At 41.7% G+C, this 118,024-nt stretch overlaps 5 protein-coding genes across 10 annotated transcripts; 4 read left to right on the top strand and 1 right to left on the bottom strand.

Moving 5' to 3' along the window:
* The first annotated feature begins 200 nt into the window (after positions 1 to 200).
* Positions 201 to 13,379, top strand: osgn1 (oxidative stress induced growth inhibitor 1). The gene is made up of 8 exons (XM_083971782.1): positions 201 to 350; positions 4,863 to 4,913; positions 5,761 to 5,897; positions 6,067 to 6,258; positions 6,754 to 6,845; positions 8,129 to 8,328; positions 8,440 to 8,783; positions 9,034 to 13,379. The coding sequence occupies exons 2-8, from the start codon at positions 4,868 to 4,870 to the stop codon at positions 9,625 to 9,627; spliced, it is 1,605 nt and encodes a 534-aa protein (XP_083827908.1). The 5' UTR covers positions 201 to 350; positions 4,863 to 4,867; the 3' UTR covers positions 9,628 to 13,379.
* A 1,323-nt stretch (positions 13,380 to 14,702) lies between these two features.
* ddx27 (DEAD (Asp-Glu-Ala-Asp) box polypeptide 27) lies at positions 14,703 to 114,344 on the top strand. Of its 2 annotated transcripts, XM_083971777.1 has the most exons (22): positions 14,703 to 14,708; positions 106,733 to 106,914; positions 107,419 to 107,568; positions 107,649 to 107,708; positions 107,811 to 108,015; positions 108,242 to 108,294; positions 108,386 to 108,472; positions 108,555 to 108,660; positions 108,744 to 108,917; positions 109,521 to 109,671; positions 110,043 to 110,142; positions 110,233 to 110,374; positions 110,917 to 111,070; positions 111,186 to 111,267; positions 111,408 to 111,585; positions 111,687 to 111,793; positions 112,770 to 112,866; positions 112,957 to 113,048; positions 113,167 to 113,287; positions 113,671 to 113,767; positions 113,854 to 113,913; positions 113,992 to 114,344. In XM_083971777.1, the coding sequence occupies exons 2-22, from the start codon at positions 106,831 to 106,833 to the stop codon at positions 114,008 to 114,010; spliced, it is 2,319 nt and encodes a 772-aa protein (XP_083827903.1). In that variant the 5' UTR covers positions 14,703 to 14,708; positions 106,733 to 106,830; the 3' UTR covers positions 114,011 to 114,344. The 2 variants fall into 2 exon arrangements, with proteins under 2 accessions (XP_083827903.1, XP_083827904.1); XM_083971778.1 differs by lacking the exon at positions 14,703 to 14,708 and having other exon boundaries at positions 106,718 to 106,914; positions 113,674 to 113,767.
* On the top strand, positions 19,013 to 85,162 carry mtss1 (MTSS I-BAR domain containing 1). 2 transcript variants are annotated; one of them, XM_083971779.1, is made up of 14 exons: positions 19,013 to 20,578; positions 39,217 to 39,278; positions 43,453 to 43,526; positions 60,968 to 61,052; positions 62,211 to 62,302; positions 62,413 to 62,487; positions 75,377 to 75,534; positions 75,654 to 75,761; positions 76,040 to 76,137; positions 76,371 to 76,449; positions 79,728 to 79,859; positions 80,181 to 80,331; positions 80,593 to 80,619; positions 81,498 to 85,162. In XM_083971779.1, the coding sequence occupies exons 1-14, from the start codon at positions 20,507 to 20,509 to the stop codon at positions 82,595 to 82,597; spliced, it is 2,313 nt and encodes a 770-aa protein (XP_083827905.1). In that variant the 5' UTR covers positions 19,013 to 20,506; the 3' UTR covers positions 82,598 to 85,162. The 2 variants fall into 2 exon arrangements, with proteins under 2 accessions (XP_083827905.1, XP_083827906.1); XM_083971780.1 differs by lacking the exon at positions 80,593 to 80,619.
* khk (ketohexokinase) lies at positions 91,095 to 96,917 on the top strand. Of its 2 annotated transcripts, none has more exons than XM_083971420.1 (8): positions 91,095 to 91,252; positions 92,091 to 92,207; positions 93,427 to 93,558; positions 94,906 to 94,978; positions 95,284 to 95,430; positions 95,937 to 96,025; positions 96,102 to 96,259; positions 96,382 to 96,917. In XM_083971420.1, the coding sequence occupies exons 1-8, from the start codon at positions 91,158 to 91,160 to the stop codon at positions 96,480 to 96,482; spliced, it is 912 nt and encodes a 303-aa protein (XP_083827546.1). In that variant the 5' UTR covers positions 91,095 to 91,157; the 3' UTR covers positions 96,483 to 96,917. The 2 variants fall into 2 exon arrangements, with proteins under 2 accessions (XP_083827546.1, XP_083827545.1); XM_083971419.1 differs by lacking the exon at positions 93,427 to 93,558 and adding an exon at positions 93,114 to 93,248.
* pltp (phospholipid transfer protein) lies at positions 98,731 to 105,592 on the bottom strand. Of its 3 annotated transcripts, XM_083971315.1 has the most exons (16): positions 105,474 to 105,592; positions 103,452 to 103,587; positions 102,706 to 102,805; positions 102,482 to 102,610; positions 102,015 to 102,170; positions 101,664 to 101,727; positions 101,388 to 101,543; positions 101,131 to 101,307; positions 100,495 to 100,554; positions 100,135 to 100,299; positions 99,921 to 99,988; positions 99,778 to 99,820; positions 99,241 to 99,304; positions 99,071 to 99,147; positions 98,854 to 98,959; positions 98,731 to 98,763 (listed from the first exon to the last, which is right to left on the bottom strand). In XM_083971315.1, the coding sequence occupies exons 2-15, from the start codon at positions 103,579 to 103,581 to the stop codon at positions 98,867 to 98,869; spliced, it is 1,482 nt and encodes a 493-aa protein (XP_083827441.1). In that variant the 5' UTR covers positions 103,582 to 103,587; positions 105,474 to 105,592; the 3' UTR covers positions 98,731 to 98,763; positions 98,854 to 98,866. The 3 variants fall into 3 exon arrangements, with proteins under 3 accessions (XP_083827441.1, XP_083827439.1, XP_083827440.1); XM_083971313.1 differs by having other exon boundaries at positions 98,731 to 98,959; XM_083971314.1 differs by lacking the exon at positions 105,474 to 105,592 and adding an exon at positions 105,305 to 105,424 and having other exon boundaries at positions 98,731 to 98,959.
* Positions 114,345 to 118,024: the final 3,680 nt, after the last annotated feature.

Genomic DNA, 118,024 nt, shown 5'->3' with positions numbered 1-118,024 from the left:
TCGGCTGTTTCCGTCGAGTCTCCTCGGTCTCACTCGTGCCTCCACCAACTCGCAGCCACATACGATCTTTGTGTATTACGTCAGACGGATGGGGGAGGGCGGGGCTTGGTGGGAGCGGGCAGCTTCTGATTGGCTGACAGGTCGAGCTGTGTGAAGCGGTATATAAGCGAGCGCAGCGGCGAGGGGCAGCTGGGGTTCGTCTGACACATGCTCGTCCGGAGCCGGAGAAAGAGCCGCAGACAAAGAGAAATGTCAGAGTGAGTCTCCGCTCCGGAAGAAAAGAGGACGAGGATTTAACTAATTATTGATCTGACGATAGCCTACGCAAGAGGAGGGCGCGCGACGCATCTGTGAGTAACCTTCATCCATTCATACAATGCGGCGCGTGCGTGCGTGTGGCGCATGTGGTGCGTTTACGACCGAGCTTCGTCATTAAAGCTGATGTAGGCTACATGGCTGCAGGTCTGAGTGTCCTCAGCTCACACTGAGGCGGTGTGAGCCATGCAGGTCAATGGGAGGCGGGTCCGGGCGGCCGGTGTGTGTGTGGTGGTCCCCGCTCAGACACACTGACGGTCTGGTTACACCTCCACTCACACACTGGGACGTCTCCGAGCGCTTCCTGCTAAATATAACTAATAAGCTCACTGGATAATCTGTTATTGATTCAATGTGGGGAATTAAAACTCAACTTAAAGTGCATTTAGTTCATCTAATGTCCTGCTGCAACAAACCCTGCCTGCTGTGCCTTTATTAATAGGCTACTTATTACCATGTCATAGTTTATAGCCTATGTTAATGGAGATATACCGTTCTAATATAAAGTAGGCTACTTATAGTTACTATTACGTGGGCTACAATATGGTAGGCTAATAATCACACAAATGCATACAGTTCACAAAACGTGACGATTAGCTAATAATGCAGGTTGATTCGTGACAATACAAACTGTTAAGACGTGATGAGGGATGTGTTTGTGGCTTCTGTGTGTGGCTCATGTGTGCTGCCTGAACTTCACTTTGACTAATCGAAAGTAAGACGTCACATCATGCAAAATAGCACAGATAGATATTTTAGTTCACCCTGTGCTGCATGTGAATATTGTCACTGATCATTGTAATGTTATTGAGGTGGAGCTGACTATCATGAACTACTGTGCCCTGGGCTACAGATGTATTACATATTTCACAATGTGATGTCAAATCTGAATCTCGTAGGCGTGAGGTTGATTTCAATGGAGGAAGCAGAGTTGTGTTTCCTCATAACTGTCCACAAACCTCAGATTTGTGTTTCAGCACTAAATGTTAAACAGTATTAACTAAGTGCAGAGGAAACGAGAAGACAACGACACCCCCCTCCCACCGTGTGTCTGTGTAATTGTCTGGTGACCACCAACTCATTCACACCTCTTTACATTTGTGAATGTGATTCAGCTGCTTCTTTGTTGTGCAAAAGCAGAATTTACTTTAGTTCAGTGGCTCCTTTTTGAACCCCTTTTTGCTTACAAATGAAGCCACAGACGCATCGTCCTCGTCCTCAACCAGGATGTCTCAGATCCAGATTGTAAATTTGTTCCATGAGTAAATGTCAAAGTCGGTAAAGCAGGTTAGACTGTTTTTAGTTTGCTTTCTCTTTACTCACCTCTGCCTTTGAGGAGAGGAACTGTGTGTCATGTTGTATGTAGGAGGCCAACAGGATGGAGGTAAAAGATCACAGGTCGCACCAAGAACCACAACAGCCCACTTCAGATTGATTTAATGACCAATCAGTGAACCAAAACAGCAGAGAAGGTGATGATTGTCCTTTTTAAACATCTTTATTATCCACACAGATGCTTTATTGTTACTTCCCTCTGGTGTATTGGGCTCGTGAGGAGCTATTTGTCTCCTCTGCACTTATGGCTGCAGCCTCCACACATTCCTGCAGGCTGCGTTCAGGCGTTCTTTAGGCAGATAATTAAAATCTTATTAGCCGCCTGGTCGGGGCAGATGGCATACGGGCCAAGCGGCAGCCACAGGGACGGTTTCAGGACGCCGTTTGCACAGGTGCCATATGGAGCGTTTCTCATGTGTTGGGGGCGTTTGTCCTCCTGGGTCAAAATGGACCTGCTCTGTTTGATTGTTTATAAAACAGTTACATTACATAATTTCAGACAAAGCTATTCCTTTTTTGCTTTTAGCTAGTTCTACAATACATGCAGAATACGTCAAGTTACAAGTAAAAACAAGAATAAAACAACAACGACATCAATGCAGTGTACTAAAATTATAAAGTAAGAATAGACTATAGGGCATATAGGGAATATACAAAAGGAAGCAGCAGATGAGTAAATATTGTTGAACAGGCAGCAGATGAAGAAAAGATGTGTGAATAGAGCAGCAGAAAAATAGATATGAAAATGATGTACAGTTAAGATGGGTCTCAAAATGAAGAGAATATACACAGGAAGGACCAGGTAGCAGAGATGAGTAATGGATGAGTCGATATAGCAAGCTATAAATAATTATGTAGGCCTACAATTTAAGGTGAGTGCTGATAAAGAAGAAAACAGGTGCGATACATTTGAATAAAACTCCCAGGATTCAGTAGCATAGTAGAATAGACGACACGCTGAGTTGGGGACGGTTTGAAACCTGTCAATCACAGTGCAAGTACATAGCGTGACACTGCGCCTCAGCGTCCGTCACTGAAAGTGCTGTATCATTGTTGTCATGCATGTTTATCAACACGTTAATGAGACGTGTCATGGTGACTACTTCAGGTCACGCAGGCAAGTTAGGGTCAATAAAACCTCTGCAGGTCCAATTAGACTCAGCTCCTATGAACAAGTAGATCGATGACAGATAAACTATCAGTGAATTAGGTCAAGAAAATATTTGAGCTGACAGTTTGAGGTGGAATCAAAAACAGGAAGAGCTGATGCTATCGGCCTGGTTTAACCTGACGTGCCGGGCTACAGCTCAGCCGTGAAGGTGCAGGAAGTTTACAGGCTTCACAAAATAATTAGAATATGTTTTCCCAACTTCCTCTCCTGGTTTCTTGAAACACACATTTTGTAGGAGCTTTAACCGTCTGGACATTTAGCAGTTTCTTAGTTTCTTCCTGGAGGTTTCTGCCGTTAGTTAAAGGGGCATTAGTCACTTTTTCTTGGCAAGATGGTTTGCATTTTTTTCCCCCTTTTTTCTTCTCTTTTCCCAAAAATGAAAGCAGACTGATTGTCCTGTCAGATCACTTCCTCAAAGTAGGCTAGTAGGGCTGCACGTAGTCATGCACAGTGTGTGTGTGTGTGCAAGTCCGTGTGTGTCTATGTGTGAGTTTGTGTGCTTTTGGCTATGAAACACATTCTGCTCCGGCCTCCGGGCCCAGTGCCAACCTCTGCACAGCACTTATGTAACTCCCTTTATCTCTCCCAGCTTCTCCCACTCTCTGGAGTCCCCTCATTCCTTCTCTCTCTCTCTCTCTCTCTCTCTCTCTCTCTCTCTCTCTCTCTCTCTCTCTCTCTCTCTCTCTCTCTCTCTCTCTCTCTCTCTCTCTCTCTCTCTCTCTCTTTCTTTTCTTTTTCTTTCTTTCCTTCAATTATTCACTCCAGGCTTCTTGATTTACTTTCTTCTTCTTCTTTTCTGTTTTGTCCTCTCCTGACCTCTCGCTATCCGTCTGTGTAAGCATGACGCTGCAGATTGTTAAGAGCAACCAAGGCTTGTCATTATGCAGTCTCCCCACCCCTCCGCCGCCGCCGCTGCTGCTCTGCAAGTGAGATCACAGTTGGCACCGTGGGCTCTGTGTATTGGGTTTCACACTTTTTCTGTGTGTCAGTCTGTAGACGGTCAGTGAGCTCGACCCCGCATTCAGCTGTTTAATCTGTGGGAGTGGAGACAGAGAGACGTTGTGTCACACCGGCATTCATGCACAGTGACTCTGGTTTTTAATGGTCAGCTCGTTCCCGACCCTGACCACAGAAAATCAATGAAAGTTGGCGTCAAATGTTGCGTCAAACTAAGAGTTCCTCATTAAAATCCTTGGTTATTAACATTGGTTAATCATGACAGTGGGTTAGGGTTAGGGGGTTAGCGTTCATTTATGAAGCATTCTTCCTACATTGATACTGATTAGTATGTCATTTATAGACACAGTTATCTATACTTAAGCTCACCTATTAATACTAGCCATTAGTACACGTTTGCATCATTGTTTTATCCATCATTCCTGATGTATGAAACAAATATAATTAAATCCATCATAGATCATTTTATTGTTTATTACATCTTAAATAGTATCAATGTTAAGATGAATGTTCTAAATGTCTAAGTTATTTTTAAGTGTTGCCATAAGCCTTTATATTTGTCTGCACTAATATTGAGAGTTTAAATTTAAACATTTGTGTCTTTTATTCAATGAAAAAACAAATCATAGAAAAACCATAATATACTAAAACTCACAGATTCACGTTGGAAGGAAGAAGTTAGAAGCAGCGACTAAGGTTTGATCCAGCTGCTGATGTTATACTCATACTCAAACAACATTTAAATTCATATCAGTGAGATTTAACTCCAGGAGAGGAGGTGCGCTTGTTTTTTTTTACACAGGCCCCCAGGCTGTTAACATCCTGTGATGAACTCGACAAACTGCGTCATGTGGTCATGGAAATGGATGGAAAAGGGGACTTTTTAACATTTCTGTCCTGCGTGTGTGTTTTTTGTGTCTTCCTCTTTCATCTCCATGAGTCACACAGAGTCTCACGTCTCAAGTGTGTTTCCGTGGTGATTGTTAATGTGTGTTAATGATTAAAAATTACAGCATTAATGATGACAACAACAATAGCAACAATGATGATGATAATAATAATAATGTTTTTTTTCTCTTCTCAGTCAAAATGGATCTTCATGACAAAGAAGAGGTTTTGCCTGTGGTGATAATTGGTAAGACACACGCACACACACACACACACACACACACACACACACACACACACACATGCATAGTTGCAATCTTGTGTTATCTGGCAACTGAAATAAAACGGAACATGACTGATTAAAGAAGAGGAGAGAGGACTTTTGTCCAGCTGTGTGAAAACATATGTAACAGAAGGGTCGTGATTACATCATTGCTTTTTGCCAAGTCATAGTAAGTCCTTCATGCACAGAAAGTGTTAAAAACACAAGCGTTAGCCACAGCAGGAAGTTATGAATGAAAGCCTGAGGCAGAGAGTGAAACACAAATGTTTGTGAGGCCTGTGCGTGTGTGTGTGTTGCTGCTGCTGTACGGCTGCTAATCAGGTCAGTAGCTCAGCAGGGGACTGAGGACAGAGGTCAGTGGACACACCACCACCACCAAATGTCCTTCTTCAATGTTAAACTGAGATTAACATTATTTTATAGACACAGTTACATTTGATGTACATTTTTTATCTGTTGTTGTAAAGCATTCAGGTGATACCATGAAAAGTAAAAGTTGCTCTGCTGAGTCATTGTCTTGTCATGCAGGTAAATATGCAGCTTGTCGAGTCATGCTGAGGTGTGCTTTGACTGTGTGTGTGTGTGCGTGTGTGTGTGTGTGTCCTGACCTTACCTGAACGAGCTTCAAAACTTCATAGCAACTCATCTGCTGCTGTATAATTTCGATAATAAATATGATATATAAAAATGCATTTTTAAAACAGGTAATAAGAGCTGTTACCACAGTAACCAGGTACAGAGACACACAATATTCGCAACAACAACACTCTCTCACTCTCTTTCTCTTTTTCCGTCTCTCTGTGTCTCCCAGGTAACGGCCCCTCAGGGATCTGTCTGTCCTACCTGTTGTCAGGTTACACCCCCTACCTGTCACCTGAGGCATCGCACCCCAATCCCCTGCTGCAGAGCAAGTTGGGAGAGCAGCCTCACCTTTCTCTGTTGGAGCAGGTAAAACACACGCACGAATGCACGCACGCACACACACACGCACACACACGCAGAGAAATGCAGAGAAAGAATTTCACTGTACTAGCTGTATATGTGACAAATAAAGTACCTTTACCTTTACCTTTACACAAACAGAACCTCACTGTGTCTTTTGCTTTTCTCTCTGCAGGACCTGGAGTATCTGTGCGAGGGGCTCGAGGGCCGGTCGTCCAATCCCGTGGCCGTGCTCTTTGATTCTCTGCTGCTGCCCGACAGTGACTTCGGTCTGGACCACACGTCGCCGCTGGAGTGGAGATACGAGCCTGAACGGGCCGTCCCCCACCTGGTGCTGGGGAAGGGTCCACCTGGAGGAGCCTGGCATGTATGTAGCTTGAATTACCCATTCTGTACTAATTATTGATTATTTATAAAAAATATAATAAAAATTAAAAAAAAGCAAGAGGTCTGACAAACAGTGAGTTCATGTGCACTAAAAGTGGATAGGAATCTTTATATTTGTTGTATGTTTGTATTTTTTACACTTGACTTGAGTGATATGGTCTACATATTGTGTTGTTGGTAATAGCATCGTGAAAGTATTAAATATTTTATTTGTAGTGTTAACAGACTTGCTGAAAACAATAGCACAACAGGCGCTTGTTTTTTCTGCATGAATATGAAAATGTGCTCAGCAGATATTTTTCTAATGTGTGCAAATAAGCTTTGTTTCCCTTTGTCAGCTGCTTATTTGCACACATCATCATAATGTCTGCTGAGCAAATTTGCTCTGCCACGTGACACCAGGTGAACGTGACTGTAGCTTTGACTCTGTGTGAACAAGCAGAAGAAGGTTTCATGTCCTTTTGTTCCCTCCCAGGCCATGGAGGGCTCCATGCTCACCCTGAGTCTGGCCAACTGGATGGAGTTGCCGGGACTCAAACTGAAGGACTGGATGAGAGAAAAACGCAGGTTTGTCCAACTTGAAACCACCTGATGTAGTTTCCCAGTGTACAGATGTTAGTCCTCAGCTTTTACAACAATAATTCACTTTTTTCTAAGTAAAACATAAATAAAACATCATCAATGATGTTACCTTTATTACTGTTACATAAATACATCCTCTGGAAATATGAAAAACAGCATACAAAGTTTTAATGTACTATTACATGTACATATTTATTTAAATATCTATATCATGATTTTCCATATGGTATAAGATGTTGTAACCAAGCATGTGATAAATTCAATTATATTTGATTTATGTATGCAAATGTATTAAAGCAGCATGCATATCAGTTAGATATATATGTCAATATGTAAAGTTGTTGCAGTTTCTCATATGGTTCATCTATAAATTGTACATATGGACTTTTATTTTCTTTTATATATTAAATGTAATGTATCCGCATCTGTTACATAAGCGTGTGGGTCTGTCTCCTGTGAGTCATACAGGATGATGGTTCTCTCTCTTTACAGGATGATCAGACATAAACAGGGAAGTGTTGTATAAATAAATAGGAGCCACAGATCACAGGCTGTGTTCGTCGCTCTCTCTCTCTCCTAAATTTGTTTTTCAAATGTCTCCGGCTGAACAACACTGGATTTACATGAAATAACTAACAGCTGATAAACTTAGAAAGAATCAGATCTTCACCTCCTCTGTTAACTTACTGGCACTAACACACTTGGTTTTTTTATGCTTACTTGTTATCCTCTTTGCCTTGTTATGTAAACACAGTTCCGGTGTTGTCAAAGTCAGTTTTATTGTCATTTCTGTTACATGTACAGGACAAACAAACAGACCAAGATTGCAAAGCACTGGCATTTTCTGTTCAACCCAGTGTGTAACATTAAAAAAGTAGGAAAACTATTCAGAATATATGAACATATAGAAATAAAAAATATATAGAACAATAATGTAAGGTTCAACCTGGGCAGGAAGGTCAAAAAAGGGCTTTAAAAAGTAAAGTAGGGGCGGTGTGTGGCGCAGTGGTTAAAGCGGCTGCCCCATGTAGAGGCTGCGGTCCTCAACGCAGGCGTCCCCGGTTCGAATCCCGCGTCCGGCAGACCTTTCCTGCATGTCATTCCCCCTTTCCTGTCTATCTCACTGTGCTGTCAAATAAAGGCAAAAAAGCCTAAAAATATACTTTTAAAAATAGTAAAGTAAATGTATTTAGAGTAACTTAAAGCTGGTTGGTATGTGTGTGTCTGTGTGTGTTTTGTATTAACGTTTATTTTCATGTTTGTCTCAGAAACGTCCGTAATGACCGCGCCACACCAGCGGAGATCGCCTCCTACTACCAGCACTATGTCTCCCAGATGTCCCTGGAGCAGAGCTTTGCCTGCAAAACCACCGTCACCTCGGTAACCAGGCAGTACGGCAACCAGGAGGGGTCGCCGTCCTACTGGAGAGTGACGGGACTGCAGCGGCGAGAGGGGGAGGAGCTGGGAGGTACAGAGAGCTGAAGTTCTTCTGGTTCATGTTGTAGCCTGTTGTTTAAAAAGAGTGACATCTATAACCACCCTCCTCTTCCTCCTCTCATCCTCTTCCTCCTCCCGTTAGACGGCTCCTCCGTCTCCGAGGAGGTGCCTTTCTCCCTGTTGGCTCAAAACGTGGTGTTGGCGACGGGGACCCACGACATCCCGGCCCGGCTCGGCGTGGAGGGCGAGTCCCTGCCCTTCGTCTGCCACTCCTTCTGGGAGCTGGAGGCCGCCATCTCCCGAGGGGAGCTGGACCAATCCTCGGACCCGGTGCTCGTGGTGGGGGCGGGGCTAACGGCGGCCGACGCTGTACTGGCCGCCCACCATCTTAACACACCCGTCTACCACGCCTTCAGGCGCTCGGTCACTGACCCGGGCCTCATCTTCAACCAGCTGCCCAAACTGCTCTACCCAGAGTACCACAAGGTGAGGAGAGGTGTTGATCAATCGATTGGTTGATTCCTAGAAAGTAAATCTATTGAAACCATCAGTTATTATTAGATAATAAAACATTTTGATTACATGAGATCAATCAATAATGAAAATAATTGCATGATTATATTAATGATTGGTAGTTGATTTCCTGCTTCCTGATCAATCAAAAATTCATATGAACTTTTTTTTTCTGCTTAGAGCTAGTTAGAGCTAACCTCTATTCCTGACCTTTGACCTCCAGGTTCACCAGATGATGACGCAGCAGCAGCACCAGCCGAGCCCTCCGCTACAGGACCACGCCCAGAACCACCGCTCCACCCCCTCCTCTCCCTCCTCCCTCCCCCCGTCTCCCTCCTCCTACCCCGGCTACCTGAGCTTCCCCCGTCACAGGGTCGTGGAGTTCAGACCCGACCGAAAGTGCGTCCTGGAGTCGGACTCGGGCCAGCGGACCGTGGTCCAGGTCTCCAAGGCCCTGGTCCTCATTGGTGCACATCCCAACCTTTCCTTTCTGGAAGACAACGGGCGTCCGCTCAGCATCAACCCCAAAGAGCCAATCACGTGCCGACGAAACCCAATCGAGGTGGACCCGTTCACCAACAGCGTGGTCGCAGCAGACGGGCCGGGCTTGTACGCCATGGGGCCTTTAGTGGGCGAGAACTTTGTGAGGTTCCTGAAGGGAGGGGCGCTGGCGATTGCTAGCGACCTCGCCAAGAGACAGAGAGAGGAAGTGGGGCGAGGAGAAGGGGTCGTGGCCACAGACAGACTAATGGACAAATGGGTGGACCGAGAGGTGACCAAACAGAGAGCAGCAGAGCTTCTAATCGGGGACTCGTAGCAGGTTTTCTGGGACTGAGAGTTGAAGCGGACTGAAGCAAACCGGCCTACTCTTATCAGAGGTGAAACTGGAACTGATGCAAACAAAAGCCAATGGTCACATTTCCCAGAATTCACAGTGCAGGGAAACCAAATGTGCTGCTGAGCAGGAAATAGCCAACACATGGACTCTGCAGCTACTGGTTCTGATGGGTCTGGTATCTTCTTAGATCTACTGTAGCAAAAAACAGGTGGCAGAGCTGAGGCCTCACGCGTGAAGGCCTGAAGCATCTGGAGAAGCTGCTGCGCTGGTACAGAAGTGAACGTTAGTCAGATGTGAGTCAGAGAGGGAAATTAAAACACTAAAAAGATGTTGAAACATGTTTGAAACATGTTTAAAACATGGCGCTCCATCATGAATCCATCCCTGTAGGCAGAAGCTGTAACTTCAGCCGACCAAAACTGAACACCAATGTCAGTTTAACATAGAATAAACTGGCAACGCCATCTTAACCTATAAAATACCACCATTAAAAATCCAGTCTAAACATCACAATGTTGATTTAACATTTAGTTTTGATGATGATCTGGTTTTCATTTCCAACCAAATTATTGTACTAGGTGTTACAATCCCCAATGATTCAACTACTTTTATTCAGTATTTTCAGTGTACAAACATACAAATACAACTTAACTTCAACAAGTTATTTAAAGTGACTAATGTAAGAAATTTTGTGAACTGATAAGCTTTTATCCTGGCTGTTTCTCTGGTTAATATAACACACAATTTAGAGAAAATATCACTTGAACTTTACTTTGGGCAAAAAGACTTAGGCCAGATTAATAAACTGGTACTGTTTTATCAGTAGTGACTATTTTTTAATATGAATATGTGTCTCCTCATATTTAGGAGTAATTTTTAGGAGTAACTCATTTACGGAATTAAAGATGTTTTAATTTACCATTTGTAAATGACCTCTCCAGCCCGCCTGCAGTACCTTCATGGCCCACACTTTGGAGATCACTGTATCAAGTGATCATATTCTGTGCTTCGATTTTGTCTGCGCATGTCAAGAATGGCCGCCATATACTTATGTTGCAGTGACTTTCAGAAAAGAGTGTTTGAACATCTCTCTGACATTACACTGATGTCTGCCTGCTGGGATGAGTTGTTTCACTGAGAGGACTCTTATAGTTTTTAAGCGACTAGTTAACATGCTCAGCTTCCAGTGTGAATATCCTGCAGTGGATTTCTCTATTGGCTTAAATCACATGGTTAATTCACCAGTGACCAACTATTATAAGCTTCCCTAGACTTTTTTAACTGTATGAGTTGAAACAAAGAAAGATGGAGGAGAAGAAATGGGAGTAGAGTGAGTGAAGCTCACTAACTTCCAGACTCACTCTGTCTTTAAATGTCCAATTGAGACAATTATCATGTTTCCACAGTTGTCTTTTTCTGTTCAATTTTGCAACACTACAAAGCTAATGTCACCAAAACGACTCGGTTCTACATGAGGTTCTGCTTCTGTCTTTATATTATTTTCCACATGGTTGTTTGTATGTTATGGATTTGCTCTTCTGTGACTCCTTGGTGCTCCATTTTTCTATGTTGGCGTGATCTGTCATGTAACACGCAACTCAACCTACCTGACATCACTGTAAAGTTTTGATGATTATGAAAAGATTTTATACTTATACTTAACAAAGCAAAAGACAAAAAAATATAAATCTATTTTTTCTAATTCTCACTGGAAATGTTTAATTTGCAGCTGTTGAAACATCAGCATATGGCTTCACTGTGAACATTAACATCAAATAACATAATAACAATAACATTGAGTAAATTATACTGTAGATAACCAGCACTGTTTTTTAAAGCCTATTGCCATTATTTTAGAATTAATAGGTGTTATTTCCTCACAAATCTACCAATATTACCACTAATAGTAATAATATAAATTCTGCTTTAATGCTGAGAAAAAATAACATAGTGCAAATTTAAATCAGGATGATTTTAGCTGTCATTTACTCTGCAAACTTCAAGATGAACTTTAAAAAACAACAACAACCAAAAACATTTTCATCACAATCTGAAATTTTACACTAAATTATCACATGTTTCTGATTAATATTTATCCCACAGTAAATAAAGGGTTAATGTCCTTCATCTTCAGATTAGATGCTTGCTGCGAATATTCAGCTGTGAAGCAAGAAGAGACAATAATGAAGTAAAATTTCTGAGTTGATACATGTTAAGAAAAAAAAACTAAGATCAATTGCATCCACAGACAGTTTTACCTATTTATATATATATTATTTACATCGAATTTATATTTCTAACAACTTAAAAATTCAGATAAATCAAAGTAAGAAAGGTGGAAATGGTTTGCACATTAATTCAGATTCACATTAATTTTCAAATTAATGTCAGTTATCTGCAAAAAAAATGATGAGGTCAGGGGAAAACTTTAAGTGACTGCATTTACAGCTCCTAGTATATTTCATCTAAAGGTAAGAAAATTATGTTTGGTTTAAACATTTTATTGTTATTATTGTCAACAAATCCCATGAAAGAAACAACTCTTCTTATTTCCATCTCCAGCCTGGTAAGGACATGAATCCTTAAAAGGATATTGTTCATAGGGAACAATTTTCAGTGACAGATTAATACACACATGTGGTGTTCTAGTGTGTATTTCCAGCAGCAGGATTGTGTGTTACAAGAGTGTGTGGGATGGAGGTAAAATAAACAACAGTGTATGTTGGATGTGATGAGGGAACATGTCGTCCAAAGCAGAGCTGTTTATCACTGATGTGTTTTAACAGAGAAACACAATATACCAGCCATAGACAAACAGACGACATCTGTTTATTTTTGGTTGTGGTCTTTTATTGGGATTTGTGACAGTAAAAAAAATATACAGGCCATCACAGTCCTTAAATGTGGTGGCACTTTTTATAGTCTTAATATTAAATTCAGGCTGGATCTGCAGGTTTGAGTCAGTTCAGGTTTAATGTCCCCTTATTATAAATCCTTCAAACATGTGATAAACAATCATGTTCACATTAAGTTCTGAATTACAAACACAAAAGTAAAAAAAAAAGAAGAATATATTATATTAAATACTCAACTATAGCATTGTAAGGTATAAACACAGCTATAGAGTTTTACATTGCAGATTAATCTGATGATCATTTTATCAATAAATGAATCAGCTCTTTCGTTTATTCAGTGACCAAGGGAATTTTAAAGCTCCTTATTGTTTATTTTGTCCAACCAACAGTCCAGAGCCAAATTAGGATATTCAGTTTGATATCACACCAGATAATACGTTACATTTTTGTGTAAAAATTAAAAATCTGTTGCTGTTATAATTGATTGTTTCAGTTCAGATGCTCGCAAAGTTGAGTTGTAATGATTGTGTCACATGTATTAATTTAACGGTAAATGCTTTAGCCTTATTAAGATTTGACCTGGTGACACTTTGGCCAAAATACTAATAGTGAACTGTGACCTACAGGAGCCAGCGGTGCCTTATCACTGATAATCCACAGCAGAACCCTTCATATCAAGTCTATGTGTTATAGGTTTGAATGTCTCTTTTGTTACAAAGTGAAAATCATGTTCGGTCTTTTTTTTTTTTTTTTATTTTTTTTTTTTTACAGCTTATTGGCAGACATTTTCATCTTGTTTGTATGAATGGTCTCATTCATGTATCAACACTATTTTTTGTGTATCCAGGTTTTCAAAGTCCACTTTTCTATTGCTTTCTATTAAAAGACATGTTCTCCTGCCAACATGTTTTGTAGTGTCATTTTTTTAAACATAGTTAACGCATACGTAAATCTTTGCACACCAAATGGGCTCTATGCACAGCTCCTTTGTTTCCTGTCTTACATTATTGGACAAACGGATTAATCCAGGTGTGTCTGACCATTGTAACTAGTCAGATACACCTGGATTAATCAATTCGTCCAATAATGTAAGACAGGAAATAAAAGAGCTGGTTTAAATTCAGGAAGTAGTGGAGCTGTGCATAGAGCCCATTGTGTCTTAAGTTAAAGGTATTTCAATCCACAGAAGGAACAATGCATTTGAGCACAGACGAATTTCAAATGTCTGAAAATAATCAACCATTTGTTTGGTTTAAGGAACAGAGACTGACATTTGAAAACCAGGTCAAGAGCAACGTTGAACCATAACCCCTGACCTGCAGGATAAAGAGTTAGAACAGAAGAAGAAGAAAAACATGGTATTTTTCATGACCAACCACACACTGTACTATTTTTCAGTATAATTTATGTTTTAGAAACTTGTGTAGCATTGAAGATTAGAACAACTTGATTGAGATTGCATTGATAATCGGGTATTTACAATCAACAGTGTAAGGTCAAAATGAGATCCAGGCCTTTTTAATTAAATAATTCCAAATAGTGAATTACTACTATATGAATAAAACTGCTTTGACATTGCTCATCCTGACATTGCACTAGAATGTGTTGTTGATGAAACAAAACCCATTTTACCCACAGGGTTTCTAACTGATACTGTTTCTACATATACTGACTTGTTGGCCGGTGCATATTCTCATTTGTCCAGGTCATAGTATACCTCCTTTGAAAGACTGACTTGTTGATTCACCCTCTCTCTCTATTAGTTCTTCTGGCTGAATTTGTTCCCAATTCTGATACTGAAGTAACCAAGAGAGGTATTTTTAAATCAAACAAAAATATGATTTATTGATGCACTTGTAATGCCTTTGTTGCCCACCAGTGGGCCCCAGAGCACAGGTTGGGAACTACTTATTGAAAATTCAATCTCAGTGGGTTTGCATAAATAACCCGTTTTAAATTACGGTATACAATATTTGAACACACAGCACCTTTTATATTACCATCACAACCAAAACCAGTATCATCATCAACACAATACAGACAATCAACATCACTGATCGCTTCTGAGTCGACAGAGTTGCTGGCAAAATCTTCAGAGAGATTATTTTTCCATTGTTGAAATATGGAAACATCTTTCCACTGAATCCTTACAAATGCCTTTTCAATCCGAAGAATCCTGACTTTGTTTGGACGGGAGAAAACTGAGTATTCACCATCCCAGAATTTTAGCAGCCACAGACCAGACTTTATGTCTCTCTTTCTATGAGAGGACCCTCTGGCCACCCAATAACCAGTAGGCATTAGTTGTGTCTCCTACATCAACGTCCCAGCTGTGAATCCCTGAATCAAAGCCCTCTGAGCCCAGGACACAGCGGTAGTAATTAATCCTTCTTTTCAGGGTGCTTCTGTCTCTTTCCATATCACACACTGGTCAGATCCTCAGACAGGATGAGCAGAGTTTGGGTCCAGAACCACAGGACTGTAGGAAACCAAGTCCTTCATCTTGTTCCAGATGTTGAAGGCCAGGTTGCCCAGATGTTTGGCCACATCTACCAGAGCTCCTGAGCCCAGCTGTGGATCATCCAGCAGGGGGCGCTGCTGGACTCTTTCCACTGTAGCCTTGTAGTTGTTGAGGAACGAGATGTCTTCAGCTCTCAGCTCGTCCTCTGTGGCTCTGACTGTGTGAGACAGAGCTGCTATCTCTCTGCTCAGAGCCTCAGTCTTCTCCTTCATCACCCGACTCTTCTGCTGCTCTTCCTCCCTCAGAGCTTTGATCCTGGCCTCCTCTTCCTCCTCTAGAAACTCTAGAAACCTTGATCTGTCTCTCTGTGTGTTGGACCTGGACCTTGATGTGTTTGGCTGTTTCATCAAAGTTTCCTTTAACTTGTTCAAACACCCTCAGTTTCTTCTGCACAGCGGTTTTGGTACTCATCATTGTGTTGTGTAGTTTAACTCAGTTACACAGGCACCAGATGATCCTGGAGCTCATTCTTATGCTCCTCTGCTAATTCATCAATGGGTCTGAATCTGTGGTTGTTCTGAGTTTTTGAATCTCGACAGGCGATGCTGGCTGTTCATCGTCCAGACAGAGTCTGAATCTCTCAAAGTGCAGACTGCAAAGAGACTCTGATCCTGCTGAAGTTCTCTTATACGTCTCTCCCTTAAGAAGGCCTCACACAAGTTCTTCAGTGCCAAGTTGCGAGGAGGGCGTCTTGTTCTAAGTATTTTCTTACAAATTGGACATTCACACCTTTGCTTCCACCACCACCAGCTTCTTATACAGCCTTTGCAGAAGCTGTGGTTACATAATGGGACAACAGGATCTTCAAAGATTTCATGGCAGATTGGACAAGAGAGCTCCTCCTCTGGTCTGAAAGCCATTTTCTCACAAAACACAGGTGAGAACTCACCAGACAAGACATTCACACAGTCAGTTTGGTCAAAGTTGCTTTCCTTTATTGTTGTTTAACTTACTTGATGTTTACAGCTGTGCCATGTTAAAGATCCTGTCTTCCCATTGTTCTGTTGGTTTGGGCCATTCCGGTAGTTTCTCTCCCTGCTCAGGACAGGTTGTGGATTATGGTGGAAGAAAAACAGCGTTTTCTTTCCTGGTTCACATAAGGCCAATGAGAGACTAGGAGGAGCAACGTCAGATCATTTCTAATCAAACATTAACTACAGTAGGTCTGTGTTTCGTTCTGGTCCTTCATCTCAGTCAAATACAGGCTCTCAAATCCTTCTAATAATACCATTTATTCTTTGAGGCGTATAGGTCCAGGTGGCTGGAGCATCAGACATGTACAACTGTTTCACAATTACATCTCCTCACCCTTTACCTACAGAAAATCCACACAGGAACAGAAAGAACACTAAGAACCCCACTCAGAAAGGTACAACCCCCGCCAGCTAAGCTTTGATTGGAAAACAAATACCTAAAAGCATCTAAAACCTAAATCCATTGGTTAACTATGTACTATCTTTTTTTCTTTGGTTAGTTTAAACAAAATACAACCTCTACTTTACTAAAACACATACAAATCTAATACCTTAGCTAAAACCTAAAATCAAATCGATTAGTTAGCTTGAACACCTAAAACCTTGGGTTAGTTAAACACAAGATAATCATTTCCATTTTCTGGTTGATAGAAGGTGTGGTTCCTGGTCTCAGGTATATTTACTGGGAAAATCAACAGCTGACTTGACACATATTAAGCAGTCTCTGTAGCTGATTCATGCTTATGTACAGTGGACACACATACACATGACAGGAAGTCAAGTTTTCCTGTGTCAGTTAGTACCTCTGGTCAGCAGGTGTCGCTGTTAATTTACATAAAACCCAGCACTGCGAGTTGAGTCTGCCTGGTCCTTGAGTGTCCAGTCCAGTGTTGAGACTCCTGACACACACCTGTGGCCATCCAAAGTGTAAAGAGGTAGGAGACACCTTAAAGAGCCAATATGTCGAGTCGTATCACATCTCATATCACAATAACCTCAAAAATTACAGCAGAAATTACAGCTGCATATCACACTACATTTAGTGATGATGATAAATGATAAATAAAGGTATTCTATTCTATTCTATTCTATTCTATTCTATTATTCCATTCATCAAATCACTGACTGGACCAGATCTCAGTTTTGAAAATAACAACAAGTGAACAATAACAAGATTTGTTATTTCATTGTAGCGATATTATTTCATATTCAGACACTTCACACTTTATTCTTCATTCAGACACTGATGCTCTAACCCACTCTGGTGTTTAGGGTGGGTAAGATGGAAGTGGTCCCGTGACTCAACAAAACACACGTGCCCAAACACACACATACACCCCTGTGCCATGCCGGTTGCTGTGGTAACGGGACCAGTAGGAAGTCTGCTGTTCCTGTGACTCAGCTTGTTGCCTAGTGAATCAGTAAAATACACTGTGACGCACGCTAAGTGCGAACAGCTTTGTGTTTATTATCAGCTGGTTTTCTGTATGATATGAACAGTGGGTGTCTGATAACGTGGAATTCAGTTACAACTGCATGTTATCATTATGGCTCATGTAAATGTGGTTTCCTGTCACTGCCCGTTGTGCTTTCCATAGTTACACATAGCTAGAATAAAGGAGAAGCCAGCAGAGTCATACATGAGCCCACTCAGGATTAATCATTAATAAGCAGCATTGACACTTTAATGTTTATAATGCATTATGCATTATAATGCATTATAACATAATTTTAATGTACAGCATATTTAACTTATAATTAGCCTACCATTTTGCCATATTGCCCACATATTCATCTGTTAACACACCAGTATCAAATGTCTTGTATCTGCATTTAACTCCATAATAATGCATTATCAGTTCATGTGTTAATACTGTGTGGTGTTTATAATCTGTTCCAAACAGAAATTCCTCACATCCCAAAGTTTTACTTGGTTCTCTCTGATGTTGGGATATCAACAATGAATGAATGTTGTATGTGGGCAACTCTTTTTCTGGTGTAACATGGCCCCTGAGGGCAAACACAGGTCACACAGGCTCCCTGAGCAGCCAGCGTCAACAGCTCCAGCTGAACACTGACAGTGGGCAGTGGCAGCTGACAATTTACCTGCCTACTGATGACCTAGTTTGGCTCAAATGCTGGAGAAATGTGGAAAAATGCAGCACAGACTTACTCTCCAAAGTTTGAGGTCATCACAGCAAAAAAGGGGTGTAAAGTTACATGCAAATTATTCTGCTTTTTTTTTTTTTTTTTCCTAATTACATTATTTTCTTGTGGTTTTGTGGCAGATGTTTCTTGGCCCTGTGCTGTTACTGTACCCCCCCCCCCTTTTCCCCTTTAATATAGCTACAATAGGCCCATGCTTTTCATATTCTATATTTGCATACCGTAAGATAATTTTGTTTAGGCTATTCAAAATCACATATGCATTGGTTTGTGTGCCTATTCACATGCCACACCTTTTATTTTATTGTTTGTAAATGGTTTCGGTTCAATGGCTCAAAAAAAAAAAGTGCATGATGATCTCATGTGTATTTCTTTAATCCTGCAGTTGTTTTTTTGATGAAGCATTGTAACACCACTGAGAGGATCAGTATGTTACTGAATTCCCTGAGTGAATTGCCAGCTGTTTACTTTCACTCCGGTCCCCTTCCTCTTGTCACCTCTCCACAGTAAAGTCTAAGTAGTTTCTTCCATTTGGTCGAACTCCTTTACTTTGCTCTGTGTAGCTCCGCCCCACCGGACCGCCGCGTCTTCACTCACACACTCACACTCACACTCACACACACACACACACACACACACACACACACACACACACACACACACACACACACACACACACACACACACACACACACACACACATACACACACACACACACACACACAGCGTGAAGTTCACCGAAGTCAGCACCAACAGGAAACAAAACCACAAATAAAATAAAAGCCTTAATTAGGCTAGGTCTTTTTAAAATATAAACATTTACTACATCATTTACGTTTTTTGTCAGTGTCATTGTCTTCTTCTTCTTCTAGTATGGATCTGAACAAAGGTTATTTTGTGATGATTTTGTTGTTTGTTATGTGGTCAAAAACTCAACGTCCAATCAAAAAGCAGACACACTGTCATTTATCTATTTTCTGTTGTGAGTCTGACCTTTATATATATATTTTTTATCAATACAGTTATTACCATCTTGTTTATGTTTTACCTTATTTAATTAATTTTAACTTAACTAGGTTGACAAGCTACACCATTACACAACATGATGCATCATGCATTAACCACAGCCTGCCAAATACTAGGCCTACACAACACACGCACACACAGTCATACTGAACTCTGAGCTAAAACTACATTTTTACATTTTCTTGAAATGTTGCTTTTTATTGGCATCCAAACTTTACAAAATAGTATCTATCTATCTATCTATCTATCTATCTATCTATCTATCTATCTATCTATCTATCTATCTATCTATCTATCTATCTATCTGATGGTTAAAGAAATAGGTCAATAAATAAATAAATAAATAAATAACATTGTAAAACTGCACAACATGTGGTTTTGAAGGGTGGGCTGAAGGCTTTTATTGTGAAGCTCCCGGCCGGATGTGCGTGTGGTCAGAGCGGCTGGCTTGGGAGCGGCGCTCGGGGAGACGCTCATTCACTTCAGGTCAGGACTCCCACCGGAGTAACCGGAGGGAAGGGAAGCGGCTCTGTCGGCGAAACTCACCGGAAAACACCGCCAAATCTGTCGGATCCACTCCTGGGAAACACCGACCGGAGCATCCACAACATCCAAGCCGGAGCAGCACCGATTTATTTCGGCGGACTTAATTAATCGCGGGCTCTCTCTCAGTCTCTCTCTGTGTGTGTGTGTGGACGTGTGTGTGGCTCTCCTCTCCAAACGAAAACACTCGCTCACTCTCAGTCACAGGTTGCTAACGGAGTTGACGCTAACCCAGCTAGCCGAGTTAGCTCCCTCCCAGCGGTTAGCGCTGTTTTCCCTTCGCCCGCCGCCGGGACCAGACGCAACCAGCAGGACTGAAGTTAAAATAACAAAAAAAAAAAAAAAAAAAACCTGTCAGGCTTCATTTTCCAGACGGTCTGCTCCGCGGCTCGGCGGTTCAGTCATGATGTGGTGGTTTTGCGGACGTTTATCAAGTTGGCCGGCCGGGAGCATCGGCTGACTGGAGACTCTCCGCGTCGACCTGGATTTTGCGCCGGTGTGTTTTTTCCTCCTCGTTTTCCCTCGGTGCGGCTTCAGCTTTGCCTCTTTCTCTCGTTTTAAAGGTGGACTTTGCCCTCGGGGTGTTGCAACTGCCCCCCACCCCCTACCTCCATATTAAATAAAGAGCCTCTATTGATTCCTCTGTTGGGAGTATCGGAGAAGTTGGCTTGGATTTTCTGTTTTTTTTTTCTTCTTTTTTCCCGGAGGGGGGTGGAGGTAAAAAGTTTGCGTGTTGGGAAGTCGAGGAGGATTTTTCCGAGCTTGTGGAAAAATGGATGCGGGTATAGAGAAGGAATGCAGCGCCTTGGGAGGGCTCTTCCAGCTCATCATGAACGACATGAAGGTAAAAAAAAATCACTTCTTAACAACTTTTCTATCTCCTTCACACATTTCTCCCTCTCTTTATTGCTTTTACTTAGACGTTGATTTACCTGCAGGGTATAAAAGTTATTGATTTCCAAAATATTGAAGACACAAGAGTGTTTATTTACCCCACACATGGAAATGTGGTTGGTTCAGTAGCATTGTAGCATACAAGGTAGAAAAACTGTAAATATAGAAATATAAAACTATCTAAAACAAACATAAAAAACAAATAGAGAGAGAGAGAGACACTCTGTACGTGTTTCTTATTATTATTCCTATTTTTTATGTCTTTTTCGCCTCCATAACTGTCTGTATTTTACCTTCTCATGTGCAAATCACACACTTTTAATAAAAGATTTAAATGAAACCTAGTGAAGTGAATCAAAATGAAGAGGAAGAGGAGGAGGCCTGATTGGTTGCTCAATTCATTCTCTATGGAGATTTTCCTGCATTGCTTCACTTAATGTTTGCACTTCCTCAAAATATAATATCCACATTTTCATTTCCTCCAGACCAACTGCAACTGGTTCGTTGGGTGGTTTGATTTGTCAGTGGTTACTCATCGTTTTAGTCATTTTCTGGTAAAACACTCTCAGATGTTTCGGCGTGATGGTTGTCTTTGTCACATAATCTTTTAAAAACTGTCGAGTGTTTTAAGATTTTTGTCCAGTTGGGTGAATTAAAGAAGTAGTTGGGATACATCATTTTGAGCTTTGGGAAATTATAGTGGGCACTTGTAACTGTTTCATGATATTTTAAGGACAAGATGATGATTCACTTAATCTTGAGAATTAGATTTATAGATATTGAAGATGATTATTAGTTGCAGTCTGATTTTCTTCGTTTTATTATGGCAGCCATAACCTCATACGTCTTAGACTGGTTGAGTCATAAAGCACTAGAAAGCTGAAAATAATGCATTAAAAGCGGGTGAAAAAACCCCACAGACGCAGAAAGTGAATGAGTTTAAGATGCTTAAAACCCCTGAAATATAGATTATTAAAGGCTGGATGTTGAGCAACTGGATATGATGAGTGGTGGTGATGTTGATTGGGTAATGAATGAGCAGAGGTTAAAGCTGGAAGTGGGCCATGTGAGAGGGTAAGAGGGCTGGATGGGGGTGGATTTTGCCAGCTGTGTGCTCTTTGATGTTTGCTAAGCAGGGCTGCCCTTTGCTGCATGTCTGTGTTTCACTGCTCTCAGATGTTCGTCGTTATCAGCCTCTGTTTTCAAGTCGATCCTCAACGCAAAGGCTCTGCTGCCAAAGGAGATGTTGCTCTGCTACAGAAGCCTCGTCAGCACGACCACAGGGCTGATTTGACTGTTTTCCGCTAATGTATGAGCAGCTATATATGCACATACTGGACTGGGAGTAATAACAACCTGCAGGACAGTTGAGTCAGACTAAACTAATACTGGACAATGAAGGTGATTCTCACCTTTTGTACTGTGTTTTTCTTTCATCCTTTGTACTAAGCATTTTTATATACTCAACTGCAATTGAGGTTAATTGTTTGGGTTTTAGTGTTATGTTGTTTTTTGGTTATATATCTTTTATTTCTTGGGTTGAGGACCAATCCCACCACTGTAATGATGCTAACAACTCAGGATCCAGTCTCAGAGCAGAGAGTAGCCTACCTCTCTACAGTGAGTCATGTGGCAGGCTTCATGTGGTTAGATAGGGACAATAGTAAAAAAAAAAAAAAGATGCAATAGTGCTGTTAATTGAATGTTTATGTTTTTAGTGGCATGTAATGAACACCATTTCCCAGCAGACGCAGACCTGTGAGCTAAACATGAGTCCACGAGTGATTCATAGGTTTGAGGTTAGCTCAGTCTGATCGGACTTGGAGGAGTTTCTTGATGGGAGTTGTAGTTTTTTCCCCCTACAGCTCCCATCACAAAGTAAACATTACAACTTTCTACACTGATGATGATGATCCGCCTCAGAATATGGAAAGCGATCCACAAGAACATGCCTTATTTTTCCCCCCCCCATTGATTCGCTGTGTGGAAAGTTGCATACCCCGCATTACTGTCAGGATGACACAAAAACAGATGCTGTGATACTCGTGCAGCGACGTATGTGAAACTACTACAGTAGTAGTTCTGTTTTTCCACACGGTGTCAGATTCACATTTTTTCAGGTTTTATAAGTCTCTAAGCTGTTGCCAGAGAATGAGGCTGCACTCGTTGCATGGCCTCATGTTATTAGACGTAATGTGAAAGCTTTATGGTGGGATTGTCAGTATTGCAGCAAACTCTCTTCTCCATAGGTACTGGCTCTCCATAAACTATTAACCTGCTGAAAGTCACCTGCACATGCAGGAAGCGTGTTTGTGTAAGACGATTAGGAAGGGGAGTACGAAAATATCGACATAATATGGCTATATTATATGACGTGATACTCAGAACAGCATTTGTTTGTAACATTTTGTGTTTTGCTATAAGATATCACCTTGCTGACAGTATCTTGATAAATATATCATATCGTCACCGCCCTTTGGGACACCTATCGTATCACCAGATTCTTGCCAATAAACAGCCATATCATTAGCACAATCAAGAGCTATGGCTATGCTAATGGTAGGGCAAATATCTGGTGTTTTTGCTTGGTACTCGGTAAAATGATTTCTTGATTATCAAAATAGTTGGCAGATATTGTTTCAGAATGATTTTAGAAACTAGGCAGAGCGATCCATTACAAATGTATGAGGTGGTCAATGGGACATAGTGTTTAAGATGTACTGTACTGCAGTGAGTTACAGTATGTGATGTGATGGGAGTGGATGAAGACCTGCAGAAAGACCCTGAACAGCTGTTGGTGAGAGCTCATTTGATCTGGCTCTTGAACTGCAGGAGTTGCTTTTAGTTGTGCATTAACATGTTCTGGCATCGTATCCAAGATGCACATTTGATGATGACTCAGTCAGGAATGTCGGCCGTTCAGATGAATCACAGAGCCCATAGTTTCCTGCTGCGTGCACCAGCACCTCTGCCTTCTTTGTGTTTTTGAACAATAGATACTACAATTTCGGACCGAGACCCTTTGAGTTTTAGCTGGACCCTGACTCAGACGGACCGTCCTCTGACAGGAGGGTCGCCACCATGCTGTTGTGAGAGAGTGCGAATCACCTGAGAGGCCACAGGTTGGATCTCAGCAGGAGCAGGGATGTGAGGAAAATGAGGTCGTTCCCATTTCATTCTGAACGTAAAGCGTTTTAGTGTGATGGAACTCGCAGACATCCTGTTGTGAGAGCAGACGAGTCACTTCTGCTGTCAGATAATCGGGAACAGAGATGGTCGTGGTGTGTGTGTGTGTGTGTGCTATTGATTCAGAGCTTGTGGCATCATACCCTGGTATTTTACCAACATGGCACAGAACCAACGGGAACACTACTGCCATCTGCCCCCCACCCACACACACACACATACGCACGCACGCACACACGCACTTGCACAGAGAAGTCATGTCTAATTAAGTAGAGAGTTTCTGTTCAGATAAATCTCTCCTTAGGGCATCATAACACGCCTGTGAAGAGCTCACACTGAACCAGTCAGCAGACACCAAGGCACAGAGACTTGCTGCAGATTATAGGTCATTTTGTGAATTAGCCACGGAGCCATTTAAAGCAAAAGTAGAAAATTGTACCATTGTTGAGACATGAATAGAAGCACGATGAGTTGAAACTCGATTGTCAAGGCTCAAATACTGTACTTAGTCATTCGTCTGCCTTCAACACACATCTATGTAGATGCAGAATTTTACAGTGAGCTTGTCTTTGAGCTTTTTAGTGGATTCAATCGTGGCACCGTGGGACAAAAATTAAAGAATGGCGTTACAAGTAGCAAAGGAAGTGGATTCATAACATCTGACTGTCGCCTATCTCAACAGTCAGGGAGGGGCCACACAGTTCAGCTTCAGATCCAAGCAGACTCATAACACCTAAATTTAGCAGTAGAGTAGTTTTTACACACAGTATGATGAACCTTTACTCCAAAATTAGTAGGTTTAAACAGTTTTTTTTAAAGTAGGGGTACACAATACATGCTAGAAATAGGTAATTACCTTTTTTTTTTTACCACAAGAAAGAGCGAGCTGCCAGAGTTGGAGCTCTAAGATGCATTGGTTGGTGATTGTGTGTTTTTAACACTTATTTTTGGACTACCAGAAATAAAGTTGAATGCAAATTGATTGATTGTACCTTACGTTTTTGTTGATATCATGATAATATCATTGTCGTGACAAGTTTTGCCCAAAATAATTGTGAAGTGGAAATCTGATGTCGTGACAGCCCTACTGCCAATAATGTTCAACAATGATGTTCCCATTTTACCTTGGTAATAGGGATGTAATGGTACACACAAGTCAAGGCTTACGGTTTGGGGGTCACGGTTTTATTTTTAACAGACACCAATTGAATGTAAAACTAAAAACCATCTCTTGTTGTGGGAGTGTTAAAATACCATTAATTCTGTTCTGACAGAGGATACACGGAGGCAGTCAGGTTGCATTTGCCAACTGGCAGCTATTATAAAAAAACAAGAAACTAACATCGATGTTGTTTTACACAGTTAGGCTAGATGCCAGTTATTTTGGTGATGTTTCTGGTCCTGTCTGCGTTCATGTCAAGAGGCGGAGCGGGGATGAGTTGTTGCACACAACTTGTCTTTTTCCTCGCACCAGTGATTGACATCGGGGTGATGGCGTCTTATAGCACGTTAAATGCGTTTCTAGCGACGCATCGCACATCTGCGAAACATCGCCGAAGGTCTTTGTCTGGTCGACAACTCGCGCGTCGTCGCCGTTGTGTTTCACTGAGACGCCTAAGTGTTCCCACCCGGGCAGCTCTTCTAACTCCACACCCTCATCACTTTTCTTCTTCGTCTGTAATGACGGTTGCAGCTTTTAGGCTCATTGCTGCCACCTGGATTGGAGTGAAGACTACTCGACTTCTTTTTTAATACTTTTAATAGACATATTCATCGTATGACCTTGTGCACCAAACCATGAGGCCCGTACCTTGACGGCACGGGACGAATACAAATACCGATACACCCTGATAGGTAATGTGAAAGTCAGAGCATCTCTCCTAGAGAAATAATCTCGTAGTCAGAGCCGAGAGCGTGGCCCTGCAGCATCTGATGTGTCTCGTCCTTTAGACAAATCTGTCCAGTTCTGTTTGTACACAACATGAAGAACGTGTTCACTGTAAAAACCGAGTCATTACAACAGATACAAAGAGGTTGTTTTGGAAGGTTTCTGAAGTAAGAGACAAACCGAGCCGACTCTCAGGATTGCTCTGTTGGTGCTGAAGCTGGAGCTGGACGTCTGTGCTCCACTAAACTGAAGCATACGGTCCTGACGGTCCACGTCTCTGTGGGACAACCCGTTTCTTTAAATATGCACGACCTTCAGTCACGTCAGTCTTACTCATACAGCTTATACAAGTGAAGAGAGGATATATTATAATGTGTTTACAGGAACGTGGTGGCGTCACATCTCAGGATAAAGTGGTGCTGAAGCTTGTGGTTCCAGTGGAGAGAGACAGACGGCTTATTGATCCGTCTCTGTGACATCAGGGGTGACATTATGAGCCATCGACCTTCCACACTCCTCCATCTCTGCTAACATCTATCCCTCCATCCTGACAGCCCCACTACATACCTCCACTCTCTCTCTCTCTCTCTCTCTCTCTCTCTCTCTCTCTCTCTCTCTCTCACTCACTCTGCCTAATGTTTTTCTTCATCCCTCTTTCCTCTCCTGCCTCTCTTCTTCCTCTCTCTCGTCTCTCACACACACACTGGCCCCACCTCCACCTCCCAATGTAATTTGCTGCTTCACGAGGATTCAATCAGTGTTTGAGTATTAAATTCATTCTCCTCATTAACTGTTGACTTTAAAGGAAAATGTCACTCAAAACAACAGTTGACCTGCCCTCATTCCCCTGGAGGGTATTAAGTTAAAATGTGTGTGTGTGTGGGGGGGGGGGGTGTTGATCCGTGTGTGTGTGTGTGTGCAGTGTACGTGTTATCCGTCCTGTACACTGAAGGTGAACTAAGTGTGTGTGGGTAGAATAGCAAATGTCTTTCAACAGTGACCTACAGCCGTGCTCAGTTTCTACACACACACACAGTCAGACCATGTAAGCAATGGTTAAGACTGCATCATCGTATTTTATAATTTGACCTGTCAATATATAATTAACTGTGTTTGTGTGTGTGTAGAGTAAAATACAGGCTTTTCTCACACAAGTTGTTTTGATCCGAGTTATAACTGGGTACAATTACACACGCACACACACACTCACAGCTGCCAGCTCACACACAGTCTAACGTCAGTACAGTACAACAGTATATAAAAACACAGGCTATAAGCCATAATGTGATCTGATGTCATAACATCAATGAATCACATCACTGATATGAAACTTTATGGTTCCTGGTAGGTGTGTGTGTGTGTGTGTGTCTGTGTGCATGGGAGTGGCAGATTTCAGAGAAGTCTTAGTGCACATGGGGAAATAGGACGCCTCAGGTGAATATGGGTGTGGACACAAACTGACCACAATAATCACATAGCAGAGACACACATTGCTACACACCCACATTGAGATACACACCGTGTAACAGTGACATTGTGTCATTTCTGTTAGTTGGCTGTAAGGGAGGAGGAGAGAGGAAGCAGCTTCCCCTCGTGGATCTGAACATGAGGCTGCTGAACACAATACATTTCAACATTGTCACAAACATCAGCCTCCAAACTGGTCAGTTGTTGTCTGTAGTGTATAGAGTTACAGTCTCTCATCCGTCCTAGCGTTTATTAAAGCACTGTTGTTACTAGGGGTGGGGGAAAAATCGATACAGCATAGTATCTGAATATTTTGCGTGCAGAATACAGATTGGCACCAGAATATGAAAGTACTTTGTGTGACTGTGTTGGTCAGTCTGCCTGCTTGACAATATCATTTAGCAAGGGTAGAAATGATTTCAGTCAGCAGAACTCAACCTTATTAAATAAAACAGATGTTGACAAAGTTTTGCTTTAAGGACATAATCAGGTTAATATATCGCTGTTAATCGCAACATGTTATTGCAACAGCAATAATATTGTACTGTGGCTTAAGTATAGTAATGATATATTTTGGGGCCTCCAGTGATTCTGACCTCTGTGTTAACTTTAGCCTGATTAATAAGTTGTTGTCTGAGTTGCCCGTGTCATTTCACAAAAAAGTCGTAATCGGGGGTTTACGAGAAGAACATTGTTGTGTTTTATTTTTGGGCAAAATCGAACAGCCCTAATTGAACCTACTACTAAAGGACTTCATTGGACATTCTTAGTAAATACATCTGTTTAACTGTCATATCTTTGAAGCTGCAATATAAATATATTTCCCTCCACCATTAAAGCAGAAGTAAGCGGAATGTTTGTGTTAATATAAGTCTTAAATAGTTATATCTTCCGACAGCAATCACTTACATAGAGTGTTTGGTCCGAAACAGGGGTCTGTCTGTCAATCTGCTCTGCTGCCGAGGGGAAAACTTCTTGTATACTTCCTTGTATCCTACAACCCTTATCCAATGAGGAGCGAGAACGGCATAAAGGGGCGGTCCTCTCTGTGTGTGCAGCCAAGGGATGCGCGTGAATGTGGTGACGTGGGGACGAGGACCAATAGATCCATGACGAGGGCGGGGACTGCTAACTCCATCGGCTGACAAAAAGTTAGCCAAAACGACCGGATCGCTTACTTAAAGCAGATATCAGCTTCACGGCCGTTTCGGCTAATGCTGCGTTCAAGGCAGGCTTTTGAAACCGTAAGTTACAGCTTCAAGTCACAACTACGACTTGGTAGCGTTCCAGGTAACCCGTAGCTCGTGTTTTTACCATCCTGTTGTCTGTGAAAGTTCCCTATAACGGCCACTCGTAACTTCCGACCCGTGAACTCGTACCAGATCGAACTGGTATGACTTCACAGAAAGGAAAAACACAAAGTACGAGTTTCTTTGAACGCACCATGAGTTAGCAGCCCCCGCCCTTGTCAGGCATCAATTGGTCCTCGTGCTACGTCACCACATTCACGCGCATCCCTTGGCTGCACACACAGCCCTTCATGCCGTTCTCTCTCCTCATTGGATAACACTTGTATCCCAGAAGAAATGTTTTCTCCTCGGGTTACAGCAGAGCAGAGTGACGGAGAGACTCGTGTTCCGGTCGAAACACTCTATGTAAGTGATTGCTGACGGAAAATATGACTAATTAGGACTTATATTAACAAAAACATTTCACTGATATCTCCTTTAAGGGAACATAAGATAAGATTTTTACCTTAACTATGCTACATTTTTACGGTAGGCTGATTAAACGGCTTCGGAAAAATTGTGATGGTTAAATAAATAACTTGTTACTTGTTACGAGGGAGAATGGAGGCTCTCTACCTTCCACATAGCGTCTCTTGGCTGAAAACCAGCCTTGCAAGATCAGCCTCCGACCCGGTGTCCTAGCTCTCCTCTCAGCGGCAACGTGACACAAACATGTCCAGTTTATGATAGATAAGACTACACAAATATACACATTGCAATGCGTATAATATATGATAACGTTATCCACCGCTCCATGGGTTGCTTTCTCGCTGGTTTCGTTAAAAATAAATGCACATGGCCGAGAGGAGGGTTAGCAAAACAGCGGAAAAGCGACCGGACTTGCATAGTTCCCCTTTAAATTCAATCAACAAATGAATCATTTATTTTATTGGCTGAAATCACAGTGGCTATAAACCATTGATACTGACCGCCACAGCAGGGGACCATCAATCTTAGAATATCTTACATGGGCAGTGAAGCTACGGAACATATGAGCTACAGAGCATTATGGGATACTGACTGAAAATATGCTGCATTTCTTAATTTCATTCAAACGGGGCCTTTGAGCTTGAACAGATCCGTTCTGACGTGTCGGACCTTGTGCAGAAAGTTTGGAAAGAAGTCAGAAGGATGGATGGACATGAGTCAACAGGTAAAGAGGGAGCTGGTGGTGATGAGGCAGTAAGGATGCCTGCAGTTCAATGAGGGTGTGGATTTATAAAACAAACGTATACTGATGGAGCCGTCTGCACAGTAGGCACAACAGTCTGAACACTTAAGATGATGAAAATATATTTGGAAAACTGAGGTATGAGCTACAATTGACTTAAATATAGTTTATTATTATTAGTAGTAGCACTAGGGCTGGGCGATATGAGAAAAAATCCTATCACGATAATTGTTTTCATATCAGTCGATATCGATATATATCACGATAGGACTCAAGTCACTGTTTTTGTCAAGCCTAAATGTTCTATCATACTCACAAGTGAGATTTGAAGATATCAGAAGGTTATTTCTGATTTAAATATTTATTTTTCGTCAAAAATTGAACATTTCAGATGTAATGATTAACATATAAAAGCAATGAGTAGCCTAATAACAGTTTCAGATAAATAAAACTGGTAGGCTATTATATACAGTTAGTTTCAACCAAATAATTTGATTGGACAAGAGACATACATGAGTGCTGATCTACAGTATAACAGCACTGGGACTTTTATCACTCTGCTGTTCAGGCGTTCTTTAACATTACATCAGACAGGAGTTAAATCAGAGCCACGCTCCCCTTACAGGAGCTGCCCCATCTCTCTGCTGCTGCTACAGTTATAAACGGACGTGAAAATTAAAACCCGGACCTGACGTGGTCCGTCTAATTAGCGATCATTCTCAGCCTAAACCTGACTGAAAAAGAAAAAGGAAGAGAAATCGCCGCGGTTAGCGCTTGCTTCGCCAGTGGCCAGTGTTTAGGTCGGCACAGCTGAACAGTGTCGCTCTGGTGTGAGCAGCAGCAGCAGCAGCGGCGGCGGCGGCGGCAGCAGCAGCAGAGCGGCCACGCCGTGACTGCGCTCCCTTTGATGTGTGACGGCGGCCGGAGCTCGACCCGCTCCGACTGCCTGGTGTCTCCGTGGTTAAAGTTTAGCGTTGTTTACAGTACTGTATCAGAGTTCCATCAATCTGGGTTAATGTAAACATGAAGTACCACGTCTTTTCGCGGTCACTCGTCCTAGTTCTCCTTTTTTCTTTCTAGGCAACACTCATTCTCTCTCTCTTTTACTGGCGATGCCCCGCTGCTGACGCCAGGCTGCAGCAGCCCAAACATTACCACGTGTTGTTGTGTACTGTCTTCCTGTGCTGTGTCAATCTAACCTGGTTGGCTCAGCCAGTGGTTCAGCGCGGCGCAACTCTCGTTTTCATTGGCTGTTTCAAAATATGAATGAATGAAACCTATCGACTTTCTATCGACCACGTTTCATATTGCTATTGAGTAAAGTTATATCGCAATATATATCGTTATCGTTTTATCGCCCAGCCCTAAGTAGCACAATTTAGCATTTAGTTATTTTAGAAACTTGAACTTGAATTTGAAAGATTTAAAGATTTACTTGAATTTTAGTGGCAGTTGTTTCTGAAGCTGATCTGAGAATTGGACACGCACACACAGCAGCAGCAGCAGTGGCCACAGCATCTTCAGTAAGAGACTGACACAACTGGAGAGATACGCAAATAGTATGCAAAGACTCGGAAATAGATAAAAGTCACATGGAGATCAGCTGCCGTTTTCTTACTCTTGTCCGCAGCAGCCTGTGGCGACACAAAGAGAGGAAAGAAAACCACTTTACTGCTGGTTAAAGACAGTGACACTCATTCATTAAATCCTTTTGGATAGAAACATACGGTGATGAAGCACACAGGATATTAGTCCTTTCACTGACGGGTGTGTAAATATTATTATATGACTCATCTCAAACATGAAGACGCCTCTAAGATAAAACAAATGACATTTTAACATGCATATCAGAACTATGGGATGCAAAAACACAACTTCAGCCTCAATAACCTGCAGTCAAACCTAGATATTTTTGACGAGTGCCATGATGTGTTATTACCTCAGATGGAAATGTGGTGCAAATCTTTTCAGTTCACGACTAGCTTTTTCTGCTTTTGGCTTGACCAACGCAATATCGTTCCGTTCATTCATCTCCGCATAGCACTCTTTCTCCGTTATTGTCGTTCACACACACAGAGAAGCGTGCATGCATGACAGTAGTGCGCGGTAAAAGCGAAGCTCATACGGTCCGATCCACTAGTGTTATGTTCACTGAGTTTATGGTTTTATATCGGTTTGCTCCACACAACACAACACTGTAGGACTGACGGGGGCTTGTGAAAAGAAAGTGTGTAATTATTCATTATCGGCTTTTGCCCTTTCTACGTATTTGTATGAATTGTATTTACATTTTTTGGTTAATCAGTAAAATATTGAGCCCCCAGTATGTATTTGTCACAAGTGTTTGACCCATGTTTGAGAGATCATCATTTATTCATGTGTACATGAGAAATATTACTACTATACTTTTTGCAGTAATTCCCATTGAGATAAAAGAAAAAGTGAATCTCTTTTCCAGGGGAGACCTGTAATATAATGTATGTCAACAAAGCTAATGGGAGTGATTTGCCTGCTGTTGGCATTAAAGAAAGAAAACATGGTGAGTTATGTAAGAATGATAAGAGCAATGGAAAGTCCATGTGCTGCCCTGCTGTGTGTCACTTAATAAACAGCTCATTATTTCTCAGATAAAGGAGCGAGCAGTCGACTGTGTTGAACCCATAGTCTTCACTTAACAAACCATTAGGCTGACACTGACACACCCTACCTCTTCTCTCCCCTCTGTCCCTCCTCTTTTTTCCTTGCATTGACTCAACCAGTGTTGCTCAAACACAATGTTAAACAAACCATCAGCCTGATGTTTGAACAGCCTCTCTCCCCCTGCTCTCTTTAACATGGAGACTGTTGTCTAAAACATAAGTGCTATAGACTGGACAAAAAGTCCAATGTTTCTTGGTTGAGTGTTGAGTGACACAGAGCAAATGATTAGTCAGGGAATAAACACATTAATATTTTACCAAACTAGTGCTTTATAACCTGGGAAAACTGGTGATGTTCAGTTTGTTTCTCACTGTCAACCGTTCCCATGAAAAGACAGAAACCAGCAGGTTTGGTCTGTGGATCCACAGCCTGACATACCTTGTTCCCTTTGTGCCATTGTTGTTAAAAACCATTAAAAACACATCAGTGAGCCACATCACTGGGCCGACTGACATGTTCCCTCATCACTGTGAAGACTTGCCTGCATAGCTGCAACAGCAGCAACCGGCTTGTTCACACGGGACGCCACCAGCAGCGACGGCGGTGCTCGTCCTCGCAGGCCGCAGTCGCAGCACGTGATGTTTCAGCCTGACTCTCAGACGTCTGTCCATCTTTCGTTTCAGAGGGATTTATGGCACTACTTGTTGGAAAGCTTTTATTGCACTTAACTTAACGAGCTGTCGACCTGCCTCTGATCTGCCCCGCTCTGTGTGGAGGAGGGTCCAAGACACACACACACACACACACACACACACACTGTAAAATACAGAGCCCACAAGGCAGAGGAGAGAAACCTGACTATACTGACCGGACACACTGGTTCGGGCAAAATACAGTATTTAGGCTACAAATGACTAGTGACAAATTGGGCCGTGTCGGGTTTTTATTTTCAGGCACGTTGAGACTTCTATTCCATGGTTTTGTTTTTCCTGGGTAACCTCCTCCTCCTTCTGGGTAAGATTTCTGACCAATGAGAGAACAGTTAGTTTGTGCACGGCATTTGTTTACAACTTTGTGAACACAAACGACCCAAAAGAAAAATGCGAAAATTGTGTTGTTTGAGCACCTTTCTGAACACCATTAGAAAATATTATGATATTTTGTGATAACATAATTTACAAAAAGTAAAGACCATGTATTCTCATTTGGTGCACCTTTTTATGTGTAAAATTGTGTAAATATGTTTGGTGAAGGGTGAATAGATTATTTGGGGGGGCTCAATGCATAGAGCAGAGTCATAACAGCAGCGGACCATGCACGTGTTTTTTTCACTTAATGAAAAGGAAGTAAAACGACAAAGTGATAGTTAAGTAGTTAGTGACAATTCCTTTGTCGTGTGCGATCACCAGGTTTCACTCTCAAACTGGTTTCAGAGGAATTTGCACCATTACATTCTTTGGGTGAATAACTTCTCGGTGACAAGAGGATCATTAATATTCCCACACCTCTCGAACGCAGTCAGAAATCACTCAAAAGGAAACGGGTGAACGTCCTCTGCAATCAACTGCCAGCAAGAGCGAAGGAGATTTGTTTTGTTTCTGGCGAGGAGGCGGGCAGTGTCACTCTGCTACAGTGAAAGTGGCAGATGAGTGACATGGGGATTACACCTGAGTGAGGAGACTGTGTGTTTCTGCAGTGAAAGGCAGCAGGGGGCTAATGTAGGCTGCAGAGGCCGTTTGAATATTCATCCCTGGGTTGTTATAAATTAAGATGGATGTTTTTTCACTCTTTTCTGACATTTTTAGGCCAAACATAATTGAGCAAATAAAAGAAGAACAAAGATTGTTAGCTGCTGCCCCACTTTACTAAACCCAAAGCCATTGCTCTTTGTGACCGACTGACTGATTAAATGAATGAATGAGCGGCTGACTGGTTGACTTGGTCCGTCAGTCAGAACTCCGTCCACAGCCGTCTGTCTCCGTCTCCGTCCCCGTCCCTTTGTCGGTCAGTAGAGCAAGTCAGGATTATCACGGTGGGATTAGATGCCTGCGGCAGGTGACTACACTACACACACACACTGACTGAAGTAACAGTATACCTGGTCGTGCTGTCTGGTCGACTGAGCAGATAAGATAACAGCGCGGTATACTTTCTATACGTGGGGAGGGGGGTGGACGGGGCGAGGCTGTGTCAATAGGGTTTCCTGTGTCGGTAGCAGCGGAGCGTGGAGAGCGTTTCCACTCGGTTGTACAGTGTTTCAGAGTTAGACAGGTGCTGAAGCTGCTGCCGTTAAAAGTTAAAAAAAACAGGTGCTCGTCATGAGTTCTCAAACCTCAAACACAACAATGATAAATCCACTTTATAACATTATTTACTTTATTCTTCAGCTGTCCAAGCTTTTCTTCATCAATTTTGGCTTTACTAACTTTTTCAGCACTGAAGATAATCAACCATGCTGAATTTTTTCAGGCCACTCTTGACCTTTAAAAATTGCCGTAACGCAGAAGTGGCCTAAAGTTAACTTTTTGTACAGGAATACAAAAACTGTTTATGAGAATCTTTCAAATTTGATTGGTTTAATTAGAGATACGAGACGGATATGAACTGAGACATTTCTCAGTTTACAAAATGAACTATTCACCGCTGCCATAGCCTCTCATAAATAATGTAATGGAGACACAAGCAACTGTAAGATATCAGTTGAAGCTTTGGTAACGTGTGAGAGCACCACTCTTAACCTTTGACCTTTTGGCGACTGAACCAGTCTTTGTGCTTTTCTACGTCCGACTGGAGTTCAGATATAAAAGTAGCCGTCCAGCCAGATGATAGTCGACAGCTGTTTTGTTTGCAGCTGTCTCTCTCTGGGAGCCCTCCACACACCGTCGCTGACCCCTGTGGGTCGGGGGTCCCTAATTTAGCAACTGCTGCTCGTAAGGTCTCAGTATCAAGCTGCAGCAGACCCCGATACTCGTTCTGTCTGTGTCTGTGGCCTTTTCAGCTCGGCTCACAGCAAAGCCAGCGCTGGGATATTTTGTCTGCGACTGACTGTGACATTCCTGGCAGTCACAACAAATCCTGGCAGAATTTTAGGTTTAGGCGAGAAGTGGAGGAGAGGGAAGGGGGGGGGAGCCGTCCAAGAGCCGCACACACTGAAATACAAGCTGCGGACACATTTAGTGTTGGTCTGTAGCTTCACATTCTTTTACACAGTGACCTTCAGTGACTGTTCAAATAGTATATAATACAGTCTTCTAAGATGTTAAAGCAGATCACTGATGAATCCATTGGTCAATCAACAGTCAGACACTTTTCAACCTAAACTTTCTGTGATTTCAGCTTTGGATCTGTGAGAATGTGCAGGTTTTCTTTGTCTTGTGTGACGTTAACAACCTTCATCTTTGGGACTGTTGTTCAGGATAAACAGGCAAAGATGCCGCATTGGGCTTTTTATAGACAACAATTATCTATTAATTGAGTAAATGACTAATGATTAAAAAGAATTACTGCACTTGTTATGTTGCGGTAAGGAGGTGACGCATCAAAGCTCCGGGACTGGTACTTTGAAGATATTCCTGTCAACAGTACGGGTATAACGACATGTGAAGTCTTTGGTTTGATGTCTCAGCAACTGGTAGAACAGAAAAAACATACAAAAAACAAACAACAGAAGAAGAGCAGAAGTTTGTTTTTATGAACAACAAGATTAAATGGTGACTCATTTGCTGCAATTGTTGCCTTCAAAATCGCAGGATTCAAACATTAGCATGCGGTCAAATAAGAAAAACAAAACAATCAATAAGGCAGTAAAGCCTCTTGTCCACTGCCACGTTAAAGTAGTAGGGAATCATAACTTTCCCAGACAAATGTGAAGCTCTTGATGGGCTCTAGTACTACACCACTACTTTGTTTTGCTAACAGACAAAACCCAAAATGCATGTTGTACACATGCTAAGATGTTAACGTAAGGGTATGAGGCTAATTTGATGGTAAATGTTGAGATTTCACAGAACAAATAGGTTCTTTTTGAATCTATACTAGAAAAATATTCAAGTGCTAAATATAGCTGTGAAGAGAGTCCACCCAGGTATTAAAAAAGGAAAAAAAATAGGATACAATAATAACATAAAAGAGAAATTGATATACCGTAGTCAACTATGGGAAAGACCATACCATAAATAATTCCTCTTAAAGTTTACAATTTGATTACTTTTTTGTAGTATCTGAAGAACTGGGCACTTAACCAAATGTCCTGTACTGAAGGCTTCTGGGTAAAAGACAGCAATGTACAGACATGTTAGAAGATGACAGAGAGTGAGGTACAAGAGATTTATTCAATACAAGTCAAAGCAGATTTATACACGAGACAGTTGCGTGAAACATGCATGGATTCTCTGAATTTAGTAATCTGAAAAAACCTGTGCATGACATGAGGTTTGGGAAAGATTATATAATGTTGTGAATGCCTTTTGGTTGAAAACTCGTTTTATCATATCTAGCAAGGGCTTACTACTGCATGAAATGCATTTTTAATCACTCAAGATCATCTATCCAGATAACCACCAATGATCTAAGCAGCAAAATACACGACTGTCCTTAAAACAACAGCAGCACTTCATCTTAGAATTTACTTGTGAGCGCATTTTATTTTCCATACGGTCAGTAAAGTTTTTGGAGTGCAATCTTTTCCTATTCACTTCCTTCCCTTTCCGTCTATCACAGCTCCACTGTTTGTCGTCCACCGAGGCATTCAGACAGTCACCTGCAGTATTTCATCTCGCAGTGCTAAATCCCTGAGGCTAGTAAACCTGTCAGCCCCATGCCGTGCGTCTGCCCGGCTAGCTGTGAAGCAGGGGCCGGCAAACGGCTTTAGTGGTGTGGAGCTAAGAGGCTAATGGTGTGGTGTTAGGGGTTAAATCGGTATTATCCTCTCTGTGGTGGACCGGCGGAGGCAGAGGACAGACAGGGTGACCGGGTTCAGGAAAACTGAGGAGAGAGAGAAAGTGGGATTCGGCCCTCGGTTCCAACAGGGCTTTCCTGTGTTTTTTAATTCAATAACCAGAACACCACACCAGCAGCTGTTGGTCACAGATGTAACCCAAGGTCAGAGTCTGCAGCACGAACCAGCCTTAGGTTACATAATCAATCAGCTGCTGCTACAGAAAACAGACACAGAAGCAGCTTTTACCTCTTAAAGAAGCACCAGATCGTCTCATCTCTGCACAAGAATGTATTAAAACTACTTCATCTCCTTTTTATGTAGAGGCATCAAGCGCCCTTATGCACGGTGCACTAACAGTTTAATTCAGGTTGTTTGCATTAAAATGCTGCAGGAATTTTCAGCCAGGTAAAAACCGACCGAGGGTGTGTTTAATCAGCTGCTTGATATGGTGGTGAAGAGATTTGCCTCTCAAAGGATTAGTCAGTTAATTGAATAGTCAAGTGAGAAGATCGCTCAACAACAACCAGGTCGATCGATTGAATGTTTGTTTCGTTTTTCAAACTGAACTGCAGAATAATCCTAGTTCCAGTTTGTTTGTTTTTTGGTCCCGTGTGCTTTTGCACTGAATATAGCAGCAATTTGAGGCCATCACTATGGTGAATAAGAAATTGCAATTGACTTTTTGCAGTTTTCTGTCTTGATTTAACCAAGGAAAAAATCGTATCCCTTTCCTACATCTTTTCTTTCTTTTTTAAAAATTATTATTGAATATGTCCATGTCAATTACGTGAAGGGGTGTTGAGTGTTGGTTTTGCTATCTTGTTTTTGTTTCACTGGTGTAGTTGTGGTCTGTAGCGGACTCCAACCGAGGACATGACTGTTTTGTCTACACCATGTGTTACACTGTGTGACTGAGAAGATCACTGTCTGTTTACATCTTGTCTTATATTGTGACTTCATTTCAGCACATCTGCTCTTTTTTTTATCTATAAGGTTGCATAAACCCTGGTGAATAGTAATTTGCCAATTCGTCAATGTCAATGGTAAAAGTGAAATGGATGCGATAACGCTGAGATGAGTTCATTGAGGAAGCTGCGGTTTCATGGACAATCGATCACAGCTGAGTGACAGCAGCACTGGTTTGCTTGTATTAGGCTTTGCTTCCTCGTCTTCGCCTCTTGTGTGTCGATGGTCGTCGAGCGTCCGCGGCTTCTGTGTTTATGTGAAATCAAGAGAAGCCAAAAATAACACTAGGCAGTCAGCTGTGTGCACTGTGTTTTTTTGCTGCTGCTGTTGTTCAGAGAAAATCAGAAAAAGCTGGAAAAATAATTTACAGCAACAAACTAGTTGACAGTTGTGTTGTTGAAATCTGAGACGAGATTAAAATATTCATCATCACACAAAAACACAAATTCTTTTATAAAACACTCATTAGCTCACAGACTTGTGTCTTTCTTTCAAAATACTTTACTTGTTCTCATTTTAATATTCTTCATTTGTATCTTTTCACCCTATAAACCTCATGTCTTGATCTTTTCTTTTTTTTGTGCCATGTCCATTTCAGACCAATGTGTTTTATTCTATTCAGATTTAATTTCTAAATATTTTGGTCCAGTGATCCTCACTGGTTTGAACACTCATACTGCAGCTGTCAACGCACTAATGCGATACTCTAATGGTTATCATCTCCCTTTTGTCTGTTAGGTGGATAGTTAATAGTGAGATCTAAGACAACTCATACTGTCCAATTTCACACAATGTGTATGTTGGGTGTGTACACTTTGCTTTGTGCAGAGAAATGCTCAACAGGTTTAATATTAATACTTTAACAACAGTTCTATCTCCCTCATTAAAGTCATAAGCTCCTCAGGATTACTGGTATGAAATGCATATTGTTGAGGCTTGAGGCCAAACGTTGCTGTCGGCGTCAACCTAACCCCTTGTTGCTTCACGTTAATGTTGCAGCCGGAGGTTTAATATCGCCTGTGTTTCTCTTTGTTTGCTGCAGGCCAGCTATCCCACATGGGAGGACTTTTTAACCAAAGGAGCCAAGCTACAGTCGCAGCTCAGGTAAGAGTCATACATGCAAATTTGAATTCAATGTGTTGTTGTTGTTTTTTCTCTAAATGACCTGAATACTTGTTGCTATGGCTGCACAACATGACTACCGACTATATGTAATCACAATATCAATTTTCAAACTTAGTATCCACATACTACAATATATTTAGTCATGTTTTCATATATTTACTCTGGTCCTGGTAGAATAGGAGACTAGAGCTGCAATTACATCTTTGCACCTTTTTCACCTCAGCTGAGTTTGCCCCCTTGTCTCATTTTGTCTCTTCTCCTTAGTAAAATTGCAACACTGACCTCCTGTCAGTGCCTCTAGATAAATGTTGTGTGTCGATGTATTTGGGGTCAAAGTTCAGCTTAGTTGAAAATCACTGCGGCGTATCTGCTGAAGAGGACACAGCCCATCTCTGTGTAGGAAGTAATGGCTGCTCTCTGCACAACAACAAACTTGTGCATTTGGTGTGAAAGTCGTGCAAGGTCATGCTCAGATCGATGGCAGCACTGTGTGGGGACACACAATGTTGTACAGCTAAAAAAAAAAAGTTCAGCTTAATCTTTGCCACAACACACAAATGATGTCATCTTACAAAATGCTTCGGTGGCCAATCAGATAAGAGCACGTGCACATTCCTGATGGATTATTTTGTCATGTGAACACTGTTTCTGACAGAACTGAGGGATGTTGTGATAAAAATCCTGCGTCTTCTCACTTCTGCCTGAAACAGCAGCCGCCACCAGCACAGCCTCCTGCTTTGTTTTTGATCCCAGTGTTTGACTGCCTTCCATCGTCATATGGGAACAAAACACAACAAAACAACAAACGTTACACGACAGCAGCTAACAGTGGTTTCTGTATTGTAACATCGTTACCACACAATCTCATGTGCATGTGTGACTCTGACACTCTCCGTCGCACATGCGCTCATGCACAGTGACCCAGTAGCTGGCTCAGTGTAATAACAGTATAATAGCTGTGTTTCCCAGTAGGCCAGTTTACTTTGATAAGCATCGCTGTGCCTGCTGCAGCCGGTCACAGTCCATTATCCCTGCCAGTCAGCCAGCCAGCCACACACACACACACACATACACACACACAGATGCACAGGCACAAACAGGGCATCCATGTTGTTCAAACCGCTCTAATTTTTAATGCTACTTAAAAGATCTGCTGCGGGCACACAGCAGACATCGCGCACATCAAGCTCTAATCCAGACTCTGAGACCACTGTTGTGTGTGTTCTTTGAACCACTGTAAAAACCAAACGACTTCGCAAATCTGAAATAGGAAGAAAAGACAGAGACGTTCAGGGGCCTGCTATTTGTTAGGAAATTACGATTTATATTCTGTGCTCGTTATTCGACAGCCTCATTGAGCCCAAGTCTTTACACGATAACTTTTCATAGTTCAATAAAGTCTGAAGTGATTTGCTGCAGGAGATGTTTCATTAGCTTATTGTCCAAGAGCTGCCGTGGCTCAGACTAAAACAAGCCTTCACATGATTCATATGAGTTCCCAGTTCTAAAGGCGTCAGACGGAAACAGCAGAAGTGGTTGAAACGATGCAGCTGCAGTCATGAGTGCAGAGAGCTGCAGTGTGATTGGGATCTCTCAGGACCCAACACAAATCTCATGGCTCTGATCTTTATTGTTGTCATGGGATGAAATCATCTGCAGGGCCGTGCAGAGGTTTTTTTAGTTGAGGAAGCTCTCGTAAACAACAGCATGCTAGAAAATATTAGCCCAAACCTCGTCAACGTGTCAAAACGTGTTTCACTGTCAGCTGAACTTTACCATGTGCACGGCTCATAGGCACCGACAGCGTCCTTCCTTGTTCTGTGTCAGTGAAGGTAACATCAGTACTTGAACACAGCCGGAGCCTCAAGGCGCCGTAAGAAAACCCCAAAGAGCGATACTGTGAAGGACAAACTCCTCGCCGGTGTCTGATAAGGACAGTACAGCCCTGGAGTGTCTGAGCAGCTACAAACAGCTAGCTACATGTGGCTGACATAGCACTGTGTTATTAAGATAAACAGAAGGTTTAGGCACCATAGGATACAAATAATGTTTGTTTTTATGAGGTAACTTAACGCAAAGTGCAGACAATTGAAACCTAAATTAAACCAGTTCATGCTGTGACCAGTTCTCCTCACCTGTACAACACAGGATTCAGGTTCTTGTCAGGTCGGTTGTTTTACCTCCCACAGTCACTCTGTGGATTTAATCTCATTCTCTCCGTTTCTTTATGTGATCCAGGACTAACTCCACGTTCTTCTTATCTGTGGCGACAGTTCTTTACGACTCTGGTCGGGCGTTTGTGCTTTAGCAGAAAGAATCCAGGACCCATCAGATGGGATCGTTGGATTGATAAGAAGCTAAACGTCTGAAGCAGCTCAGATTTTTGTCTTGTATGTGAAAACATGAGTGACTGTTGACATGAAGTTTAACTATCCATGTAAATGCATCTCCTCCCAGTCAAGCTCCTTCAACAGTCAGACTCAGCGTTAAAAATCATATGACGTTAATGATGTGTCTGATCTCACAATTTGACACTGTAACCACTTTGTTTAGATTGACAGAAACCAAAAAAACTATAAAAACAAAACAGCCCCAACCCCTATTTCTTGCTGCATGTCCAGACTGAACAAGGATGATCCAGAGCTGCTGTTGTACCCCACTGGACGTTGTTGGTGTCTCTTCGATTAGACTTGGCATTAGTATTCAAGCCCAGATGCTACAAGAGTGTTAGTGTCTGCTACCTCATGACTCTCATTGATAGATTTGTGGCATCACTGCCTCTGTTGGCTCACGTCAAAGAAAGATTTGTTCTTTTTGATTATTTCTAGTTTTTTCAGCCGAACATGGAAACCTGAATCTGAATCTGCTTTTCTTTTGCCAAGATGTTCACACACAAGGAATGTTTGGTGCAAAAGATTAAACAAAGAAGGTGTAGGAAGATAATTAAAAAAAAAAGAAAGTACTGTAGGTAGAACAGGTAAATGAATGTAATAGAAAAACTATTTACATTGCATCAACACAATGCAAATACAACTTGGGATGTACCTGTAGTGTTGAGTGAGTTTTTGTTCTGAAAACTTTCTGATCCACTCAGCGGACCTGCACCTGTGTAGGAATACGTTGGTAGCTCTGATTTGATTCATTGTTGTGGTAGGTGTATTTAAATAAGGTGTTTTCCCTGGTGCCACCATGCTCAGCAACATGTTTCTCTGTTAATCTGCTGCTTCTCCGAGTCGGTTCCTCGAACTCTGAGTGAGCTGATCAGAGTCAACCATCAGTTATATACTGACTATTGATGAGGACCTCACACAACCCCCTTCATAAAAACAGAACTATCCCTTTAAAATATGAAAGAGAATTTCCACTGAGGTTGGACACACACACACACACACACACACACACACACACACTATTGACAGCACTGTCATCTGATCTTCCTAGTTAGGTTTTCAGGGGTAATGTGTGTGTGTGTGTGTGTGTGTGTGTGTGTGTGCGTGCGTGTATGCGTGCGTGCAGCTATGGAAACATAGACCTGACTGGTAATGGAACACACACACACTCGCATGCACACACAGACAATAGGTCCATTGATGATGATGATGATGGGGTGTGTGTCAGGAGGTCTCCAGTTGCACTCCTAACACTGGCCTTTGAGGGCGACGATCCTCTCATGTGGCTTCAACTATCCTGCCTCCAAAATAAAAGTCCTTTTATTTTTATTTTTTAAAACCAAGCAGAGGTTTGTTTGTGATGAGTCTTCTGCTGCTGCATGTTGCAATACTCCACAATCTTTTTATGTTTGATCCCAACCAGAGAGAAAATGTTGTTTTTTGTGTTTTGTCTGCTTTGGTTTGCACAGCACAGCCCAGTATCAGCCTGTTTTGCCAGTTTGAACAGAAAGTTTTTGTTTTTCATATTTTGACCATTCAACCAGAACCAGCCCGAGTAGCTGAACCTGTCATAGAGAGCATGTCATACCTTCACCAGTTGGTTCAGATGAAAACTTGACTCCTAATGAACTCTTTTCTGGTTTCCTGTTGGACGGCCGTAGTGTGTGACGCCGCGGTGTCGTTTTTTTTTTACTTCTGTCTAAATCTGGTGTAGAAAGTTGGACCAGATCCTTACATATGTGTGGTGTTTGTCTCTGTTTCAGGACGACCATCGTGGTCACTGGAGCCTTCCTGGATGCTTTTCAGAAGGTGGCTGATATGGCAACGGGGACCAGAGGTAAAACACAAACCCACACTCACACATCGAAAGACACACACAAATGCACAAAGATGTATACAGTGTGATATAGGCGCATGCAGTTGGACTGTGTTTTCGACTGTGGGTCTGAAAAATCAGGAGGAAAACCGCTGTCTGTGTGTCTGTGTCTGTGTGTGTGTTTGTATTCAGTATGTGCCTGTGTGTCTCTGTGTGACATCATGTAAGTGACCCAAGAGAAATGTTTTCCTCTGTTCCTTCCTTCCTCCCCACACTGTGATCCTTCACTGTCTCTCTTTTCATTATAAATAGTGAGATCACGATGGAACTAATTAGCTGCATTAACTCTCAGTGGACTAGCCTCTGTGTGTGTGTGTCTGAGTCTGAGGTATAATGTAGACACCATTGTGCTCCCGGAGAATGAAATGGGCCAGAAAAATTGCCAAGACAATTTTCAGTGCATCTCTTTTTCATTTCGCTTTTTTTTCCGTTGCTGTTTTTCTTTCTTACTGTGGCTGTTTTTTGGGTCATTTCTCTCCCTTCTCCTTCCTCTGTGTATTTCTGTCTGAACTAACACAGTGCGTCCTCCTGTACAGCTGCCTTGTTTTAGCCCGGATTAAGTTACACGCACCAACATTCACACATAGACACTTCATAATGCAGGTCAGTCCTTGCTTATTAGTGCTGGTGGAGGACGCTGACATTATGGGAAACGCTTGTTGTTTGTTTTGCTTTGTGTTCAGAATTTGATATGACAATCAGATGTACAACCAGTCTTGTACAAAGTACTTGAAAGTAATACTTAAAGCAGAAGTAAGCGGAATGTTTGTGTTAATATAAGTCTTAAATAGTTATATCTTCCGACAGCAATCACTTATATAGAGTGTTTGGTCCGAAACACGGGTCTGTCAGTCACTCTGCTCTGCTGTAAGCCGAGGAGAAAACTTTCCTTGTATCCTACAACCTTCATCCAATGGGGAGAGAGAACGGCATAAAGGGGCGGTCCTCTCTGTGTGTGCAGCCAAGGGATGCACGTGAATGTGGTGACGTAGGGACGAGGACGGTGACTGCTAACTCCATCTGCTGACAGGAAGTTAGCCAAAACGACCGGATCGCTTACTTCTGCTTTAAAGCAGAAGTAAGCGATATATTTGTGTTAATATAAGTCTTAAATAGTTATATCTTCCGACAGCAATCACTTACATAGAGTGTTTGGACTGAAACACGGGTCTCTCAGTCCCTCTGCTCTGCTCTGAGCCGAAGAGAAAACATTTATCGTATCCTACAGTTTTTATCCAATGAGGAGAGAGAACGGCATGCAGGGCTGTGTGTGCAGCCAAGGAACGCCGTGAATGTGGCGACGTAGGGACGAGGACTGTTATGGTGCGTTCAAGGAAACTCGTATTTTTCCGACCGTGAAGTGGTACCAGTTCGATCTGGTACGAGTTCGCCGGTCGGAAGTTACGAGTGGCCGTTATAGTGACTTTCACCGGTAAAACAGGTCGGAAAAACACGAGTGGGTTGCCTGAAACGCTACAAAGTCGTAAGTTGTGACTTGAAGCTGTAATTTACGATTTCAAAAGCCTGCCTGGAACGCAGCATTAGCGAAAACGACCGGACCACTTACTTCTGCTTTAAGTAAGAGTTGGTAAAAGTACAAGTATCAATCTCACCGGAAAATGACTTTGGTTGAAGTTACTTAGAGACTTACTGTTTCTGATATTTACTCTACTTGAGTATCAAAAAGTCAAAAGTATTCTGATATCAAATGTACTCAACTATTAGAAGAAGAAGTAAAAGCTTCTTAAAAATCAAATTCAAAGACTTTTCCAGGCACAATTCCCTCAAATTCAAGGACCAAACATAGCACATTTACATACTTTCAACCAGTGGGAAGAATCTTTTAATCCAACATACAAAAATATTTCTTCCAGTTATGGCCAGTTATGGCGGTTGGCAACAGACAGGCATTATGTCACCAGTTTGAATGGATGCAGTCAGTTGTAATGCATGAGCGCTGATTCGCCAAACCTGCTTTCTTGCAGTCCATCAAATATTCTCCTGAAAGTTTCCAGAAATTTATGTTAAGTACAGATAATGAAAATTCTACTTAATTACACTATCAGTCTATTGGTACTTTGTTACATAACAACACCGGGTACAACTAATGACCATAACAAACATTATACACTTAAATACTCTTCAAGTGCAGTAAGATTTACAACTGACCAGAATAAACAAAGCACAAGTAAATTGTCTTTTCAAAACTACACTTCCCACAATGCACATAGTTTTGGCAAACAATTAGTCGTTAGTATTTTTGTTGGAGCTAATGGAGAATATGAGGAGCAGGCTACAGAGTGCTGATCAACCCCCAATGTTTTTTTAATTTCAAACTCGTCTTCTGAAGCCTAAACCAAGACATAAAACAGATGTAAAACATTTTTTATTGCAGCGTTACTCCAAACATTAACAAACCGTCCTCTCTTCTGAGAATCAAGGATCTCCAATGAGAGCGGCTGATGCAGATACAGACTGTACAAACACACGGAGGAGGATGCAAACAGGGACTATCAGTGTATTGAGAGCTGCAGCGCCAGTGTGTTGGGGCCTTTGTTAAGACAGTCAGCTGCTGGTGTGATTATGTAACCGAGAAGTCGGTTGGTATTTAAAGAAAATCCAGTAATATGTGGGTGTGTATGTGTGTGGGAGGTGTATCGTGGCCACTCCCCTCCGCAGAAGCCTCAGCAGACCTGCTCCATCATGTCTTGTGTTCGTGTTTGTTCATCACAGTTAGACAGAGCACACATTAAGAAATGTGAAGAGGGTGTAAATGGGTACCTATAGCTCTAATCTACTGGAAAGAATAATCACCCGTCTGTGTGTGTGGTGACTGTGCACGGTGGCACCGACAGGAATTTATGCTACAGTTCTTTAAAAAAGAGGTAAATGTGAGAGACGGAGCTGGAGGCCGGTTCAGGTCACATTCTTCTGCTCATGACATCACCTGAAGCATAAAGGCTGAACATCTGCAGACGTTTCACCATCACTGTATCATAAGGTATCATCATGCATCTCACATCACAAGACACACGGCGGCCGGCACATGCAACACGTGTTCGTATGCCTCCGTTAAACATGCTCACTCTCCGTAACATACCTACATGCACCACAACGAATGAGTAAGGGAAGCCACAGTATCAACGAAATACACAGTCGAGGACAAAAAACAATTATGATGCAGGTACCGTTTCTAAAATAGCATTGGAAAATCATGAGAGCTATTTTCTCAATCCTTTAAAATTGATTCAAGTCCCCCTAGCTAGACAATTTCAAGTCTTCTGCTCCTTCTACGAAAAAGGAAAAGCAACATATTTGAAATCTCTCTCTTTTTTTTTTGCCCAGCTCTGCTCTTACCCGTTGGACCAGGATATGTAGAGTGCTGTTAGATAAAAGGCCATATTGATTTTGAATTCTGCATGTCACATTAAAACTCTTGCTAGGTTGTTTCGGAAATGATGACGTAAAAGCTCACAGTCGCTCCCTGATTGGCTCTTACCTGGTGGTACTGACCTTGTTGTTGTATTTGCTGCAGCTGTTTTCCTGCAGTTAAATGCGGGAGCTGCTTTTGCTGCTCCTCGTTTGTAGTATTTTAGACAACCTGCTTCTTCTCACTCTTCTTGTGTCTGAATCTGTGTTCAGAAAGACACGGATAAAGAGATGGTTACAAATATTTTTCATATCCGTACATGTTTGTCATTATTAATTTGTTTTGACATTGATCTGGTTTCTTAGTGCACAGTTCGGTCTGTGTGTGTGTGTTTCACATGCCTGGCCTGAGTTTTATTTTAAATCCCACAAACTATGCATTAAAATTAATCTTGAACTAACAACCTGTAGTCTTTAAAAATAAAGACAGAGAGAGAGAGAAACAGATGAAAAGTACAGATAATTCTGGGGCTAAACACATCCCCACACCTCCGCACATCCTCGGTTACTATGGAGGCGCAGAAAAAAAATCTCAAAACAGCTTTCTATGTTTAGAAACAGCTTCTGTAGCTCACATGGCAGAGCTGGTCATTAATCAGTAGTGTTGGTTGTTCCTCTTGTCCAGAAGTTACTTTATGCAAGAGACTAAACCTGAAACCAGTAAAGATCTGTGCTTGTTCACAGGGGAACAATCTAAGTTGCTTTGGACAAATAGTTTTAACCTAACATAAGACAGTGGACCTGCATGTCTCCATTGTCATGTAGCTCAATGAGTTGCCTTTTAATCAGTTTGTGTCTCAACAGAGAATCGATCAATAGCCGCCCCTCACAATCAAATCTGCAAAGGCGGTTTCTACATCCTCACCATCATGATTGGTGTTCATTAAAAGAAATACAAAGCTCACAGATAGCAGAGCTGTTGATGTTGGCTGCTGCAGGAATTCAGATACTGCTTAAACAGTTAGTAGTTTAATCGATCAGCTGATAGAAAATGAACTAGCAACAATGATGATAATTGATTAACACATTTAGGTTATTTTAAATGATTTGGTTCGGTGGTGCAGTGGGTCGTCACGGTGGAGCGGTCGGGACCGGTTCAGTCTGTGTTGAGAAACGTGTTCAGACGTTGGTTTTGATTGGAGGACGTGCGCTCGTTCCGGTTTCACTCTGTCCTTGTCTGGCTGCACATTTGCCTCCACGTCTATTTGCATAACCTCCACAGGTCTCATTCATGAAGTGTTGCAGTGGATCATTTATTGTGTGAGATTATGTATCACTATGTAGTTTATCCACCTCTTCTTACTCATCGGTGCTTTTTAAAATCTTACTACTGTTGTTATTTTTGTCTTTGTCATCTCTTCATCACCTTAGCTTTTGTTTGTTTTGGTTAGAACTGGTTTGTATCGTCTGTCTGCACCACATGAGCTACTGGACGCCTTCGTTTCCTCTGGGAAAGCGTCTCCCTGTGCGTCCTGGTCGGGCCCTGATTGGCACATGTCTGGTTTAACCTTGCTTCATCCCAAAGTGGACACAGGACTGTTGTCATCTGTTAGCAGTTAGCTCAGCATAAAGCTAATACGGCCTCTTCAGACGGCGTGTTGACCAGGCACATTCCTCTATTCGCTGTGTGTGTGTGCGCGTGCACCTGTGTGCGAGTGTTTTGACAGCTGTGTCCTTCTCCTCCTTTATTCTCTCTCTCCAGATTCTTCAGTCCGTCAGCTGCTGAGAGAGAGAGAGAGAGAGAGAGAGAGAGAGAGGGGGAAAAGCAGAGCAGAACAGCTGACTTTTAGGAGAGCCATTGATCGTCTCTTATTAACACACACACCGAAACACACACACACACCGACACTGTTGCACTTCTTGCGTTGACAAGTCTTGTCAGTGTATAAGAACACTTAATTGTTTTCCCCTATTCAGCCCCTGATAACCACAGGGCGCTCTCACACTGTGTGCGTGTGTGCGTGTGTGCGTGTACGTACACATGTGTCAGAACCGGTCTGGTGGGTCTGTGTGTGTGTCTGCGTGTGTGTGTGTGTGTGAGAGGGTTCTGTGGTTGTTGCTATGGTAATGCTCATGTTCTCATCTTTCTGGAAAATGCTGTGTGTTGTTTATGAGGACAGACAAACGGAGGTTGGGCCGGTGGCTCACTGCCTTGCTCAAAGACACGTCAGTGGCACCAGACTCATGACGTGGGCTCTTCTCTACATGAGTAACGCTCGCTGACGGCTGTACAGTAGTGTAACCGAGCGCACGGCTCATAGACACGGACAGCGTCTTCGTGCTGTGTCAGGGAAGGTAACATCAGCACTTGACCACAACAACGAATCACGAGGAGTTTAACTCGTTCCACTTCACTGTCTGGTACTTTTTCTGTGTTTTGGTTGCTTTTTTATCCACAGAGTGCATATTTTCACTTTTGTAAAAACTCCCTACTAACCCTCCTCCCTCCCTCCAGACATGTGCATTTGTTTTCAACAAAGTCACGGAGGAGGTAAAATGTGGAGCGATGTCTACCGAGTTGGGTAACGTTAACAAGAGATTACCGGGCGTGTTTAGTTAAGGTGCAAATGCTGCATAGTTCCTCTTTAAGAAGCTGCAGCATCATAGAATAAAGGCGCCTATAAACGCGTAGCTACACATGGCTAACATAAACATTATGTGAATTGGATTTAAAAGTGAAGTGGGGATGCTTTCAGATATATGGCCGTGAACGGTTTGTATAATGAACACCATCTGTTGTTCTTGTCTCTGGAGACGGTTCTTTACGACCCTGGTTGTTGTGTGTTTGGGCTTATTGTCGTGCTGCAGGATGAATCTGGGACCAATCAGACTTGCACACATGCGTACAGTATATAAAGCCTCCGCACACCTGGCAGGACCAAAATGTGAAAACTTACATATGCATAAATTTCACACAGGAAAAACACTGTTACATTAAATCTGAGCCAGAGCTCTCACTCAGCAGATCTGGCTGTTGTTGCTTTGGTGACCTCAGCCTGCCGTGATGATGGTGACTCATTCGCTAAATGTGGCCGGCGGCGGCTCTGGAGGTAGAACTGCTGATCACAGGGACCACGGTTCGATCCTCAGCTTCTTGTGTTCCTATGAGGAAGTGTGCTTGGGAGAGGACGGAGCGTGTTCACGAGTTGGCCGGTCACATTGATGTGGACCTGCTGGGTAGGAAGTGTTTAGCGTCTGATCGGAGCCTTTCTCAGACATGTAGGCATCGCTGTATACATTTAAATAGTTATTAAGTTATTTGTTGTTAAACAGTAACACACTGAGCCTTCAATACATATTTGTCACACATGTTTAAACCACATTTGAGGGATAATTACAAAAAAAAGTGTTCAAAAAATGCATCCATCTCGTGTCTCAGACAAAACACCAGAAATCCCACAGTTGTTTTCCATTGTTGGTTGTGTATTGTGTATTTTGCAACACAAACAGGATATAACTACATGTTTGATTTGGTCTGGAAATACTGATGTGTCACTGTTGCTACAGTAGTTTGTGTTTTAAAACATCATATAACATTAATAGTTAACTTAAAACACACCATTTAGATATTATCAAGAGTTTCATTCTTCTGTGTGTTTGTGAGTGACTCCATCATGGAGCTCATTAATAAAAATACATTTTTAAAACCACCTGTTGCAGTGGAGGAGTCACTGGTTTCCAGATGTGCACTGACACTGGATCGTGTCCCTGAACAGAGGCTGCGAGGCGTCCGTCTGTCTCTCTGCTCCTCACTGGATGATGTCAGTCGTCTCCGCTCGCTGTGCGCTCTGCGTGTTGGGTTACACCAGATTGAGTTTACATCAAATCAAATCATTCTGCTACATTTCAGTAAACAGAGGAACTGATGGCTCTGATCGCTCCATCCATCCATCCCTGACGTGTAAACACGCTACACGCACCATATTTTGTGCTCCAGCTGTAATGAACCGACTGAATGTGTTTGTAACAGTGAACTCGGCGTCTGTGGATAACTGCTGACACCACTGGCGACGTTCTGCAGTGATAATGAGACGAGCACCGGAGCTGAAGCTCGGCATGAATCTTGTCACGATCAGCTGATTTTTTTTTTAAAGCAGGTTCCTCCTGTCTCTTTGGTGTTTCCTCATGACTGGTTTCCCCAGCAACCGAGGAAGTATTGACGTCTTCAGCATCATGCGGCTCTCAAAGCAGGCACGCACAGGCACACACACACACACACACACACACACACACACACACACACACACACACACACACACACACACACACACACACACACACACACACACACACACACAGATCACAAGATGATCCACTGAGTGCTGACTAGTTACTGGAGGTTTCCCAGCGTCAGCTCCATGTGTGTTTGTTTGCTGAGCTGAGGAAACGGTTTGCGTCGTCGTCCCGTCACACTGATGGGCTGGTCAGTAATCATTAACCAGATCAATATAGAGAGAGCGAGAGAGCAAGTGGGGGTTGACTGAAATGTTGTTTTTCAAGGCTGACTCTATTACCGATTATTGGTAATCAAGGAGACTGATAATTGATCCGGACACCAACATGGTGTCCAGGTGTTTCTGTTGTTTTCACCCTTGCTATCAGTGAATGCAGGTTAGAGAACAGAAACAAGGACTGTTGGATTGGTTTTTGTAATATACTTATTCCTGAAGGCTGCACATGTCTGAGCCTTTGACTGAGCCACTGTGTCGGTGTCCGTCTGCTGCTGTGGAGAGGTGTCAGTACATAGACATAGCCCTGCTACTGCTCATCATAGAAACTGTACTCTGTTTACTGCCACTGTACGAGGACTGTACAGTTAATCACAATGCAATCAAAATCACGATAGTGCTAAGTGCACCATCCAAATCTTAGGAGCTGCAGTTGTTTGTGTCACATTGTTGTGACTTGTCAGCAGAAGTGTTGTGTTGCTACAGACTGAGGCAACCTGGCCAACGAATCACATTCCCAAGAGATAAAGGGACTTGTTTGTTAGGTACAAGATCCAACAAAAATTACATCATTCATTAGAGATGCACCGATTGCAAAATTCTTGGCCGATACCGATTCCCGGTTTTAAAGGAGGTCTGACCTGCCAAAACCGTTTTTTCCGATACTGATTTTCTATCTAAGAAATAATTATAATCATACAATAGACAGCATAATTGTTTGGCTTGAATACCCTTTCCCAAATGTAATACAAGTACCCCTCTCCCTTTGCTCTCCCTTGCTTATATAACTGCAATTAAAACCACAACTAGTGGTAGGCTACATGATGCTATCATAACCCCCCCTTTTCAAGAAATAGAGTGAGAGTTTCAACAGTGCCATGGCTTACTTTTGACTTGCAAGCATTACAAAGAGCGTGTTTTGGGTCGTCCTGGCACACAGTGAAATAAGTCCAAATCAGCGACATGTTTTCTTCCTGAGTCTTCTGCTAGGGTCAGTTTGATCGGCAGAAAACCGGAAATTACGACAGTGACTGACCGGTCACCGATTGGGGCCGATTGGATATAAAACCGGCATTTTTAATCAGCGGCCGATTGATTGGTGCATCTCTATCATTCATTTGATTTTCTTTTTTCTTTTTTTGTTAAAATGAAAACAAAAATGACCATTAACACGGAAATCACTATCACTGTATCTGCCCATCTACATCACAACAACATGTTGTTTTTGTGCATTCCTACACTAGTTCTTTACACAGTCGTCTATCAGTGTTGTTAAAGCTAATGCTTCCAGTAGCCGGAGACACAAACTGGCTACGACAACCAGTGTCCTGCTTTTTATGGTTTTATACTGCACAGACTTCTGAGTCGTGTCTGTTGCATCATGGTTAGCGAGATTCGACAGAAACTGGCTGGATCAGACCCTCAAATCTGAGGAGACACATGAAAGCTGTTTTTGTTGGACAGTCTACCTCTAATGACATTTGATGCCAACAGCAATCTCTGTCGTCACATGAACAGTTCAAGTTCCTCCAGAAGACCGAACGCTACCTGTGCACGAATTTTTTTTTAACTCAATGCAGTTTCGATCCAGACTGGACGTTTGTAAAAATCAGCGTTTAGCTCAAGTTTATTTGCAGATGTTCTCATTCAGACTGACACCAGGGAGCAGATTCAGAGGAAAAGAAAACACAGAGAACTAGTCTTTGTGGAACAACCTGGGAGCAGAGAGAACGGCAGGAATTAGCACACACACACACACACACACACACACACACACACACACACACACACACACACACACACACACACACACACAGGCTTTTCTGAAAGGGCCACATTATAAGCGGTGAGGAGGAGAGCGAAGCTGGAAAATCTGGGTTTAGGAGGAGGGTGAACAGTTCTCTCTCTGTCTCTCTGGCGTTGTGTCTTTGGAAAATGGAGGGAAATTATAAATGACTGGAGCAGCTTTTTATTTTCCTCCTGACTTTCTTTTTTTTTTTCCACCAGAGAAGTTTATGACTGAATTTAGTTGAATCGTTCACATTTCATATCTTTCGCACATTTTATACAGAGTTATAAAATAAACCTCTTTACACAGAAGCAACAAAAGTTAAGCTTCTACTTTTAACTGGTGAATTATATGTGAAGAACATTTTCTATACTTGGATTGAACGAAGACTTGCAGCTATATAGATGTTCAGTTATGTCTTAAAATACGTGGACACTACATGGTTAAAGGGAAATCTTATTGCTTCATCACAAAAAAAAAGGCATTTTACATAATCCTGTGCCTGAAGCCGTGTGTGGAGGCTCTTTCCTGTTTCAACATGACAACACCTCCGTTCACAAAGCCAGGGCATTTCCAGGGAACCTGACTGGCTTTGACTGGAAACACACCTCACCTCAACCCCATCCTACATTTTTATGATTAACTAAAGTGAATTACTTTGAACCAGTCCTTATCTTAACAATGTCAGTGTTAACCCCTGCAGGCAGGTTTCCACGTATGAGGGACGGATTGCTGCAGGAAAGTGGAGGATGGGAGTGTGCCACATTTTTTACCACAAAATTGTGTTATTAGGCAGAGATGATCTATGTCACACCATAAAAATGCACACATGGAAGTAAACAGGAAGCCAACTGTCTCCAAAAAATACTAGAAATAAGAAACAGCAAAGATGGCGTCTCCTCAGTAGCACTTGATAGAGCTTGGTAGCCTGAATATGAAATAGTTTTTTTGGTAATACACCACCATGTACCATTTTATTTATTTTTTCCCCATATATGTAGACAAAATGCAAAATACCTTTAATTATTCAAACAAGTTTAAGGCTCTGTAGCTCGTATCTGAGGTCGATTGTCTTCAACATGTGTACGGCTCCATGTCTGCGATGTCTTTCCACCGGGACCTCTTCGGTGATTGTACTAATGCTAGATCCTGTTAGCAGAGGTTTTAGAGCTGCCACCGTCTTCTGTGGCTGGCAGTGCCACAGGCTCCTCCCACTCAGCTGCTGCCCCTGTTTGATGCTGAATAAATGAGTCGAGCTGCTGCTTTTAGTCGCCACAGACTTTTGGCAAACTTTTCAGCGGACAGTGGTTTGCTTGAGATCGGAGGCTAAAAACCAGAAGAACCACTTCCAGACAAATGTGGAGACACTCATCTCCTCACTGTTATTAGTGCGCGCTGCCATGTTGATGTTTCACCACCAACTATGGAAGCTCAGGTGGCGGCTTTTTAGCATAATTACCCAAGTTAAAATCTAATTTTCATTTTCAAACAATGCCTGAAAGCATCCATTTGAATTAAGTGATAAAATCGTTATATCACCTGGTTTATGGCGCTCAGTCTGGAGCAAACTGCTTTCTGCCCTAAAGTCTGTGGTGGCTAAAAGTAGCAGCCCAAGTCATTTATTCAGCATCAAACAGAGGCAGCAGCTGAGTGGGCGGAGCCTGTGGCACTGTGGCAGTTGCTGAAGACAGCAGCCGCCTTAAATCTACGGCTGACAGGCAGCTAACATTAGCACAATCATTTTCCCACAGTGTCCCATATGAGAAGAGGAGGTCAAGGTGGTAAGACGGTACAGATGTGGTGGTTTTTCACATCACCAACGATATAGTGCCCGTACATGTGGCTGAAAAGCCTGAGCTTTACGTTGAATAATCGACCCAAGGTACGAGACACCGAGCCTCAAATTTATTTGAATAATTCCAATTCTCATGTTTTTGTTTAGACGATTAAACTCGTAAATCGGTTGTGGTGTGAAAAATCTGAGATTTTATTTCTAGGCCTAGTCGCAGAGTGTTCATTCACGCACTTGTGACGTGGCGACTTGTCACATTCACATTGTTTCCGTGATAGACAGGTTTCAGTGATGTACCAGAAGAACACAGGGGAGAACAGGACGGCAAGTTAGAAAACATGGATGGAAACGAAGCAGGTTCCAACTCTGAAAAAGAAAAAATCAGCTTTGCAAAAGTTTTATGAGGAGGGAAATGCAGTCAACAGATTTTTTATGCCTGAGGGACACATGTTATGTTTTGGTGAGAAAGTGAATGAGAACAGAGGTTTGGTTGTTTCAGGCCAATGGTTTCAAACCATGATGTTCACAAAATAACCCTCTGTTACACCCTGACACATTTATGTGTTTTTGGAATTTTACTTTTAACATATCTCATTCAATTCTTGTGCAAATAGCTTAAAATTACACCAGGTTGTGTGTATTTGAGGGTTCTAACTTTTTCTAATGGATTTTTTATTTTTAAGCCATTGTCAACAATGTAAACTAAAATCATCACACTAACACACCTTTGCACAAAAATGTGCGCATTGAAACCCATTCAAATCACTATTTTTGATCCTGCTCCAAAAAAGTCATATACCATGCAAATTCTTATTTCTTGATTTCATTTGAGGCCAAAGGACTCAAAGTTTGTGATTTGAGCGATTTACTTGAATATGACGTCATTTACCATATATGGCAAAGGGCTGAAATACATGTTTTTTTCTAATAGAGGGTGCTTGCACTATAGCCCCCCCCCCCCTTCTCCCACACAAGGTCTGAGACACTTCTCTTTGGCTGTGTGCTGATAAAGTCAAACAGAACATTTATCAGCTGTGAGTCAGCAACACATTAAAACCAGAACAAAACAACACGTGAGAATCAGAAACAAACTCACTCCCACACCGAGTCTGTCTGATCTTGTCAGGTTACATTTTTCTCTGAAGTCGCCTCCAGATCCATTAAAACTTGCCCGAACACAAACGCCACAAAGGCCTACACTGCTCAACACCTGGCTGCAACGCACGCACACACACACAGTAATGTACATGTTATTTAATGAATATATATAATAAGACAGGTCTGGCCAGTGATTTTATGGTGTTGCAATGCCAGCGAAACTGATTAGATCAGCCTTGGAGAAGTTTCACATTGACAGTCAAATAATGAAATGAATGAAACACATGCACCATCAGATGCTGTCATTCCTTAGGTGATAAAAGTTATTCTTGGTTTATTACACGTTGGATTCTGTCGTCGGAGTTGTATTTAGTGGTAAGAAAGTGATTTGCATCTCTGATAGTTGCTAGAAAACAAGTCCCAACACCAGTGAGCTGTAAAATTATTACCCTCCGCTGACCGTTGTAAACATCCGTCACAGTTTCCACATCCACCTCCTGCATCAACTTTGACCTTGAAAGCTTTATTAGCAGCATGTCAGTGTGTGCTCACCATCAGTTTAACCTCCAGATGAAGTGGTAGAGTTAAACCAGAGCCAGTCAGATCATGTGTTTCTGGACCCGACTGACTTTATCTTGACTATAGGGCTGCAAACTGATTCTTTGTAGAAAGAAGTAGGCTTGTACAGGTCTTCAGTGTGGATGACGTTGCTGCTGGATGATGAGCAGAACAACTGAGACTTCTCATGCGCATTAATACCAATGATTTTAAATACCTTGTCATGATGCTGTCCTTTAAAACTACAAGACACCAATCACCAGAGTCTGTGCTGGGTGTAGTTTAATGTTTCTAATCAACCCTCAGACTGTTGAAACATCTACTTCAGCAGCATTAAGATAATGTCTGTGTCTCCACGACAAGCAAGACTTAAATGTCCTCTGAGCCCAGAGGGAGGGAAAGGCAAATAGAGCAAACACACCTCGCCACACCTTAACGATTAACACATACACACCTCATACCTGACTGTGTGTGTGCATGTGTAGTGTGTGTGTGTCCCACATTTCTGCACATGCTCATATGGGTGTAGCTGATAGTTAACGTCCTATAAGTCTGAGGAGTCACGACAGAACGGAGGAAGAAGAGAGGAGGGAAGCAGGGAGAGGACAGAGAAGGACAGTTGGAGGACAGTGAGGGAAAGATGGTAGCAGAGGAGAGAGAGAGAAGAGGGAGCACAGAGGAAGGTGGATAGATGAGTTTGTGTGGGAACCATAGAAAGAAAAATAAGAGAATACACAGGAGGAGGGAGGGAGGGATGGAGAGATTGCTTCAAACGAGTGGCGGTGCTGGTCCAGGTTTCTCCCTGACATCACTTTCTGTTAGTGTTGGAGCTCTTGGATGAAAACACGCACGCACGCACGCACGCGCACACACACACACAGACACACACACACACACAGAGAGGCTGCAATGCTGAGTCACGCCTGAGTTACGTAAAATAAAGACCAGTCAGTGAAAGATCAGGGCCCGTATTCCTAAAGATTCTAAGAATCCTCTCAGAGAGCTCCTATCTTAACCTAAAAATTCCTAGCAAGGAGTCTTAGCTTAGGAGTGATTCCAGAACACTCTCAGAGAACTCTGAGCAAGGAGTGGACAGAAACTCCTATCTTAGTGAGGAGGTGTGGCTGACCCCCGTTGCTAGGTATGAGTCATCATTTCAAACGCTGTGATTGGTTGATCCATAAAGTTAGATAAAGGGGCGGTGTTTAGCTCAGTTGGTAGAGCAGTCCTATCCTGCATGTCATTCCCCCTCTTTCTGCTTCCTGTCTCTCTCTCTCTCAACTGTTCTGTCAATTAAAGGCCAAAAAGCCCAAAAAATATACTTTAAAAAAAGCTAGATAAAAAATATAATTTTGGTGATAATCGGCAAAGGATGGACCCTCAAATTGATAAATTTAACATTAGAATCCAATCTTATAAAGACTGTGTAATTGTAAAAAATATTTCACATAAAACAAAATATCTGTTAAATGAATAGTAAGCTATACTTTAAAATTATCCTACAAAATGTGTGAAAACTTGCACAGTATTCACATAGTGAAACTTGCTTATATTAATTACCATGCTGGTAATTTTTGCACTTTCAACTTTCCAACTCAATTTGGTATTAACAAGGGTAAAATGGCTCAGCTTTAATCAGTGTCTGTGATTGCTGACCGGCCTATAAGAAGCAGTGTTGGTTGGCTTTGAAATCTACCACAAACCAGTGAACAGCAATGGAGAAGAAAAGAACAGCAATGGAGAAGAAAAGAACAAGGAAACCCAACCCCATAGGAACAGGAACAATCTGTAGCGTTTCATTAATTCACTGTCATCCAGTGTTTGGAGAATATCTCTCCTGCCTCTTCTGTCCACCATTCTGTCCTTTGCTTAGGGAACTCCTAAGCCACTTAAAAGTCCTATTCCCTACTCTTAACAGATCCCACCTTAGGAGCACTCTTAAGAGCTAGGATTCTTTAGGAATAGGCTTTTATTTTTACTAGGATCTACTCTTAACTTTTAGGAGAAATTCTAAGAAAACATCATGATTCTAAGAATTTTCTTAGAATTTGGCCACTAGGAGCAACTCTTTGCACTAAGAATCTTTAGGAATACGGCCCCTGGTGTGTGTGTGTGTGTTTCCTGCCTGCAGCTCGTACATTTAGATATTCAAATGATGTGAAGTGAGTCAGAGTAAATCTGCTGTGTCACTGTGGAGCTGAGTGGATTTAACATCAAATGTCTCTGATTGATTAATCCACCAGTTGATTTAGCCATTTATTAGACATTTAGCCTTTGAAATATAAAAAAAAAAAACCCAGCTTGGCTCATTTTTCAAGTTTAGAGTTACTTGATTCATCATTATTTAACAATGAAATAAAAATTATAGTATCTATTCTGCTAATTGATTATCTTTAAGTCCATTTTGAAAGTATGTTAAATTTCTGTAGTTTGACCTCCATGAGTGCATTAAATCTTCTGTTTATTTTAGTTTTTTATTATACAGTGAACTACATGTTGATCAGACAAAATTGCAATCTATGTTTTTTATACTTTCCTAACATGATAACAAACAATAAACTATAAATAACTAACAATCTACTTTCAACTACAGACTGAAATCTGGGTTGCGGTCTGCGCTGTCTGTTCAATAGAATAATAGATCATGTTCATATTGGAACCAATACCAATTTTGAATCATATCGCTTGAAATTATTTACCTGGTTATGTGGGGAGGGTCCCACTGGACGTCCAGGGGAGAACTGTCTTCCAAGAGCGAGGAAACAAAGGAAAATCAAACACATAATTTAGATTTTAAAATTCAGAATTAGATTAAATATACGAGGAAACACTGAATATAGAAAAATTCTGAGATCCTGTGAAACAGCAGCTCGACACACGTCTGTACTGAGTGAGTGACAGAGGACAGCTCAACAGGAAGTGTCATGTCCACATACAAACTGGGAGCCACAAAGAAACCATTGTGTGTGTCTGTCTGTGTGTGTGTGTCTGTGTGAATGACAGTGGACCCACTGTGGAAGTGATGCAGCTCTTTCCCTTTGCACAGTGTCTGTGTCAACATTAATGTTTCCCTCCAAATGTTGCACCAACCTAAATAAATGTGAAACCACATTTCCAGCAGCTTTATGTGAATCTTTTGTTGTTGTTGTTAAGTCACTGAGCCACAAACTAAATTTCTTGTATTACTGAGTCTCTGAATCTCTTACAGACATGAATTCAGACATAGCACAGAAGTTTGACAAAAACTACAACAACCATTGCAAACAATCAATCAGTCAGCCAGTAGACCAGTACCTTTAACTGGTCAGAAGAGGACGAGCAGGAGGGAGGGAGTCGCCTGCACTGATCTATATTTATTTTTTAAGTACTGCATTAAGCTATTGAGGGGATTTTGATTTAAGGAGTCCTACTTTACTTTCTGACCTCATATGACATTTATATTACATCCAGTTATTAATCTGCAGCTTTTATGCAGCACTAATATAGAGTGAGTGCACCACTGGAAATAAAACAAGAACAACGTGTTGAATCAAGTCCTGCAGCCGTTACATTTCTATCTGCAGACACACAAACACATAACCACCTCAGTCTGTGTAGAAATGTGTTGTGACGTTTTGATTGTTTTGATGCACCAACTGTAAATGTGCATCACAACATGTAGGAGGCTACGCATGGTGTGTGTTTGTGTGTTAGATGCTGTAATGTGTATGTTTGTGTGTACAGAGTTATTATTGTCCCATGAAGTGCATCGTATTATGTCAGCAGGTGTGTGTGCGTGTGTGATACCTAATATTGTTTCATCCAGTGATTGTGAAAGGGATTGGTTTTTTCTTTCTTACATAATTCGTGAACAAAACAGCTATTGTTTCAACAGGCATTACAGCACTCACCATAAGATCTTAATCAGATTGATTTTCCTTAATACCACTTTATGAAGCAATGATACACACACACACAAACACACACAATGGCGCATACTGTGCATTAGCTCATGGTCCGACTGATTAAATACAGTTTGTAATTCAGTGCCTCTGTTTTCTGTTCAGCTCCTGTTACAGCAACAAGACAAAGAATATTCATTTTTGATTATTATTATTATTATTATATTGGACACAAATTTGAGCCAGACAGATTCTGCTGCTGTATCAGCATCAACTTACCTTTTTTTTTGTATCTTTAGTGCTTTACGACTGAACTTAATTTTCAAACCTAATTCTTAAAAAAAAAATTCCCCCCTTTATTTTCAAAATAAAACTCTGAATGATGTTGTCTTGTGTTTTCACCCCAGGTGCCACAAAGGAGATTGGTTCAGCACTAACCAGGATGTGTATGAGACACCGGAGCATCGAGTCCAAACTCAAGCTGTTCACAACGTAAGAGACACACACACACACAGTGGCATTGTGTGTGCTATACTGTACACTGGAGAGGAAGAACATGTAAAGGTGTGAATGATGGCGTTTGATCTGACAGTGTGGGATAATGATTAGTCTCAACTGACATATGCACATAATTATGACAGACTGTATGTGTGTGTGTGTGTGTGTGTGTGTATAGTTGTGTGTTGTCGTCACTGTCATCACTACTGTTTCTCTGCCATTAACGTCCACTCCCATTAGAGAAGCTGTCAGTCAGATCGTACTCTACATGTCTGGCTTCCTCATGTCTCTGAATAAGAGGAACAAACACACAGAAACACTTCTGTACAGTGTCGTCCAGTAAAACACTAATTGTGACCTCAAAATTAATCATACGATTGATCGGATTAATTACATATTTTGAGTCACCAAATCTGAACATAATGAGGTTTAAGACAGGTGGAGGTGGTGGCAGCTTTCTTGTGTCAGATTAGATTGTACAGGTGCTTCTCAGTATTGTAACGTTGCATTCAAGTCCTCATTTAATTATTTTACACAATTGCCTGACAACAGAGCCACACAGCTTCACAGTTAGAGCATAAGGGAACATTATAGTTCCCATAGAAGTCCAGTTTTCAACAACAGTAAAAACGTAGCTTTACAAGTTATAATACTGTTTTTTGCCATTGCTGATCTGTGTTTAATATTTAGGAATAACTTGCAGGGTATCATGAAAACAGTTAAACATGTTAAAGGTTTATAAAGAAAAATGGAAACAAAAAATTAGTTGGAAGCAAAAGCATACATCCAAATGAAAGATGATCACTGTACAGAACCATACATGAAATTAGATAAAAGAGCCATAAAAATAGTAGGTTAAAGCATTTTAGAAAGAAAGAAAGAGAGAAGAGTACGCTATACAACGAATAAAATAGGAAACAGTATTTACAAAAGGAGGAAATAACGGGGTGAAGTTAAAAATATGACACATTTATGTGTTTTGTGCAGGTAAGTGCAAACTGCAAAGTGAGGCATTATTGAACATTTAGATAAATAGTTGGATGAATAATTTATATTGAGGAAATCAATTGTTTTGACTTCATCTTTTAGGAATAATTTCAGGAAATGAGGTTTTAACACAGTGATTGAGGCTCTTCACCTCTTTTCTCTCAGAGCTCTGTCAGAAAGTCTCATCACTCCGCTGGAGCTGAAGATGGAGGAGTGGAAAAAAGTGGCCAGTCAGCTGGACAAAGACCACGCCAAAGGTATGCCAACATGTTAACACACACACACACACACACACACACACACACACACACGCACACACACACAACCGAGAATGTTCCCTCACCCACTGAATGCATTTGTTTTTTAGAGTATAAGAAAGCCAGAGCAGACATCAAGAAGAAGTCGTCGGACACCATCAAACTGCAGAAGAAGATGAAGAAAGGTAAGACTCCACCATCCTCCGTCCGTCACTCGGCAGCACAAACACAGTCAGAAGCTGAAAGACGCTAAAACGCGGCGCGTTAGATATCGCTACATATCTACTTCAGAGGAAGACGCCACCTGCTGAATGTGAAACCCATCTTCCACAGAGCGAGATAATCCTCCACAGCAAACATAAGGAGTCTGTTTGATCCGGCCGTCGTTGTGCTGAGTTGAGTGTTTTCAGATCCCTGCTGCGTTACGTTCTGCTCTGCCTCCTGTCAGTCACCTGATGCCCCCAGGGAAGAAATAATCCCTATGAAACTAGCATAACTGCCACAGCCATCAACTTGTTGTCCTTACCTCACTCTGCCAGAGTTTGAAGTGTTTCACTCTCGCAACATTAGACTTACCCTGATGATGTCATTAAAAAAAGTGTCTTCTTTTTTACGACTTATTTCCATTTAATTGTAAATATTCAACATATTTCTCTCCCCTGATACAGTCTGAAACATTTCAGCATTTTTCCAGTGTTGGATTTGAACAATGGCAGCCATTTTACTTTAGTAACGGGTTGCGTTTAGATGCAATGACAAAACTCTCCTGAACCAGTCGGTGCTGTCGCGTTGTGTTTCCAGCTTGGTTTTCAGTGAGGAAGAAGAGAAATGTGTACAGTTTTTTATGAAAGTTAACAAGACAGGAGGGAAGACAAAATCTTACTTCTGTTACTTTGATCAAAACGTTGTTATTGTTTTTTTTGTAAAGTCATGGAGAGTTTGGTTCACTATAACTCAGCAACCCATCACAATGTAACGGTGAATAGACATTCCCTTGCTATAAAAGCTCCCAGGCCAAGAAGGCTGAGACTTAAATCTCCTAAGCACCAATATCCGACTCTTAAGGTGTTAGTAGTAAATCATTGTTTAACACATAACAGTATGACCACTGAATGTTTGTTTTCATTTCTTGTGGTGAAAGTGTGAACCTGGAGGGTGGACCAGCAGACAGACACATTTAGACTGTAGAGTTTAGTCTTGTGGTGTTTGATGTGGGTCTCACTGATCTTTATTTTGGACCGGTTAGGGTTAGGGTTACACTTTAGACCTGGGATTTGTTGGTCTTGACTCATCACTTGTTGCTTTTCATTTATGACTAGTTGGTTTTCAACTTTAAACTGTCTTCCCCAAGGGCCTAAAAATGAAGACTTCTTTATTGTCCTAACAACAGATTTCACAGATAACACAAACAATGTTTTATTTATTTCAATCAAAAAACTTGCATGGAGTGCTGCATGGGTATCAATTGTCTTTGTCTCTTGTCTCTACCTCTGGTGCTCTTCAGTGTGAGGATCCAAATACTGGGTGGTAGCGGGAACTGAGGCACTCAGAGTAGGAGAGTGATTTAAAAAGCCTTTATTACAGCATGGCCTAACAAATTAAAACCAAGCCAACGCGTTGCGGCCACAGGCCTTCATCAGGGCTGGTATAAAATGGCCGCCCATATGTAACCTGTATATATAGGGAGAGGTCACATGACTGGGCGGGCCCCATGGTAGAGGCACATGTGATGCCAATCAGCAGAATATAATATACATCCACATCCAATCAGACATGAGAGGAGAATAACACAAAATATACAAGCAATCAACAATAGAGAACATTTCAAACATTATAAATCATCAGGTTAATTAACATTATAAATCATCAGGTTAATTAACAGGGGTTTCTCATCCAGGAAGCTGAAGGAAGACACATATTAGGAGCTGGATCCTGCCTAGATCAAAGAAAAGGGGAGAAGTCAAGTTCACCATTTAGGCCTGGATATTGTGTAGCTTTCAGAGTATATATCCAAAAGGATTCCCTCTGTAAGAGCCTTTTTAACCTGTCTCCCCCCCTTACTGAACTGGCAATGTGCTCTATACTATATATATATATATAATGTTTTATTTATGTCTTGGAAAAGAAACCTCAGGACCTTGTCTTTAGGTCTCAGCCTGTCTTGACTGGGGTTTAACTTTGTGGTAAAATCCGACCGGTCGATGCAGATAGCCCTGAGTCTGGTTCTGCTGGGACCTGTTGGGTCTCTGTAAATACTAAAGAAAAAGGTCTAAACCTTCCCTGTTGGAAAACAAATGCTTTGTCTCACCTTTGTTATCTGGACAGTTTCAGCAGGTCGTCAGATCAGGTTCTGCTTTGCTATGTTTCTTCCTCCCGTCCACATCACTCCACAGTTTTAAAGCCCTGCAAACAGAGCAGAGCCCACACTAGTCAGGACCAGAGAAAGACATAGCAGACGCCCGCGGTCGCTCACGATTCTCAGGTGTGAATGTGTTTCTGGTGTGTTAGTCTGCGTGCAGGATGTTTTTTGTTTTGAAATTAAAGGTAGTAATGTAAACGTAGCCTCAGTGGTCACTAGGTGCAGGTGTAACTTGAGCTTTATAAGACAAGGAGGCGCAACACTCAAACCATCATCATTTGCTGCTGTTTTGAGTTAAATCAAAATCTGGACTCATTTTATTTCTTATCTTTAATTCTATGAATGGTCACAACAACATTTTGGACTGTGGTGACTTTAAGCCTGTTGCCATAGAAACCCACACATACTACCAGATAGACACCTGGGCTACGCCCTTCCCCGAGCTATCAGGGAGACACACCCTGTGGTTGCCATGGTTGCACCTTGCCCCACCACGCCATAACCAAAGGGCCTGAAAGCTCGCCAGGAAAGACTGCAGACGGCCTTATATGGCAGAAATAGACGGACAACGCCCAAACACGTGCCCAAACGCATATTCATGCATAAACACACGCTCACACTGGAATCAAAACGAAACCTCGAGGCCTTTATACAAATGTCCTCGCTGTCCTCGCTGTCCTCCCTCGCAACAACTCCAATACGCAAATGCACAGACACAGAAATAGTCCACACACACACACACACACACACACACACACACACACACACACACACACAGTCTTCATGTCGACCCACCCATGGTAAACAGAGATGTCTGATGTGGCTTTAACATCTCTGAACATGTTTTCTGCTACGTGCCTCTTTTTTTTCTCTGCTCTTTTTCTTTCCTTCCCTACGACGTTCCCTTCTCCCTCTATTCTCTCTCAGTCCAATCAGTCATCACGACCTTTTAGCAGAGACAAACTCATCAGAACAGTTTGTAATTAAGTAATTACAGCTTGGATATTAGTTTCATCATCTTGTCCATTGATCGACGTGAAGTATCCATTCGTACCTTCACTTTAGGGTTCCCATACATTTCATTAGCTTCTGGCCAGGGACCCCTTTTGCAAACCCCCCGACTTTCAAAAAAACAAAAAAAACAAAAAGTAAGTATCAATATAACAGTAATTACATACATACACAGCTGTCAGGTCATCTCCATGTCAAAGAAGTGTTCCCTTTAGTAGCTTGAGCGAACTCCATGCTAGCGGACAAGCTATTTCAGAAGCAGAGCAGCACAGACTGGTTTATGACCTGATGAACAATGATTTGACTGCAGGCAATAAGATTTCTGAATGATATTATAATAATAATGCACACAAGATATACTGTACATTTCTGTTATATTCTGGGTAAAATCTGTATTTTTGTAGTCTGACCAGATCTTCCTCCAAGAGCAGATCGAATTGTTGTCTTTTTTACAGTTTGTAACTACAATGTCACACAAAAGATTTTCAAAATTCAGAAAACTCATCATACAGTAGGATACAGATTGTGACTGTTAAATGTTCCCCAGGACTAGTAGTCTTCATCATTTATTTTACACTGTACATGTATGGACTTGGCGGCCGTGGGGTGAGGGTGGAAAGTGAGGTTATGTGGTTGTGCTGGGTTGTAAGTAAAGTATTTAGAGAACGAGCCAGTTTTATGGACTCGTCTGCGATCTGGGAATACAGAAATGTCACTTAAAGGTCAGAGCGATCAGGAAATAGGAGTGAGACAAACTGACAGACGAGAGAGAGAGAGAAGTCAACAGTTTGTGCTCTTATATCTGGAGATCAATCTGAAGATTAGTTATTGCCGATAGAAGCGATCGACAAATCTACAGAAATAAAACTCAAGACAGATCGGCTCCGAGAGGCAGTGAGCAAATTAAATGCAAAGAGAGAGTCAGAGCCACAGCGTGACACACTGTCACCATGTAATGACACACACACACACACACACACACACACATACATACATACACACACACGCCAATACACCCGAAGAACACATAGAAGGGAACCATAATGGTTTCTGTACACTCACCAATCAGGACTTAACATTGTAATTATCCCTGCTGTAGCGTGTGTGTGTGTGCGCGTGTGTGTGTCCATATAATAAGTAAGGACAGATAGAAGGACTAAACTACTTTAGCTGTTGTTGGTAAAAGAAAACTATTCTTAACAAAAGCCCAGTTATTTTCAGTCTAGGAAAAAAAAAACCTTTTTGCTATGTTTTTTTTTGTGGATCAGCTGTGTTGAATATATCCTCGACATTACACTCTGCTCTCCAACACACACACACAGCAGACACTGACACAGTTTCAGTGGGAATGAAACATGTTAAGGAAGCTCAGTTTTTACTACAATATTTAATACCACTACTACTAATATTACAATAATAACTTTGTTTATATAGTGTTTCTTTAAAAACCCAATTTCCAAATTGATTGATAGCCTAAGTTCTTTGATGAGCAAATTAAAAACAATTGTAGTCAAAGGAAATAAGTTAACTTATAGAAAAACACACATGTATGGAGGTAAACACAAGTAAACCAATGAAATGTCATCTGGAGATGATAAAAAGATTTTACATACGTATGTAAATAATTGATTTTCCTTGTGTTTTACAGGCAATTACATCTCTATTTTTTTCAGTTCACTTAAGTTCAGTCTTTTTTTTATGTAGAATAAAGGAAAGCTAAATAACAGTAAACATCTGTTCCATCCCTAATCGTCACATATGATTCTGTGTGTGTGCGCTCTGTCATTATGTGGTGTGTAACCACTTCAGATAGGGAATCTCCAGCTGCAGAGACAGACAGATAAACTGAGGAGAATTGAGGAAACTGAAAGACATAAAGAGTCTATATGGATGTACAGCAGCATAATGAGACACACATTGTTCATGTTTTCATACTGTGAATGAATGAGTCATTGTGTGGGAGTGAGGTTGAACGCAACCCTTGTATCATCACTAGGCTATACCATACCATAATCACATGCAACTTTTAAACCTAGACGTTTTAATCTGCAACGTTCAGCTCTTAAAGCTAGGGTCAACGTTGAGAAAGGGGGGGATGCTTTTTTCAAATCTTTCTCATCGTCTTTCTCAAAGCTTTAATCAAACACGACTTGTTTGACGGAGGAATCACAAGACTGGACACAACGTCACTGTATGAAATGAGCATGAAGGAGAGGACAGATGACAAGCTGAGCAATGTCAGGACAGAAAATGGATAAAAGGGAGGAAGGGTTAGAAAGGGGAGAAGAAGAAGAAGAGGCAGGGTGTAATGATGGAAACAAACAGACGGGAATTCTCAATGTCAAGTAAAGGAGAAAGAAGAAAGACAAGAAGTTTGAAGATGGACAAGAGATGGATGGATGATGTAATCATCTCTTTCTAAAGTAAAGAAGAGGAAGACAGGGGTGATGTCATAAGGTCCTCGAGAGGAAAAGAGATGGAGAGACAGGAGAAAGAGAAGGAAGTTAACGTAGGTCACAAGAGACACAGTGGAGGGAGATATTAACCAACCAATTTGATTGGGAAATAGTAATTAGGGGTTGATTGGTCCAAATTGGTTCCCAGTATCCACGGCACAATCCTGGGGCCTCATTTATCAAAGAGGGTGTAAAACTGCTACTAAATATTTGCGTACGGCGAAAAGACGAAAATGGCGTACACCCTAAATATTTACACCTTTTTCAGATCAATCAAACTGTGTGTACGCACAACTCTCCGCAATAAATCACACCGGAGCCAAGAATGGTGCACACGTGAACACACCTCTTACTCCACCCCCGGAACGCCTATATACAACTATATATGGTCAGCACGTGCATATTTAATTAGCCATGTGCTCTCTGTGGCGCAGCAACTTTTGTGACAACAAAGTGACAACGGAGACAACGGGCGGAGGACGGGGAAAGAAGCGGAACTTCTCCGCTTCTCCGAAAGCAGATACACGGGCAATAAATCAGTCAGAAAAATGATCTTGCATTTTAATAAGCTACAATAAAAACAAAAACCTCCCAAATCTCAACAAAAGGGAGCAGAAAGAAGAAGAATCTTATGTAATCTGCCCGTTTATCCCAGAAAATCTTTTTTTTTTTTTTTTTTTACCTAGATGTTAAAACAATGTAGGAAGCAGGACGATAGTTACCATTACTTTGAACGCCACTACACAGTTACAGCTTTACTGGACTCAGTTTAGGTCATTTTTACAGCTGAGTCCTTTCTCCTCAGGGCCGCGTTGTCTAGCTCTTTATTCTCTCCTCTCGTCAGCTCCAAACACACGTGCACCTCGTTAACTCAGGTGACAGAATAATAACAGTCTGAGTAGCTGCAGATCAGTTTGCGCTGCTGCCGGTGTGTTTTTAAACTTGGATGGTTTGATCCTTGTCGGACGTCACACACAGCCTAATCAAAAAAGCAAAATCCACAATCCGCTCTGTTTATCAATTAACATAGAGCCTAGTGTTATTATAGAGCGGGTTGGATTGCCATCATCAACGGTCCACCACTACCACAATTACTTCAAAAAATCCTACTGTGCTCTTCTAAACGTACTCCGCTCCTCTCTCCCTCTCACACTGCAGTTCTCTGACTCAGCAACGGTGTCGCCAATTCCTCCTGTTCTTCAAAAAAGGTGTACGCCAGGGTCAAAATGGGTGTAAATGTCCGCACTTTTCCCCGTCAGGTTTTGGCTTGATAGATCCCAAATTTGGCGGAGAAAAGTGCGTACGCACAAAACGAGGGGAAAATGGCGTAAAAAAAGGTGTATCCACAATGATAAATGAGGCCCCTGGACTGGAGTCAGTGGCGTTCTCCTGGAACAAGGTTCATTACCATTCAATCCCTTTTTATTTGAAGTTAAGTTTATTCACATTGGGTTCACGTTCATTTTAATCTGTTTCAGTTATTATCTGGTTTTAAAAAATTAGGTTTTTATCAATATTTTGAGGTCAGATTTTAATTGAAACTTGGCACTCTCCTGGTTTCACTATGTTGAATCATGAATTTCTCTAATGGACACACTGGGAGCAAAAAAAAAAAACCTTTGTGCTTAACACTCAGGTAGTCAATATTTTGACAGTGGCTTTGTCGAATTATCATTTTACCAGCCTTACAGATATGTAATCATGCATAATATATAATTGTATAACCCCCCACCAAAAGGGAAGATTCTCCTGTATTCTCTCTCTGTAAAAAACAAATCCACCATGGGGCAGATGACACATTCAGTCATACAGTCTGATGCTGATGCTGACACATCCTTTGATTTTTATATTGTATTTTCCATTTGAAGCTGCAAACAGCTGCACTCTGTGTCAGTGTTCAGTTTATAATATGATCAAAGTTTCCAATCTGGACTCTGTGTCGTCCAGCAGGGAACATGTTGGTGCCTCTTTAAATCAAATTAAGCTCAAAACGCGTAACAACAGACAGAAATAGTCAGTATGTCTTGTTGATTTAAGAGTAATTGTTCAAACTGCACTGAATCATCGACCTCAGCTGAGCAGCTGATCGCAGCATAAACAAGCTGATAAACACGTGTGTGTGTGTGTGCGTGTGTGTGTGTGTGTGTGTAGTGTGTGTGTGTGTGGAATGTTAGCAGACTGGTTTTATGGCTGAAGAACATGCAGCTAATGAAGCTCTGAAGCACTGAGAGGTTGTAACTTTTGGTTTCACTCTTCATGCCTCATTTGCAGCTGCTCTGTGAAATTCCTCAACTATTATTGAGATAATTTGTGATTGTTTTCATACCAGAAAACATTTCCCTGTCCTCCCTCTTCACATATACAGTAGTTCAAGATTTTCAGGTGCAGTTCTGAACACATATAATCCAGACATTTAGTGTTTGATGTATTATGCTGTGTAAAGGTTATTATTAGGGCTGTCAAAGTTAATTCGATAACACTTTTTGTTTTGTTTTTTGACATGTGATTAATGCATGTTCTGTCACACTGACCCATATAGTTTGAATCAGTTTCTGCGAATGAAGCTGCAGTCACAATTAAGCCGTCTCTGCTAACAGATGGAGTCGTCGTTTGAGAGTTTCTGGAAAATATGTATCATTGTTTTTGGTTAATGTATGATAAAGTTTAATTTGCATAAAGCATGATTGTTCATTATTAAACACTTGAAAAATTCCCCCCTTCAGGTATTTCTCAAACAAATTTTAAAAAAAATGGGAATAATTTGTGATTAATCATGATTAACTACTTTAATTGACTGACAGACTTAGTTATTATATAAATGAATAAAAACCCATGAATTGGGGCGCCGTTTAGCTCAGTTGGTAGAGCAGGTGCCTGATATGCAGAGGCTATAGTCCTCGTCGCAGCCAGCCCCGGATCAAATCCTGACTCAGGTGGCCTTTTGCAGCATGTCATTCCCCTTTTCACCTCCCCATTTCCTGTCTCTCTCGACTATACTAAAGACTAAAAGCCAAAAAAATATATACTTTAAAAAAAACAACAAAAAAAACAAGAATCTACAAACATCAATACATTTTTTTTTTTACTTATAAAAAAGTTCAGTAATATCTGTAAATAGATGCACTATGTGGTCAACCTAACAAGAGGAATTAGGAACTATTTTCCGAGGCGGATTAATACTCATTCTGTGCTCTATTGAGTAATCCATCTGCAGGATGATGCACGTGGGACTGAGTGGAATTAAACTACTCTCTCTGTGTGTGTGTTCATGAAAACAAGGCCATGTCGTTGTGGCCCATTTATGTGTTTTTAAATAGTTCCTAGACAACAATGGCGTTCTGTGTCACAGAACGACATCAGGCCTTTGGACACAAAATTAGATCAATTAACTGTTGGGTTCAGTCTTTAATGGAATTTGTTGACAACGAGAAAAATGTACAATATGATGACTTTTCCTTTATGTTCCCATTTTGAATAAATGTGAGGGAGTGATGTTGTTCTGTGGGAAGTGTAGTCCAAGGTCACAGCGATGGGGGGGGGGGATGGCTCGTAATGACGCGTCATGACGCGTCTCAGGTTAAGTTAAGTGTGTCTGAGTTACAAAGAATTAAATTAGGAATAAGTTACTTAGACCTTGGCTAACATGAGGGATTGCATTGGCTGGCCTTTCCCTCCCTTCATTATTTACCGCCACAACAGCTTTAAGAAAAATATGTTACAGTCACGACACGAAGGGCTGCTCCAGGTGAGGAAACTTCCATGTTGTGACCTAAAAGGCTGGAGATCCTGTTCAGAAACAAACCTGACGTGTTGTTACAGAACATTTCCCAGCTGCTGAGAATTAGCTTCATGTGAACTGTGTTTCACCTTTAACACAGCGTCTGAGTCCACAGAGCTTCTGACTTCAGGTTTGTGTTTTCCTGGGTTCGGAGCCAGAAGCGGAGTCTGTCCGACAACACTCGTCTTGTCTGTGTGTTTCCACGGAGGCCAGACGTCAGGCAGACCCATGGCACGCCGACACTGAGCCTCTGTTTGCGGCGTGGAAACGATCCTCTGTCCTCTCCATGCTCTCACTCACGCACCTGAGTGAACAGGCCGTGTTTAGGTTGAGCTTTGTCACACACAGTCTGCAGTGTGTGTGTGTGTGTGTGTGTGTGTGTGTGTGTGGCTGAGGAAAGTGCTGCTTACTGTTTTCAGCAGGATTTACTGTCTGCGTCTCTGTTTTTCTGCCCTTTTCTCTCCTGTGACTTCACAGAGAGGATTTGTTTATCTCCTGTCAGCTGGAAAATCATCTGAACAGTTGAACAGATGCTGGAGATCAGCTCAGGAGATCCTTCTGGTGATCTTGGATTTCAGATATTAGATATTCAAAGTAACAATACTGCAGTGTAATCAGGTCTCTAACAAGCTAAAGCTATGCGTTTGGGGTCACCGCCGATTTAATCAGCTGATTTGAGTCTTTCTCAGACATATAAGTATCTTTGTATGTGTTGGATGATAAGAATCAACGTGAACACTTTATTGTGCCTCCAAACTTTGCAAGTGAATGTTAAACTGAAATTGATTTCTTTGCATACGTTGTCTACTAGAATAAAATAGTTGTTACGTTTAATTATTTTATTCATTTTATGGTTATTTCATTTATACAGGAAATGAATTATTCATTATACTTATATATACTTATTTTATGTGATTATATCATAGTATAGTGTAAAGAAAGTGAAAGTATAAAGTAGCATAAAAAGGAACGAGAAGTTCCCAATTAAAGTGGGTACTTTTAGTTGTGGGGGGGGTCAGCTCAGCTCAGCTCAGCTCTGTCCATTGTTCTTTAACTCCTCAGCGCTGGTGGAAACTCGTGCTCCCTCCTCCACTTCTGGACTTATTTTTACATTGAGTGGGTGTGTTTCCACAGCTGGGTGGTCTGCAGGTCAGAGCTGCGTCTGTCTCTGTCTCTACCTGCAGGTTCGAGCCCACCGGGCTCAGACTCAGTCACAGCTCCTCGGCTCATCGAGACTTTTGGTGGGTCAGACTCAGAGTGAAATATCTGTCGGAAATGTTTGGTGGATTGTCATTAAATTTGTCACCAGGTTGAATTTCCACTGTGTCCAATGCTTTGGTTTATTACTATTTACACCAAACACCAAGTCTGTTACTATCACTGACTTTGTGTTTAGGGCTAATTAGCAAACGTTAACATGCTGACACACAATCCTAAAATGGTTGCTACTGCAGTGTTAGCATTTAAATATCAGAATTGATCAGGATCAGAATACCTTATTTATCCCCAGGGGGAAATTACATTATATGTTACAGCTGTTCCAAGAATAGAAAATATGAAAATATGAAGGTGAAAATAAAATAAAGATAGAGATATACATGTACAGGTCAAATTTATACATGACATGATGTTTTTGTATAATATATATATGAGAAACAGAGAATATGAAATGTAAATGTGAGTAGATGACAACATCATACTATTTGTATGAGTGAATAAATAAGTTATGGTGAATGTAAAGCAGCCTGTCGGAGCAGTGAGGCTGTGGAGCAGCTTTAAAAGCAGAGTTTGTAGCGAAGAGTGTGGGGACACCCTGAGTGTTAAATATGCTTTTTCATCAGCGTTACAACGATGCACTGAACCAGTGTTCACAGCCTGATGTTGCTTTTTGCAGCGCTGCAGTGAAACAGCCGACAGTCGGATGAACAGACTCACGATGATATAATATGCAAAAAAAGAAGAAGAAGAAATCCGAGGCACATCAAAGCCTTTACCATAGCACAGCTCACAACGACGCTGTTCAGCTGGAAGCCATCGTCACTTCTGTGGCACAATATAACGTAATGCCATGTAATATGTTAAAGGCTTTTTATCATCATACCTAAAGACTCAGACTGTCATCACCTTTAGACCACTGGTGTAATCTCTTCTTTCTATGATGATATAACATCTATGACCGTTTTACATGTGGGACATGTTTTATATATATTTTAATATTTGAATGAAAAATTGAGCTTGTTGTTTCATGTTTCGCTGCACACGAGGGTTTTATCTTTGCTCCAGTTAAATCTCAGCAGGATATAGTGACATCTCTGGTGTAGGAGCAAATCATTGTCCGGTGTGCAGCTGAAACAAGTCTGATGTGGAAACGTGAACTTGTCCAGAACGGACAGGAACAACGTGGCTGGATCACACCACTATGATTCATTTTTAATCCAGACTCAATCCTGGTTTGAGTGGAGTTTTACAAGTCAATTTAAACTTGTGTTTTTGAGATGGATTTGAACAGTTAATGGCCCTCTTATTTAAACCAAGTGTAATTTCTAATTCAATCTGGATTAACCAGTTTTAAACCTGGTTTCACTACAACTCTGATTGGGATTCATTTTACATTAAATTAATTAAGCCTTCCGTATTTTTCAATGAGAAACAAGTCGGGTAACAAATAACGTAGTAGATCACATCAAAGAGAGAAGGCTGCGTCATGTCTGTGTTACTGTTTCTCCCAGTCTGGTTGCCTCATGCTTTACTGGCGCTGAATTATCAATGAGCTATAAATATGGAATAGATGAGTGATTAGATCAGTAGTTGAGGTGTCACTGACGGTAACGTGAATACAGCAACCTGCGCTCCCAGTGTGGTACATGTTTAACACTGGTTTTCTGGCTCAAACAGAGTAACAAGGTCAGACAGCATGTGTGTGACAAACAGCTGGTTCTGTGTGTGTGTGTGTGTGTGTGTGTGTGTGTGTGTGTGTGTGTGTGTGTGTGTGTGTGTGTGTGTGTGTGTGTGTGTGTGTGTGTGTGTGTGTGTGTGTGTGTGTGTGTGTGTGTGTGTGTGTGTGTGTGTGTGTGTGTGTGTGTGTGTGTGTGTGCGCTCTGCTCGTCTGTTTCATTACGTGAGTTGTGTAGTGTTGTCCTGCCTCCTGCTGGTCATATCCGAGTATCATAGCCTAAGTCTGTCACTGAGATTTAACATCATGTCAGGGTATGAAGGGCTTTAATTATTGATTTGATTTTTTCTTATACATTTTTAAAGGGTTGTTCTGCCTTTGGTTTATCTCCTCTACAAATCATACAGCAGAGAATAATATTGTTGTTTACTGATACTTTCCTCTTACTATCATTTACTATGACAACGTGTTACCACATTGTGCAGTATTTTTGTTCTGGTCTCCACTTGAAACATCTCTGAAACCTAAATCAAAGTCACGTTTCTAACATCAGTTCCTCCTGCGTGTGTTTCCCTAGGGAAGGACGAAGTGCGGGGACAGCTGGACAGTGCGCTGCAGGACGTCAACGATCGTTACGCCGTCCTGGAGGACACGGAGAAACGAGCCGTGTTTCGGGCGCTGATTGAGGAGAGAGCGCGATACTGCAGCTTCGTCACCATGCTGAAGCCTGTGCTGGTCAGTTCACACAGAGACACTCGTACATCACAGAGGCAGCTTTTAAATTAAGCCTGTGTACGTCAACCACGCCGGTCGCTAATGTGTGTGTGTGTGTGTGTGTGTGTGTGTGTGTGTAGGACCACGAGATCAACATGCTGGGTGAGGTGACCCACCTGCAGACTATTCTGGAGGATCTGATGAATCTGACGGCTGAGCCCAGTAAACTCCCCCCAGCCAGTGAGCAGGTAGCTGCTCCTCCTCTTCCTCCTCCTCCTTCTTTTGGTGACCTTTGACCTTTCATCTGTGACCTAGTTTTAACAGATTTGCCTTTAATCCCTAGTACTGAAAGTTAATGTTTAATTTCTGATTGTTGGTTGTTGTTGTTGTTGTTTCAGTCTTAAGTGAGAGAGTGCACCGGCCGAATGCTGGATACAAAACCAGCTTTAACTTTGTCTCCATCCGCTCAAACACACACACTCACCTGAGCTGTCGTCTTTGTGTTGTTGTTGTTGTTGTTTTCCAGGTGATTTCAGACCTGAAAGGTTCTGATTTCAGCTACACCTACCAGACGCCTCCAGCTTCTCCAAGCGGCACGCTGTCCAGGAAGAGCAGCATCAGCAGGTAACACACACACACACACACACACACACATCACAGTTTTCACTGCCTTACATACTGTTTCCATTTCATACAGCTACACTATATCAGACTGTATTTAAATCACACGTTTTTTATTTATTTACTTTTTAGTTTTGAGTTGTCTCATTTTATCCAAAATCCAAAGAAACTTAGCATATTTGACACATGCCAGCAATTAACTGTGGTGTTTGTTTGTTTGTTTGTTTTTTTCATAGTAATTATCATTCTGGATCAGTGAGACATGTTCCCTCCTTGGACTCAATCAGCTGTGCTGTGGACGGAGTACACATCCAGGTACTGTAACACACACAAACACAAATCTTAAAATGTCCAGAGTGTTTATTTTTTTTAACATGTAACTTCTTTGTAGGGTTTCAATAGTCAACAATACTCTAACAGATTATATGTGATATACCACATAAAGCCAAAGGTATCTGGACGCACCATGGAGACTCTTGATTATCAAAATCTTAAAGTTGCATCCATAATTAATTTTTGAGCAGCAAATTCAGGCCAGTGGTTTTGGTATCGCACAGTAAAAGTCACATACAGGTGAAATCTCAGTGTCCAAATACATTTGGCATCAGTGTTACTGATGAGTCAGCCAAACTCAATAAATAAAAGGTACATTTAACTCAAAACACTTCCACAACCCCCTCCAAAATACAGTGCAAGAGACATGGACCTACAAAATAAAAGCCTTTTCACTTAACACACACAAACACACAAACACACACTGCTCTAATCCTCTCCTGTGTGTAGCGCTGCTCCTCCCCCTATCTGCTGATTGGCTCGGATGAATGTGGGCGGTCCCTCAGCGAAGGGAACTCTCCCTCTCGCCTCGGTCGTCAGGGCAGCCGTGGTCGCTATGGTTACGCCGCCGGCCACGGCCACCATCCGGCGTCAAGCCACCGCGTTAGCCGCAGGGACATGACCACCGTGAGAAAAACACTCCATCCCTCCTCCTCCTCCTCCTCCTCCTCTCCCCTCCCCCTCCTCCCCCAAGCCCCGCCCACCGTGTCGTAGCCGTGTGTCTGACTCTCATCGTCACGTTCATCCCCGGTGTTGACATTAGCTCACACTCAGTTTATCCCCGTTCATCTCACCCACTCCAAATGTCTCAGGTCAAACCATGTTTACATCTTTAATCCAGCTGTGGTTCCACTTCACATCTGTTTTTTCTACATTTTTTCAACTCACTCCATTAGATGTGTGTGTGTTCACGTGCAGAGTGACCGGTGCTGTGTCAGTGTTTGTCCACATGTGTTTATTGTACAGTGTGTTTTTGTTTTTGTCTTTTTTTTACTTTTCAGTTCTGTCTCTGGATATGTTTTTGTGTCTGTCTATATCTGTTGCCACCAAATGACACCTGACGTGAATCATTTTGATATCGATAACAATTAATTAATGATTGAAATTTTCTTTATTCTTACCGACTCAATGCCCTAGAGCATGGTACTGAACCATAAACCACTGAATCAAGTGTTTGGTCTATAAAATGCCAGAAAATAGTGGAAAATATGCAACCTTTCACACAGTTCAAGCATATAAATCATAAATATGTGTATATATAAATATATATGTTTTGTCTGATCAACAACTTAAAACTCAAAGATAAATCAGTTTATAATCATATAAAACTGGAATCTCTGCAAGTGCTAACACTGAAAAGCTGAAACTTTGTTTTTTCTTAATATGCTGATTGAAGCACTTGTATCTGATAATTACCCTGTCGCTCGGTAAATTAACTTCATAATTTCAGCTTTTTTCCGTTTTGTTTTGACTAAAGTAGGTGATGAAATAGCTGCAACATATAAAACAGCAGGTGACACCCAGTTACTGGATCTTAATCAATATATTGTTCCAGTATGTTTTACCCTCCCACTCTGCGTTCACATCATCTTACCCTGCAAACCTGAGCCGGCCCCGGTCCCGCTGTCAGACCCCTCGTCACATTTGTGTCGTGGATCTTTACACTGGTGTTGATGTTGGTGTCAGTGGTGTCTCGTCAGTGGTCCTGTGATTACAGACTGTTTTATTCTCCTGTAAGGTGATGACAGAAATAAACCAAGTCTCTGTGTTTTCAACTGAAGGGTTTATTTACAAAGTATGACATTAAAAAGTGTTACAGTAAACTGTGATTTACTCAGGCACTGTGATGTCATGTTGTCAGTCACTGGTCATTTCGAGGATTTCTTGTTTTTATCTCATCGTCAACAAATCTCAGCAAGAGACCAAAACCGTTGTTGAATTCATCCTGTTGTGACAAGATCAGATCAAAGATGGAAGCATCAAATTCCCCTCTTGTTGTCAGTGTTAAAACACCTGAATGAGTCACTGTCACATGTTCCTCCACCACCATGAACACACACTGAAGTTTACTTGACTCAATGTCTCCAACACACGTCCTACTGCCTTGAAACACCCACTAGAAAACCAAAGATAGACGAATCCACCACTGAAAATTGTCCCCAACAAAAACACAATTTCCTAATCACAGTGAAATTTGCAACAGAATAACTGATCCTTTTAAACTCATGACAGCGTATAGTGCCAAAATTTGTGGGATTTTTTTGTGTGTGTTTTTTTCAATCAAGGAAGGAACATAACTCTACACTTTGAAGGTTGGAGAGACACTGCTTGCGTTTCATTATTGCAAGATCTTATTAAACTTTACTTTTAAGCTGGATTAAGTTGGATTTAGCAACAAGGAAAGATCTGGACAGTGCAGTAAACTGTGCCTATTTAGAATAGACATACGTTTCCTTCCTTGACTGAGTTTCTATCGCTATTTTTCAACAAACATTCAAGTTTTTTGCCTCATAAATTAATTAATTTGAACTTTAAAATGTTCCACTGCCCACCCCCCTCCAGCCTCCACTCCCAGCTTATTTTCTTTATAAATTGTATAAACATGAAACAATATATTTGTCATTTTTTATCTTATTTTTATTCATTTTTATTAAGATCTATGTCACTGATCTTTGAGCCGACAAACAGCCACGTTGTAGGTTCTGGTCTTTTCATGGTTTTTGTTGACAAGAAGAAGAGCAGACAATAACGTCTGTCTTTATCTCCCATGAGTTTCTTTTTACATTATGAAACTGTCACTTTGGATCCAAACTTTTCAGTTACAGTTGGTCAGTTGGTTATTTGTCATCACCAGAGGTCACTTTGGGGAAACCAGCTCAGTCCTGCAGCTTATTATTATTAGTATATAATATATTATATTAATAAATAACATCGCAGATTTCCCCAAATAGAATAAAAAGATATGCAAATTTGCGATTAGAAGGACTCTTTATCCTTTAATCCTTCACTGTGTTGTGTTGATGTTCACAGACCAGCAGCCAAAACACAAGTCCTGCCTGATACAATGAAAACTGCACATTCTCATCGTTTTGGAAAAAATATTTGTCTTTTTCATCAAATTAATAGATTTATTTTATTTTAGTAAAGTATAATCTGAAGACTGTACAGGAACGCAGTCACGTGGCTTCTGTGGTTGTGATACTGTTGTTTACGTTTATACTTCATGTTGATTCCCTGACTGACCGGTTTGTTTACTACAGGACGCTGTCGGCTCCGCCAATCAGATGGCTGCTGGAGTGAGTGTGGGGACGGAGAACGGCCTGTTGGCCCCCCCACATAGCGCCTACACACACCACGGAGAGAGAGCTCGAGCCATGTCTGCATCTGGGAAGGTAATACACACACACACACACACTTCCATCTGTTTCCTCTTTCATGTCCTTTCCTTTCCTTGTTCTTCTTTCTAATATGTTTTATTGAGCTTTGAGTTTTATTAACCCCGAACCCTTAGTTCTCATATTCATAACAGAAAATATATAATAAAGAGATATTTATATATCTTGGTGAACAATGAAATAAATACAAAATTAATAAATAGAAAAAATACATTGATAAGTGCACAAATAATAAAAGTTGTCTCCTCTCCTCTGTCATGTTGGTGAAAAAATGTAAATAAAACTTTTTCTTTTCACCTTTCTCCCGCTCTCTCTCAGTCTTGCTCGGCCCGGGATCAGCTGGCGTTCACTCTAGGTGCGTTGAATTCGGACGCCCAGAGGAGCAGTAGGGACTCTCTGCACTGCTCCAGTGGCTACAGCACCCAGACCACCACCCCCTCCTGCTCTGAAGACACCATACACACACACAGTAAGTGCACACACACACGCTCACCCTAACCCTAACACACAAATGTATAAACATGAACGAGCGTCTGACGATCTCTGATGTTTCATGATGAACACAGACTAATACTTTGGCGGACTGACCCTCTCCTCTGTCCTCTGTTGGATTTTGACTTCCTGTTGTTGTTTATTTACTGGTCTCCTTTGTATTTCTCTGATGCTCAAGTTTCTCTCTGCCGTAGTTTTTGTGTTTTCTCGGTTAAACTTCCTTCTTCTCCTCTTTCAGCTATAAAGAGAGATCCTCCCCTCTATGGTAGGTCTCTGACTACCTGTCTGCCTGTTCACCTGTCTGCCTGCCTTCTCTCCTCACATCTGTATCCAAAAACTTTGTAGCTTCAGCTGCCAACAAATAGTTTAAGTTAAGTTTAACTAGTTTGAGTTGCAGTCTGATTTGTAGCGATTTTTTGGTCTTGATCAAAGTCTACTACTATATAAATACTAACCCTCTGTGTATTTGTTGCCTTAAACAATATCTAACTTATTTCAAATCAATAGAGATCAATAACAATTAATTAATAATCAGTTCTATTATATAAAACTTTTTTTTCTTGAATATAATTATTAATTATTATGATAATACACTAAATGTGCGAACTTAAACCACAGATAAATGGAGCGTTTCAGAGAGCAGTATCAGAGTGGAGCGTCTTCATTCACAAACTATCTGTGGAGTCAGGTTTAATTTGTAGACTGAGTGTGTATTCGCAACTAGGGTTGTTGAAATATCTATACACTGAAATATTGCGATATTTCGTTTCAAGATACTGTATCGATATTCAAAAGCACCTTAGTGGGGTTTTTTTGTCAACACTTTACAACAAACATTCACAGCGGTGGCTCATTTTTGTGTTGCATTTATAAGAGTACAGGTCAAGAAGGGAAAGAAATCGCGATATAGCGCCTTGCTTATAGTATTGCAATATATAGTAATATATCATGACACGTATCGGATCGCCAGATTCTTGCCAATACACACCCCTACTCACAACTATAGACAGACTGTGAGTGTGTGTTTAATGTTGTTAAGTTGTACATTATTTTGTCATATCCCGTGTGTGTGTGTTGGGGCTTAAAGGTCATTGAGTTCAGCTGTTCCTCACCTCTTCCCTCTCTATGCTCCTCCCCCCTCAGTGGACTACGAGTCAATCTCTCTCCATGGTGACGCGGACTCCATCTCCCTCCATCACTTGTCACATGGCAACAGCCAGTCAGACTTTGACAAGTCATCGACCATCCCGAGGAACTCCGACCTCAGTTTACAGTACAGGAAGTTTGCCCAGTCCAAACGCCCCTCCTCCACCGTCAGCCTATTGGCCGAGCCCGACTTGATCGGCGGGTCTGTCCGCCAGCTGCCCTCACACACAGCGACCATCAGGCGCAAGCCTTCGTCCAAGCCGGCGTACCGCAGAGGAACGATCAGCGGTGGGGTTCCCATCCCCATCTCCACCCCCCAAGTGCCCCTGAAGGCCCTGGGAGGGACCGGGGGCAGTGAGGAGAACGTCTTCACAGTGCCCCCTGCAGGAGGAGCAGGAGGTCTAGGTTACAATAAACTCTGCACCTCCACGCAGAGCCTCAGCGCCCTCCCTCCCCCCTCCTCGCCGTACTACCAGCTGGTCCCAGGTCAGATGCCGATCCCAGTGCCTGTGCCCACTGTACCTTCCCTGTCACCAGAGGGCATCAAACAGCAGCAGCAGAGACAGTACCTGCAGCAGCAGCAGCAGCAGCTCCACCTTCAACAGCAGCAGCAGCAGCTCCACCTTCAACAGCAGCAGCAGCAGCAGCTTCACCTGCAGCAGCAGCAGCAGCAGCACAACCAGCAGCTCCACCTGCAGCAGCAGCGATACTATCATCAGCAGCAGCATCACTTTCAGCATCAGCAGCCCCTGCCACCCCAACCACAACACCAACACCGACCAGACCAGTACCAGCAGCCGGACCAGCACCAGCAGCTGCTCAACCAGCAGCAGAGGCAGTTCCAGCAGCAGGTCCTGCCCCCCCCAGCCCAGGCAGAGCCCCCCTGGCCGGGCCACAGCGCTCACCACCAGCCCCAGGCTCCTCCGCCCGCCAGCCACCACCAGGGAGCGGAGCCGCCCACTCAGGAAGAAGAAGAAGGAGGAGGAGGACGAGGAGAAGGAGACATGCTGACGCTCATCAGAGGAGTAAAGCTCAAAAGGACCCTCACCGACGACCGCTCCGCCCCCCTCCTGCCCCCTCCACCCAATCACAACTGAGGCTGAATGACGGATCGTTGTGTTTCGCTGCCGGACGACTGATCAGTCAGCAGCACAGAACCGAACACGTGGACGTTACCAACACACTGATCACTCGCTGGAACTTGATGTGTTTCCTGTTTTATTTTCTGCTTCCTTTTAGGCTGTTTAGATTTCCGTTTTAAACATTTTGAGACTTGTCGTTATTTCCTGTTGCTACAGCCTTGCCTTTTTTTTTGTTGTTCCTGCTTGCATTTTGATTGTGCATAAAGTTTTTGTTTCTCCAAGTCTTACCAATAGAGCTATTGATTGTTGTAGCTAGCACTCACTTCCTGGTCAGATGATCGTCATGGGGCTCGTTGATTGGCTGGACAGGAAGCCGTTAGTGTCTCAGATCCTCTTCAGTTCTGGGTGTGTTTGATTTGCCTTTTTGCCTGTAACTCCCAGGAGGGCGGGGTTTAGACGTTAGTCCAGTAGCTCCACTCTGTCACCTGGTTGAACCATGATGTGTGGAGGTTTCAATCTGCCAACTGTGGTGTAGTATTCAATGAGTCAACGGTTTGATTCTCTCACCTTCAAGGGCAACAGGTCTCTGCCTCTCGGACGCCAAATGTTGCCACCTTCTGAGGAAAAGGATTTGAAATGTAGCTGTGGGCAAACGTCTGGTTCACTGTGTAGATACTTTCCAGGTTAACATGAGGCATGAGGAGGAGGAGGAGGAAGACGTGCTCTTTTATTTGCAACTTTTAGAGGCAGCGCTGACATGAGTTCATAATGAGAAGATGAACCAAAAAGGACAGTAGAACCGGTGCGAATCAGATCTGTGCTGTTCGGTTGCCAGGGGATACACTGCCAAGTTGAAGTCTGAACCACACAATGAACATTTTCCCTTTAAACTATTTCTGATCAAATTCAACAATTGTAACCAGGATTTGTACAGAGTGGACAAACTGTGATGGAGACACTGAACGTAAAAACTTTTGGTATTTGTTGTTACTTGTGACATGCTCATCAACCAAAACAAACCTTGTCTAGTTATAAAATAGTAATATAACAGTTCAGAGCTGAAACATTTCACACTTTGTGGTGCGTTTATGGTATGTTGGGGTTTTGGACTGTTGATCGGAGACGTCACATCACCGGCCTACATTCTGATGTTTTATGGGAGAAAACAAATCGATAATGAAAATAATTGTGAATCACAGCCCTGTGATGTGTTACGTCACTTCATTGTCACTGTGGGAATATTTCTCAAGTTACATTTAATTATATCCAACTTCTATCAACTGCTGAGAGTCACCAGCAGGAATAATAACAACACAATGGATCAGCAGATCTTTGTTTACTGCAGGTACATTGATATTTGTGTGTAAATTATAAGAAATTACATAAGTTTTGATTTCAAAACAGTGTCTCCAGAACAGAGATGGTCTGTCGGACAGCACCGACAAAATGTAATTAGCTTTGCACTGTAACGATTCCTTCACAACTGAATTAGTCAAAATGTCTGATTAAAAACTGAGTAAACTCTTTGTTACTGTTAGTCTCACCCACATCAATCCAGTATCAGTTGCCCCTTAACAGTACAGAAAAGATTAAACATTTGCTTTAAATTTATGAATGTAAGGATTTAAGTCAGCTGATGTGAAGTCGTCTTGCAACCAAGGTTTGTAATTTAATTATTTTTCCTCCTTGAATCATCTGTTATTTACTCAGTAAATTGATTTAGCAGACAAACAATATTCAGTTCACGTTCTGTAATTTCGCTTGAAAAGTGAGTTGAAGCTTTAAATTTCTATGAATCTACTGGTTTCAGCTGCAGATATTTATTTTACCAGTTGAGTCTGACATTTTTATATATCAGAAGCCAGTTTTATTGAAGAAGATTCTGTTGTTACTCCTCCAACATTGCGGCGTGTTGCTGTTTTCCTTGTAATTATTACAAAACTGAAAACACTGGCAGGTCTCTGCTTCACCATGTCAAAAAGCTGAAAGTCTACGTTTTTAAAAAAAGGTCACTTGAAACTGACTTCAGTGTCTTTGTGTCCCTGTTCATGCAGGATCTGACATGTTCAATAAAAACACTGATAGAGTTTGTTCTGTTTCATTGTGCTCAGCACGTTTACCTCTCTGACATTAAACCGCCTCTTTATCTACAAAGTTTGGTCGGGCTCCAGTAGCTGGTTCTATTTTGGATCCTGGTCCAGATCTTTGAAATATTTACATCCATACATAGATCACATGAATCAGACGTCACTGCTCACGTGTTGTGTTTTTAATGATGTAATAGCTCGCATGTTGTTTTAATTGATCAGTTTTTCTCTGTGTAAACAAGCAAGTTGGTCTGGACATCGTCATGAACCTCGTCACCTATGTGAATGAGACAGAAGCAGGTTTATTTATTATTGGCCATAATCAGTTGGAAAAAAGTGGATTCACTATGAATGAAAATTACTACCATACTACTATTACATGTTGCCTCTAAAAGTTGCCTGTGAAGTGTCAATCTCGTAGCCGCAGGGCTGTAGCCACCATTAAAGACCAAGGTCATGTCCTGCACTCCTTCACTCAGACCAAGCTGGCGGAAAGGAGTCGAAAAGTCTTCATAGCAATCATTTTGTTTTGTATGAACTTAATTTATCAATGAAAAACACAATGGACAATCAACACATTTCATATTTTTGAATCTTTAAGGCTAATGATGATACATTTTTTTTACCAAATATTTTTAAATAATTTGACTTTCAATGCAGACAACCAAAGAGGCTAATCAATAAATTTTTCTTCATGACACATCTGAATGAAGAGAAATGGAACAATTTAACAGGTGAAATGCCCCCCCCCAAAGGTGGCCAGAGTTTGTTCAGTGTCTTGCTGTGGAGATTTAGGCACATGACCTCAGTGTTCCTCAAACCGCGGCTACAGCCCTGCTGGGAAGTAAAAAAGAAAAAAAAAAGCCCTGCTGGGAAGTTGAGCTGTGCAGAGGCCAGGTGCGTGCTGGGAAATGCAGTCTGATCTCTGTTCAGCTGGACCATGGTTTGCTCCTGAGAGAAACTCTTCTGTGTATTTTGGGATCTTCTGCAGCAAATTCAAGTGTTTATGTTGTGTTGACGAGATAAGTCTGAGAGTTTTTGATGATTGATTGATTGATTGATTGATTGATTGATTGATTGATTGATTGATTGATTGATTGATTGATTGATTGATTGATTGACTGGACCCAATCCTCACAGCTGATGTGTATATATTAATGCTTCTATTCCCTAGAGACCTAAATCTATATATAAATGTATGTAAACATATCCTGATTGTATTTTTGTTGATTTATTGATCAGACGATGTGATCAGATCCGACAGCGCCGTCCTTCGTCGCTCGTCATATTTTTGTAGAAAAGCTTTAAAGGAGGAAATCCAATGAATTCTCTGATGTTTGAGGATCTGAAATCTGATTGGACGCTTGAAACGCAAGCGAAGGACTAAACGGACGACAAGAACCAACAGAATGTAGAAATGTCTTCTTTTTAATCTTTCAACGTTCGCTGTGGGATCAATAATTATAATAATGATAATAATAACTGATTCATCAATTCTGTGTGTGTGTGTTTTATTCTCGTCCCAGGACAGAGCTGGCCTTCTTAACCAGTTTGTTCAGTCTCCTCCTGTCCACAGCCGAGATGCTGCTGCGCCAACAGACCAGTCCATAAAAGATGGCTGATGCCACAACAGTGTCGTAGAAGGTCTGAAGGAGTCAATGTCTTAATCAGTGGTTATCTCTGGTACCGAGGGCAAGTCCTTGTGTCTGCCCATCAGTTACCAACAATCACACCTGGTATTCTTTCAAGACAGTAAGAAAAGTCTTATTGCAAACAAAGAAATAAGATGCAAGTCTGAACCTACTGCAAAGAACTTAGGGTCAAATGTCAGGTGTATGTCCAATATCATCTCCACAGTTACACCACATCAGTGTAAACATGTTTTCTGGCACAACAGCTAATCCCACATTCAAAATGCACTGAACCAACTACAAAACTCGGAGCACACTGACCTGAAAAAACACTAACGGATAGAACTGCATACAGGAGAAACAGTCTAAAGAGAGGACTCTCGACTGAACCATAACTACTACTGATAGACAACTTCAAAGCTCTGAGGGAGGAAGAGCAGCAGAAGAGTCGGATGATGAAGGAGAAGACTGAGGCTCTGAGCAGAGAGATAGCAGCTCTGTCTCACACAGTCAGAGCCACAGAGGACGAGCTGAGAGCTGAAGACGTCTCGTTCCTCAATAACTACAAGGCTGCAGTGGAAAGAGTCCAGCAGCGCCCCCTGCTGGATGATCCACAGCTGGGCTCAGGAGCTCTGGTAGATGTGGCCAAACATCTGGGCAAACTGGCCTTCAACATCTGGAACAAGATGAAGAAATACGTTTCCTACAGTCCTGTGGTTCTGGATCCAAACTCTGCTCATCCAGAATTGATCCTGTCTGTAAATCTAACAAATGTGAAATGTGGAGAGAAACAGCAGCTCCCTTCATCTCTGTCTTTGTTTCAGAGGGTTTTTAATTCAGGGACATTCAGCTAGGACAGAGAAAATAAATTCTGGTTTTGGGGTGTAGCAGTCTAAGAGGAAAGGACAAGAACCAGGATGGCTGGAATATGGAGAGTATGATGGTAAACATGTAGAGAAGTTGTTTCCATTGACTGGCAGCAGAGACCTATTAAGATCAATGGATGATGTCGGGCAAGTAGGAAAAAACCTTAATGTCGGACCCTGTTGAGTAATGTGTATTTCGTGGTTTACCCCTTGGATAGTCCAATTCATAATCATCTAGATGACATGGTGGATGTCTATCTCTCTTGGGACGGGCTCCACTACTGTACTGTTGCATCCTTATCCTGGAGTAAAGGTCAGAGATCCGGCTCGAAGGACCTCAATGTTACTGAGGGTTGTAATAAAGGACTGTACTGTATAACTTGTTGCTTGGCTGATCCTGATCTCTAGCTTCGCCCCAGGTGTGTCCGTCAAATAAAGAAGAGTTGTCAGCATCCCTGTTTTGACAGTTTAATGAGCTCAAGCAACAGGGCATAGCTTTGTGAGTGGTTCTGTCAAGAAAAGAGGAAAACATAGCGCAGATACATATTAACATGTGCACCTTTAAAATGTAATACAAATTTAATAAACATACACATTTCTGTATATTAGGCTATATGCAGTGTAATTAATTAGCATAAATAACGCACTTAGATAGGCTACTAACAAATACGTAGGCCTACACATGATCCATAAGCTGGGTGTCTACCAACTTGTAAAAACAAAGACTAATGAACTAGCAACGTAAATAATATGACTTACAGGTCTCATGGACGCACGCACGCAAGTCTCTGACTGGCCTCGGCTCTCTCTCTCTCCACTCTGCACTTTCTGCCGTCTTCAGGCTCACCTGCTCTCCCGATGCGCCGCGCGTATCCTCTTTGTCGCTCGCCCATCCATAACGGCTCACGGCCCTTTCGTACTCACTCACTTTCGTGATGCATCAAAAATAAAGCCCATAACACCTGAACAACAGCATCTGATTTCAGTGTGTTAGCATCATGGGTGTATTATCTTCTAGATCCATGGTTAGCATTGACCTCCGGGAACTAGCCGCTCAATTTTCTGCCGTTGCTGTGACAACAACTCTTACGCACATGCGTGCCTAGCAACGATCGCTACGGTACACTCGCCTTTTACGTCAGAGCCCAGTGGAATGATAAATGACGTCATCTAATAGTCATGATAGTCATCTTCATGACGCCACACGAAATTCCTTTGATGTGTGAATAACACAATTAATGACGTCATGTGGAGTTTATACAGCCTATATCAGTTGTTACCCATTACTGGATGCTGCATAGGGTGATTGATATATTAGTAGGACATACTGCACACATTCAGTCTTTATTTCCGTAAGTGTTAAACATACAGACCTGTGTGAAAACTCAATCAAGGAGTTTGAAAACTATCAATAAGTTTGAAAACTCAATCAAGGAGTTTGTAAAACACAAACAGTCGATATGAATAAAAGAGCAATGTCACCGATCTCAGCAGACACTCTTCGTCCACAGGTCGAATCCTTTTTCAGAAGGATGACACCAGAACAGTGGGCGTTATTACAATCTGGTAAACCTGACGAGGCCACTAAAGTCATGGTGGCAGAACTGCTGGTGGAGCTGGCAGCAATAATATCAGGAGCTGTGTTGAAGGCTCTTCAGGAAAAATTTCTACGCGAGGCAGACATTCAGTCAAGTATTGGTCATGCAATCCATTCCAGTTTTGTTGTGGTTCTTGATGTTAAAGACGTCGTCAAATGCCCCAGCTCAGAGCAACTGACAGAGCTGCTGGTGGAGGAAGTGGCTGAAAGTCTGGGCTCTGCCCGTTCTGGAGGCTCCAAGTCTCCTTCACCAGTTTGCTGCATTGCCCCTAAAAGACTCAACAAGATGGTCAATCATGCCTGTGAAATGTTAAAGGCCTTCTTGGCGAAGATGCACCTACCACGACCACAAAAGATCAAAACACCCTCACCAATGCCCAAAGAAGAAGACCAGGGCCAGGATCAAGACCAAGACCAGGACCAACAAGAGAAGGTGGAATCAGTTCAGGAGATAATTTGCAAAGAGTTGAACGCACTCATTGAACCTCTTCTGGATGACGTTTCTGACTCTGAGCTGGAGGAACTGGGCTCTGAATCTTCTCTGGAGATACGAATCGTTGCCGATGAAATTGATCAGTTGAGAACAGCGAGCAGGACGGGGCCAGAAAGTCCTAGAAGTCCAAGCCCTGAACCCCAGAAAGTGAAGGAGAAGATTGGACACATTGTTACCAAGGCGTTTCTCCACGCTTCCATTTGTCGGATTATGGCAAAAATTAGGTCGAAATTCCACCTGAGCTCCAAAGCTGAGAGCAGACAGTCCGTCCAGTCCCTCATGGCCAGTGTGGACGCTCTGCTTTTCACTGAAGACATGGGACAGCCTGAACAAGAACCAACTGAAGACCAGGCTGTTCCTTGTCAGGAAATTGAACGCCCTCAAGCACCTCATATAGTCAAACAACTGACGGATCTGCTGTACAGCCACTTGACAGACACCAGGTTACCAGAGTACATGCTGCCACTGTTAGAAGAGGCGGCAGCGTCGGCTCCTCAGACACAAGATGAAATGTACCACGAGCTCCAGAGGAGAATGGCTTTCTTCCTGGATGTGATCAACTGGTGGCTGAGCACTCAGGCTGTCGACCACAGCCACAGGGTGATGCTCACTCTGATGCCACATCCATCGTCTGCAACATCACCATCATCATCGAAAGGACGCAAAATGTACATCAAGATCATTGTGGACAACTTCGTCATTCGGACATTCATTCAGTCAAAAGTTATCTTTCCAGGCAACTCAACTTTCTTAGCTCGACGCCTGTTGACAAAGGTGTGGGCTGAAGTCAAAGACACTGAGTTTCAAACCAACCCAGAAGCTCTAGCAAACCTTGACAAGGTCATTTTCAAGGACCTTTGTAAGACCTTTGGCTGTGCAGAGGCGCTGCTGTTTTCCATGGAGCTTCACGATCCAGAACTAGAAAAGTTCCTCATCTCTGCCATCAAAACACACTTGCCACAACAACAGCAACAGTTCTTCTCTAGGGCCTGTAGGTTCCTCTGTGGGAAAAGCCATCGCTGACTTCCTCGGGGTCAAAACACCTGGACCAAGACCATTTAGAGACCACTAAGCACACACACATACACACACACCCTCCTTACGGGTTTCCCCCGGGTGCTCCGGTTCTCCCACTTGTTTCATTTAGAAACAATTTTTAAAAAAAAATACACACACACACTCTTTCTCTCTCTCTCTCCCTTGCAGGTGATCTCCAGTCCTCCCACTTACTTCTTAATAAATTTCAATAAAGTAACTAATTCATCTCAAACTGCTGTTTCACACTGTCGTCTATGTCACAAGATCTAAGAACACACCTCTTTTTTTCTTTTTCTTTTATTATTATTAAACTTTCACTGGTGAAATGGGACAGATTGTTCTACTTACAGTAGCCTAGTGCATGACTTTTTTGTTGTTGTTGCAAAGAAATGAAATAATACAAATTCATAATAGGCTAATAGCCTAAAGATTAAGAAGAGACATAAACTCAAAAAACTGTGATGTTGGTGATTTTGAAAGTGAAGTTATCTCAGCTTTTAATAGCTTCAGTCATTTTTCCTTTTCATTTTGTAACACAATGCCCAATGTTGTTAGCCTAAACACATAGGGTATAAATAGGCCTACAGTATTTTTGCTTAAATAATTCAGAGCAAGAAGTTATCATGTCGGATGGTTTACTTGACAGAGTGATGATTCATATGTATTCGCAATATGTTGTTCACGATAACACAAGCAATGCAGTGAAAAAGTAGTGCTCGAGGGTGGCTACTGTCTGTAAGGCTTTTATTTTGTAATCACCACTGACAGGAAGTGGTGCGTCTTATTATCGTGAGGTGACAGGGGGAGGGACGTAGAGACCATATGTGTCTGTGTCAAAGTCCAAACTGCATTTGTGGATCAACATGGAGCAAGAGAAGAAGATCCTGTGTGTGGGCCTGGTTTGTCTGGATATCATCAATGTGGTGGACAAATATCCAGAAGAAGACACAGACAGCAGGTTGGCACACAGGCTTTTAATAAACACACACGGATGCAGACAGACTCATTCATAGGCGGATGTAAACACAGGCTGATGCTAACGCAAACTCACACACAGGTTGATGCTAACGCAGGCTGATAAAGAAAAGAAAAAAAACAGCTGACACAAGACAAATGTATGCCAACACATACTGATACTACTGACAGTCGGTATTAACACCAACACAGGCTCGTCACGGTCTGGTGCTAATGCAGACTGACAAACTAGGACAAACTTTTGCTTACACTGATACTAATATTAACACAAACTATAGGCAAACCTATGTCAACACACAGTGGGTGATACAAACACAGACTAGTGCTAAGTAGGCTACAGTGACATGCAAAAAAGTTTGGTCATCCTTGGAATAATTGTTGAATGGTGATTATACAGGTTTGTATCGTTACACTGGAAGAGGAAATGGGTGAATTGCAAATCTTCCACTTAGTATGATAGGTGAGAAGGGTGGGCGTAGCTTCAGCCTATTTACAAGTGATGTTTCATTATGTTGCTTTGTACTGTTGCTATGTCGATTGACCAAAATAAATCAATTAATCTAACTGGTGCTAATACAGTCTGACACAAACTTGTGCAGAGTGATGCTGGTACAGACAGGCTAACAGCCGTGTCCCCTCAACAGATAAAGAAATATAAATGCTCCATACATTTTTAAAACAAGAGTGGGCTTACTCTCGTCCGTTCTTTTACTGTAACTAAATCAGCTGAAGTGACTTTATTTGGCCTGAAATTCATTCATTGCTGCTCACTGCTTTGGGCATCCAGTCATGATGCAGTGATGTGATCTCTGCTCTCTAAGGTGTTTGTCACAGCGTTGGCAGAGAGGAGGGAACGCTTCAAACTCCTGCACAGTGCTGTCCCTTCTCGGAGCTCCCTGCGCCTTCATGGGCTCTCTGTCTGCTGGACCTGTGGCCAAGTGAGTACAGATCTGCACATTAATCGACATGTTATTCAATACATGGTAACCCTTTAATTTGCAGGCCCTTAATTACGTGATAATGTCAAGAAATAGCCAAGAAATAACAACTAAATGCCTCATAATGTCTAGAAATAGCCCATAAATAACAGTCAATTGCAAGGACTTGGTGGAGAAAAATTCTGGTCTTTCCCAAAAAATTTAAAACATAAAAAGCACATGTAATCTTTTGCCTTTATCAAAAACATGACCTTACTATGAAATTAACCGTTATTGCTAGGCTATTTCTTGACCTTACTATGCAATTAATTGTTATTTCTTGGCTATTTCTTGATATTATCATGCAATTAACGGCCTGTAAATTAAAGGGTTTAATACATTAATCATTCCTTAAAATGTCTATCAATTGGCCACATTGTCATTCAAGTAAATTAATTCATTGATAGGGTAATCAATACATTATTTTCAATAACGGTCATGTACATTAGATGTTTAGTAAGACTGTATGTTTTCATAGTTTAGTTTAGTGATGTTCATACACACGCATAACCAAACACCGTATGTGTGCGTGTGTGTTTGTGCATGTGTGTGTGAAAAATGCTTTTGTCTCCTCTCTCCTTGTCTCCTGATCTCCATGTTTCTTGAGCTCTTCCACATCTTAAATGTCCTTCACGAGAAGAATCTGAGCAGTTTCATTTTCAGTGAGGACAGTAGGTAGCTTTATTTTGCAGGACAGAGGAGATGTAAACAGTTTCCTGTCTATAGTTTTATTTTGCAGGACAGAGGAGATGTAAACAGTTTCCTGTCTATAGTTTTATTTTGCAGGACAGAGGAGATGTAAACAGTTTCCTGTCTATAGTTTTATTTTGCAGGACAGAGGAGATGTAAACAGTTTCCTGTCTGTAGTTTTATTTTGGAAGATTTTCAGAAGTTCCACATCGACGTGTCTCTGGTGTCTGAGCACACTCAATGTGTCCTTCCAGCCTCAGTGGTCATCAGCAACAGCAGCACAGGAAGCCGAACCATCCTCCACATGAACAGGTGTGAACAGATATGCACAGGTGTGTGTGTGTGTGTGTGTGTGTGTGTGTGTGTGTGAGTAACTGCCTTTGTTTCAGGAAGACCGTCATCATCGTCGCGGAGCCGCCCTGTCCTCCTCTTGTTCCACCAATCAGAGCACAGCCTCATGAGTCTGATGTGTTTCTTGTCTCCGGTTCAGTTTCATCATGGCCGACTTTGCACAGCGTGCGGTTGATGTGTCAGCGGTGGTCTGGCACGAAGGTCAAACTCCGAGTGCATGTTGTGTGGTTTGTCCGTCCAGTGGATCTCGAACAGTTGTTCTCTCCGACATGTAAGACAACCCAACGGCCAGCCCGCGTCACACAGCGTTAACTAAACACCTTTCCATATCTGACCTCATTACCACGGCGATAGGCTTGTCACCACTTGGCATCCTAACCCTCCATACCTGCATTCAAAACCTCATTTTAAATTGTACATATTTCTGTTTTCCATGGTCCATTTAATCTGACCGAAGGCTAAAAAGCTAGAATTGAAGATTAACTTGTGTGTAAGTTCCTCTGGCCTGTTGGCAGGTAGAGCAAGCTGAGGGGTGTTTAGTGAACGCTGTTTGACCCACCTGGAGGAAGCATGAACCAACACCTGATGCTGATGCTGATCCTGAATCTGGTGTAATCACAGTTGGTCTCACGAGCCACTGCAGAGCGAGGCCTCAAAGTCCTGGACCTGAATGGATCCACAGATCAGAGTGAGCAAAGAGGAACTAGAATAAATCAAACAAAATACAATGAAGTGGGAAGGATTATGTAGATGAAATACAAGTTTAGATCATAAAACTGTTTGTGCATTAATGAGAACTGTGTTCAGATGTATCTACTGATCCGTGTGAGATGTGAGAACTTCAGCTGACTCTCTCCTGAGCTCTTGAGCGGTTGCGATTGAGATTCCTTGATTTCAGTGATTGTTATTATTGATCGTTTAAAGGTACAATTCAGTGTAATTTCTGGAAGTGACATGTTTGGATGTGTGGTCAGTGTGTATGCGTTTCTTTGTGTGTTCAGTACAGATTTGTGTGTCGTTCGCTCAGAGAGATTTTACTCATTTTAGCATAAAAACTGTAAACGGGAGAAAACGGTTTGTTCTCCAAGAGAGTCTCTGCAGTGGTTTCAGGTTAATTCATTTACACTGATTCAGTCAATTTACCTGATGTTTAAATCAAAAATATGATATAAATCTGTGCAGTAATTAAACTGTTTTTAATTAGCAGTCTGTGAACGGATGAGTTTGCCTCCACGATGATCAAATCACATTTAATTGTAATCTCACTAGCAATGAATTGTCATTTATGTCTCCTGCAGGTTTTAGTTTTTTTCTTTTTGAACTGAAATAAAATGTTTTATTGTGTTTCACAGAGACTGTGAAAGCCATTTGTCTTCAGTCTCAACAGTGTACTGTACATAAAACATGAGGATATTACACAGGAGAACCACTTTTAGATTTGTTACCAGAGATACAAGCTGTCATTCATCAATCCAAATTATACAGTGTTTACAGCTCCACCAAGTCCCAACAGATTTAAGAATTAATCTGGTTAATTCAACATCTGAATCAATATTGATTGCTTCTTTTTTTTGTCAGTGATTGTTTTTGAACTCTGACCTCGTTTCCTGTTCAACAGGAACCTTCCTGATGCCACAGCGGAGGATTTTTCTAAAGTCGACCTCCAGCAGTTCAAGTGGATCCACTGGGAGGTGAGCAAGAAACCACACTAAACTAAACTAACTAAACTAAACCTGACAAACTAAATCAAAGTTAACCAGATTAACTAAACTCATAACCAGACGAGCTTAATTAAACTGAGCCTGACAAACTAATCCCAACCAACTAACTCTGATAAACACAACAAACTAACTTGACCAAAGCTTACATACTCGACGACGAAGACTAAAACAACATCCTGGACTAAACCTGTAGATAAACCAGACTAAGGGGTGAACTAAGTCATCACTTCATTTACTATACGTTTGACCACTGTTATTTTTTTCAACCTGTGCAGGGCCGAAACGCTGAGGAGCAGGTGAAGATGATCGAGCGGGTTGTCATGTATAACAGCACGTTACCACAGCAACAGAGAATCACTGTGTCTGTGGAGATAGAGAAGACGAGAGAGCCGCTGTATCAGCTTTTTCCTCACGGGGACGTGGTATGAATCTCTACAAGGACATGGCTTTGGCTTGTGTGTGTGTGGTTTTTTTTTTTTTTTTTTAGCAAGGTGGCAACATGCACATGAATACTTTATGATACAGGATTTCTGTTTGAAAACAGTAATGTTAGCTATGATAAAACGTTTTAACTTGCATGTCCTTAACAGTAGAGGGGTATCATTGGCAGGCTGTTGGAGGAATCACTTGTTAATTTTTTCCCGATTCTTCTTCAACAAAATAGAGAGCTTTTGATCATATTTTCATTTCATTTTTAAAGTCTAATTTTTATAGTTACATTTAAGGTGATGTCTTCTCATCTAAGTCATGGAAAAATATTAGTATTATATTAGCAATATTATTATATTGTCATGGTATAGTATAAATAATAATCGACTATAAAGTTATTTAAGTTATATTAAGTTATTTAGTCTCCTCATAATAATTAAGTCTGGGACTGTTGGCTGTGAAAACTCTTTGGTTGAAATTAATCAGGTGTTCTCTTCAGGTGTTTGTCAGTAAAGACGTTGCTCGTCATTTTGGCTTCGAGTCAGCGGAGGCTGCTCTGAGAGGACTCTACAGTCGGGTCAAGCAGGGGTGAGTGGAGGACGGGGGTCAGTGGTTCTTTGACCTGTCTCTCTCTGTCTCTGACCGACCTGTCTCCGTGTCTCAGGGCCGTCCTCGTCTGTGCCTGGGCAGAGAAGGGAGCAGATGCTTTGGGTCCAGGTGGTGTTGTTGTTCATTCAGACGCTTTTCCTCCTGAATCTCTGGTTGACACTCTTGGAGCTGGAGACACTTTCAATGCTGCTGTCATCTACACGCTGTCCAATGGTGAGACACTTGTACTGTCGTTCAGCCTGCAGACTGGTGACAGATCAGTTGGTTTTGTGCTCTGCTTTCTTTTGTGGTTCATCCTCCAAAATGTTTCTCCAACTTTCTTAAATAATCTGTAGGTGGAAGTTTGCAGGATGCCCTGACGTTCGGCTGCAGAGTTGCCGGCAGGAAGTGTGGTTTCCACGGTTATGAAGGCATCAGCAAAGATTTCATTAAATGACCAAAGAGGGAAGGCTGGTTTGTTCAGCATCAAACTGTAACTCAGTGGTTGTAGTAATAACATAGTGATGATTTGTTTCAACACTCAGATTATACTAACATGTAATTAATATTAAAGAATAATATTTTGATAAGTTTTTGACAAATCTGTTTTGCAACATGTGAAACAGCCTTTTACTTGATGATATACTACTGATTAATAACCTGAGTTAACTCCTTACAGTTAGCTTAGTTTACTAATAGCAATGGATTATTTGTAATTATACCAACTGATTTTCGTTGATAACTAAAAGTACGTTGTTAATTTAATGATAGACTGTTAGTTACTTTGTGATGCAGTGAGTTTAAATGAAGTGAAATGATTCTGCTGCTATAGCTACTCTTTTTTTTTTTTAGTAGAATAAAATTTGCCAAACTGATCAATAAATGACTTGAGTGAAACCTGATGCTGTTTACTGATTTATTCAGTGATCAATGATAAGTGTTTGTGTTTTACTGAACTGTTCAGGTCTGTGTATTTTTTATTTTTATCTGTCACCTAAGGTTTCTGTGGTTACAGAGGTCTGTCTTTGTTGTGTTACAGTTACCAAGGTTTCCAAATCTTGCCTGGTGCCATCTACCTCAGAGGTCAGAGGTCAGAGCTCGGCGGGGTGTCAAATCTGAGTTACAGTAACAGTAACGAGTTGGAAAACTACCCTGTTTGGTAGTTTATAATGTTGTTGGCATTGTTAGCTATTACTTTCCGATAACAACACACTGTCATTGACCATCAACTGGCTGAATCCGGCCCGCCAGACCTTTCAATCCGGTTCGCGACTGAATTCTGAAATTATGAGGATCAAAAAGAAAATATCCTATGGTCCCTGCTATTAAATCAACTGAAAAAACAACAGAGACTGAAATAACATAACCAGAAACAGGTCATCACGAGGATGAACGTTGAGGATTTTCGTTGTTTTGTCCATAACTTCACATTGAAGCCAGTGATGGGCATGACACCCACAAATATCGAGTCAAAATACTAAAACAAAAGGTATCAAAAACTAGGCCAATATGTGAATTTAATTTTATTTTATCTGAATGTCCGGCCCCCAAGGTGTCTGTCGAGAAAGATTCTGACCCTTTGACAAATGTAGGTCTGGTTGGTGACCACTGCACTATGTAACAGTTTGCACCTAAAACCAACATAACAACAGCTAGAGGTTGCAAAATACTGTCAGTTCACGGAGTGTTATGTCTTGTGTCTATTTGTGTTTTAACAGACTGTTTTAACTTCACACTTACACTGAGTACAGTTATTTTTTGTGAAAGACAAAGTAGCCTACCCCAAGACCGGGAACCTTTTTTTCCAAAAAGTTTCCAAAGAGGAAGAGGAAATATTATGGTCATTTCTCCAGGCCTTGATAATGTTTACTGTTTCCAGTTTAGTTTCAGTTTATTCATCAGTACGGTTACAACAACATTTGAACATGGAAATCACAACGACAGGCGTAACACAACATTATAATGTTATGTCACCATGGTTACAGTACACACATGAACAAGTATCAACAGTTTGGGTATGTCACAGGTTTACTTTATGTTGCTGTACTGTGTCTAATGCTGGTTTTAGTCAGGTTTTTTTTTTTCTCTGTGTAGTAGATTCTCTGGTTGTCTATGTATATACTGTATAGGTGTGTGTGTGTGTGTGTGTGTGTGTGTGTGTGTGTGTGTGTGTGTGTGTGTGTGTGTGTGTGTGTGTGTGTGTGTACCGTACGTACTATACGGAGACCTTTGCTACAAAGCAGGGTAAATAACCAAGGTTGACTGAACCAAACCACCATCACATCACAGCTTGGTGTGATAGCAGTTGTTGGGTTTCGTGGAACCAGATAATGACAACACATCCTGGGTGGGTTGAACAAGCCCCTGCTGGTTTACCCTGTGTGTTGTAAATTACATAAAATTGGATTCTTTTACTGAAAACAACTTCTCTCTTTGTGCCTTCAACCGCCTGGTGTATATAAGCAGTGTTGTATATACTGTATGTAGTGTGAGGGTATCTATATATATACATATGTCTGTTACATACATAAACATTTCTTTGTTTACATTTCAGTGTCATGTACATATTCACGCAAGGTTGTGTATATTTACCTTGTGTGTATACAGCCAGCCACACAGTGTGGTAGATACATATCATGTACTTTAAACGGCATTCCTGTTTGAGAGGTGCTATACAAATAACGTTAATAATTATCATAATAAAGTTATTTTATATGTATCTGTGTGTGTGTGTGTGTGTGTGTGTGTGTGTGTGTGTGTGTGTGTGTGTGTGTGTGTGTGTGTGTGTGTGTGTGTGTGTGTGTGTGTGTGTGTGTGTGTGTGTGTGTTTGTGTCAGTGTTTTAGACGCTGTTGGTTTCTGTCTCATTGCCTCCTGTGATCATTTCTCTCAGTCCTTTGCTGAAGTGAAGATTTGCTCCAATCAGGATAAAACCCTGTGGAGATGAACACAGCTGCTGTCAACACGGGGTGAGTGACCATAAACGTACATACACACACTCACTGAGCACTTTATTAGGAACACTTGGCACACACTTGGGACTTACATTGTGATATTCAACCACTTCCTCAATGAAGTCCATCCCATCCGCCAGAGGGATCCTCACTCCTCTCTTCGTATAGTCTGAATATGAGCACACACACACAGTCGGTAAAACATCAGCACAGACGTCACGTCAGTGGGACAGTTCATGCATTTACAGCTGATGAATCTTACTGTTAATCATAGGAACCACAGACATCTGCAACATGGTCTTCAGAGGAGCCTGCAGAGGAATCAACTGATGGACAGAAACAATGTTAGAGACAGACGGAAAGACAGACAGAGAGAGTTTCTTAGAGCTTCTGTGGTGTGGTGACTGATGGTTGATCAGTAACAAGGCAGTCAAAGTTAACACATTAATGCAAGCTCCAAATTTAATGCCCCTGTTTTTTTGACACTTGATTAATGCATGTTCTGTTATATTGACCTTTGACCTTTAACCCATAGTTTGAATCAGTGGACAGAAATTCATCAACTTGCAGTCACAAACTCTGCTAACAGTTACCACTCTGATGGCATGATTATATTATTATTTGTGCATATTTGAGGGATTATGGACGAAGCCTGTCATTGTTCTTGGTTAATGTATTATTACGTTACATTTGCATAAAGCAGCATATTTGTTTATTATTATAAAAGATACATTTTGAACAAAGTCAAAGGGAAAATTCAGTGTGTGTGTGAAGAGAGATAAAACATAACAACACTCACTGCCAGAGACTCCAGAGCTGATTGGTTGGAGAATATTTTAAACCTGAAAGATGAAGCACATTGTTGGACACACGAATATAAAGAGCAAGCTACTGAGCTGGATTTAAACCTATCACATCTGTGTAGCATGTATGTGTGTGTACCTGCGGAGGTCAGCGTGAACTGACAGACGTTTTCCTTTCACAGAAACTTTGGCGTTAAACTTGGTTTCCTTCAGGAAAAGAAATTGAAAACAACAGATTTTCAGTTTAAATTAGTAAACAAATGTAACAGGTACGAAAGGGGCTGACACCTGATTCAATCACGATAGCAGGGATTTGATCAGATGAACGTGTATTGAAGTATATGTGTGTGTACCATGGTCATGCTGCTGAGCTGGACTGGAGGCAGACCTGGGGGCAGCACTATCACTTTGACGGTAGCTGTCATGAAGACTGTCGCCCCAGATGTTTTGATGGTTGTTTTTGGAGGGGTGTTGACAGCAATCTGAAGCGAGATTGGAGCATCCACCAGAGCCGGGTTCTGTCCAAAACACAAAGGAAGAATATGAAACACTGCAATAATGCACAGTACAACAGTCCTTCTACCCAGAACTCATGGTGAGTAAATGAGCAACATTGTGCACACTACTCCCTATGTTTAATGCTTCTACTATGATTTTACTGTCTCTATTACAGCACTACTGTCTTTCTACTACGTGACTGTGTCCACACTCACCAGCATCATGATGGCTCCAAAGTAGGTGGTTCTCAACAGCATCTCCACATCTTTTGGCATCTGAAAGATGACACGGTACAAAACTGAAAGTGAGGAACAATCAGGCTTTTGGGGGTTTGGGGGTTTTACAGTGTTAGTGGTGCTTTGGAGGTTTGTAGCCATGTTGGGTCTCTGGTAGTTTTTAAAGACCTTGGTGGTCTTGAGGGTCTGTTCTGTTGTCATTTGTGGTCTGTGGAGGTTTGTGCTTTTTGTAATAGTGGTAATATTGGTGTAGTGGTGTGTATTTTGGGGGGGCATTTTTTGCCTGTTTTTGATAGAACAATGTAGAGCTTTAGGGATATGCCAACAAGGGACGTGCTCCTAACCACTCGACCAATGAGACCCATATTGGTGTAGTGTTGGTGAATCTGAAGCTGTTTTGTCGGTCAATAGTGGTTTTAGATTTTTGTAGTAGGGGGGTTTGCATTTGTTTAGGGATTTGTGGTGTTTGTGATGATTTTAAATGTCTATGATGGTTTTTAGGTTATGTGGTGGTTTGGGTGTTGGTGGTAGTTTTTGGCAGTCAATGGTAGTTTTAAGGGTCTGTGTTGATTTTGGGGTTCTGTGATGGTTGTGAGGGTCTGTGGTGGTTGTGACCTTCTCATTGACGATGTGCATCTGGAAGATTCCTGCTTTGTAGTATGAGAACATCCCACTGTCGAAGAAGAACTCGGACAGAGCCAGGTAAACCATCCGGTCGTACTCCCTGATCACGGGGTCGATGGCGTAGTTCACCAACGTGTCGTTTGGGTTCGACAAGTCGAAGAACATCCCCTGCATCACATCACATCACAGTCAGAACACATCATCGTCTACAGTAAAACCATATGGTGTAACATGTGTCTGCTTCTGACCCTGAAGTTCATGTCGAGACTCCTGGACGTTACCACTGGATCATCAATCAGAGAATAATCGATCCCAATATAACGATCAACTTCAGTCTTCACTGGTATTGTCTCCAACAATGAGTTCACATGAACAAGAGCAGCGTGATCCAGAGCCGGACAGATCTAAGAGACAGAGACAAAGTAGAAAACAGACACAGCCAGAAACACAAGAAGGGCAGAATTAGCCAATAATTATCAAAATAATTCCTAATAATCAATCATTCATTATGTGAGACCTCAGACCTTTTGGTTGAGGAGGAAGCGCATGCCTGATGTCAGAAAGGTGGCCAGGGCATCGTAAACTCGCCTGAAACAGGAAAAACAAACGAGTAAAGACAGAGCACATGAGACAGAGAGCATGGCAACTGATCAACGATTCCTGCAACATAATGAAAACAAATAAATCAGGGAGGTTTATTTTATAATCTGATTGTTTTCATCTAAATATCGATTTATTACTCTGTTATTCCTATCATGTATGGTGACTATTAGTGTATCAGTCCTATTGTCCTATAAACTAATTAATTATGATTATCAAAAGTCATTGCATGAATCCTATAAAAAAAGGAGCCAATAATCATCTATATCATTTACTTTAGTGTTCCGCTGAACTTTGCTCTCATTTTGGAGATTTTGGCATCGCAGGTGATGTTATTGATCTTCAGTCGACCTTCATCGTCTCTGATCAGATTCAGAGCTGTGTTGATGTTCACACCTTCAGCCGAAGCATTGATGTACCCTCTGTCGTAACTAAAACACAACAGCAACAACAAAACAACAATTGTCATCATTATCACCATCACCACCTTTATACCCATCATCTTCTTCATCACTGTCAGTCATCAAGATCTTCATCTCTGTAAGTACCGACTGCTTCAAACAACTACCCTACAGAGACATCGAGCCCAAACCAAAGCAGTTTTGTTCATACAGCAATTCAAAATCATCTTCATCTTCATCATTAACCACAATATTCATCATCAATTCTCACATTACTACAGTCATATATCAGATGTCTGTATGCTGCTGGCGGTCTACCAGCGTCCTGTTGGAGAACTCACAAGAACCAGTAGAGGATCTCTCGGTGGAAACTCAGCCTAATTGACGAGTCCTGAACATCAAACATCAAACCGACGTCAGGGATGAACTGCAGGTCGGCATGGGTCAGATTCAGCTCAGCGATCTTCACACTGAGGACAGACCAGAAGGAGAGACAGCATCAGTAGTACCCTCTGATAGTACTCAGTACTAAAGTATTACTTCGATTATGACGTAATACTCTTACTCAGTGATGGTGTATTGGAAGCGTCCCTCGTCACCCCTCATCTCTGGCATCGTGATGTTGGCGATCTCCTCTTCAACAAACTTCTGAGTCTCGAACTTCACTGAGAAGACAAAACACACACTTACTGACAGTGCTGCAGTAACTATGAATACTGGTAATTCTTCAACAAACACATAGAAATGACTACAACAAGTACTTCAACCCAGTACAATAGTACTACAAACCATTATTGTGTCCAGAAAGACTTGCAATGACATGATCAACTTAATTCATTTGTTTTGATCCCTCCCTCTTTGTTATGTTATGTTTTCATTATTAATGCTTAATCAATCTGATTAAGTAGCCTCCCAGTAGAGACAGAGCTCTCTGTAATGAGAATTTACTTTAATTTACTGTGCTTTGTCGTTATTCCCTCAGTTGAGGTGGTGCCCTAGTTTTTCAAACTGCCAGTTTAAGTGTTGAAAGGGGTCGGCTGAGGTGGATCCTCCTGGATCAGTAAAATGGCTTTGGAAGAAAATTTGTGGAAACATGCAGCTGCAGACCCAGGGGTAGATCCAGAACAAACTGGAGAGATCACAGATCCCATCATACCCAGGAGTATCTCAGGAAGAGACCATAGAGTGGAGATGGACGTCTAAACTGGACTGTCCTGCTCAGTCTACCAGTATCAGTATCAGTATTAGTATACCATTCAAATAGGTGAAATCCAGATTATGAATTTGACGACTACATATTCATATACTTACACATATTGAGTGCTTTGTCAGTGATGCGTATTTTGCAGCCTGCATGTTCGGCCGCAGCCATAATGGTGGACAGCAGAGGGAGGACGAAGAGGAAGGACAACAGACAGGGAGTCATCCTGAACTGGACCATGTCAACCTTAAACACAGAAGAAGAAGCTTTATGTTAAACTAATTTGAGATGTTTAAGAGAAGAAATGTAAACACACTTCTGTTGTAGTGTATGGAGTAGGCTATGGAGACATTTGAACAGGTAGTCTTTTACCAACATCATGCTGCTGAAATAACACTGTCTGGTATTTAGAGTCGAGCCGCCTTGAATGAGCATCTATAAAATTGGATTTGGCAACACACTGCAGCCTTCTGACTGTAAATTGTTATGATAAATGATATACATAAAGTGATGGAAGTCAGTGGGAATATAAAAACTTCAGTTGTGTAAGGTTTCGAGACATAATAAAAACACACATGTTTAAACAAACAAACAGCCACACTGGTCACACAGAGTCCTCTGGTGTAAACAGGAAGTCGGCAGAAGTGTCCTCTGTCACAATGAACAGAACGATCTCAGCCAAGTGTTTTTGTCCCTCCTGTGGCTCCGTAGCTCACAGCTGAACTCCTTCTAAGACTGTGTCGTCCATATAAACTCATCTCAACTTGAACTGCAGTAACCTCTACAACCCCTCCACACACCACCACCCGCTTCTTTCTTTCCCAACACCGACCCTGTTTTTCTGTCTTTAAAACAAACTGAGGTGCTTAAGAGAAACAGTTTAAACTCCCTGAAATTCCTCTGTAAATCTGCCTCTGTTTACATCTTTCTGCAAAATATTAACTGTTTTTGATGAACTCTGACAGTTGTGTTATTAACTTACAGTCACTGATACTTAAACTGCTTTTACATGTTAAAAAACATAGTTTTATCCTACAGCTGCATTCGACCTGCTTCTACAGATCTTCTACTGACAGTTTGTCAACTGACGTCATCCGAGTAAAAGTGAATGAAACAGCAGGAACAGCAGGCTCTGAGCTCACTCCCTCACTCACACACACACACACACACACACACACACACACACACACACACACACACACACACACACACACACACACACACACACACACACACAGAAACACAAACACACATTAATCATCAGGTCCAAAGCCTTTGAAGAGCTGGCGGTCCTCACAAATACAGACATCCATGACCACACACACGGACTATGGTCTATAATCTGTGTGTTTAATTACAGCTCAGCAAGGAGGGCCCATCAGCATCCAGCTGCTGTTGCACCCACATCTGGACATCTGGCTAACTGCTAACTGCTAACCTTTAATTAAATAGATTCACTTCAAAGAAAGAGGAAGACTTTGACTCTACGCCCAGCCTGACCTCTGACCTCTGACAAAACTGCCGACACGCGACAAATCAAATTGGTCATGAAGAATATCAGTGTCATAATATTGTAACATAAAGTGAGTTTCCAAAAGAGTCAGACGTGAACACACTCCTGTTGTTATAATCTCTGATGTCCTTTCAGAATAAAACTCCAGATGTCCAGATTTTAAAAAACACAGACTGGAGAAGTCCAGTCCAGTTTTGTTCAGTGATAGTTATCTGTGCATCTATGACAACACAGTAAAGATCACAGCTGATTTAGCTACTACTTCTAACAGGACTATTTCTCTGAATGGAAACAACAAAGTTCAAGAAACAGCCAAGTGAACAGCAGACAACAGCTGACATTATGATGTGATGACATGGTTTTGTTGTCTTTAAGGGTTGTTGTTCTCAAACAGGCTCCCAATGTGAGAGTAAGCAGGTACAGTACATCAGCACAAAATCTACTACTCACCTGTCCATGATGAGTCTGTCTGCCTGCCTGCCTGCCTGTCTCTGTATCTGTGTATCTGTGTATCTGTGTCTCTATGTCTCTTTGTCTTCATGTCTGGTTTCAGTAACACATGAACTCTACTCCTGATATCTGGGTGATGATGAAAATGATGAAAAATGTTGAAACTCACAGCTCAGCAGACTGGAGGAGGTGGAGCTCAGATGGTTTGATTGATTTGGTTTTATATCCAGGTTCTGGTTCCCTTGTTCTCTTAAGTTGACGTACTCTGTCTCTTGTGTCTCTGTCCACACTGATTCACTCTCTGGAGGTTTTTTTTTTTTTATCCTGAGGGACTGACTCCTCCCCCCCTACCTCCTCCCTCCCTGTGGGATACAGAGTATGTTTTCTTGCTCTTCTTGATTGGTTATACAAGTATGGGGGACAGAGGCAGAGTGTTTATGTGTGTGTCTAAAATTGTATTATAATTTATAATTAGCCTATATAAATCAAGCAAATATTAACTGAAAACTTCCATGATGTCAAGGTTCAAGGTTTGTTTTTTTCATCCACCCCTGGGGGAAAAAAACTGTCTTGCATTAAGGGAACTGGTGCATAAAACCAAACCTGCGTGTATTTACTCGGAAAACATGCAGAGGAGTGAGGTATTTATTCAGCCCTGCGTAATGTCTGCAAGTCGTCCCTCCAGCATCCACATGACCACACAACCCCAACACTCAGCGATGCAAGGCAGGCTGCATGTAGCCTGTGAGGTAAAACCCAGGGTTAAACAGTCGTGGTGTGGTAACCACAGATGAATCACATCTCAGTCTGAACAGTCAACAGAAAAGCTACCTGAAACAATAAGAGAGGAGGACATGTCCCCCTCCTGGTGCCCACTAAACAGAACAGACAGTGCCTGAGGGCTGTAAAGCCTTTATTCATGTAAACAGTCTTTTTTATTGTTTTGTGTTCAAGGTGTTTTCTGTTACTGGTTTCTGTCTTCTTTAAGTTTGTCTTTGGTAACCTCACTGTGAGGTCACTGTGGCAGAGTCGTCTCTCTTTCCAGGAAAATTTAAGCTTCCTAGGAATCAACTGGTTATGGATCAATCAGTGTGTGGGTGAGAGAGAGGGAGTGTGAGTGTGTTATTGGGGTGTTATTTGTGGACAGAATAAATATATGTTTTACTTCAAAAGAGCTGACCCAGAATCTGAACCTAAAAACCTAAAAAGGAAAAAAACACACACACACACACACACACACACACACACACACACACACACACACACACACACACACACACACACACACACACACACACACACACACACACACACACACACACACACACACACAGAATCAATAAAGTTTGTTTAAAAAAAAAAAAAAGATCCATGAGCCGGAAGTAAACTGTACTCACTTCCTGTTTCCGTCAACACACGTGTGTGGAGAAAACTGTGGACCAGGTTGGTTCTCAGGAGCGGTTTCTACCAGGTCCAGATCCAGACGCAGACCGGGTCCGGGTCTGTCTGTAGCCGTGTGGTCCGACATGTTGGAGCAGCTGGGTCTGATCGGGACCATCCGGGACGAGGAGCAGAGCCCGGAGGAGCCCGACAGCGAGTCCGACCAGGAGGTGAGTTGACCCGGGCCACACAGCCGAGACTGTCCCCGGAAAACTGTCGAGGCAGGCCGCAGGAGGTGAACCAGACTCCGGCTGAAAAACAGCTAATTTACCGCGGATTGATAAACAAATAAAAACTCGTAGCTTGAACCCGAAACCTCTGAAGCTGCGGATACGATAGAGTAGACTCTACACAGCCCAGACCACTGGCCTGTAAACATCTAAAATAAAAGTCTGGATCATATAGGAACAACTAAATCAAATGGGTTTATGTTAAAACTGAAGGATTAGACTTTTAAATGAAATTAAAATAATACAATACACGGAACATGCCCCAATGTGTTTTATTTGATTGACTCGGTACTCGGGACGGTTGTTTTTGTTGATGTTGTTGTATATTGACTGTGTTTATGTTTATATTATTAAGTATTTCTGTTTGGGTTTATTTATTAACAGCTGCATATGGTTGTGTTGTTGTCTGTTATATCTCTCTCTCTCTGTTTGTGTGTGTTTTAGGAGGAGAAGATCATCCTGAACAGGAAGAAGAAATTGAAGAATTCAGGGTCCAAAGACTTTAATGCTGACTTTCAGTTTGGAGAGAGAGACAGCCTGAACCATGACGACGACTGGGTTATGGCCGACGTCATGAAACAGCTCAAGAAGAAGGTATATGTTGTACACACGGTGTATACGTTCCCTCTGTTGTTCTCAGTCGACCATATATTTACAGTGTTGTGTATTTGCAGAGAACTGTGACGACTCTGGACCAGAAAATAGAGAAAATCAGGAAGAAGAGGAAGTCTGAGGTGAGTCGATGTCGATGCCTCACCTGCCATTTGTTGATTAAAAAACACTGTCTGTGCAAATACTTCTTCTGTGTGTAAACTCACATTTGTTTTGACCTGCAGGAGAAATCAGCTGGTGCTGCTGAAGATACTGCAGATGAGAACAAGGAGGAGGAGGGGGGAGAGGAGGAGGATGATGAAGAGCAGGATGTAAAGCCTGCAGCTGGAGAAGCTGATGAAGATGAGGAGGGAGATGAAGAGGATGATGATGATGATGATGATGATGATGAGTTTGACTCAAGTGACGAGGAGATTCTTACCAAATCTGGTGAGTTCAGCAGAGGCTTTTATTTTGAAGTATGGCAAGAAGCTGAAAGATCCTTTTAGAGATAGTATCCCGATAATCAACTATTTAATTTAAATGTCACTGAAAACAAACTGCAGCTTGGAACAGAAATTTGAAAAGAAAAAAAAACAACAACCCAAAATAATAATATAATATAAAAATTCCAATTATTTATATAATTGTGTCGTTGACTTCCTGTTTCCTGCAGACACGCTAAGAGAGAAAGAACGACGTGGGAAGAAGAGGAAGGCAGGAGAGGAGGTGAGGATGAGGAGCTGATGCTGTCACATGTCCAAGTGATGTATACATTAAGGTTACCTTGGTAACTGATGTGTGTGTGTTTTTTGTCCAGGCTCCAGAGGCCTTCTATGAAGATGCGTCTCAGTACGACGATCAGTTGATGTTTGACGATATGAACCTGTCCAGACCCATTCTGAAGGTACGAGATGACCCGTGTCTCTACCAGGTTTTCTTGGTTTTGTTGTTGTTGATGTTTGTGACATCATATCGTGTCGCTGCAGGCCGTCACCGCCCTGGGCTTCAAGCAGCCGACCCCCATCCAGAAGGCCTGCGTCCCCGTCGGCCTGCTGGGCAAAGACCTCTGTGCCTGCGCTGCTACGGGGACAGGTAAAACTGGTTAAACCTGGAACCGGTTCACCAAACTGGGACCGGATGAATAAATATTAAATATCATCGTCTCCTCTCCTCAGGGAAGACGGCGGCCTTCATGCTGCCGGTGTTGGAGCGTCTGGTTTACAAGCCCAGGACATCCCAGGTGACCCGGGTCTTGGTTCTGGTTCCTACCAGAGAGCTGGGCATCCAGGTTCACTCTGTGGCCCGTCAGCTCGCCCAGTTCACGTCCATCACCACTTGCCTGGCTGTCGGTACGTCTGATGACTGGTTACTCATTTATTGTCACACTGTCTATGTTTACATTCAGAGCAATACTCCAATATTAACCCCAAATAAGATGTTGCCATGTAAACATCAGTTTCTGATCACCTTCAGTCAGAAAAGGCAATATTTGGACGAAACAATAATTGTCTTGAGAAGTGAGTACTCCAGTCTCACAGGTATTATTGAGACATGTACCTCACTAAATATTCCCATTGGAGTTTTTTCAGCATTTTGCAGCAGTTGCCAACTTCTTGGTGAAGCATGACCTGGTTTATGGGTGTTTAAGTAATATGTGTAAACAAATAGAGACATGACAATTAGCTCTGCTCAATATTTCCAGAGGAATTAATATTATGAAATGTTTGGATGAACATAAACGCTGAAATATGTCATGACTTCATATGTCATGATGTACACTACTAGTGAGTGTTGCCAGTTTATTCAGATAATGCTGATGCACATGTAAACAACCTTTTAGGAATATTGCCTTAACCAGAATATGGAGCAGCTCAATCAGAATATGGTTTGCATGAAGCACAAGTTTGACTTGGACCCTGAGACTAACTTCACCTATCTCATCCTGTTTCCAGGTGGTTTGGACCTGAAGTCTCAGGAGGTAGCACTGAGGGCGGGGCCAGATGTCCTGATCGCTACACCCGGTCGGCTGATCGATCACCTCCACAACACACCGAGCTTCGAGCTGTCGCACATCGAGATCCTGATCCTGGACGAGGCTGACAGGTAAATGCTAGGTGTGTTTCTGTTAACCTGTTACATGTGCAATTTGGAATAGCAAACTTAAAATACAAGCAATGGAAACACAACTTTCAAAAAAAGTCACATTTTGGGAATATTGAAATGTATTAATTTATTAATTTGGTTTTAATTCTATTGTAGCGTCCTGGTCCTGGAGAGACCGTGGTTTCTCACACTGCTGATGTTCTTCTGAATCTCTAAATAAGAAAGTTCGCAGTGTCAATCTTTCTAAAAGACATAGCTTCTATTTTGCACCAAACTGCTGTAGAAACCCACCTACTGACCCCTGCAGGAGAGGAAGCTTCACTAAAACAACTAATAACTCCCCTGAGTGGTTCTGTGTGTCTGTCTCTTAGGATGCTGGACGAGTATTTTGAGGAGCAGATGAAGGAGGTCATCAGGTTGTGTTCCTACAACAGACAGACCATGCTGTTCTCCGCCACCATGACGGACGAGGTTCGTGCTTGTACCCGTGTCATGTGACCTGCGGCTCCAGGTGTGTCGGTACGAGTCATGTGATGTGATGTGACCTCTTGTCTGCTGCAGGTGAAGGACCTGGCAGCGGTGTCGTTGAAGCAGCCAGTCAGGATCTTCGTCAACAGCAACACGGACGTGGCTCCGTTCCTGCGACAGGAGTTTGTCAGGATCCGGCCGAACAGAGAGGGAGACAGGGAGGCGGTGGTGGCCGGTACGTCCTGGTTATACAGCAGCTAACTGCAGTACCGATACTACGGGAGTGGTACTACACTGCAAAAACTCAAAATCTTACCAAGAATATTTGTCTTATTTCTAGTCAAAATGTAATTTCTAGTCAAAACAAATCTCATTATACTTAAAATAAGACTCATCACATTAAAAAGTAGCTTGTTTTTAGAGACTTTTTACATCTTTCAAGCATATTTTCACTTGAAATTAAGTAGAAAAATCTGATAGTGGAGCAAGTTTTTCTTTCTTATTACAAGCACAAAACAACTTGCTTTCACTGGCAGATTTTTCTACTTATTTCAAGTGAAAATGTGTTTGAAACAAGTGAAAATGATCTAAAATCAAGTTCATTTTTAAGTGATTCGTTTTATTTTAAGTGGGAAGAGATTAATTTTGACTAGAAATGAGACATTTTGACAAGAAATAAGACAAATATTCTTGGAAAGATTTTGAGTTTTTGCAGTGTACTACTATGACTAGTACTGCTGCTGCAGTTGAGTAACCGAGTGTTGTGTTTTCTCTTAGCTCTGCTGACCCGAACCTTCCAGGATCACGTGATGTGTTTCACTCAGACGAGGAAACAGGCTCACAGGCTGCACATCCTGCTGGGGCTGATGGGCCTGAAGGTCGGAGAGCTGCACGGAGAGCTGAGCCAGAGCCAGAGACTGGAGAACCTCAGGTACACAGACTGAAACCCAGGCTCACAAACTGAGACGGAAGCTGGAGAACCTCCAGAACCATGTCCGTGTCTACGTCTGTTAACCCTTTCTGTCCTCGTTCTCCGTGTTCCCCAGGCGTTTTAAAGATGAACAGATAGACATCTTGGTGGCAACAGACGTAGCAGCCAGAGGTCTGGACATCGACGGAGTGAAAACGGTGAGAGTTACTAAAGTCTTGTTAATAAACGGAAGCTCTTACTGGTCTATTAAAAAATAGATTTGAACTTCGACAAACTCACATTCTCGGATCCTGCAAATAAATCTGAAGACGTGTCCGTCTGTCTGTCTGTCTCTCAGGTGATAAACTTCACCATGCCGTCCACAGTCAAACACTATGTCCACAGAGTCGGCCGCACAGCGAGAGCCGGTCGTTCAGGACGTTCGGTGTCTCTGGTCGGGGAGTCTGAGAGGAAGGTTCTGAAGGAGGTGGTGAAGTCCGCCAAGAACTGTGTGAAGGCTCGAGTCGTGCCGCCAGGTACGCAACACAGAAGAAGAGAGTTGTCAGTGTGTCGGTGAAGTAGTTCAGTCCAGAAACATGAAGAAGCTGTAACTAAACTCTCTCCCTCTGTCACCCAGAGGTCATCCTGAAGTTCAGAGATCTGATCACCAAACTGGAGAAAGATGTTGATGCTGTGGTGAGGCTGGAGAAAGAGGAGAGAGAGCTGGCTGCGTCCGAGGCCAAGGTACACCTGACACACCTGACACACCTGAGCACCCTCACACTCTCACATTGTGTTTTCAATAGTCAATCAGCTTGAGTCAGAAGAAAAGGGAGGATCGGCTTGTCAATCAACTCGTCACTTAGTTTGTCGAAGTGTCTGTGTAGCACAAGCCATAACATTTCATTAACATGTCATTTACCATCCAATAATGAATTTTGCAACATTTTTAATCTAATATATTTAATACGTAAACATAGAAACAAACAGCCAGTCGCAGAGCTTCATGCTCTGCTGTTTACATCAGTTCACCATCTGATCCTGACCTCTTTTCCATTACAACAGCAGCTGAGGATCATGGGTATTGTAGTATTTACTGGTTAGTGAGTTAAATACTTCACACCAGGCCAGAACATAAACCTATGCATTGCTTACGGTTTCTGTATAGTTATTATTATATTATTATTATTACTTAGTTTAGACTTACTGATGTTCACCTCGGGTTACTGTGTGGTTGCTGTGGAGATGCTGTTGAGTTACCAGAGTAACGACATTAAAGGGTTACTATGGAGTCTTACAGGGTTCTAACTGTGGTTGCCATAGTAACGTATTGTAGTAAATCTAGTCATTAGCTGCTCTTCTCTGGAGGAGCGTCTGGCGAGCAACACAAGCTGCTGTGTGGAAACGGATCAATAAATCACACGCAGATGTGTTTTAATTTCATAAATCATGTGGAGACAAGCTGGAGGTGCTGATGTTTGGGTTTCACGCAACATCTCACTTATGTCTGTACAACATAAAACATTTTATTGAGAGAAATGATTTGAACTTATTTATGAATATTCCTCAAATTTGTAGACACAGATATTAAATGAAAAATATATTTCTTATAGTTTGGTGAAAACATAGATTTTCTTAAACTACCGGTACTGTCTAATCATATTCTGATTACTAAATAATGTTTTTTTAATATATATTTTATGTCTTTTTGTGTGTGTAGTTGAGCGTGGCTCAGAAGCGTCTCGGTGACTCCGCCTCTTCAGCTCAAGCACAGAGAGTCTGGTTTCAAACACAACAAGAGAGAAAACAGAGTCGCGGTGAGTGTCAATACAAATTGTGCTGTACTTCACTCGCCACGGTTTCCTGAACTGTACTGATGAGCTGCTCTTCCTCCCCCTCTTCATCAGTGTCGAAGGCTCTGCAGGAGTTCGATCTCGCTCTCAGAGGAAAGAAGAAGAGAGACAAGTTCCTGAAGGATGGCAAGAAGAAGGAGCTGACGGTAATAACACATCACACGGGTGGTGCTGTTTTGTTACATTTATCGTGATGTTTTGGTCTCTATTGATCCGTTTCTTCATGCCCCCCTTGTTCTCTGTGTCTCACCGTGTCTCTGTCAGGCTGAGGAGCGCTCTCAGTTTGAGATCTTGAAGGCTCAGATGTTTGCTGAACGTGCCGCCAAGAGAGAGAGACGACCGAAGAGAGCGAGAGCGATGCCTGAGGAGGAGGAGCCTGCTAAAGGTCAGAAACCCCAACATACATAAACATACTGATAAATAAGAATACACTGACGAAGCCTATATGTGAACTGTCTGCTAAATGCTGCTAAAATAGCTCGTTGTCTGGTTAATAAAAATTATGCAATGAACAATATCCAGCTCAATATAAACATGAAAAAAATTACTTTGAACTTAACTTATAGCCAAAAGACCATGTTAATCAAGACATTTGCACATAGGAAACATTCTACATTTCAGTAGTTGATTTTTAACATTTTTTCACACTTTTTTTTGATTGAGTTAAGATGAACAAGTTACAACACAAAGGTAGTAGGTCTGAATACTTTCTGTAGCCACTGTGGTGGCAGTTGCACTAAACCCATCTCTCTCCTCTCGTCTCTGTAGCAGCCAATCAGAAAGCGAAAAAAGGAGGCAGGAAATCAGTGTTTGATAAAGAGCTGACCAACACCAGCAGCAAGGCTCTGAAACACTACCGAGCAGGGTAAGGCTGCCTCTCAGTAAACACCTGTCCTGTCAGTGCACACCTGCCTGTCTGTAGACTCGTCTCACCTGTCCGTCTTGTTACAGACCGTCCTTCGCTGACAGAAAGCGGCTCGGTATGGACAGGAAGCGTCCTGGCAACTCCAGGTGAGTTTCACTCTCTCTGTCCACTGCACAGTTGAGATTGTTCAGTAAAAGTGGCTGAAGATCTGCTCTCTTTGTCAGGTTCAATAAGAAGAAGTGATGACCGAGATGGCCACCTGGAGTTCTCCCACTTTTTCATGTTTTGTCTCTTTGTATTCCCTGTGTAAATGTTTTCCAGTTTTGTTCATTGAAGAACTTTTAAATAAAGTTGCAGAGAGGATAAAAACACCTCTAGTTTTTGGAGTTTAGTTTGACTCCTTAACATACATTTAAAAAGTTAATGTTAAAGAATGTACAAATGTGGGTTTTTATATGTCCATATATTTAAAAAGAGACGAGGCATGATAAGAGTATAAATTGCAGGTGTAAATCCAAACTCCACGTAAACTTCTGGTCGTGTCTTTTAATTTTCAAAGAGTATATCTGGTTATTAAAAGCTGCAAATTTTCTACAAGCAGTTGGGGTTCTTTTTCCCTTTTTTCTTAAATGTACAAGGAGTCTCAGACATTTAGCATTAAAGAGCATTTTACAATCTAGTAATTGACATTAACTGAATTTAAGTCAAGTTAATGAGTAAATTGCCAAATCATAACAGAAGTCATCTTGGGGCACTTTCAATAAAGGGCAGTTTTCGACCTAACATTGAGATTATCATTAAAAACTATGGTGATGCGTTTATCAACCAGAGACTTTCCCACACCACACAAACAGACCAGAGATGCACCATATCCAAGCAAGCCATTCAATGTCCATCCAAACAGTGACAGTACTTTTGTTTTCAAACCTGGGCAATGTTTTACAAATTAATAATTAATCCAATGATCATCAGTGATTCAGAAATCAGGTTTGTTGTGATTAAAGGTTTATTTATACTGAAATACAATCAAACAGGCAACATTCTGTACAAAGATACAGTGTATGTTTTACAGTCTCGGCTGCAGAAAGGAGATTAACACAAAGATTTAGCTTCTTCTCCAGAACTCATTTTAAGAATTTTGAAGTAACTAATAGCAGGTAACCTAGGCTACGGGTAACCATCAAAAGCAAAGTTTGATACTTAATACTGTCGGGTTGTTTGAACAACAAAGTTCCACATAATTGTTTTTGAAAATGTATCCAGAACAGTTTTAAACATTTCAACACAGGTTGACGGTCAGATAAATGACATAAATCCTTCAGAAAAGTCTAAAAAATAAAATCAGAAGAGTACGGTAAATCATTTTAACTTCAGAAACATTAAATAAAGTGTTTCTACATTCAGTCTAATTTGTAGGTCAGCAAGCAGCAGGTCACTGAACGAGTCACTTTTGTCAGCCAATCAAAGAAGAACTGATCTGTCAGCTGAGCATTTACCATTTATCTTCATCCTGATGATGAAGATGATTATCAGTCTGATTATTGATGCAACCTGAAATACACACTGTTACATCTGAACCTCTGTGTGGTTTCAGGGGGTTGGAGTTAATAATGATACCTGTAGCACCCCCCAAACTCTGTATTTATCTCCACTGCTGGTAAGAAATGGTGAGCCCCACATCCAGAGTTCAGGCGGTAAAACATACTTTTATTTTGGTAAGTTTATCTTATTTTGGTTTCCTGTAGTGACTGATTGTCCTGACTGCCCCCTGCTGGACAGATTCAGTGGCTGATTCACAAATTCATCCATCAACCAAATATCATTCCTGTTGCCATTATTTAATGAACTGTTGGGATTAATAATGAATATTACTTATAGAAGAATAAACTGTTGGATGGTTACATTATATATACGTACTTACGGTTTTATGACATGATTGTGTAAGACAGCTGCAATGAAGTGATATGGGATTTATAGGAGCCATAACTGTCAGTTCACTAAACCCCTCCCCTGAACAGTGACTGTCCAATCACAGTTTGGCAACTGTTAAAAAATGTGATACATTTCGAGAGAGGGTCATGTCCTTGCATCAACTTTCCAAAACTACGTGCAAAAGTCTAAAGACTGAATTAAACATGTTTTTAATATAGTGGCCCTTGTTAGTATTAGTAGCCTCAGTCTGTTAGCATGATATGATGTGTGTGGCCATCCTAGACGTCTTTTAGAGGGTCGTCCTGTTTACACATAAAAACCAGATGGAAACAATAAAAACAATTATAGCTGCTGCGCAGCAATCGGTCGGGTCCGGGCTACTTTTGGGCAAATTTAGGCAATTCTGAGCAACAAACAGGAGAATAGGAAGACAAGACAGTTGACCTTATAATGTTCAATTTGCATCAGTTGAGGATTGAACCCACAACCTCGGGAACCAAAGACCGTTGTCCATCGCACTGAGCTAATTGACAAGTGACATTTCAACAGTGGCTTCACAAATTGAGTAAGCCATTCACTGTCGTGTAGGCAGATTTGAAACCACAGTAAAAAGAAAAATCTTTTTTTTAGGTAAAATAATGATATTTGTCAAACATCTACTATGAGTCTAAGATGTTAGGAGCCTTCGCACATGGACCAGTCCAAGCTATTTGTTTTTTTTTTATTTTAGAGGCTTGCTGTGATGCCACCATTAGGACAATTGTCTTGTGTTTCATATTGAGGTCAACTGACATTTTGATCTGTCATCATCACCATCACCCTTGCTGGGTCTCGAACTCACAACCTCTGACACCAAGAACCAGCTCCTAACTCGCTGAGCTAATTGGCTGGTAGTGAGACCTGCTGTGTAGCTTCATTTATCCACTCAGGTGAGTCAATGCCCAGGCAGCTGTTGTCAAGGCAGATTTCAGAAAGTCAGAAATTCTATTATCTAAACAAAAATCTGTTAATACATAAATTGCATTTAGACAGCAAAACAGCTTAAGGACATGTGACATTTTGATCCGTCATCATCATCATCATCACCCTAACTGGGTCTCGAACTCACAATCTCTGACACGAAGAACCAGCTCCTAACTCACTGAGCTAATTGGCTGGTAGTGAGACCTGCTGTGTAGCTTCATTTATCCACTCAGGTGAGCCAGTGCCCGGGCAGCTGTTGTGATGAAATGGTCAAAATGTCAATAATTCAGTCATCTAAACAAAAATCTGATAATACATAAATTGCATCTTGACAGCATGGAAATGTTGGTGATTTGTTTTTAATGATAAGTGTTTTGCTTCATAAGAGAAAATCTGATGTTTATAAATTCCACTCTCACATTGACTGCAGTTGTTCCCATGAGAGCAGAATTCAAAATGTTCTCAAAAATTCAGTTTTTGACATAAAATTCTGATATTTGCCAAATTTCATCAACCATGACTCCAGAATATTGTCATTTTTTTTCAGGAAGATTGAAAATGTATTTATCAAGAATTTGATGGTATATGTTTACAGTACTGTTTGCAGTCAAACGTTTTCATGCACTGTAGGCTCAATTTTTGCTTAATCAAAAATCCGAGAAACAAGTTTTGTGGAGGACGGTCTGGAGATGCTCTGTAGCAAGTTTGGTGTCAATTGAGCAAAAATTGTGGGAGGAGATACATTTTAAAAGTTTTACAGTTATTGAAAAAAACAGAGTGATGGACTTCATAATTTGTAATAAGTTTAAGTGGACAAAAGTTTCAGCAGTATTGAGGCTACATTGTGGTGAAGTTTCAACACTGTAGCATCTACCGTTGGTTTGGTAGGAATTTTTAAAGTTTTTAAATTTAAACGCTTATTGTGCCCCCCCTAGGAGGGGGGGGGCACATGTCCTTGGAGTTGAGTGAATCTGGCATGGGACTGAACCTTTGTGCAAAGTTTGGTGAGTTTTCGCCCATGGGAAGTATGACTTCCTTGGAAGAAGAAAGAAAGAAAGAAGAAGAAGAAGAAGAAGAAGAAGAAGAATTCCTAGGAATACAATAGTGTCCTGTCAGCTGCGCTGCCCGGACCCTAATGAAGCGAAGATTTCATCTTTGAGTAGTCCTTTGAGGTTTATGTTAACTGAATATTATCTTACACAAAAATTGGCAAGTGGCAAGATAATTCAGAGTGTGGATTAATAATAAACATTACTCCTCTTTGGGGAAGCGACAGGGAATTTTTTGAGTGATTTTTGGCGTAAAATAATTAGAATAAAATCACATTAGATGACGACATCACCACCCTTCAACCCTGCTGTG

Source organism: Trachurus trachurus (assembly GCF_905171665.1).
Source record: "Trachurus trachurus genome assembly, chromosome: 5".
Taxonomy (NCBI): domain Eukaryota; kingdom Metazoa; phylum Chordata; class Actinopteri; order Carangiformes; family Carangidae; genus Trachurus; species Trachurus trachurus.
Note: the sequence above shows the minus strand (reverse complement) of the source record. Positions and strands in the feature narration are given on the sequence as shown.

Bases quoted from the DNA above. Each gene is read 5' to 3' on its own strand.
- ddx27 (XM_083971777.1), top strand. From the start codon at position 106,831: ATGTTGGAGCAGCTGGGTCTGATCGGGACCATCCGGGACGAGGAGCAG. The intron at 107,569-107,648 runs GTATATGTTGTA...GTGTATTTGCAG, and splicing joins TGAAACAGCTCAAGAAGAAG to AGAACTGTGACGACTCTGGA. The intron at 108,016-108,241 runs GTGAGTTCAGCA...TGTTTCCTGCAG, and splicing joins GGAGATTCTTACCAAATCTG to ACACGCTAAGAGAGAAAGAA.
- mtss1 (XM_083971779.1), top strand. From the start codon at position 20,507: ATGGATGCGGGTATAGAGAAGGAATGCAGCGCCTTGGGAGGGCTCTTC. The intron at 75,762-76,039 runs GTAGCTGCTCCT...GTTGTTTTCCAG, and splicing joins TCCCCCCAGCCAGTGAGCAG to GTGATTTCAGACCTGAAAGG. The intron at 79,860-80,180 runs GTAATACACACA...GCTCTCTCTCAG, and splicing joins CCATGTCTGCATCTGGGAAG to TCTTGCTCGGCCCGGGATCA.
- pltp (XM_083971313.1), bottom strand. From the start codon at position 103,581: ATGGTCCAGTTCAGGATGACTCCCTGTCTGTTGTCCTTCCTCTTCGTC. The intron at 102,806-103,451 runs GTAAGTATATGA...TTGTCTTCTCAG, and splicing joins TGACAAAGCACTCAATATGT to TGAAGTTCGAGACTCAGAAG. The intron at 102,611-102,705 runs GTAAGAGTATTA...GTCTGTCCTCAG, and splicing joins TTCCAATACACCATCACTGA to TGTGAAGATCGCTGAGCTGA.
- osgn1 (XM_083971782.1), top strand. From the start codon at position 4,868: ATGGATCTTCATGACAAAGAAGAGGTTTTGCCTGTGGTGATAATTG. The intron at 5,898-6,066 runs GTAAAACACACG...TTCTCTCTGCAG, and splicing joins ACCTTTCTCTGTTGGAGCAG to GACCTGGAGTATCTGTGCGA. The intron at 6,259-6,753 runs GTATGTAGCTTG...GTTCCCTCCCAG, and splicing joins CACCTGGAGGAGCCTGGCAT to GCCATGGAGGGCTCCATGCT.
- khk (XM_083971419.1), top strand. From the start codon at position 91,158: ATGGAGCAAGAGAAGAAGATCCTGTGTGTGGGCCTGGTTTGTCTGGAT. The intron at 93,249-94,905 runs GTGTGAACAGAT...CCTGTTCAACAG, and splicing joins ACCATCCTCCACATGAACAG to GAACCTTCCTGATGCCACAG. The intron at 96,260-96,381 runs GTGAGACACTTG...AATAATCTGTAG, and splicing joins CATCTACACGCTGTCCAATG to GTGGAAGTTTGCAGGATGCC.